This window comes from Mus musculus, chromosome 2 (genome assembly GCF_000001635.26).
Source record: "Mus musculus strain C57BL/6J chromosome 2, GRCm38.p6 C57BL/6J".
Classification (NCBI taxonomy): Eukaryota; Metazoa; Chordata; class Mammalia; order Rodentia; family Muridae; genus Mus; species Mus musculus.
The window spans coordinates 45,194,644-45,338,822 of record NC_000068.7 but is presented as its reverse complement, the minus strand read 5'-3'; the positions used below and the strand labels follow the sequence as shown (position 1 = coordinate 45,338,822).

The following is a 144,179-nucleotide window of genomic DNA, read 5'->3' as shown; positions in this document are numbered from 1 at the left end:
TCCAAATGTATTTTATGGGAGTATATATATTGCACATAAAAAATAATTTTATATCCAAAAGATTGGAAACAGCTAGAGAAATGGCCCAGTAGATAAAGCACTTGCCAACAGGCATAAGATTAAACTACATCTCCAGAACCCATGGAAAAGGCAGGCAGAACTGGCTATTACTGAAATATCAGCAGTCCTAGGGTTAAAAAATGGATTCTACCCCAAAGGCAGTTAGCTAAGTGGACCACCTGGAATCATTCTAGGTTCTGAGAGACGACCCTGCCTCAGTAAATGAAGTGGAGAGTGATTGAGGAACAGACCTAACACCAACTTCATTTGCTTGTACACACACACACACACACACACACACACACACACACACACACACACACACACACACGAGAGAGAGAGAGAGAGACACAGAGAGAGAGAGAGAGAGAGAGAGAGACAGAGAGAGAGACAGAGAGAGAGACACAGAGAGAGAGAGAGAGAGAGAGAGAGAGAGAGAGAGAGACAGAGAGAGAGAGAGTTTTGAAGCTGAACAGAGTAGCATACACTTTTAATTCAAATACTTCAGAGAATCTGAGACAGGATGATACAAAGTGTGTGTGTGTGTGTGTGTGTGGTGTGTGTGTGTGTGTGTGTGTGTGTGTGTGTGTGTGTGTGTGTTTTCTCACTCACAGAAGTTACACTAAGATTTAACCAATTATCCTTCATATAGGGTATAAGCAAAATATTAAAGAGGAGAAATAGTTGTTTTTTCTAAGTACTCTTTTGGTAGATTCCCCATTTTCTACATAACATAAATACTCACTATTTTCTACATAACATAAATATTCAGAAAGAGAGAGAGGGGGTAAGGGAGGAAGAGCTAGAGAGAGAGAAAGAGAAAGCGCGCGAGAGAGAGATTGTTGATGAAGATGTCACTCATTCTATGAGGTTACATCTCTCAACACCACAGAATGGTTTGTTAAATTACCAGCATGTATTTACCAGAATTTCTTCAAGCCAGAGAAATCACCAGCATGACTGCCTAAACATGAGCTAGCTGTACAAGGACAGCTAACATGTACTGGGAAAGGACCAAAAAGAGCCCTCAGCCTGTACACAAAAGACTACAGACAACCAGGAAATCCTGAAAGCAGAAGAGACCATCTTCTCCAAGGACCAGCACACTAATTCACCAGTTGCTTATCCAATCCAAAATAATCAGTCCTGAAAATGTGTGTGTGTGTGTGTGTGTGTAAAACATTGTATAGATTGAGCAGTATGCAATTACATATTTAGAAACAATTAATACACACACACACACACACAGCCATGAGTTTGATAAAGAACAAGGAGAGGGTCTATGGGCAGGTTTAGAGGGAGGAAAGGAAGGGGGAAATGATGTAATTATATTATCTTAGAACATGAAAAATCATTTTTAAAAGTCAATTAGTTAGCTTTACACCTGCCTTAATTTGCCTCAACAGTGGTTCGGGTGCTGCTATCTGAGCCTTGTACGCACAGATTTGAAGTTCTGAGGTTTGTTATTCCAAATAATTCAAACCAGATCCTTTTCTCAGCTTTAAGGTTCTGGATAAAATATTAATGTTTTTCATTTTTTTTATATAGCCAGCTAACATCCCTTTTATAATTTTAGCAACTTGTTAGAAAAAAACATTGCCGTTTCTATTCTAAGGCTTTTTTTTTTTTTTTTGCAGACTTACAACTTGCTTTTTTGTTTTTTTATTTAATATGAAATAAGACTTTTTTTTATAGATTTACTTCTCAATGAGTATTAACAACAAACACATTGATGTAAAGAACATTGATGTACAAACATTATTGATACAAAATTTGCCTGTTTACATTGTCTTGTCATCAGCAACTCCTTTAGCTCCTAACCTTCCACAGCTACAGTTCTGTTCTTGCTTTTTGAAAATGTCAGATGCTGGAGCCATACAGTAGGTGCCTTTCTGAAGGTGAGTTATTTCACATGACTTCACACATTTGAAATCCTCTAAACAGCCCTGACAGTAATAATCCATATGCCTTCATGCTGCTGAGCTGTGTTCCCTTGTCCATTCATACATTTAACACTTGTGAATTTTAATTCAGAGGCAAGTTGAGTACAGTAGTTGGAAACATTCATTCGTATATTTTCATGGGGAATATTGATCTTCATTTTTTATTATTGTCCTTCTGGTTTTATCCATCATGGAATGCTCACATGACAAAAATGTTTAAGCAATGCCTCCCAATTTTCAAGCAATATTTGTATTCCTAATATATATAGGCATAATTTAGAAATAAAATCATTCGACCTCAGAGTTTTCTTTTTCAAGTTGTTAATAGTGGTTTTTGTTTTTTGACAATCACAGAATTATTAAAGTTACCTATTTCATCCTGGTAGTGTTTTTATGACATTTTGGTTTTAGAGTAATCAACTTCAATTAACCTGTAGGATCATGTACATAGAAATCTCTGCAATGTTCCTGTGTTACAGGGAATATGATGGGCCTCACCTTTTATTTCTGACATCGGTTTTTGTGTCTGCCTTTGCCTTGCTTCCTTCCTCCTTCTTCTGTGGGTGTATCAGGTTCAAAGACCTCTACTTTGGAGTAGGTCATTTTCTCTCCGTTTTCAGTGAGAAAATGTTTTCAGCCCTTATATCTATTAATTTTTACTTCTACTTAATTTTAAAATCTTAAGTTTAAATTCTACTTAAGTTACACTCCGCATCTATTCTTTTGAACTATTTCTAGCTTCTTAAAATGAAGCCCTGTGGCATCTTTTGGTTTCCACTAGAAGTTGAGAATATGATAAATATTCCTCTGAACACCACATTGACTCTATCAAAGACTATTTGATGTACTATATTTCATACTTCTTGAACAAAAAACAATTACAGATTTCTCTTGAGACTTTCTGTTTGATACACTAATCATACAGGCATTTTATTGTTATTTGTATTACTAATCTAATTTTATTCAGAGAACATTTGTTGCAGTATTTCAATTATCTTAAACATGTTTCTTAACATTTGTTTATGAGCAATGATATGACATATGTCTGTGGGGTTCTAACTAACCCCACTCCTGGTACCAACTTCTGTCTGAGTTAGAGTTTCCATTGCTGTGAAGACACACAATGATCACAGCAACTCTTATAAAGGACAACATTTAGTTGAAACCAGCTTACGGATTCAGAGGTTCTGTTCATTATCATCATGGCAGGAAGCATGGCAGCATCAGGCAGACACAGTTCTGGGGGAGCTGAGAGTTCTACAAAGTTTGTCTTTGTTCCAAAGGCAAAACAGGAGAAGACTAACTTCCAGGCAGCTAGGAGGAGGGTCGCAAAGCACACCCCCACAGTGACACACACTCCTTTTTTTTTTTTTTTCCCCTTCTTTTTGAGACAGGGTTTCTTTGTATAGCCCTGGCTATCCTGGAACTCACTTTGTAGACCAGGCTGCCCTCGACCTCAGAAGTCCACCTGCCTCTGCCTTCTGAGTGCTGGGATTAAAGGCGTGTGCCATCACTGCCTGGCTTCTTAACAAGGTCTTACCTCCTAATAGTGCCACTTCCTGGGCCAAGAATTCAAACCACCACACCTGGCTACAACTGCTAAATGTATACTTTAAAACATCATGAACTATCATTTTGTGGTGTGTACTCTGCATATGTTACCAAGATCCACTTGGCACATAGTGAAATCCCTTGCTGGTTTCCTATGCAATCTTCAGATCTAAGAAAAAGTATAAAACAAAACCAAAACAAATGCAGGCTTCTTTTTCTCCTTTTGACCAGTTCAATGTATTTTCTGAAACACTGTTATTTGAAATGTGCTTTTAGCATGGCCATGCTTCCTTAGGTAATTTTCTTTTACCATTCTTCTTTATCCAAGGTTGTTCCTTGTTTGTTTCTACTTGGCTCTAAAGCAAAGGTAATATTTTAATGACACCAATAATTTTTACTATTAGTGTTTTATGGCATATCATTTCCTATGTCATTGCTTTTTCTGTTTATTGTATTTGACATGAATCTTTTATAATCGATTTATTGTGTTTTAATAAAATTTTAATTTTATTGATATAACTAAAAATAGTGATGTGTTTACATTTATACTCCATTATTATAGCATATGTATCATCTTTTGCTATGTTTTTCCTGTCCTATTTTCCTGTCCCTGACTCTTTTTGCTCTTGAAATTACTTTTAATATTCTGCTGAATTGAGTTCTGAATCATATTTCTCTGTACATTTTGCTTATTTTGTGCTAATTCTAAGAATTGAAAAGTCTAACTTTCCATTGCTCACTTAGAACTAACATTCAGCACTTAAAGTAGAGTTAGTAGTAGTGCATTCCTTCATGTTTGGCCTTCCTGATTTGAATGATCTAGATTTTGGTTACTGAAATCTTTCATAAGAAAACTATACTTTTTGTCTGTTTTTCAGAATTTTCTCTTCCTCCCTGGTGGCAGGTGCAGAGTAGTTTACTGAGCACCTTCAGTCTGTGGATTTACATCTTTCTCAGTTATCGTTTCATTTCAAATATTTTTGTATTGCAAGTTCCTCATCTCTTGAGACTCTTGTTACATGGATATAAAAGCTCTTAATTTAATGTAATGGATAATTGAAATCTTTTTCCTCCATCCTTTAGACTGCGTAATTTCTATTGTTCTACTTTCTAGTTCACTGATTTTTTGCTCAGCTACATATTTGGGACTCTTTGTCTCCTTGTTTGGTAAAATATCTTTATATCTTAATATATAATTCATATTTTTAGTACAAAGCTTCCATTGTATATTCCTTTGTAACTTCCAGATATTATGTAGACATTCTTTCGCTTATAAGTACTCAACTATACTGGGAAATTTTTATAACAGATGCTCTGAAGTCTTTATCAGGCAATTCTTTTTTTTTTTTTTCCGTCCCTGCTAGTCAGATTTATTTTTTTTAATTAGGTATTTTCCTCGTTTACATTTCCAATTCTACCCCAAAAGTTCCCCATAGCCACACCCCAACCCCCTACCCACCCACTCCCCCTTTTTGGCCCTGGCGTTTCCCTTTACTGGGACATATAAAGTTTGCAAGTCCAAAGGGCCTCTCTTTCCAGTGATGGCTGATTAGGCCATCTTTTGATACATATGCAGCTAGAGTCAAGAGCTCCGGGGTACTGGTTAGTTCATAATGTTGTTCCACCTATAGGGTTGCAGATCCCTTTAGCTCCTTGGCTACTTTCTCTAGCTCCTCCATTGGGAGCCCTGTGATCCATCCATTAGCTGACTGTGAGCATCCACTTCTGTGTTTGCTAAGCCCTGGCATAGTCTCACAAGAGACAGCTATATCTGGGTCCTTTCAGCAAAATCTTGCTAGTGTATGCAATGGTGTCAGCGTTTGGAAGCTGATTATGGGATGGATCCCTGGATATGGCAATCACTAGATGGTCCATCCTTTTGTCACAGCTCCAAATTTTGTCTCTGTAACTCCTTCCATGGGTGTTTTGTTCCCATTTCTAAGAAGGGACAAAGTGTCCACACTTTGGTCTTCGTTCTTCTTGAATTTCATGTGTTTAGCAAATTGTATCTTATATCTTGTGTATCCTAAGTTTCTGGGCTAATATCCACTTATCAGTGAGTACATATTGTGCGAGTTCCTTTGTGATTGGGTTACCTCACTCAGGATGATGCTCATCTATTTGCCTAGGAATTTCATAAATTCATTCCTTTTAATAGCTGAGTAGTACTCCATTGTGTAAATGTACCACATTTTCTGTATCCATTCCTCTGTTGAGGGGCATCTGGGTTCTTTCCAGCTTCTGGCTATTATAAATAAGGCTGCTATGAACATAGTGGAGCATGTGTCCTTCTTACAGGTTGGGACATCTTCTGGATATATGCCCAGGAGAGGTATTGCGGGATCCTCTGGTAGTACTATGTCCAATTTTCTGAGGAACCACCAGACTGATTTCCAGAGTGGTTGTACAAGCTTGCAATCCCACCAACAATGAAGGAGTGTTCCTCTTTCTCTACATCCTCGCCAGCATCTGCTGTCACCTGAATTTTTGATCTTAGCCATTCTGACTGGTGTGAGGTGGAATCTCAGGGTTGTTTTGATTTGCATTTCCCTGATGATTGTTGAACATTTTTTCAGGTGCTTCTCTGCCAATTCTAAAGGCACTAACATTTTAGCATTCTTTTTTATACACCCCTCCCCCAAAGCTGAGACTTGGCTGTTCTTATTTAGCAGTTAATTATGGTCACATTATGGTCATCATATTTAAATATCATCTTTTAAGAATCCAGCTCATGTTTCAATGGTATGGACAATAGTACTTGTTTATTTGTTTGGTTTTGGTAAACAAACATTTCAGTTGGGTTCAAGTGTCACAGTCTTTGTTCATGACTTCAATGTACATGCCTGCTCAGCAAGCTACACTTGGCCTGTGTGTTTGTCACACAATGACTGATCTAGAGCTGACTAGTAGTTCATATCTTAGTTCATTCTCAAGTGGCATGTGCCTTTTAAGATTAGATTGGTGTGCATTCAAATCAAGGGTAACACTAAGGTTTTATAAACACTTCCAAGCGACTGGTATACTGTCTTAGTTACAGTTTCTATTGCTGTGAAGAGATACCATGACCACAGTAATTCTTATGAAGGAAAGCATTTATCTAGGACAGTTCAGAGGTTTAGTCCATTATCATCATGTTGAAGAAGAAACATGGAGTCACAGAGACAGACATGGTACTGGAGAGGTACATCTGGACCAGCAGGAGGCACGAAAAGAGAAACACACTGGACCTCTCTTGAGCATCTGGACCCAGAAAACCCAACCCTAGTGACACACTTCCTCCACAAGGCCACTCATCTCCTAATAGTGCCACTCCTGTGGGCATATCAGGGATATTTTCTTTGAAAGCACCACACTATACCAAATTCCCATGGCCCAAAATTTCCTTGCTACTTTCTCATTCCCTATACTTCAACTTTACATGGCTTTACACTTTCCTTTGACACATATTTTTCTATAACTGGGTAGCACTCAGGGCTAAATAGAAGAACAAAAGCTGAAATTTTCAGTCTTTAATGTTTGAACCATTTGTGGACCACTGTCTGCACCACTGCTAATAACAGAAAGTCTCTTTCCTGTATCTACAATTAGAAAGATTTTTCCCTGAGATGTCTAAGCTATATTAATTCAGGATAGGGTGGATACAAGAAAGAACAATGATAAATTCATTGTCAGTTTAGAGTCCTCAAATAACTGTCCATTATTCTGTTCAGGTTCTAAGCCCTGCTCCAGGAAAGAATAGCAGTTGGAGCGCTTCCTCCAATTTACCTAGAGCTACAAACCTGGAAAACTGAAGGCTGTTTGGGTTGTTTGTTTGATTGTTTGTTTGTTTTCCCCTTTCCACTATAAGATAAGCTTTTACTGCATATAATTACTTTTAAACCATTTTATACAACAATATTTTCTGAAGAAATCCTTAAAAGAAGAGAGAATGCACGGTGGGGATGAATGAGTGAGAGTAAATGAAGGAAGAAGGAAAGAAAAGAGGGAGGAATGAGTAGAGAGGAATGGACAGACCAGAGGGAAAGGATAGGGAGAGAAAGAGAAAGGGGGATAAAATAAAAGAAATCACCTGATGTGGAAGCAAGGTCAATAAAATATGGCAACTCTTTACTCTATGTGGAAAGAGACTATTGTGAGGAAGCTTCAATGTGAGATGTTTTGGTTGTTGGTGGTGGTTGTGGGTGAAAATGGTGGTGATTGTGATGGTGGTGGTGGTGGTGGTGGTGGTGGTGGTGGTGGTGGTGGTGGTTACAAACTCTAACAGAAATATCACTCTTCAAAATAGCAGAAGTTAAAATAAAACAGAATATGTATCCTGAAAATGGTGAGGCTGTGGGAAGAGAAGCTACTGCTTATTGGTGTACCCAAATAGAAGAATGATACATAACACAGTCTGGGAGAACAGGACAGGACAGTGTGTGAGCACAACTTTAACGTCTCTACCCACATTTTTCTGACAACCCTAACAGGCTAAGAGCAGCAGCATCTTAGATTGAAAACAATTTCAAACTGATTAAAAATGACAACTGATCAATTATTTCTGAATTTTTCTTCATTTAACTTTTGCTCTGTAACTTCATATGAAGTGAGTACAGATCAGATGTCTATATCCAGTATCAGTATATTAATCCTAAGACATATTTAATGGTAAACTAATCAGACTTGGGATGAAGCTCATTAGGAGACCACTTGCCTAGTACCACAGTTAGTTTCAATTTTCACCTGGACACAGCCTAGAATCATATGAAGAAATTGTGACTGAGGATTCACCTAGGTACTATTACCTATGGATATGTCTGTGAAGCATTTTCTTGATGGCTGAATGATGATGGGAGGGCTGAGTCTTTACGGGCAGTACCACCCCTAAGCACATAGTCCTGATATATAAAAGCTAAACATGAGCTAGAGAGAGCTGGGAACCAGCATTTCTCTCTGGCCTTTGCTTTTGTTTCTGCTTCACTTCTTACCCTGACTTCCCTCAGTAGTGGATTGCAGCATGGAAATATATAACAAATGTTCCTTTCCAAGTCGCTTTTGGTCCAAGTATCGTACCACAGAAACATAATGAAACTAAAACACTAAGCATGCATGAAACTCTGAGGTCAATCACCAGAGCACACACACACACACACACACACATACACACACACACACACACACACACACACACACACAAGAAAGATGTGGTCAAAGAGGCAATAAGATCAAGAGAGAAAAATTATCTTTAGCTATAATGGAGTTTTACCAGCCTAAGTTTCAAGAAACCTTGTCAAGAACCAACTAAACAATAACTAAAATAAGCATTATTTATGATATGGCAATATGATAAAAATAATTTAATATCCAAATTTAAAACATATCTTTCTTGCTCATTGTTCTATTTTGTGTTGCTGTTCTTATAGGGAAATGGACAAGGTTGACCAATGTCAGCAGTACCCAGTACCAGACAAGAAACAGGGATGAAGTAAATTTTTCACTCAGTGTATCATCTTCAGTTGTGAAAAAAGTAAGATTATATGAACGGATATTAACACACATACACAGAGATTTGGGTGTCATTCCTTGCCTAATGCTTTCAGCTCCAAACAGTCTCATGGAAATACATGTAAATGGCAAAACACCCTTACTATCAACTTGGACAATGATCCAATTCTTGAACAGAAATGGAATTATAGTCCATTTAGCTGGGCTGAACCAATAGATAACTCCCCTTTTCTAGTTAGAAACAGAATAGAAGCATAAATCAATGTGTATTCACTGACCTATACTTTTTCCTACCTATACTAAATTTCAAAACTTACTTATTGGTGGTACTCACTGAGTGGTCCAATTTGAACCTCTTTTCCTCAAATCTTTGCTTCTGTTTGAGAATGAGCTCTCTCACCAATAAATTAGGATAGAGATGGTCAATATTGCCCACAACATAATTACACTCGGGACATCTATTATTGTCCTCCAAACTCTGATGAATACATTTGTAGCAAAATCTGTAGCCACCTTTTGTCATGTATGCCTCCTCAGTCATGTCAAAACAGATATGCCTGTGTGATGGAGAGGTGTAAAATTTGCCAGGGACCACCTAATATTGTCATCTAACCTCACACTTGGTATGTGGTGAAATCTCCACATGAGGCTTCCAATATTACTCCACATGTTAACAGGGATCCCATTAGATTCCAATATGACCCCATTATGAGCAATTGGGATTTGTGTGGCCCCTCTAATTATCATGATTTATGCCCCCCTTACTCTCCTAAAGGGTGGCTGTCTCTTTAATGGGACAAAATTAAGAGACTGCTTGACCCTTGTGGATAGCCACTAATGCTATGATAGGAAGAATTGGCATACCAATAATTAACTTTTTAAAATATCTCACACAGCATATCTCCAGGAAGTGTTCCATAAATAAGGCAGCCCTCCAGATGCTGATGTCTCTCAAAAACCATGATTTCTGAGATTGCCTGATCTCCCACACCACCAGGCTGAGATCTCCATCACTGTCCTGGATAGTTCACTCCTAAGGGAGTGATCAAAAAATAGATGGCAGAGATCCATGAGATAACCATGTAGGCTGTTATTCATCTCCCCTTTTGTGACATGCCTCCAGAGTGATATCTCTTTGCGGGCTGGTAATCAATGACAGGTAAGATCCTGAAAGACAGGACAACCTAAGACAGGCACAGTCCAATAAACTGGGAATCCTCCAAGGTGGAATCAACAATGTCAAGGCAATGGCACCTCAGCTCCTACTAAGCTGTCAAAATCTAAAAACAAAAGGGTGGATATGTAGCAAGAATAGCAGGGCTGCCTCTATGTAAATGCTGGGGGCCATGCAGCTACAGAAGCATCTCCTGCAGGAGGATCTATTTGAGGACTGCCTGAGAGAGCAAGGATTGCTGGTGCAAATAATTTCAGCCAATCAGGAACTGCTGTTTAATAGATACTTTCTTGGAACCAATGGGGTCATGGGTGGAGGGTATTAAAGGTGCTTGAAGTGTGATCAGATGAGCTTGCTGCAGCATTTCTCACATACTCCCAGAATCTGTGTTGTTGACTCTGTACCAACTCACCACCAACCCCCAAAAGTAGGTAGGGTTGGGCTAAGAGCTGTCCAGGGCATAGGCAATAGGTAACCTGCCTGTGAGATGCACTTGTGAAATTGTGTCACAAAGTTGTAGGGGTAATAGATAGCTGATTAGATTAAGATCCATTCAAGGAGATGGAACCTAACCTCAGCAGTGCTTGCATGGCCAAGAATCTGAGAGAAGAAAGGATAACCACCTAGGAAGAAAATAAACACTATTGTTCTGCTACATGAATGTAACAATAAAATGACACCTGATGGCATTCTGCTATACTCATCGATCAGTACCTGTCTCAGCTATAATCAGAGTTTCTTTCTTCTGCAGCAGAAGGAAATAAATTCAAAGCCAGAAAATACCAGAAATTGAGATTTTTTAAACATTCGATCCTGATTGAAATGTCTCCAACAAATCCCTTCTTTCAGGGCTCAGGCAACCCTGCAGAAGAGATTGTACAAACAAGGTAAGAGCCTTAGGAGATGGGATGGAGGACATCAAAGAAACAATATCTTCTGAACACTGCATCACACATGCACACACACACACACACACACACACACACACACACACACACACATATGCACACATATGCACACATAAGCAAACTCAAAGACTGTGGTAGCATGAACAGGAACTGCATGGGTCTACAACAAATGGGCTGAAAGGAGAAATGGGGATATCCCTAACCTAGAAGCTATTTTGAAATTATAACCACTTACAAATGAAAAATTAGTTTTCTCCAAAAGACTATTACTAGGGAAACATATCCTTCTTAAGACTAGGTCTGATTCCCAGCAGTAGATGGCCAACACAAAATGAGTTCCTCAGCATCATTGCATCTTTGACGATTTTTTGTATCATAATGTTCAGTTAGGATTTTTTCCTTTGTTTAACCTTAAAAGTACTTTCCATATATAATATGGCTTCTGGTTTTGGGTTTTCATGGGATTCCACTGTATGTGAACTTGTATCTCTGCATATATATGGGGGGGGGTTGTGCTTTTTCATTGGTTGTTTTTCCTTTGTTGCTTATTTTGTTCTATTCTAATTTGTTCATTTTTACTTTGATTTATTTTATTTTCATTCCTTAGATGTCTGTTTTTTTCTAGTGAGAGACAGAAAGGGTATGTTCCAGACTAAAGGAAGGGAAGGAGACTGGAAGTGGATGAAGAAAACCATAACCATAATATAATTGTATGGGGGGTATTTTCAATTTAAAGGAAAAAAAGAGTGAGAAGTGAAATGAGCATATTGACCAAGGTTGGCCCTTGGTTTGACTAGAGAATTTCTACTGGGAATTAAATTCCAATTAATAAAACTCAAATCTTTTCAGAGAAGCACAAATTGACATGAAAGCAACAGAGAGAATTTCTTATCCTGGCTAGCCACAGTATTCTCCATGACCTGGCTCACTATTCTCTTACCTTTTAAAAGGACAGATAGATAACATATCTTGCAGAGACCTGTCTCAATGATAATTCTAAGATTCTCATTCTTAGTTGTAACTGAATATTCAAACTCAATCTTTGAAAGTATATTCCAATTTGTTGATCTATCTAGATGTTCCAAGACACTCTCCCTTTCTCAAGGTCCTTAATCACAGTTGCTTTGTTTTTTAATTTGATGTATTCACAGTTTACAGTAACTAAGGTGTGGAGCATATTTGACCATTATTCAGGGTGCCACAGCCACTTGAAAGAATGCTGTGTTGTATGTCCTTTATCAGATAACTTCTCGAAAGATGAAATAGCGCTGATTTGATTTATGAGGTCACTTGTACTACAAGGAATAAGTACAGAAAGATTATTGGGGATTCTTTGTAAATATATAGGATCAATAGAAACTCATCAAAGACATGGAAATACTATTGAAATCCTAACCGTGCAAAGACTTGAAACTGAAGTAGATTTTTATAATCCAAACTAGCCATCAATTTGAAAGGTTTTCTCTCTACATGACTTAATAGAAATAAATACATCCATTGCCAATCACCAGTCAAACAAGAAGGCAACCACAGAAATAAAGATGTCCTTGACCCCTCTCCCTTTGGCCTTATATTGACTGAACTCAAACAGAAGGCAAAGGGCAAGAGTGCCTGATTAATGCAACCTATTGAGTTTCGCCTGCCAGGGCACCAAAAAGGGTGAAGAAGGGTAACAGACAAATGCAGGAGGAGAAACAGAAAAGCTTGTAAAGTCCTATTGTTTGCCCTTCCTCATCTGTGCTTGCCCTTTGTCCAGAACAAAAACACATGTCACTAACATGGGCACCACAGAGCTCCATCTGTTGCTACCTTAGCACAGATTCATATTAATTCAGCCATATGCACAACAAAAACCTGAAATCTATACAATATATCAAAAGAGTGAGATAAAGTGGGACAAAGAAAGAATTAACAAAATAGAGTTGTTGCAACAGCCTTGTAACAAAGTTGGTACCCTAGGTTCTATCATGCCAAGATTTTTCTTTATCTTCTGCCAGCTCCTGAGCTGCTGCAGAGTTTTCCTGGTGAAGAACTTTAGTCTTTATTCCCACAAGATTATGTTTTGGGCTTTTTTTTTTAGATATTTTCTTTATTTACATCTCAAATGTTATCCCCTTTCCTAGTTTCACCTCTGAAAACCCCCTATGCCCTTTCCCCTCCCCCTGCTTCCCAACCTACCCACTCCCATTCCCGGTCCTGGCATTGAACCTTCACAGGATCTAGGGCCTTTCCTCCCATTGATGACCGACTAGGCCTTCCTCATCTACATATACAGCTAGAGCCACATGTCCCATCATGTGTTTTCTTTGATTGGTGGTTTGGTTCCACGGAGATCTGGGAGTACTGGTTAGTTCATATTGATGTTCCTCCTAGGGGGCTGCAAACCCCTTCATCTTCTTGGGTACTTTCTCTAGCTCCTCCATTTGGGGACCTTGTGCTTTCTCCAAAGGATAATAGTGAGCATCCACTTCTGTATTTGCCAGACAATGACAGAGGCCCTCGGGAGATAGCTATATCAGGCTCCTGTCAGCAGACTCTTGTTGGCATCTACCATAGTGTCTGTGTTTGGTGGTTGTTTATGGGATGGATCCCCAAGTAGGGCAGTCTCCGGATGGTCGTTCCTTCAGTCTCTGTCCTGAAATTTGTCTCTGTAATTCCTTCCATGGGTATTTTGTTACACAGTCTGGAAGGATTCTTAGCTTCTGGGCTATTGTCCACTTATCAGTGAGTGCATGTCATGTGTGCTCTTTTGTGATTGGGTTACCTCACTCAAGATGATATCCTCCAAATCCATCCATGTGTCTAAGAATTTCATAAACCCATCGGTTTTAATAGCTGAGTAGTACTCCATTGTGTAAATGTACCACAATTTCTGTATCCATTCCTCTGTTGAGGAACATCTGGGTTCTTTCCAGCTTCTGGCTATTACAAATAAAGATGCTATGAACATAGTGGAGCATGTTTTCTTATTACATGTTGGAGCATCTTCTGGGTATATGCCCAGGAGTGGTATTGCTGGATCTTGTGGTAGAACTATGTCTAATTTTCTGAGGAACTGCCAGAATGATTTCCAGAGTGGTTGTAACAGCTTGCAATCCCACCAGCAATGGAGGAGTGTTCCTCTTTCTCAACATTCTTGCCAGCATCTGCTGTCTCCTGAGTTTTTGATCTTAGCTATTCTGACTGGTATGAGGTGGAACCTCAGGGTTGTTTTGGTTTGCATTTCCCCGATTATTAAGGATGTTGAACATTTTTAGGTGCATCTCAGCCATTAGGTATTCCTCAGTTGAGAATTCTTTGCTTAGCTCTGTTCCCCAATTTTAACAGGGTTACTTGGTTATCTGGAGTCCAACTTCTTGAGTTCTTTATATATATTGGATATTAGCCCCCTATCAGATTTAGGATTGGTAAAGATCATTTCCCAATCTGTTGGTTGCCTTTTGGTCTTATTGACAATGTCCTTTGCCTTAAAGAAGCTTTGCAATTTTATGAAGTCCCATTTGTCGATTCTTGATCTTACAGCACAGGTCATTGCTGTTCTGTTCAGGGATCTTTCTCCTGTGCCCATATGTTCAAGGCTCTTCCCCATTTTCTCCTTTTTAAGTTTCACTGTGTCTGGTTTTATATGGAGTTCCTTGATCCACCTAGACTTGAGCTTTGTACAGGAGATAAGAATGGATCAATTTGTATTCTTCTACATGATAACCGCCAGTTGACCCTGCACCATTTGTTGAAGATGCTGTCTTCTTTCCACTGGATGGTTTTAGCTATTTTGTCAAAGATCAAGTGAACCCATAGTTGTGTGGGTTCATTTCTGGGTCTTCAATTCTATTCCATTGATCTACCTGTCTGTCACTGTACCAGTACCATGTAGTTTTTATCACAATTGCTCTGTAGTACAGCTTGAGGTCAGGCATGGTGATTCCACCAGTAGTTCTTAAGATTATATTCTTAAGACTACTGACTTTATTGGAGATTCATAATTTTCCCTCAACAATTATAGTTAGATACAGGGGTTCATGAAGCATCCCAATTAGTAGTCTAACTGAGAGACAAGAGGTTCCATCCCCTTTATAAAACAGGTATCCAATCTTTCCTGGGTAACCAGGTCCTGTCTTCTCTAATAGCCCAGTAGTCACAAACACTTTCTGTACAGTGGGGGTGGGGCACTTAAGGAACATAACTAGGTCCCTGGGGAAAGCATTTCTTTTATTAAGATTAAAACATCCAACACTGTCAGGCCCAAATTCATTCATCATACATAGAAATGTGTTCAATGAATTCAGAAGATACACTAGAGAGAGTGAAGTCACCCTCATGTTCAGTCCCAGTCCTTCACTCATGCAAACATGCCTTTCAGCCATGGGATGAACACCATGAGATACAACACTTCATCATATATATGACACCCTTCAAGATAGTACTTCTCCCACCTCAGAAAGAAGCACACACAAAAAGTGAAGTAATAACAAGCTGTGCCAGCACTACAGTTTACTTACTCTGAGAAGTATTCTCATCCTGCTGTCTATGAGCTGGATTAGGTCAATCAACTAGGCTCAAGCCAAATGTCTGACTACCAGACCTAGAAATTTTTTACATGTAAGAAACACCTCAGAGAGTACACATCTACCACGAATCCTAAAGAATCTTCCATCAATGACTGCTGTCTATATACCTGTAAGTCAAACACTTTTCACTACTTCATCCTTGAAAAGGACCATGTTAACACATTCATTTTGTGCCTGCTGATTAAGGAGAGGCACAATATGACACTCCATGATTCTCAATTCCAGCAAAATCCCATGGGTCAGGATCAACACAGTATCTCCTACTGTCATCAGTCACTTCCAGAAACAGGTCCTAGAGATGATGCTGGGTCATCTCATAAAAGCTTTTCTGACTGCTCAACTGAAGGACTCTTGTAATGAGCAGTGGGCAGCTGGGTATATTATATGAATACCTGAATATTTTTCCCATTGCAGTACTCCATAACATCTATGACATTTATTCCTATTTGACTCTAGGTCATCATTAAATCTACTCCTCAATTCACCAATATATTGTACCCAGGTGGCTAACAACACATTAAATCCTCAAACTAAAATAAAGTCAACAACATAGATATATCTGGTCTAATCTTGTTTGCTTAATCTTTAGATATTGCTCATATACAAAACAGTATCCTGCTATTAGAACTTGGCAAGGCCCTCCTTGGGTGTGGTCTATGTCTTACTTAACAGACATTATATTTCTCTGTCCAGTTTCTCTTATTTACCCTTTTTCATTGCCATGATTCTGTAATCTTAGGCAAGTGACTTCACGTATATGAGTCTCTTATTTCAAAGAGAGTTAGGGAAGAGGGAGATGGCTCAGTTGCTGAAGTGCTTCCCATTCAAGTGTGAGAACCTACAATCAACTACCCAAAGCTTATTACAAAGAGTGGATCAAGGTAGTGTGTATTTGTAATCCCAGTGATAGTGATGTGAAGACAGGCAGAACCTTGAGGCCTACTAGCCAGCCAGCATAGCCTGCTCTTTGAGATGCAGACCAATGAAAGACCCTGGATCTTAAATAATAACATTGTTAGGTTTATCTCTAGCATCACAAATGGGCAAACAAATGTGTACCTACATAATCAGGAACAAAAATGGGAAGGTAACCAAATCTATTTTATAGGGATGGTGCAATGAAAAGAATGGCAGTTTAAGTGAAAACTCTACTAAGAATTTCCTTGGATACAAGAAGCAAACAACATTGTAACATTCCTCTCTTGTAGAGTTAGACCTGAATCATGTCTTTATATAAAATAATAATAATCCCTTCCAGTCTATGTCTTCCATCAGCGTGTCTGCCCCTCTGAAGACCCCACAATCTGAAGGCCTCCAAGAACATCTGCTGCAACCAGGGCAACAGTTAAGGGACCTTCCCAAATAACCACAAAAGCTAGGATGCCCAAGGAGCCCAGTGGATGTGGGACCTCTCCCCTACATCTGATCTCTACCTCCCTTTTGGCCTGTACCTTCTACCAGGGGAGATCATGCCCCTCTAAAGACACCACAGCCAGAAGGCTTCCCAGGAGGTCTGCTGTAGTCAGGTTCAAAGGTCTCCCAGGCGATCTCCTACAACCCAGGGACATAGGAGGTAGGCTCCAGACAGAGACACTCAAGCCAGTTAAAACCAGAGATAAATACATTACAAGACACAAGCACAATACCATAAGCAACAGAAGCTAATATACTTTGGCACCACCAGAACTTAGTTCTCCCACCACAGCAAGCTCTGAATGCCACAACACACCTGAAAACCATGATGCTGACCTAAAATCCTATCTCATGAAGATAATAGAGTCCTTAAATGAGGATACAAATTAACTCATTGAATGAAATACAGGAAAACACAGGTAAACAGGTAGCAGCCCTTACAAAGAAAACAAATAAATACCTTAAAGAAATACAGGAAAACTTAATTAAACAGGTGAAAGAATTGAACAATGACATCCAAGACCTAAAAAAGGGAAGTAGAACCAATAAGAAAATCACAAACAAAGTCAACCTTGGAAATGGAAAATCTAGGAAATAGGACAGGAGCATTAACAACAAAATACAAGTGATAGAAGAGAGAATCTCAGGTGAAAAAGATACTTAGAAGATATTGACACAACAGTCAAAAAAATACAAAGCATAAAAATCTCCTAACCCAAAGCATCCAGGAAACCCACAACACAATGAAAAGACCAAACCTAAGAATAATGGGAATAGAAGAAAGCAAACGTTTCTACATTTTCAAAAAAAAAAAAATCACAGAAGAAAATTTCCCCAACCTAAAGAAAGATGTACATAAGTATACGTGAAGTCTACAGAACAGCAAATAAATTGGACCAGAAAGGAAAATCCTCCTGTCATATATTAATCAAAGCACTAAATGCACAGAGCACAGAACAAAGAAAGAATATTAAAATCTGAAAGGGGGAAAGACCAAGTAACATATAAAGTCAGAATTACACCAGACTTCTGAACAAAGACCCTAAAAGCCAGAAGAGCCTGAACTAGAGTCTTGCAGACTCTAAAAGACCCTAAAAGACCCTAAAAGCCAGAAGAGCCTGAACTAGAGTCTTGCAGACTCTAAAAGACCCTAAAAGACCCTAAAAGCCAGAAGAGCCTGAACTAGAGTCTTGCAGACTCTAAAAGACCCTAAAAGACCCTAAAAGCCAGAAGAGCCTGAACTAGAGTCTTGCAGACTCTAAAAGACCCTAAAAGACCCTAAAAGCCAGAAGAGCCTGAACTAGAGTCTTGCAGACTCTAAAAGACCCTAAAAGCCAGAAGAGCCTGAACTAGAGTCTTGCAGACTCTAAAAGACCCTAAAAGACCCTAAAAGCCAGAAGAGCCTGAACTAGAGTCTTGCAGACTCTAGGAGAACACAAACACCAGCCTAGGCTACTGTACCCAGCAAAACTCTCATTCACCATAGATGGAGAAACCAAGATATTCTATGACAAAACCAAATTTAAACAATTTCTATCTCTCAATTCATCCCTACAGAGGATTCTAAAAGGAAAATCCCAACACAAGCAGTGAATTTACACCAAAGAGCAAACAAGGAACTAATCATCTCACAACAAAACCAAAAAGAGAGAAACACATACACATAATGCCACCTACAAAAAAAAAACAAAACAAAACATGAGCTAACAATCATCTGTCTTTTATATTTCTCAATATCAATGGACTCAATTCCCCAATAAAAAGACATACACTAATAGAGTGGATATGCAAGCAGGATCCAGAATTTTGCTACATACAAGAAATACACTTCAATGACAAAGACAGACACTACCTCAGAGTAGAAGGTTGGAAAAAAGCTTCCAAGCAAATGGTCCCAAGAAACAAGTGCTGGTTGCCATTCTAATAGCTGATAAAACATTGAACTATTGAATAATAGTGGGAGAATTCAACACCTCACTCTCACCAATAGGCAGGTCATTGAAACAGAAACTAAGTAGAGATACAGTAAAACTAATAATAATAGAAATTATGAACCAAATAGATTTAACAGATATATACAGAACATTTTACCCTAAAATAAAAGAATATAACTTTTTCTCAGCACCGAATGGTACCTTCTCCAAAATTGACCTTATAATTAGATACAAAGCAAGCATCAACCAATACAAGAAGATTGAAATAATCCCATACATCCTATCAGATCACCACAGACTAAAGCTAGACTCTCATTAGATGTTGAAAAAGCATTTGACAAAATACAACATATCTTCATGTTAAAAGTATTGGGAAGATCAGGGATTCAAGGCCCAAATCTAAACATAATAAAAGCAATATACAGCAAACAACAGCCAATATCAAATTAAATGGAGAGATACTTGAAGCAACCCCACTAAAATTAGGGACAAGACAAAGATGCCCACTCTCCCTGTATCCAATGTAGTACTTGAAGTTCTAGCTAGAGCAATAAGACTACCAAAGGAGATCAAGGGGATACAAATTGGCAAAGAAGTCAAGGTGTAGTATCCATATGCGACCACAAAAATTCTACCAGAGAACTTCTACATCTGATAAACAGCTTTAGCAAATGGGGCTAGATATAAAATTAACTGAAACAAATCAGTAGCCTTCCTTTATACAAATGATAGATGGGCTGAGAAAGAAAATAGGGAAACAACGCCCTTCAAAATAGTCATGAATAATATAAAATATCTGGTTGTAACCCAAACTAAACAAGTGAAAGGTCTGTATGACAAGTACTTCGAGTCTCTCAAGAAAAAAATCGGAGAAGATATCAGAAGACGTAAAGATCTTCCACGCACATGGATTAGTAGGATTAACATAGTAAAAATGGTCATCCTACCAAAAGAAATCCACAGATTCAACACAATCCCCATCAAAAATCTAACACACTTCTTGAAAGACATGGAAAGAGCAATTCTCAACTTTATCTGGAAAAACAAAAAAATGCAGGATAGCGAAAACAATTCTTAACAATAAAAGAACTTCTGGAGGAATCACCATCCCTGACTTCAGTGGTAGAAGACTCACCTAACCCTAAGAAGACTTGAGGTTCCAGGGATTGGGGAGGCCTGGCAGGGGTTGGGAAATCATCCTCTTAGAGATAGGAGAGGAGGGATGGGATGAAGAACTGTGGGAGGGAGGACTTGTGGAGGGGGCTGGACTGCAAAAATATAAAAGTAATATTTTTTTAAAGTTAAAGGAAATAATATTGACCAAAACTGTTCAAAATATAAATGGTTAAGGAGATGTTAATATTACAGACCTAATTAGATTAAGTCAAATGATTCTACAGTATTAAAGTCTAAAAGTTTTAAGCTATGTAACTGTCCTTGGAGTTTATTCTCCTTCAAGCATCTACATCTGAAGACAATAGTCTATAGGATTTCCAGATATACCAGTAAAAGACAAATGCATCATAAATTGATATTTTAATTGCTCATGAGTGGGACTGATGCTGAGCCTTGAGTATACTTAGCAGGTTTTGTTTTCCATGAAAGCCTTTATTTCAGTTGACATTGGCAATCAGATTCTGCATCTTAGCTCCAGTACAGTAATTATGTCAAGCTCAGCCTGGGAGGGTAAAAGTGTTCTGCAGAGAGTAGTTGCCCTTGCTCAAAATGAAACTGAGCAAGGATGAAGAATACTCCCTGAATTCATCCTACTTCAAGAATCGAAGAGTTCTTATAGAAACCTGATAAGAAAATGAATGCTAGAGAGCTGCATTCCACCTTATATGACATATAAGGGGAAATAGTAAAGCACGCTGCAGAAAATTCACAATCATGCTTGCTTCCCTCTTGCCTGGGAAGAGAGTATAAGCAAATGGCTTCTCCACATGTTTTAATTAAATTTGGGGGAACGCCCTTTGTAAAAGCTGATGCTTTCATTTGGGATGCTCTTTCAAATTGCTTTAAGAACCTACATTTCGGGGGATGACCATATGTATGTTTTATGCAGGCTTTGGGGAAGCAACTTTCTTAATAACAAAAAGGTGTAATATATAAACTCATATTTTACAGTCATCCATTAGAAATTCATCCGTCCCAAATACTTCTCCAATGTGTAAAACTGAGATACAAAACAGCCATTCCATAATGTGCTTCAAGATGTACCAGATGTATTTCTCCATTCTTGTGGGAACCTGTGGATTAGCCTTCCCACATGAGCAATCCCTGGGCAGGAAGATCATTTCCTCCTACTTTCCCCACCAACTCTGTTGCAATTTGCAGGACATTATGGGATATTTGCCACAATATGTGGGACATTTTGGTCTCTCACTGGAATTTTGCAAGCATGCAGTAACATGGTTTGAAGCAGAAACCAAGATATTTGTTTCATATGGCGAGAGCTAGCATAACATAATACTTCAGGATGGGACCAGGAGCTTGCCTCCCTTTTCCAAAGCCATTAGCACTGACAGTGCATCCCATTTATTTAGTCAAACTGCAAAATGGAAAGGCATAACCATTAGCTACAGATATCCCTGCTGATTTAACAGCATTCGAGATTGCAACATCATATCTCGATGCTGGCAGGAAGCAAAGGAGGCTGGCAAATCCATCCAAAAGTGGGTTCTCCTTTTACGAGAAGCTGAATCTCTGCCACTCTGTTTGCTATGAACAGCACAAAGTTTGAATAACAGTAAATTGTTAGTCTTATTCTTTATTAATTTGATAGGCCTGACAAAACTAGAAACTAGAAACTGTCTACTTCTAAGCAAGATCTCAAATTCTTTATATAATATAGCTTTTTATTTCATTGATTGATTTTTAAATAAACCTTTTCTTGAAAAATAATAACTCAATTTAATAAGGGGTAAAATACTTTCTGATCATGAAAACACAAAAACCTCAATTTTGTGAAACCTTACATTTTGAAAGAAATATTTTGAAATTTTAAAGAAATAACAATCCACTTAAAGTATTTTTTGAATTGTTTGTATTTATTTTTATTTGTAAGTTTTTTTTTGCAGCACATTCTGTTTAAAGTACACCAAAAGACACACACACACACACACACACACACACACACACACACACACACACCTCTGTAGCATACATTTTAAAAAGACATATTCATTGAAAATTGGTAGTTTGACTAACTCTAAGTCTTTGTTTTTGCCTAGACTTCTGTGATAAAATTGAGTTCCAGGACATATAGGATACATCTCTATTACATGGCTAAATGGACTTGCAAATGCATAGGTAATTTCATCACACTATGACTGGTCAGGTCATGAGCTAAGTTGCATATTAGTGCAGAGACAATTCTGTGTGTACACCATGAGTTCAGGGGCAACCCTAGAGACATTTCTATTATCAGAGTTATGAAAAATGAAAACAACAGCCTGTCCTGAGTATAACTGTGGTCTTTGTGAAGAGAATCTTTTTAAAAACACGCACAGACAAAACAAAGGCAGCAAAGAGTAACAAAGGTCTTAGTGTTTTAAAGAAACAAAGTAAAGAAACAAAGTCATATATACCTAAACTCCAGTGTTCTCTAGAGTTGCACAAAATCCTCTTCTTTCCTCTCCCCATCACTCATCAACCCAAGCCAGTTTGCCTTCCGTGTCTATTCTCTACAGACACACCCAAACACACTAGCTGTAAGCAGCTTCCATAAACTTACCATGACAAAAAGACACCAAACTTAGCAGACACATTTGAAGGCCTCATTTGACTTGTCCTCTAACACCATAGACCACTTTTTATTGTTGTCTTGTTAAAGCACTGATTCCTTTGGCTTTATAACCTGTGATTTTCCTGGTCCCCTGGTTGGGTACTCTGGCTATTCTTTGAGCAAGCTTGCTTTCTTCTCCCCATAGACTTCAGTAAAGACGTAGGTCTCCTGGTTTTTGTTTGTTTGCTTGCTTGCTTGTTTTTCCATTATATTAGTTTTTCTTTCTTTCTTTCTTTCTTTCTTTCTTTCTTTCTTTCTTTCTTTCTTTCTTTCTTTCTTTCTTTCCTTCCTTCCTTCTTTCCTTCCTTCCTTCCTTCTTTCTTTCTTTCTTTCTTTCTTTCTTTCTTTCTTTCTTTCTTATTTTTTGACTATTTTTTTTGGAAAATATTTTGTCTCTCTTTTATTAAATATTTTCTTTATTTACATTTCAAATGTTATCCCCTTTATTGGTTCCCCTCTGAAAACCCCCAGCCTCCTCCCCTCTCCCTCCACCTGTTTATCAACCCACTCACTCCTGCTTCCTGGCCCTGGTATTCCACTACTTTGGGGCATAGAGCCTTCACAGGACCAAGGGCCTCTCTTCCCGTTGATGACTGACTAGGCCGTCCTCTGCTACATATGCAACTGAAGCCATGAGTCCCACCATGTGTATGTACTCTTTGGTTGGTGATTTAGTCCCTGGGAGCTGTGAAGATACTGGTTAGTTCATATTGTTGTTCCTCCTATGGGGCTGCAAACCCCTTCAGCTCCTTGGGTACTTTCTCTAGCTCCTTCATTGGGGACCCTGTGCTCAGTCCAATGGATGGCTGGGAGCATCCACTACTTATTTGTCAGGCACTGGCAGAGCCTCTCAGGAGACAGCTTTATCAGGCTTCTGTCAGCAAGATTTTGTTGGCATCTGCAATAGTGTCTGGGTTTGGTGGTTTTTTATGGGGTGGATCCCCAGGTAGTGCAGTTTCTGTATGGTCATTCCTCCAATCTCTGCTCTGAACTTTGTCTCTGTAACTCCTTTCATGGGTATTTTGTTTCCCCTTCTAAGAAGGATCAAAGTATCCACACTTTGGTCTTCCTTTTTGAGTTTCATGTGTTTTGCAAATTGTATCATGGATATTCTGACATTCTGGACTAATATTCACTTATCAGTGAGTGCATTTCATGTATGTTCTTTTGTAATTGGGTTACCTCACTTAAGGTGATATCCTCCAGATCTATCCATTTGTCTAAGAATTTCAAATTCTTCTGTCCTTGTAGAAAGCTCAAATCTAAGTGGATCAAGGAACTCCACATAAAACCAGAGACATTGAAACTCATAGAGGAGAAAGTAGGGAAGAGTCTTGGAGATATGGGCACAGGGGAAAAATTCCTGAACAGAACACCAATGGCTTGTGCTGTAATATCAAAAATTGACAAATAGGACCTCATAAAATTACAAAGCATCTGTAAGGCAAAGGATGCTGTCAATAAGACAAAAGGGTAGCCAACAGATTGGGAAAAGATCTTTACCAGTCGTAAATGTGATAGAGGGATAATATCCAATATATACAAAGAACTCAAGAAGCTAGACCCCAGAAAACCAAATAACTCTATTAAAAATGGGGTACAGAGCTAAACAAAGAATTCTCAACTGAGGAATACTGAATGACTGAGAAGCACCTAAAAAATGTTCAACATCCCTAGTCATCCAGGAAATGCAAATCAAAACAACCAGGCAGAATGGCTAAGATAAAAAAACTCAGGTGACAGCAGATGCTGGAGAGGATGTAGAGAAAGAAGAACACTCTTTCACTGCTGGTGGGATTGCAAGCTGGTACAATCACTCAGGAAATCAGTTTGGCGGTTCCTCAGGAAATTGGACATAGTACTACGAGAAGATCCAGCAATACCTCTCCTGGGCATATACACAGAAAATGCTCCAACTTGTAACAAGGACACATGCTCCACTATGTTCATAGCAGCCTTATTTATAATAGCCAGAAGCTGGAAAGAACCTAAATGTCCCTCAACAGAGGAATGGATATAGAGAATTAGTATATTTACACAATGGAGTACTATACAGCTATTAAAAACATACAATATATTCTAATCTCAGTTTTCTTTCCTTCATCTCTTTGCATCTCTTCCCCTACATCCTTATTAGCCAATGCCAAGCCTTCTTTTTCTCCCTTTTACAAGCAAACAAAAAACAAGAAAAATCATGAAACACACACACACACACAAATCAGAACCCATAATAAACAAGTGAAAGTCCAGTAATATAAAAAATGTCCAAAAAAAGCAATATGAGAAAAAAAAAATCTCCAAAAGTATCATTGAGTAGTGTTGCCATCTGCTGCAGTGAATGGGTCCCCTTTAGTGTGGTTCGTGTACACAGGCTGACTTCACTGGAGAAAACTGATTTTTCCTTTGCAAATGGTTGTCGATTGAGGATACCTTCTTTATTAGGAATGGGTGCTGTCCACTTCCTTCTCTCCGTGCTGGGGCCCCACCTGGTTTAGTGTGCAGATCCTGTGCCTGTTACCACAGTCCCTGTAAACACACACATGCCACAGTCCCTGTGAACACACACATGCATCAGTCAATCCTGTTATGTTGGGAAGACGCTGGATCTCTTTTGGGTTATTTGTTGTTTTGTTTCAGTTTGGGTTTTTTTTTTTGGAGGGGGGGTGGCGTTGGTTTTTTGGCCTTTTTTTTTTTTTTTTTTTTTTTTTTTTTTTTTTTTTTATATCATCCATCTCCTCTGACTCATACAATCTTTCTGCCTTCTATTGAACAGGGCTACTTCAGTCCTGAATGGAACCTAAATAGTTTGCTGGAGAAACCCCATTAAAGATTGAGTATTCCAAGGTCCCTCACTCCCAGATCGTTGTCCAGTTGCGGGTTTCTGAATTAGTTTCTACCTATTGCTGGAGGAAGCTTCTCTGGTGGTGAAAGACACTAATTCTTTTACAGGCTTTGAGTCCATGGACACAGAGCACAGGCATTGTGGCAGGAGCACCTGAGAACAGCTGTATCCTAGACTTACCCAGATGGTGGGGGGGGGGGGGTGTCTACCTCTGCCCTATTATCATAAGCTCTCAGGAGTCTCAAATCCATGTTTAACTTTTACAGTTACTGCTCCACCTTTGAAGCTTATTTCTACTTTCATTAGAATTCCAAGACGCTTTCATTGAGTTTGTTTTGTGCTATTCATCTATTGTTGATCATAGGTAGGGCCTGTTCGGAAATCTCCTTAAAGATCCCTCTGATCTGAATACACCCTTGCATTTCCTTGGCAGGAAACTTAATCCACAAAGACCTTTGTTACTAATATTTGAGATGAGTAACTTGAAGGTAATTCAGCTGTAGATGCCATCAGACTATCTCTGTGCAAAAGCAAGCTCTCTTTAGCAAGCTCCCTGTGATACCCTCTACCACATGATGATGTGGCAAGAAGGCATTGAATAGATGCCAATAAATACTCTTGCACTTTCCAGTATGCAGAACTTTGAGGCAAATGTTTCTAATCTTTATAAATAAACCAGTACTTGGGTATACTATTGTAGTAACAGCAAATATATGAAGATGTTTGCAACTTTTTTTAGTAAGATAGATCACAAACTTTTGAGTCCAGACTTCTAATATCAGGTTACCAACTATGGTAACATGTTCAGATGAGTGTCTAGGTAATTGTATATTAAATATATTTATAACTGTTCTGATCATAGTTTTCTATTCTAAACTTGGTTTTCTTCCAATAGTCCCTGATAGCATAGCAAAACATTGATCCTGCTGTGGAATCCAGAAACCTAGCAGCAGCAATCAGGAGTTCCTGTGACAGTTTCTCCTTCATACACTTTGCTAACAGTTTTTGCATCCTCCCTCCCATGGATGTACTTCCCACTTGTCTTCTCAAGCACATTTCTCTGCTCTATATTTCCTTCCTGTCTCACACAATGACTGCTCTGTCCAACATTCTCCCTCTTGTATCAGTCACTTTTTCCACAACTTTCACATCAGCTGTCTCTTCTCCAGAGATTTTGGTAAATTCTCTAACTAGGACACAGTCTCCATAACATGATCTGATGAAAATTAAAAAAAATAAAATAAAATAAAAACCTGTACCCTGATTTGCAGAACATTTTACAATATGAAAATTAGCAGTGCCATAGTCAGAATTATGTACATTAAGTGACATACTCCCTGATGTCAGTGAGGGTCTATTTCATCTGCCATGTTAATCTTCATTTCAACATTTTGTAGGTGCTAAATCGATATTAAAATAATAAGTGGTTATCCCAATGATAATAATAGGCATACTCTAGAACTCTAACAAGTAAAGACCTATACTACCTAAAAAACACTGATCACACAAAAGGCAGCTACCTCAGTTACCAGAGGACCTATCATTATAGTAAGACTAATGATGTTGATGATTTAAATAAAGACATTGACAGTAGTGATGATAATTGACTACTGGCTGACAGCAAGCTTTGGAAAAAAATCTAAGACAAAGTGCCTGTAAAGTGTTCATCGCAACCTAAGGGTAATATTCCTGTCCCCTTTTATGAGGACAGAGAAACCTACAGCAATGAAGGTGATTTGTGCAACTACTGTCATTAAAATTTGAAAACCCTCCCAAGTCTATTTTTATTATTTTTATCTATGAGGTGGAAGAATAATTCTTATTCTTTTGTTAATCCACTAATGACAAACTCCATACATTTAGTGTGCTTGAGGGATGTTGCTGACCTTTCATAATGAGCTGACTAACAAATATTTCCAATAATTTAGGTGCATTGTTGTTTATCATGAGCTAAGTGCAAACTTCATTCTTTCTTACTATAAAAAGATGAATTTGAAATGTCACATGCCCAATCCAGGCATGTATAGACATGTCATCACATCACTTAGTAATCTGAGGTTGGAGAAGTACCAGTCTGGGGCCATTCTAGGCTACACAATGAGTATGTAGCCAGCCTGGGCTACCCTGTGTCAATAGGGAAGAAGTGAAGGAAGAGGGAAGAAAAGAGAGGAGAGAAAGGCAGAAGAGAAAAAGGGAAGCAGAGATTGAGAAGGGAAAAAGTTGTTTGAATTTCTTTAGTATAACACTCTCTTTAAAATCCTAAGGTTTTGCCCAAGTTAGATAAAATATATATTTTTGAAACTTTTTTACATCAAGACATTTCTTTTCCTGTTATAGAAAGTAATGCCATCCAAGCTTAAATAATAAATCTTCTAAGAAGAAAACAATTACGTGTATGTAGTATGACTGTTTTACACATGCCTTCAAATAAGTTTTCAAATATTAGTTATGTAGAAGTGAGATAGAAACATAACTTGAAGCATCATGATATCCAGAAATAACTATAAATGATAAATATTCTTTTCTTCAACATTCACCTTAACATACCTCCTATCTTTTTCTATGTCATACATTCAATTCAGGAAGGCAAAAATAAATGCTAACAAGTTGAAGCCACATTTCCCTGATATTAAATAGACTTAAATGGTTGTCAAATTTAAGTTTCAGAAAAGATTTCTTCAATTCTGACCAGCAGTCCACTATAACACTATGTTCCAAGACATTAAGCTGAATCTCTCCTGATCCACACAGCATTTGTGATATATAAATTATTTTATATGAACCTTCTGTCACCTAAATCTTTAGAATATATAATGAATAATATAAACTATTTGGATAAACCTGTGAAAATGACAGCTGATCCTGTTCTAGGAAATGTGTCACTCTGTCTCACAAGAAGTCATGCAACACCGAGACCTAATGATGGTTTTACAACTGTTTTCCAGCATATTTTTACATTGCATGTATTTTCACTTCCAGCCATGAATCCACTACTTAACAAGACAGAAAATTAATAATTCAGCTGAACATGTTTCACCAGGTAATGCAGTCAACTCCCGCGATGAATGAAGTTTATTTTTTAGAGATATTAAGTCATCTGCTACTATGACCAGTTCAGCTGGAATTATGCTATACCCAAAGACTACAATAGGTATGCACCTTATGAGTGAGTCCTCCCGTCTGTGTTTGCAGAAAACCAGGAGGGTCGAAATTGGGGAGGGGGAGGGGAAGCTGACACTCCATGTGTAAGTTGTTCCATTGTATCTTGCTATTACAGCACATATGGCTCTTACCGTACTGATCTGAGATCCCTCCCACACATAGGAATAAGCAGAAAACGTGCGGAATTAAGTGTTAGCCTTCACTTTGAGTTTCCTGACTTTGGAGGTTTTCTCCAAGAGTATTATTTAAAAGTTGTTAATTTCCTTTTATAACAGTTTTTTTTTTTTAATGGAAGAAATTCCTCATGGAAGTGTAAAGGAGACAGCACACTAGATGGTGAAGGTTCTAAAGACGTGCAAATGCTTATTTGTGGGCTTTTTAAATGCAGATTATTCAAATGCTCATCAGGGACTTTGAAACACTTTATAAATCTGACTATAACTGTATTACTTTAGACAGTGAGGAACTGCTTTTAAAATGAAAATTGGGTACTAATATTTGCCTAGCAGATTGTAATTATTTTGCCAAAGCTATTTATTAGATTGTAGATGAATATTTCGAAATCATTTTGAAGCGTGCATTCCAAGACACACACACACAAAAAATATGTACCATTAGATACTCTCTCGTTTCTTTTATCATCAAGTTGCCAGGCAGCTCCATGGCAAGCCAGTGTATTAACACCTAGAATATACCAAAACACTACACAACAAAAGTCAACTCAAAAAGATTAATAAGAAATCAGACAGTGAATGGATAGGCCAAAGAAATGAACATATAGTGATCAAAAATTAAATACAAATGACAAATAAATACATGGAGAAAAAAGATCAAAAGAAATGCAGTGAAAATATTGATGATGGTGTCTTCTCCACCCTAAAACATCAGGAGCTATTGGTCTTTGGTAGCCACAAACTTTCTCTAACGCCGTGTCTCCTGATATATCAGCCCCACTCCAGGGAAGTTCCCACTCACAGGAGTAGTTAGGAAACACAATCTTGACTTGGTGGGAGGAGAAAAGAAGAAACTTCAAAGTTGGGTGGGTTGGAAACTGTAGTTGAAGAAAGAAAAAAATAAGAAGTTCAAGAATGAATAAAATCAAAATACATTGTATAAAATTTATTATGTAAAACAAATTGCATCAAAGAATTAATACAATGTTATTTTTTTAAAAATGCTTCACTGAAATTTCATCTCACTCCAGTCAGAATGGCAGAGAAGAAAATGGTGAAGAAAATAAAACAATAATGCTAGTGGAGATGTGAACAAACGGGAATATAAGAATGTAAAGTAGTTTAGCTACTGTGTAAAATCATTGGGGAGAGTCTTTAAAAATTAGAAATAGATCAACTGCTACACGACCCAGCTCCTGGGTATTCACCCAAAGAAGACTCACAGTGTTATTTCACTGCTGCTCACCATCAAGATGGGACCCATCCCGGTGCCCAACCACAGAAGGATGGCTAAAGAAAATGTAGTGTTCATCCGCAATGAAAACGTAGCCACATTTGGTTATTTGCAGAAAAGTACATTTAACTCAAGACAATAATAATGCATGTATCAAGCCTATCTCAGAAAGATAGATATCATGTTATATCTCATGCATAGTTACATTTTATTGATACACAAAACTATGAATACATGCATATATCTATATGGCATGAAAGCAGAAGCAAAACTGCCTAGAGAATCAAGAGGGAGTGCTGGAAAGAGAAAAAGGACAATGGTTAGTGGGAAGTATGGGAGAGAACGTACTTCACAGAAAATGTATACTTCCGTGAAAGGGTCACTCGTAATATCATGTAAAATGAACACATACAACAAACTCTTAAAGCCCATGACTGAGAAGGACTTAAGCCTGAAAGGGCAGTCTTTATGCGGTTGTTTGGAATTCTGGAGTGGAGCCATGCTACCCCAGCTTTAATCATTCTTTACTATGAGTGACAGTGAAGACAGAGACCCCTGTTCAAGGTGCTGAGAAGGAGAGAAAGCTGAGTATCTCCTCTCATTATACTACTGTCCTGAGACTCTGAGAACATTTTAGAGAAATGGGAGCAGAAGGAATGTAAAAGCGGGAAGATAGGAAAGAGAGCTGTGGAATTCTCTCATCCGGGCATGGCAAAGCCAAAGCTGTCAGAGTCTCAGGGCATCTGTGGCTGTCTGCAATAGGCCTGTGTAAAAGTGAGCCTATCGGTGTTAATCACAAATCGTGGATTGGGAATGAATTTACAGGCCTTATCTTTCTGTGCCAGGCTATTGGTTACTGGTGGTTCTGGGGAAGGACTCATCGCTGACTTCAGTTGTGTAACCACTGAGGAGCTACTAGTACTAAACCCATGGTCATACAGATGATCCTGGCTGAACTCGGGGGTCTCCAAAGCAGGTCATGCTTACAGGAAGAGGATTTGTATGGAGGGAAGGAATTAGGGGTAAGAGGAGATTAAGTGGTATAATAGTCACAGGGAATATTATATATAAATGAAATAGTTAAAGATCAAAGTCAGTAATTAATTTTTTTTAAAAAAAAGATAATTTTCAATAATGTGGGTACTTTTTCTTCCCAGGAAATAGGTGTGATGTGCTGTCAGCTCCCCCAGGAGTGTGGCTTTAGTCAGACTCAGTTGTCTTATAGGACAGTTTCCAGGAGAGAAATACATTTTAACCAAGTTTGACAAGTTCAACAACAAAGAAATACCAAAAGACCACTATTACATTACATTGGCACACAGGGGGAAAAAAAAATTCTGAATTATGTAGAAGAACACAGCAAAGATGGTTTTACTCCTCTCTGATAGTATAACTAAGAACCATTGTTTTAATATATTTAAATAAACAGTTTTTGAATTTGGGGGGGAAAGTATATCGCACTAAAAACCCCTCTATTTCCTATCTCACACAGTAAGTACAAGGCACATACTGTATGGAAATTGAAGCATAGATATTTTAGAATTCCATTTCTAAACTACCAATGTTAAATGATTTGGGTATTATTCACTCATATTTTTCATGTGTTTTATACCATATATTTGTTGATATGGGCATAGGAATTTTCAGATTTATTTTGGACTTAGGTGAGTAGGTGCTTAGTATAAGCCCCATGTTTAGTTTCATCATAGAAGTCTGTGGCTGTTAAGAAGGGAAAATAGATCTTGTCTCCCGGGTCCCTCTGATACCAGTCTGCACAGATCAGCTCGCAGACTGCAGAGGGTGAGCAAGTGGACTGCAGAAGTGACACAGCTTCTGGGGCAGGCAGAAGTGACACAGCTTCTGGCACAGACACCCGTTTCATGCTCCAGACATCTGGGCACATTCCCCACCAGAGGAGAGGTGACCACCTGGGAGGGTTCTGACCTCCAGAGCAGGTGAAGGAACATCTTGTGTCTTGTGTCCCTCTGAGACAAATATGTGTAGGTGAGCCTGCAGACCAAAGAGGCAACACATCTTCTGGGACAGGCCCTGTTTCAGGTCTTCATCTTCAGTCACGAGGCAGGTCTGAACACCAGATCTCTGTGCACCTTCCCTGCAAGAGGAGAGCTTGCCTGAAGAGAGTATTCTGACTCAGAAGAGAGTACTGAGACTCAGAAGAGACCTGGACTCCCAGGACAGCTGACAGAGGCTAACAGAATCACAGGAGGAACAGGCTCTAGCCAGAGACAACTATAACCAAAGAGATTACCAGATGGCAAAAGGCAAATGTAAGAATCTTACCAACAGAAACCAAGACTGCTCACCATCATCAGAACCCAGCACTCCCACCTCTGCCAGTCCTGGATACCCCAACACAACCGAAAAGCAAGATTCAGATTCAAAACCATATCTCATGATGCTGGTAGACGACCTTAAGAAGGTCATTAATAACTCACTTAAAGAAATACAGGATAACACTGCTAAACAGGTAGAAGTCCTTAAAGAGGAAACACAAAAATCCCTTAAAAAATTACAGGAAAAAAAAAACAGGTGATGGAATTGAATAAAACCATCCGAGACCTAAAAGGGGAAGTAGAAACAATAAAGAAAACCCGAGGTGAGAGAGCTCTGGAGATAGAAACCCTAGGAAAGAAATCAGAAACCATAGATGCAAGCATCATCAACAGAATACAAGAGATGGAAGGGAGAATCTCAGGTGCAGAAGATTCCATAGAGAACATGAGCACAACAATCAAAGAAAATACAAAACGCAAAAAGATCCTAACTCAGAACATCCAGGAAATCCAGGACACAATGAGAAGACCAAACCTATGGATAATAGGGGTAGATGAGAATAAAGATTTTCAACTTAAAGGGCCAACAAATATCTTCAACAAAATTATAGAAGAAAGCTTCCCAAACCTAAAAAAAGAGATGCCCATGAACATACAAGAAGCCTACAGAACTCCAAATAAACTGGACCAGAAAAGAAATAACTCCCAACACATAATAATCAGAACAAAATATGCACTAAATAAAGATAGAATATTAAAAGCAGAAAGGAAAAAAGGTCATGTAACATACAAAGGCAGACCTATCAGAATTACACCAGACTTTTCACCAGAGACTATAAAAGCCAGAAGATCCTGGACTGATGTTATGCAGACCCTAAGAGAACTCAGGCTGCTATACCTAGCAAAACTCTCAATTACCATAGATGGAGAAACCAAAGTATTCCATGACAAAACCAAATTCACACAATATCTTTCCACAAATCCAGCCCTTCAAAGGATAATAAAGGGAAAACACCAACACAAGGATGGAAACTACACTCTAGAAAAAGCAAGAAAGTAATCCTTCAACAAACCTAAAAGAAGACAACCGCAAGAACAGAATCTCAACGATAACAACAAAAATAACAGGAAGCAACCATTACTTTTCTTTAATCTCTCTTAACATCAATGGACTCAATTCCGCAATAAAAAGACAGACTAATAGACTGGCTACACAAACAGGACCCAAGATTTTGCTGCTTACAGGAAACCCATCTCAGGGATAAAGACAGACACAACCTCAGAGTGAAAGGTTGGAAAAAAAATCCAAGCAAATGGTCCTTTCAACCCAAAGTTATCAAAAAAGACAAGGAGGGGCACTTCATACTCATCAAAGGTAAAATCTACCAAGATGAGCCCTCAATTCTGAATATATATGTTCCAATTGCAAGAGCAGCCACATTCATTAAAGAAACTTTAGTAAAGCTCAAAGCACACATTGCATCTTATACAATAATAGGGGGAGACTTCAACACCCCACTCTCACCAATGGACAGATCCTGGAAACAGAAACTAAACAGAGACACATGGACACTATCAGAAGTTATGAAACAAATGGATTTAACAGATATCTACAGAACATTTTATCCTAGAACAAAAGTATATACCTTCTTCTCAGCACCACATGGTACCTCCTCCAAAACTGACCATATAATCGGTCACAAAACAGGCCTCAACAGTGGAAACTGAACAACACTCTACTCAATGATACCTTGGTCAAGGAAGAAATAAAGAAAGAAATTAAAGACTTTTTAGAGTTTAATGAAAATGAAGCCACAACATACCCAAACTTATGGGACAAAATGAAGGCATTCCTGAGAGGAAAACTTATAGTCCTGAGTGCCTCCAAAAAGAAACTAGAGAGAGCATACACTAGCAGCCTAACAGCAAACCTAGAAGTTCTAGAACTAAAGGAAGCAAATTCACCCAAGAGGAGTAGACGGCAGGAAGTAATCAAACTCAGGGCTGAAATCAACCAAGTGGGGAAAAAAAAAAGAACTATTCAAAGAATCAACCAAATGAGGAGCTGGTCCGTTGATAAAATCAACAAGATAGATAAACCCTTAGCCAGACTAACTAGAGTGCACAGGGACAGTATTCTAATTAACAAAATCAGAAATGAAAAAGGAGAAATAACAACAGAACCTGAGGAAATCCAAAAGATCATCATATCCTACTACAAAAAGGCTATATTCAACAACACTGGAAAACCTGAATGAAATGAACAACTTCCTAAACAGATACAAGGTTAATCTGACCCTGATTTAACCAAAGTTAAATCAGGATCAGATTAATGATCTAAATTGTCCCACTTCCCCTAAAGAAATAGAAGCAGTCATCAATACTCTCCCAACCAAAAAAAGCCCAGGACCAAATGGGTTTAGTGCAGAGTTCTATCAGACCTTCAAAGAAGACCTAATTCCAACTCTCCTCACACTATTCCACCAAATAGAAATGGAAGGTTCTCTACCCAATTCATTCTATGAAGCCACAATTACTCTGATACCTAAACCACACAAAGATCCAACAAAGAAAGAGAACTTCAGACTAATTTCTCTTATGAGTATTGATGCAAAAATGCTCAATGAAATCCTCGCAAACTGAATCCACGAACACATCAAAATGATCATCCATCATGACCAAGTAGGCTTCACCCCAGGGATACAAGGATGGTTTAATATATGGAAATCTATCAACGAAATCCACTATATAAGCAAACTCAAAGACAAAAACCACATGATCACCTCATTAGATGCTGAGAAAGCATTTGACAAAATCCAACACCCATTCATGATAAAAGTCTTCAAAAGTTCAGGAATTCAAGGCCCATACCTAAACATAATAAAAGCAATCTACAGCAAACCAGTAGCCAACATCAAAGTAAATGGAGAGAAACTTGAAGTAATCCCAGTAAAATCAGGGACTAGACAAGGCTGCCTACTTTCTCCCTAACTATTCAATATAGTACTTGTAGTCCTAGCCAGAGCAATTCAACAACAAAAGGAGATCAAGGGGATACAAATTGGAAAGGAAGAAGTCAAAATATCACTATTTGCAAATGATATGATAGTATATATAAGTGACCCTAAAATTTCCATCAGAGAACTCCTAAATGTGATAAACAGCCTCAATGCAGTAGCTGGATATAAAATTAACTCAAAAGAATGAATGGATTTTCTCTGCACAAAGGGTAAATGGACTGAGAAAGAAATTAGGGAAACAACACCCTCACAATACTCACAAATAATATAAAATACCTTGGTGTGACTCTAAGGAAGTGAAAGATCTGTATGATAAGAACTTCAAGTCTCTGAAGAAAGAAATTGAAGATCTCAGAAGATGGAAAGATCTCCCATGCCCATGGATTGGCAGGATTAATATAGTAAAAATGGCTTGCCTGCCGAAAGCAATCTACAGATTCAATGCAATCCGCGTCAAAATTCCAACTCAATTCTTCACTGAGTTAGAAAGGACAATTTGTAAATTCATCTGGAATAATAAAAAAAAAAAACCTAGGATAGCAAAAACTATTCTGTCTCTAAAAAACAAACAAACAAACAAAAAACTATTCTCAACAATAAAGACCCTCTGGTGGAATCACCATCCCTGACCTCAAGCTGTACTACAGAGCAATTGTGATAATAAATGCATGGTAATGGTACAACAGACAGGTAGATCAATGGAATAGAAATGAAGACCCAGAAATGAACCCACACACCTATGGTCACTTGATCTTTGACAAGGGAGCTAAAACCATCCAGTGGAAAAGAGACAGCACTTTCAACAAATGGTGCTGGCATAACTGGTGGTTATCATGTAGAAGAATGTGAATTGATCCATTCTTACCTCCTTGTACAAAGCTCAAGTCTAAGTCGATCAAAGAATGCCACATAAAACCAGAGACACTGAAATTTATAGAGGAGAAAGTGGGGAAAAGCCTCAAAGATATGGGCACTGGGGAAAAATTCCTAAACAGAACAGCAATGGCATGTGCTGTAAGATCAAAAATTGACAAATGGGACCTCATAAAATTGCAAAGCTTCTGTAAGGCAAAAGACACTGTCAATAAGACAAAAAGGTCACCAACAGATTGGGAAGGGATTTTTATCAATCCTAAATCTGATAGGGGACTAATATCCAATATATACAAAGAGCTAAAGAAGCTGGACCTCAGAAATTCAAATAACCCCATTAAAAATGGGGTACAGAGCTAAACAAAAATTGTCAGCTGAGGAATACTGAAGGGCTGAGAAGCACCTGAAAAAATGTTTAACATTCTTAATCATCAGGGAAATGCAAATCAAAACAACCTCGAGATTCCACCTCACTCCAGTAAGAATGGCTAAGATCAAAAATTCAGGAGACAGCAGATGCTGGCTAGGATACGGAGAAAAAGGAACACTCCTCCATTGCTGGTGGGATTGCAAGCTTATACAACCACTCTGGAAATCAGTCTGGCAATTCCTCAGGAAATTGGTCATATTACTACCAGAAGATCCAGCAAATATCTCTCCTGGGCATATACCCAGAAGATGTTCCACCTGGTAGTAACGACACATGCTCCACTATATTCAAAGCAGCCTTATTTATAACAGCTAGAAGTTGGAAAGAACCCAGATGCCCCTCAACAGAGGAATGGATACAGAAATTGTGGTACTTTTTTTTTTTTTTTTTTTACTATTTTTTTTTTAAGATTTATTTATTTATTATATGTAAGTACACTGTAGTTGTCTTCAGACACGCCAGAAGAGGGAGTCAGATCTTGTTACAGATGGTTGTGAGCCACCATGTGGTTGCTGGGATTTGAACTCCGGACCTTCGGAAGAGCAGTCGGGTGCTCTTACCCACTGAGCCATCTCACCAGCCACAGAAATTGTGGTACATTTACACAATGGAGTACTACTCAGCTATTAAAAACAATGAATTTATGAAATTCTTGGGCAAATGGATGTATCTGGAGGAGATCATCTTTAGTGAGTTAACCCAATCACAAAAGAAGTCACTTTATATGGACTCACTAATAAGTGGATATTAGCCCAGAAACTTAGAATGCCCAAGATAAAATTTGCAAAACACAAGGAAATCAAGAAGAACGAAGACCAAAGTTTGCATACTTCATTCCTCCTTAGAATAGGGAACAAAACACACATGGAAGGAGTTACAGAGACAAAGTTTTGAGCTAAGACGAAAGGATGGACCATCCAGAAACTATCCCACCCTGGGATCCATCCCATAATCAGCCACCAAACCCAGACACTATTGCATATGGCCAGCAAGATTTTGCTGAAAAGACCCTGATATATCTATCTCAAGTGAGGCTATGCCAGTGCCTGGCAAATACAGAAGTGGATGCTCACAGTCATCTATAGGATGGAACACAGGGCCCCCAATGGAAGAGCTAGAGATAGTACCCAAGGAGCTGAAGGGGTCTGCAACCCCATAGGTGGAACAAAAATATGAACTAACCAGTACCCCCCGGAGCTTGTGTCTCTAGCTGCATATGTAGCAGAGGATGGCCTAGTCGGCCATCAGTGGAAAGAGAGGCCCATTGGTCGTGCAAACTTTATATGTACAGGGGAACGCCAGGGCCAAGAAGTGGGAATGAGTGGGTAGAGGAGCAGGGCAGAGTGCGGAGGGTATAGGGAACTTTCGGGATAGCATTTGAAATGTAAATAAAGAAAATATGTAATTAAAAAAAAGAAGGGAAAAATAGTCAGGAGAACGTCACTTATGGCCATTTCTTACCTTTAAAAGGTGGGTATTCCTTATATCTCCAGATGAAAGTTGTGCAAGGGAGTGAAGAAATTCAGATCTAATTCCAAAGTACTAGTTTAACTGTATCATAAACATTAGTTACAGGAAAACTGCCCTGAACAAAAGTTCATTCCTATTTAACAGTGGAAAATAAAATTGTAAAACATAGGTTTGACCCTCTTTCTGAAAGGTGTCAATAATACCTCAATCTTTGCAAATAATAATTTACCCCAGTGGATATACTGGAGTCAAATACATGTGGATGGGATTTTCTGCGACATTTTAAAATGATTCAGGGAAAAAGGCACTTGAGATAGAATGAATTTAGAATTTTGGGGAAAACAGCCACTGGTAGCTCACTGGACATTCCTTGATAAATTTTAAGTGCAGGGATGTTGCCCATCTTTCTTTTCCATTAATGGCCTTTTATTACTATAGCCTAGTGGGTATACATTCCTCAGTTGTAGTGTCTGTGTCACCCTCCATCAGGAAAGATCCATGTCTGCAGCATCCTTTCTGTAAAGGATTCTGAATAACAAGAGGATAGCCAATTTTTTTCTGAGATGACTTGTTTAGAAACAGATAAGTCATATATCTAGAAATATGGACTTATACTTACAGTTCTTTTTGCCACATTTTAAATGATTTCAATTGTGTATATTATGCAAGATAATTCCTAACTATTGGGAAATAGTTTGGGGAATTTAAAAAAACAGTGATAGAGAAACAAAAGGCTTCTCTGGAAGCCATAATCTGCAGTGAGAGACTTACAGTGGGCACAGTGTCTCAAGTGTATTAACAATGAATTACCAAAAGAAAAAGAAAAAAGAAAAAAGAAAAAGAAAAAATGCTTTTGTTTAATAAAAGAGAAAGAAATGAGGTCAAATAACTTCTCAGTACTAAGACTTAGAAATAATACAGTTTTTTATTTTGAAATATACTTAAATATAAAATTTTCATCACACAAAAACATTCAGCATTTCAAAATAAGTATCTGCAACAGTAGTTAGGACAATTAGAACCTGTTCAGCATTTTAACCAGTGTAATACCATAGGAACATTTTAAAAGAAATAAGGGCCCATCCAAACACAAGGTCTCATGCACTTAGTTCGTATTTTTGTAATTGACAGGAACAGGGACAAGCGCTTTGAAATATTCTTTCAGAGATGGGCTAGAAGAGGAATAAGTAAAAGCACCAAAGGCAAAATGTAGCCCAGAAATTTAAGAAAAAAAGAAAGAAAAAAAGATGTCCAAGCAGAGTGTAGTTTGCTGGTAAAATGAAGATTAGCCTGACCAGAGAGAAACTGGAACACAATAATGAGTAACTCATAAAGCAAGTGTGTCAAATCTTTACTTTTCTTTTTTAATTGGTTATTTTATTTGTTTACATTTCAAATGTTGTCCCCCTTCCCGGTTTCCCCTCTGCAACCCCTCTATCCCATTCCCTTTCCCCCTGCCTCTGTCTTTAACACTGAGCTCAGAGGTGGCAGACAGGAGTAACAGGAGAAAGGTTATAGCTGTGGAGTTGATAGATGTCAGGGAGGGGGGGATATTGATGTCAGAATTAGAGGTGCAGGCTTCAAAGTAGACGAGACACTCAAAAAAAAAAAAAATCAACTGAGATGCTAGTGCAGAATTTCCAAGATGAATTCATCAAGACTGAGGGGGTTGCAATCACCAAACCAAAGAAGCATAAAACATCACCAAAGAATCAGATCAAATAACAAGGAAAGGTCAAAGCATGGTATTGTGGGAGAGTTGTGGACTGAGGACTCAAACAAATCTCTATTTGGTTGTTTAATTTTGTGATATAATCCCTTCACAGCCTTCTTCTCTTCACCTGGAAGAGATGTCTACCAAACAAAGTTGTTCAGAGAAACAAATGAATAAATGCAAACAAAACACCTGAAAAGAAATAGTCAATGAATTTTATCATTAGATGGCAATTGACTAAGTGTGATGTTTCAGAATATCCCAAGAGGGTCAAACGTGTCCTTATTTCTGCTGTTCACTGACCTTTCCAGGCAAACTCCAGGAAAAGAACCTGTGGGACACATTAGAAGAATGACTTCAATAAAAATTTGCAAAAGCACCCGATATTTTCGGTTACAGTTCTTACTGCTATTCCTTTTCAAAGAAATCATGGAGAAAAAAGTCATAATCAGTCAGAACAATGCAAAGAGACATAATTTAATGAACAGCTGGATACTGAAACGACGAAAACACCATTTCTAATATTAGTTTTTGCTCAAGTTTTCTTACCTGGTACTTATACATTTCTTATGAAGATAACTGATGCCCTTAAATTAGTTTTTCTAGTGTGGATTTTTATATCTGTATAACATGGAATCTTCACATATAGAATGTAGCCTGATAGGAGAGCCAAAATCAAGTATATCTTCTCTGTTGTAAAACACCTATATCCATTTTAACAGTAGATCAATCCTTCAACACCTCAAAGTACAGACACTTGCTTTTAAGTAAAAGCAAGTGTGTGTGTGTGTGTGTGTGTGTGTGTGTGTGTGTGTGTGTGTGTGTGTGTGTATGCATGTATTGAGGCTTATTTATGTTTCAGAAACCAATTCAATAATCTTCTCAAATTTTTAAGTGGAAAATATTCAACTTGCCCTCACGAAAAAGGAGTTTTCTGTGAGATTGTGTCCCCCATTTATGTTAGAAGCTACTTTTATACAAAATCACCAACACAGCCATCTAAACTTGAGCAGAACAAGGACAACAATAGTCCCACAAGGGTGGAGAGAGAATGCACAGGCAGCTTTAACCCTATACAAAGAATTACACGAGACTAAAGAAGCTGCGAGTACAAAGAAGTGTCTTCCCCGGGGACACTAATTGGTTATCCAACACCCAACAGTCAACCTTAAAAAGATACATACAAGTAACATTATACAAAGATATCATCATTTTGCAGGCAAATGGACGGATCTTAAGAATATCATCCTGAGTGAATTAGCTCAGTCTCAAAATGACATTCACGGTATGTGTTCACTTATAAATGGATATTAGCTATAAAATCCAAGATGCTCATGCTACACTCCACAGATCCAAGGAGCCTGAACAGAAAGGAGGGCACAAGAAAGGATGCTTGAGTCTCATTTGAAAGTGGGAATGGAATGGTTGTGGAAGGCAGATAAAGGAAGAGAACTGAATGGGAGAGGGCATTGGGAGGGGCTTGATGGGGGCTGGGGGAGAAGACTGGTGGAGGGGGTGGCAGGATGGCCATGAGAGTGAATGCAAATCTGCAACTGACAACTGACCAACTGACGGAGTAAGGAAAAGTAGGGACCATCTCCAGGAAGAGACAGAGACCACAGACAAGGGAGGTGCCCAAGAGTCAATGGGGGTGACTTTAGCTGTGACTCACAGCATAGGTGACATGGATCCTAGGGAGGCTGCCTCCTGTGGCCAGACAGAAACACCAGTGGAGCATAGAGACACCAAACCACCCATAAAACTTTCGACCCAAAACTTAGCCTGTTTACAAAAAATGCAGGGATTGGGAATGAAGCAGTGACTGAGGGAATGGCTAACCCAACTTGAGACCCATCTCATGAACAAGCACCAATCCCTGCCATTATTAATGATACTTTGTTATGCATGCAGACAGGAGTCTAGTATGGCTATCCTCTAAGAGGCTTTACCCACCAACTGGCTCAGACAGATGGAGACAACCACAGCCAAACAGTGCATGGAACTTGGAGAACAGGAATATGGAAGAATGGAAAGAAGGATTGCAGCTTCTAAGGGCATAGGAACTCCACAGGAAAACCAATAGTCAACTAACCTGGACCCTTGGAGCTCTCTGGGTCTGTACCACTAACCAGAGAACATACAAGGGTCAGACCTAGGCCTCCACACATAGATAGCAGATGTGCAGCACGGTCTTCATGTGGGTCCTGAACAACTAGAGCATGTAGTATCCCAAAATCTGTTCCTGTATCTTGGCTCTGATGAGCTACACTGATGCTTTGCCTGTTTTATATTTGGTTGATTTTAGAATTTTTATTGAGTTACAATAGTTGTTGTACACAGAGTTCTGAATACAACCCCTTTACCAAATGTGTTCTGAAGATAAATTTTTTCAGCTTTCATTTTCTTCACATTATTATCAAACAGCAGAGCTTTTAATTTTTAATAAGTTCTAAATTATAATTTTTTCTTTTGTGGTATCTGCTTTTTTGCCTTATCTAAGAAATATTTCCCTTGCCAAGATCACAAAGTGCTTTTACCATTGTTTACTCTATAATATTCTAGTTTGGAGTTCTGCTTTTAAATCTAAAATACATTTCTGCTTTGTTTTTTTTTTAATGAGGTTAAGTATAGAGTCAACGTCAGTTCCCAGTACTTTATGGAGTTCGCTCGTACAATATATTGAAAAAACCATGGTTCTCTGTCACCTGCCAGTGACCAATGGTATATGAATCTGTCTCTGAAATTCCCAACATGCACCCTTGGTCTGTGTCTGAACTGTTAACAAAACCATCGTTGCTCATTTCTGCAGAGCTATGACTCAGTTTACAATGGGAAGTGTGGATTGCTCACTTTGCCTGTTGAAACTGCTTATTCCAGAGCCTTCTCTGCAGCTGTTGATTTTTCCATGTTAGTTCTGGAATCACATTATTGAAACCTACACAAAATCCTAATAAAGGTTGTATATTTTTCTTGTCAGTATACAAACCCAGAGAGAAAAGGTATCTTAGAACATCGCCTTCAGTCTGTAAACATGGAATATTGTGGGAAGCCACATGTGCCATTGCAGGGTGGCGCTGGCTACCGCTGGCCACCACGCATACATAGGCAGTAAAGTTTTTTTTTTGCCAAGATGAGGTTTTGAGAATTAACCAATCAGATGAGAAACATATTAACCAATCAGATGAGAAACAAGTTAACCAATCAAATGAGAGACAAGTTAACCAATCAGATGTGAAACATGCAAATGAGGTGGTAAGCATAACCCATGCATAACCAATCCGGGTGTGAGACATGCCTCTCCTAGGCCTATATAAGCAGCACCAGTTCTGGGCTTGGGGTCTCTTCGCCTCTGCAATCAAGCTCTCCCAATAAACGTGTGTAGAAGGATCCTGTTGCAGCGTCATTCTTGCTGGCAAGTTGGGCGTAAGCAAGAGAATATCTCTTCATTTATTTCTGGAACCCATGAATTTTTAAAAACTAGGTATTAGTTTTCAGCATTAAAGTAATGCAGTTTTTGTTTTATTTGTAAACTTTTGTCAACATTGTTGTGAAATGAATTTTTTTTAATTCTGTTTTCAATTTTTTCTTTTTTTATTAGATATTTTCTTCATTTACATTTCAAATGCTACCCCTAATGCTCCCTATACCCCCCCCCCCCGCCCTTCTCCCCTACTCACCCACTCCTGCTTCCTGGCCCTGGCATTCCCCTGTACTGGGGCATATGATCTTCGCAATACCAAGGGCCTCTCCTCCCATTGATGGCAGACTAGGCCATCTTCTGCTACATATGCAGCTAGAGACATGAGCTCTGGGGGGTACTGCTTAGTTCATATTGTTGTTCCTCCTATAGGGCTGCAGACCCCTTTAGCTCCTTGGGTACTTTCTCTAGCTCCTTCATTAGGGGCCCTGTGTTCCATCCAATAGCTGACTGTGAGCATCCTTTTTTTTTTCATTAGAATATAAACACAATTAATTTTGGTAGATTCATACCTTGCTTCAAATCCAATACTAGCTTTTATATGACTGTTGTGTTTTGTATCTTATTTGGGTTTTCTGATGTAGACAGGCCTTTATACAATTTACATCCCAATAACTCCTCCAAGTCCTCCCCCACCATGGTCCCTCACAATATTTCCCTCTTTGATTCTCTTCTGAGAGGGCAGAGCTACCCCCTGAGTATCCCCCCACATCAAGTCCTTACAGGACTAGGCACATGCTTTCCCACTGAGGCGAGACAGGACAGCCCAGTTAGGGGAACAGGATCCACAGGCAGGCAGACACTCCAGCCTTGCTCTAGTTGTGGAAGGATATGCACAAAGACGGAGCTGCACATCTGCTACATATGTACAAGGAGCCCCTGAGAGCCTCTAAGGGTCCATCCAGGTTAGCTGACTCTGTTGAGTTTCCTATGGAGTTCCCATACCCTCTAGATCCCTCAGTCCTTCTCCCAGATATGCCATAAGAATTCCTAATCTCTGTCCAATGTTTGGCTGGGAATTTCCCCATCTGTTTCAGGCAATTGCTAGGTAGAGCCTCTCAGATGACAATTATGCTAGGCTCATTTCTGCAAGTATAACAGAATGTCATTAATAGTGTCATGGACTAGTGTTTGCCCATGGGATCAGCCTCAAATTGGGCTGGTATTGGTTGGCCATTCCTCCAGTCTCTACTCCATCTTTGTCCCTATGTTACTTTTAGACATGACAAATTTTGAGTTGAAAGTTGTGTTGGTAGATTGGTGGCCTATTCCTCCAATGAGGTCGTCCTTAGGTACAGAAAGTGGCTATTTTAGGTTCAATACCTTCACTGCTAGGTGTTTCAGCTAAAACCATCCCCATAGACTCCTGGGGATGGGTCTCCTAAGTCCCAGGTCTCTGAAACTTCCCAGTGACGTCCCCCATGCCTCACCCTGGCTAGCAGCCTATTTTCATTCATTCTCCTGGCCCTCTGACCCTCTCTCCTATCTTTCCTCACCTGATCCTGAACCCCACCATTCCCTTCCCTGTTCCATCTCTTACCCAGTTGTCTTCCTCCATCTGCCTTATGTGACTACTGATTTCCCTTTCTAACTGAGATTCAAACATCCTCACTTGGGCATTCCTTCTCATTTAGCTTCCTTGGGTCTGTGAAGTACAACATGAGTATCCTTTACTTCTAGCTAACATCTACTTATACAACATACATGTCCTTTTTGGTCTAGGTTTCCTCACTCAGAATGGTGTGTGTGTATGTGTGTGTGTGTGTGTGTGTGTGTGTGTGTACACATATACATATATGCATATATTTGATACTAGCTTTCTGTCATATGTAGAGATGGTAAAAATCTTTTCCGATTCTGTAGGCTGCCAGTTTTGTCTTATTAATGGTGCCCTTCGCCTTACAGAAGCTTTTCTGTTTCATGAGGTCCCATTTACTAATTGTCAATGTTGATGCCTTCATTATTGGTGTTTTGTTTAAAACCCCAGTGGGGAAAATAGCTCCACCAAAGCTCCCAGGGATAAACCACCAACCAAAGAGTACACATGGGGGCACCCATGGCTCCAGCTGGGTAGGTAGCAGAAGATTCCCTTATCAGGCATCACTTGGAAGGGAGCCCATTAGTCCTATGGAGGCTCCATGACCCAGGGTAGGGGAGTGCTAGGGCACTGAGGCATGAGTGGGTGGGCAGGTGGGGGAGCACCCTCATAGAAGCAGAGGGAAAGAGGATAGGGGGCTTCTGGAGGGAAGACTGGGAAGAGGAATAACATTTGAAATGTAAACAGAATAACCAGTAAAAAATGGAAAAAAAAGGGGGGGGGTTGTCTCTTGTGCCAATGTGCTCAAGGTTATTTCCTACCGTCTCTTTTATCAAGTTCAGTGTATCTGGTTTTATGCTGAAGTCTTCGATGAACTTGGACTTGACTTTTGTGCAGGGTGATGAATGTGGGCCTATTTTGCATTCTTGTAAATGCAGACATACAGTTAGACCAGCACCATTTGTTGAACATGCTTTCTTTTTTCCATTGCATGTTTGTGGCTTCTTTACCAAAAGTAGGGCATTAGTAGGTATATGGATTTATGTCTGGACCTTCTATTGCTTTTGGTAGGATGACATTTTTAATATATTGATCTTACCAATCCATGAGCATGGGAGATGCTTTTTGTCTTCTGATGTCTTCTTCACTTTCATCTTCAAAGACTTGAGTTTATTATCATACAAGCCTTTCACTTGCTTATTAGAGTTACCCCAAGATATTTTATGTTGTTTGTGGCTAATGTAAAAGGTGTTCATTACCTGATTTCTTTCTCAACCATTTGTCATTTCTATAGAGAAGGGCTACAGATATTTTGAGTTCGTCTTGTATCCAGGTACTTTTGCTGGAAGTTTTAGCAGCCTTCTTTTTCCCAGTCCTGTGCATCTGTTTCATCTGTCGTAGCTTCAACAACTGAGATTCCCTCTCCCATCTCTTGTATTCTATTGGTGGATCTTGTATCTTCAGTTCAGATTTGCTTACATAGATTTTCCACTTCCAGAATGCACTCAGTGTGTGTGTGTGTGTGTGTGTGTGTGTGTGTGTGTGTGTGTGTGTGTTACTTTTGTTTCCATTTTGAGGTCTTGACCAGTTTTATTTGTTTCCTTCAACATTTTTTCTTGACTTTTTGGCTTTCTTTAAGGTATTTATTCATTTCCTTTTTAAGGAACTTTATCACCTTCATAAAGTTGGTTTTAAGATCTTTTTCTTGTGTTTCAGCTGTGTCAGAATATTCAGGGCTTGTACGTGGTAGGATAGCTGGGCTCTGATCATGACATATGGCTTTGGCTGATGTTGTGATCTTATGCTAGTGTCTAGGCTCCTAGGTTTCAGGTGATTATAGATCTCGTGAGGATTCCTGGGATTATCTTTGTGGGATGGGTGTTGTGTCTCTGTTTCTTCTCGCGTCTTCTTGTTGGTGTGACCTGTGGTTAAGGAGAGGGTCTCCACCCACATTTGGGACTGAGACAGAGCTAAAATGAGGGTTGGGCAGATTGGTAATAGGGTTTGATGGCACCAAGAGAGTATGGAAGGTCTACAGGCAGGCGGCCTACCTGGCGTTCAGGTAGTCTGAACTCAGACTTTCACCCAGGTTGAGCGGGGTGTCTCTGTCCCAGTCTCTCTCATTTGTTTCCATTCTAGCTTCTTTTCTTTTGTTTTTGCAAGGCTGGGAATTTAATCCAGAGTCCCATTCATGCTAAGTGAACATTCTATCACTAAAGTTTACTCCAGTTCTTGTTCTTATTTTTCATTTAAGACAGTGTCCAACTACAGCTGCCCAGCCAAGATCTGACCTCCTTCCATTGCAATGTGGGCAGTTTTTCCTTTTGCTTTTCCTGTGTGTGAGATGTGTGCATACATGTCTGCACATGTGTAGGGTGTGAAAACCCATGGGTGCCTGAGAATAAGGTGGTCTGGGAATCATTGCCTCACTGGTCTACCTTGTATTCACTGTGGTAGGGTCTCCCAGTCAAAGCCAAAGCTTAAGGATGACAGCTTCAGTCCTACTAGCCATCTGGCTCTGGGATCCTCACCCCCCTCCTTCCAAGGCTGAAATTAAGGAGAGTCACTGTGCCAACTCAAATTTGCTGTGAGTTCAAAGATCCAAGCTTCTATCCTTAGGCTTGCCCGGCAAGCACTTAATGAGTACTGCATTTCTTCACCCCAATTTTGGCACTTTTATATACAGAAAAATAAGTATCTTTTCCATTTTTATGAAGTTAAATCTGTTCATCATTCCCTTTAAAGTTTTTTTTTAAAGGAAGTCATTTATATCCACAGAGCAAACCACATATTTTATATCTTTCTTCCAGTGTTTATGTATTAATTATTTCTTACTTATCCTTTTTCTCTCTGGGATTTATTTCCTATATGATAAAATGAGATTTGCTAAATTAATCTCTCTCTAAAACTGAAATCAGTTGAAAATAACAGTGAGTGTTAGTCTTAGAATTCTCCTTACTTATCTCCCAAAGCCAAGAGATGTGCATGGTACAATATGATGGGTAGGGTATGGTAGCTGATGTCCATAGTCATAACATATGGCATGGCTATTAATGTACTTGTCATTTTAAATGTAGTTGTCCACAGTGTTACTACTAAAACAGGGAGCATTCTTTAAGTGATGTATTTTAAACATATCTAAAGTGTGTTTAAATTGGTTTCATTAGCCAGAACTGCTGACAAACTAAGAATTTTAGATTTAAACAGTTTCTTGGTCTTTGCAAATAACTTTTTTACTTCCCAAGGGCTTCCAAACAGACCTAGCTGTTTGGATGAGGTTATTGCTAGCCATTCTCATGGGTTTCACATAGACTATTCTCATTCTATCTGTGACCTAAGTACAATAGATTCTATTATTTAATAGCACAACACTGGTATATCCTTAACTTAGCAAAATTAGCAAAACAATTAAACAAATTCTTTTGGCTTTACTGCTTCTGTCAAAATTCTACACAGGAGAAAGAAAATACATGAACATAAAACATTTTTGTTCAAAGTTTCAAACTAATAATGAATTTTAGTGCAAAGGTTGACTTCTGTACCAAATGTGGGAGTTTTCATAGCTCGGGGCTCTAAATCCCTAGGGCTACAGAAACTCCAAATACAACATGCTTTCTATAATTATCATTTTCTATTTCTAATCCTGTTAAATTTCTGTTCTAATAAAAATATAGATTCAGGAAAAAAAAATAGTTCCTAAAATCAGATGGTTTCCATGGGCCAGAATTTTTCAAACTCCAAATCCAGGTTAGGAATTTTAAAAATATCAAATCCAAATCGACTTATACTATTTGTTATCAAAATGAAAACATTTGCTGAGGAAAGGAACTGATGAGAGATAGACTGGAATTTCACCTCTGTCTCTGTCATCTAAATCAGACAAAACAACATTCATGTGCTTCTCAGAGGCACAAATAAAACATTCAAAATTTTAGCAGACTTCTTAATGACTAGATTTTTTGTTGTTATATAATCTTTGCTATTAACCCATAAATCCAACTTCCAGATCGGAGCCCTGGCATCAAGACAGTCAGTAGAATTTCAGTGTTCCTGTTCAGAGAATGTCTTTTGGTAAAAAGACTCCAAGGAATATTAAAGGGCCATCAAGTGACAGAGTAATCATCTGAGAATTTCAGCTGGTGTGCATCCAAACTATCTACCTTTGCGTGTGGTTCAGGGCCCTCCAGATCAAAGAGGATATTAGAAATTAAGATGTATTTCAAGTAAAGATAGTATAACATGACTTTCTCATGTGAAATCATATTTAATAAAAGTACTTTATTTAAGACATTGAAATTAAACATTAAACTGGGTGTGAGATGCAATCATTCAAAGATCTCAGTATTCAGAGTAAACCCTTCATCCTCTCCAAGAGTAACCTGCTCCCGACTCTGGGACGCCAGCAGAGTGCATCAGGTGTTTTACGGAAGACTTATCTCTCCATGCGCGCTCTAGACCAAGCCAAACGCTCATACGGCTTTACAACTGTGGTTATAATCAGGTCATCAGTGAGAACTCTAACCGTAAAAGTAAAATTGGAATTGGGTCATGGAGCTCTTTAAGTGGTGAGTTTAAATGTTTTTGGGTGGGCTACTAATATCATTTGAACAACAACAACAACAAAAGTGTCATTTTTACAGTGCTTTTCTCAAAAAGTAAACAAGTGTCCATAATTCTGATCACCTGCACAACATCTGAGTGTAATGACAATGTTAAATCACTTGTCAACGCCCCAGTTCAGGTTCCCCTGTCAGACTCAAGCTGAAACACTTGGCATAAATTGAGGAGACTCTAATAACCTTAAATCATTGTGTCCTGCACATGCTCAGAACCAATGACTTCCAAATTTGAGCACATATAAAAATTTGAAGAGCTTCAATTATTTTAAATAGCCATGTGCAGTGTAGAGAGAGATTTAAAATTGTTGTAGTGCCTGGCATTTTTTAAGTACTTCAGCCTGGACATGAGTCAAGCAACATCCTGTCAGGAGACACTGGTTCAGCTTGACTTCCCAGACGTAGAAATACATATCTAAAGAAAGGAGAGCGGGATTTGTTGAATTACACGATTTGAAAACTGGGCATCTTACAAAATAAAATAAACACACTGTTCCAATCCAGTTCCAAAGAAGAAAGTGAAGACTACGGCTATCACTGGGCCAGGCCAGAGCAGAAAGATGAAAATAGTATTTTGAAAGCAGGAAGAAAAAAAAAGTTTTTCAAAGCAGCATGAGATAGAAGCAACTCAATTCAAGAAGGCTTTAAAGGCACAGATGTCAGATCCCTGCGCTCCTGAGGAGCAGTGCTGGCAGCAGGAACATAAGGACATTTCCCTTGCTGCCTTTCCTTCTTCCTGCTGGCAGGGCAAAGCTGACTTTCTTGTCCCTTCACGGAGGGGCCACACTTGCTTTGTATATTCCCTTTGTTGGAATTATTCTTCTGTGGGAGAGGGTGAGCACTTTGACATTTTACATGGCTCAGAGTTCACGGTCAACATACAAACCCTTAAAGAGCCCCCCTCCCCAAATTACATCAGCACAATCAGGCTTTTTAAGCCTGTCTTTTCCTCAGGACTTCTGGAATATCTTTGCAACCAAGCAAAAAGTTCAGGTCTCCTTTTTTGCCTTTGGGTATCCACGGTCTTGAGGCTTGGCACTGCCCAGGGAGCTGGACACTCTTCATACTTTGGTGTCAGGGAAAGCATAATGCCCTATAGTTAGTAAGGGAAAAAAGGTAAAGGGAAAAAAATAAAAGCAAAAAGCCCCAAGGCACTAGAATAATTAAGCCAGTGCGGTGACAGCTGTGGCAGGTCCCGGGCAGAACTGGCTCCACGGAACTGAATTAATGACATCAACAGCCCAGTATCTCCATTAACACTTGATCATTAATTATTACCCTCTGACAGTAAGAGCCCAAACCTTGTTAGGAGTGGCCCCGTTATTAATCTACCTTACCTGCCCTCCGCATGACACCTCAGCACAGTGCAGTGAGTGGAACTCTTTGTGTTCCAGCCCTTGCTTGTTGTTTTTGTTCTTGTTTCTCAAACCTCATCTATTGCTCAAGTTACCTGAGTAAATAGTGACGGCCATCAGATCATAAAGTCTGCTTTGAGTCACTAGGTTTCACGCTCTTTCATCTACAGCTGGGGCTGATTGGGGAGTGAAGGGGTGAGTGCTACCTGCTGCACTGAGTTTTTTTTCATCCAGTTTGGAAAGGTCAAGAGATGTGGTTTACCTGACAAAGTACAAAAGGCAGCAGAGATGTAAATTATTCACCACTGTCCTTTTATCGGCCCCTCTGGGGAGAAGAATTCCTTAGCTTCCCCTAGGCTCATCCTTGGAACTCAGGTCACCTGGCATGTATCTTTTCAACTCTAAAATTTGCTCACTTAAATTGCCAAAGTGTGGACACTTTGCCCCTCCTTAGAATTGGGAACAAAACAGCCATGGAAGGAGTTACAGAGACAAAGTTTGGAGCTGAGACAAAAGGATGGACCATCTAGAGACTGCCATATCCAGGGATCCATCCCATAATCAGCCTCCAAACGCTGACACCATTGCATACACTAGCAAGATTTTGCTGAAAGGACCCTGATATAGCTCTCTCTTGTGAGACTATGCCGGGGCCTTGCAAACACAGAAGTGAATGCTCACAGTTAGCTATTGGATGGATCACAAGGCCCCCAATGGAGGAGCTAGAGAAAGCACCCAAGGAGCTAAAGGGAACTGCAACCCTATAGGTGGAACAACAATATGAACTAACCAGTACCCCAAAGTTCTTGTCTCTAGCTGCATATGTATCAGTTGGCCATCACTGGAAAGAGAGGCCCATTGGACTTGCAAACTTTATATGCCCCAGTACAGGGGAACATCAGGGCCAAAAAGTGGGAGTGGGTGGGTAGGGGAGTTGGGGGGAGGGTATGGGGGACTTTTGGGATAGCATTAGAAATGTAAATGAGGAAAATACCTAATAAAAATATTAAAAAAGAAAAAATTGCTTTCAGGAGCCAGTGAGATTGCGCAGTTGTTAACAAAGCTCCTGTGATAGCTGTAGGACCTGAATTCAGTCCCATCCCTCCCTGAACCCACTGCATAGTAAATGAAGATGACAGACTCCCGAAAGATATCCTCTCACCTCCATGCTTACTCTGGCATTCAATGCACACACACACACACACACACACACACGCACGCACATCATCATCATCATCATCGTCATCATCATCATAACAATTAAGTTTTAAATTCTCCCAAAATATAGGGATATTCAACTTTATGTACACTGTACCAAATATTTCCTTGGTCAAAATCTGATCGTCCTGAGAAAAAGACACATTCCTTTAACTTTACAAGAAACATTAGATTAGTTGGATTTTGTCTTAAAAGAATTAAGGATTTGCCATATATTTGCACCAGAATTTTGAGGCAAAATTTCATCATTTAAAGATTAAGTCACACTTTAACATTCAGTCCCCGCGCACGCGCGTGGGTACACACACACACACACACACACACACACACACAGAGAGAGAGAGAGAGAGAGAGAGAGAGAGAGAGAGAGAGCAGTAGACACCCCACAGTAGCTATGGAATTCCAGGAGAACTAGGAAGTGAATAAATTGACTAGTCTGTTCGTAATACACACTACCAAGATCTATACTGACAACATAGCATGAGTTTCATGAAAAAATAAACTCAGGGAATGCAAGCCCAAGCCACGAGTTAAGAACTCACTTCACAGCAGCAGACTGTATAGCACTGGAGTGATAATTAACCTTTACCAAAGACTTCATAGAAGTCTAGTACATTAATTTGCTGATTGTTCTTTTCCTGCTAAAGACATACTCCAGAGTTCACTTCTTCATCATAAACATAGACACGGTATAACTTAATAGAGTGCCTGCTCCAGCTAATGGCCCTGGAATGCACTGAGAAGACCCCAGCGCTTCAAGGAGCAGATAACACACTTCCCAGATGGCATCAAGACTATAAAGAAACAATGGCAAGAGCAGACCATGTTTCTGTCCATTCTATCTTCCATAAGGCAGAACAGATTAACAAATTCTAAAGAGCAGTTTTGTAAGGCTTTTTCATAAAATGATGGTCAGGAAAAAAAAGTCAAAATTAATATACATGACACTCACTAACAACATTGTACTTAATTATACCATGAGGACTAAATGTTTGCTCTTCCAGGCACAATCCTATCGCTAAACACAGCTCTGCTCAATGTCTGTGTTTACAATACCGTGTGGGTCAGTCCTCTGCAAGATCCTCCTGGGTCCTTTGGTTCATGAATGTGGTTAAGCAAGCCCCTCATTGGAAGCCATCACTCAGAAATCCCCACCACTTGGAAATGATAACATGTAAAATAAAGCCATTGATTCATGCCAGTATTTCCTATCTAAAATCATAAAATGGGGGAGGGGTTTAATTCTATGAGCCCTAATTCTCTTATTTAGGGGGAACTAAAAAAAATAGTAAACAGCACAACTTCTTGAAAATGTAAAGTTGAGAAATGTGTTAAGTGATGGAAATTTGCTAATCAAGAGAGGTGAATGGAGAGGCAAGAAAGAGCTGGTAAGCAAGGAACAAGATTAAGCAGCATTTTGTAAACATTTAGCAAAGCACTAAGAGTCTTAGACATTGCAGGAAGTTTGGTGGAGAAGGAGGAGGAGGACGACAACAACAAGACTGCAAAGGTGGTGGTAGAGGTGGAGGTGGTGGTGGTGGTAATAGTGGTGGTGGTAATAGTGGAGGTGGTAATAGTGGTGGTGGGGTGGTGGTGGTGGGGTGGTGGTGGGGGTAGTGGGGGGGTGGGGGAGGTGATGATGCTTTGCTGTTAATGCACCATTTTGTTTGTTCCTCAGAGGAATTCCATTTGCCCAGCAGTCTTTCTCATCAAGGACTTGAGTAGCTCTGCTGTCTGCAGCCTTCTCCATTCTGTACAGTGTTGGTTCCCAGGACTTGTCCCCTAGTTCACTTCTTTTTAGTAATGGGCTGATGCCCCCGAGGGCCCAAATGCCCTGCTCCTCCTCACACAGATATGTTTTTGTCTCACAGACTCAGAAAAACTCACTTGTTTTGACGATTTTTCTTATAACTTCATCAAGTGTCCTTTGGAGTATCATTCTAAATGCTGCCAATGTATAAACAGACCATTTCTCATTTTTTTATCCAAACTTGTTTGTTTATGTAATAGTAATACTGTATTGGTTTAAACTATTCTATCAAATTTATATTAGTTAGCCCTCAAGCACCCAGAGTCACCCAATTTCACATCAGAATCTTTAGTAATAAGTTTTCAAGAATATTCCAACAATATAAAAGCAACTCATGTTTGAAAATACTTGGCAAAAAGGAAATGAAAGAGCACGGATCATTACTGAGAACTTGCATGATACTCGCAACAAAAGTAACCACAATCTACATGTATGTACATGTATGTAGAAAAGGTCACTATATTAGACACCATCGTTTTATATTTTTATTAAATATTTTCCCAAATTTTCCTCGTCTTAGGACAGACACACTCACAATGATTCTTTAAAGAATTAAAATCGTGCATTTTGATTACCTCTTTTTAACATTTACCAGAGATTACAGAGAAGAGATTGTTTGACATTGAATTTCTGTTAACCATGTCCTCCACTGGAACATAGTTGTACACATTGTTTCAGAGCTAACATAATGGGGAATATTTTCAAAGAAGGCTGTGTTTCAAGCCAGATGGTTTATCTGCTGAAACAATTCTCCCAGTAGAGAAATTGTGGCTGCACAGTTGCAGTAGTGTTCATAAGCCTAGTGCAGTAGATTCATTTGGCACCCACATTTTGGAGTCAAACAAAAGTACAGTTTGTGTGAATCTCAGACTCAGATATTCATGAGTGAAAAGGAGTTCTCTGAGTTGTGCATTGTGCATTATTGTAAAGACTGTGATGTGTTTACATCATAAACACAATGTGGAAATAGGATAAAATGTTCAAGTATATATTAATAGTTCCCCATATACAATCCAAAAGGCCTATGTGGTTAGGATAACTGCCTTAGAGATTATCACAGTCTGGCTCAAGACCTACATTGCCATTACTTGTGTGGAAAGCAAATGGATTACCAACCTTCAAGCCTTCTGTATCTACTAAAACTTGAAGTTAAAAGATTAAATATGTATGCTTTCTTGGGCAAAGATGAACGGTGGTCTCAGAATGGTAGAGATACCAAGCACTTAGCAAGGTTGCCACACAATTCTTCCCCCACCCCAGGCTCACACAGATCTCGAGGTTTTAATCTTTACTATCAAAGGTTCCTTAAGGGACGCCTTGGCGGCTCACTGAGTTGGTTTCTGTAGCCCACGATGTAGCTTCGGATATGTTGTGATGCAGCGTTGGGAATCTCACCCTTTGTCACAGAAATAGTCACTGGCCACATTTTAAAAATAAAACAGCAAAGTTTCAGGAGTCCAACAGGGGTTGCCATGCCCAGGAATGTATCAAGCATGTAGAGGGATGGGAAAATCCCTGAGATTCCAGAGATTAAAAAATAACACATGGGACGTTCTAAATAAAGAAATTCTTGGTTATGTTGTGGAAGTTGGCACCAGCGCTGCAGGTCTCTGCCTCAGAGACTATTTTTGTTTGAGTTAGCCAGTAGGACATGCATGAATGTGACCTTCTGTGCCTAAAGAACCTAATGAATATTGGTGACATTTTCCCTGAAAAATGAGATACTTTTAACCTTACGATTCTCCATTAAGTTATTTATATAGATATCTACATATGCATATATGATATTATCTTATATCTCATTCTTTAATAAACTGTGCTATCTACTTCAAAACTTTAAGAAGGAAAAAAGGACATGGACTTTTAATATTTTGAATCCACAAATTTAATTAATTTAAAATTACACTCTAATTAACACACACAAATAATTTGTGCTCTGTAACAACCATAGCATAGGAGAAATTAATTAATGAATTAATTAAATACATAAAGCTTAACATTCTAAACCCGAGAGCCCTGTAAACACATACACATGGAGATGTATGTATGCCCTTAAAATAGATAGAAGACACCCAGATCAGAAAACTGCAATCCAAATTCATGTGTATATTGAATCAAAAAAAAAAAAAATGCTGCAAACAGGTACCAGGATGGAAGTCTGTTTGCCACTGTTACCTGTGGGCAGTCAGATAGAAATGCAAATGCCCAATAAGTGACTGTATCTCTCAGAGCTCCCGGGATCCTAAATATAGGGATCTGTGTCATTACCTACACACCCCAACTTGATCTTTCGGGGCACAGATTTGCTGAGTTGACACTCAAAGCAGCCATTGGATATGTTCAAACTACCAGAACTGTGGTGTTTTTAAGTGGCTTCACTGAGGCTGGCTCTCATTTTCTGCTTTTCTTCGTATCCTTTTATGAATGTCTTCAACCAACTAAGTCATGGCTTAGTCATGGGACATTGTAGCAACAGACTCCCTATTACATTCATAAGAAAACTTTTGAGAACGTTTTGTAAACAGTCTAATACTACATTTATCGAAACAAAGAAAAGTCCTTGAGGTCATAAATCTAATTTCGACAGTTTTTCTGAGTATTTAATACCAGGTATCTTTAGGTACAAATGTCCTGAATACCAGGAGTGTCTTCAGTACAGCATTAAAATGGTGCCTTCCTTTGCATTTGACCATTACATCACTTCAAATGATTTTACCAAGAAGATACCAGTCTATATTTTTCCTACTTTTAGCTATATACTATTATGAAAACTATACATATAAAATCAAGGAAAAGAGGTGAAATGCTCTTTGAAAGCCAAGTCGGGGTCATTTAAATATTTGTAGCTTAATGAGTAAATTATATATTTCTAATAAATGAACAAATGAAGCTATTCACAAAGCTATATCTAAGTGATCCTAAGAGTTTGCACAGTAACAAGGTGGAGACTAATTAAGGTTTGTAAATATTACATGCAAATGAAGACAAGAAGACTGGTGTCTTAGTAAGTCGGTGTACTTGAAATATGATTTTCCTAGGGGGCAGGGGGAGTAGCTCATATGTTCACAATGAAAAAACTAAAAAAGCTACACAGTGATACTATTCAGCCTTACACAATATTCAGAAAATCTCACAATTGCTGAGAGTGGAAAAGGAGCCCTAACTTCTGCCACTGCAGTAGCTGTAAGAGTCTAAACTTCTCCTTGCGTATGCATGCATGTGCACATAAGTGTGTATGCATTCTCGCACATGTGTATGCATGTGTGTGAGCACTATGATTGAAGCTAAATTTCATGCTTGCTAGGCAGTAACTCTACACCGAAGAACATTTCCAGTGCCTACCGTGAAATATTTTTTCACTCAAAACTGCGAGACATTGATCACAATTTATCCTTTAAAAAAGGGGCAATCCAAGACAAAAATAAAGGCAGAAAACCAGAGGAAGAGAAGAAGAAAAGACATGAGGTGGAGGATGGCAAAGGCAGGAACAAACCAGCTCAATACTTAACTTTATTGTTGGAGTGACCTCTCTCTCTCTCTCTCTCTCTCTCTCTCTCTCTCTCTCTCTCTCTCTCTCGGATGGAATGCATTGCTTGTGTGTTCCTAATGTATTCTGTGAGAATCTCATGATAAAACAGAAAAACAAATTTTATCTCATCTATTATGCTGATGATAGCCTTCCTATATCACACTTTCGGATCCAGCATGGTTTCCAGCAGGGCTGCCTCGGGCTGCACAGGTCTGCCAGAGTCTTCCTGGTCAACAGTGCTTACTCTCATTTACCTCTCCCTGCTCCTGCCAAGCATGCAATGGCCACAGACCAGGGCCACACTTTTACATATGTGCTAAAGTTTCCAGGTGGCCTGTTTGTGTTATGATTGTGCCTGGCCTCAAAATAAAAACAAATTGACAATCCCTCACCTCTCCAAAGCCAGTGCCAGATTTTAAATAAAATGTCTAGTAGTGATTTATTGCCAATGCAAACTGCCAGACTGGCATCCTGTCCACTCACTAAACAGACAGATCAGTAAAAGCTATGTCAGCCTTGCCAGTTGCCCTAAGTATGCTCTAGGAACATTCCAAATGTCATGTTTATTCTGTTACCAAATTCCATATTCATGTGCAATAGGAAACAGGATCTCTAGATGACCTTAATTCTGTAATAGAGTGGTCATTCTTCCCTTGGGGACATCCAAGGATCATCTGCGTTCTTCTTCCCTAGACAGGGCACTGACTTGTACACCAAGCAGAGAAACAAAACCAAAAGAAGCTCTTTCCTCCCAGTAACCTCGGGTCAGGGATGAGTTTCCTGTCACTTCCCCAGAGAGCAAACACCTGCCTAGTGATTCACAAGAGATGCTTCTTGTCCTTGCTCTTCATCAAAAAGAACAGCACCCTTAGTCCACCCTGTGCATCTGGAAACGTTGATTTCGCCCATACTTAACTCCATCCATCTGTATTTCTCCCCAGCCATCTGATCTCAGCCTGCTCTAATACAGTGTGTTTGCGGCTTATAGAATTCTGGATCTTCTCTCTCTCCAAGACTGGCAGGTCCCAGAAGATGGCTACATATCTAAACAGAAAAGACAAAAACCTGAAGTTCTCAGTTGGCATTTCTGTAAGATTACCGCCAAGCGAGGCAACCACATAACCTTCTTCCCATCTTACCCAAGCTACCTGAAGTGTACGCTCACCAAGTCAGTGAGAAGAACTCTCCCATGGCTCACCCCAAGCTTCTGTGTCACTTGTACATAAACCTCAGAACTGTCTATATTTCATGAGCCATTGTCTTCATGTATTATTTAATAACCTGTTTAACAGCATGCCTAATTACAAACATTTATTATAGAATTCAACTCTAGAAGTAGATGAGAATGTGCTAAATTGTTTGCTACCTAAAGTTTTAATGAGAGTATAATACCTTCAGCCCATATGCTTCAAGAACGTTATCCTTAATTATGTAACATGGGTATTTTACTGATATCTGTTAACTGCTCAAGCAGCTGTGGTTTTCTGCTATTTTGCACAGCTCAGGAGGAGCAGTGAGTTCAGTTTCCCCTTTTTGGGGGGTTGCAAAATCCATGCCCCAAACAGGTGTGTGCAATCAGGAACCGCAGTGATGAGCCCAAACTGCTGCCTTTCTAAAAATTCCACCAGCCGGTGACACACACTGCTCAAGGTTGCACAAGCTTGTTTTCCACCGGTTATTTTGATGATTCATTCCCCCATGGGGAGGTGAACTTCAGCCATTATTTCTCCTCTCCTGTTTCTGATAATTAGAGGAATCACTTCCTCATTTGATGATCTCTCACTCTGCCTTCCTCCCTCTGTCTTTCTTTAAAATGAGTTCTTACCTTTTGGAAGGTATTGCCCTCTTCTCATAGACCTCAAAGAGTAGGAGAGGTAAAATATCTCTCTCTCTCTCTCTCTCTCTCTCTCTCTCTCTCTCTCTCTCTCTCTCTCTCTCTCTCTCTCTCTCTCTGACACACACACACACACTCAGAACTCATCAGAACTCTTTGTCAACCTGCTGCAGTAATCTGTCTACACAACAAAGATATCATTCATTAAAACTATGACTACTCAAACCTAAGAAGCCTGCGCAGTCCACTTCCAAGCAGTGTCTTTGCAAAGCTGTCCTCTGTGCTCAGGAAACATGGTGGGAATGCCACTCAAGCCTCCTCCATAGTCTTTCAAATGCCAAATGCAGAAATCACTCTCTTTAACAAGACAGTTAGATTTTCATAGACACCAACTGTTTACTGAAAGTCAAGTCTGCTGACAAGTGACAGGAGTCTTCCTAAAAATAAAAACAAGGTTGATTATTAAATGACAAAATTTATGTCTGTAAAAACAAGTACATCAATGCAAAGAAAATCTCAAAGCAGGAGATGTGAAACATTTTCTAGGGTCAGCCTAGACAAGTCAACGTTCCTCCATAAATTTTTGGAAAATCTAGACAACGTAAATTTACCTTCCTATCTTGATTTTTCAAGAAAATGGGGAACTCCAATTAATTTATTCTCTTCCTAATTGAACTATAATTTGCAATTTAATAATGATACATTGTAGGAACTGTTTTCTTAATGCTGCCTAAATAGACACACATGTACATCAACCCATTTCACATTTCTCTAAATATTTTCATAGTGGAAAACGGTGTTCACAATAACAGTGCAAACTGTGGAGTCTGATAATCCAAATACAAGGTGTTGTTTTAACCACACACTGTCACCTTGAGTGGGCGACAGAAACTCTAAGAACTCCAGTTTTCCCATTTGATAAGCATTGGGAAAAAATAGAAACCTCATACAGTGTGCAGATGAAATAGGCTTTAAAATACCTCAACCTGAATACCTGATGATTAATGGAGGAGTGGAGCATCCCTGACATGGTATCATTTTCTGACATGCCCATTTTCACCTGGAAGGGATGTCCCTACCATGCTACCCAGCACCCAGCACAGTACATAGCCCATGATAAACCTAAACGGTTGTTTATTGAACTGAGATAAATGCATTCTTCTGAACACAATAAAAAATTTTAAGTTGGAAATTGAAAGTTAAAGATTTTCAATTAATGTATTGTGAAATTCGTTCAGGGACAATTGTGGTTTGATTTAATTCATAATATACCCACACCTCCCTATTAACAAATATTATTTAAAAATAATAACATCACCATATATTTCAAAGTGAATGATTTCTTCGTTTTTTTAACTCTTTGTGTTCACTTCTGTATTTTAAGAGATTTTTTTTTTTTTGGTCATCAATGTAAAATTATTTCCCTAGACATATTCATGAACACTAGATGATTAGTTGACTGTAGGTGGACTTGGTGAATAAGATAGCAGAAGTCATAGGTTAGGTCCAGATGGGGAGGTGGTGGGAGGAGAGCCCTAGATGGGAAGAACACTAAGCCACCACTTCTAGAATTCTTGGTAGCTGCAGGGGTGTGGGCTCTATAAGGGTGGCGGAACACTGAAGCAAAGTCACACTTCCCCAAATACAGAATCAGTGGAGTAAAGTTTCTCCTCTTAACCTGCCCCAGATACAAACCTGAACACTCACACCTCACTGCCCAACCATGTGATCTGATGCTCATCAGTACCGGGCCTGCAATACATAGCTATGAAACAAACACACCAATACACACCACTTCATTGTGTTATCTTCCTCATGCTGCCCTACTTTTCTTTATTTTTCACTGTTTCAGATATCAGAAGACTCTTTAAAGAAGATAAATCAAAGAAATTCAAAGACAATCTTAGGCTTAGTAGTCAAGTATACAAGGAGTCCTATTTGGATGCAAAGCTATCTTTACCTGTGCATCACTTTATAGGTAGCAGGATGAATGGATTCTTTTAAGCAACACCTTACTACAAATCCTGAGATGGTTGTAACTGCTCCACAACAAACAACAGTCAAGTGTAGTGGACCTTGATGGGTCTCTAGTCAACATCAAGACAAGAAAATGGATGCCTATGGGAACAAGTACACACCCCAAGAAGGAACAATAATGTTCTTAGAAGCCTTTGAAAATAGAGAGAAAATTTAAAACAAAACCTGCATAGGTATCCTCAACTCTACCTGATGCTGCTCACTGCTTAATGATGCTCATCCCCCTCTTCTGGAGCACCTGGTTATAGAGATAACTGAAGGCCACCTTCAACTTAGGTAGGTACCCTCTGGAAAGGCTGTGCTCCTGTCATGGTGCTTAGAGAAGAAGAAGAATTACAAACAAGGAACAGAAACTGCAGACTTTTTTTTTAAATCTTAGGTTGGAATCCCATGACCCAAGATTTTGCAAGTCCTGAAGGAAATTCAACTCAGGCAATGAAGAGTCTTATGATACAATAGCCTGCAATCTGTTAATGCTTAAACTCCTGATTCATAAAGGGGAGAGGAGAGGGAAGACGGTTCCAACAAAACAGACACAGCCCCACTCACCTGACAATTCATCATCCTGCTTCTCCCTACTCATAGCTTAGAACCACTCTCTTGAGAAACCCTCCTTTTCTTGGTTATGTCTATTGGCCCTGAAGGTCATGAGTTACATTAGGGCAAGGACTGAATCTTATACTTCCCTGTCATCGCTGCTTCTGGTATAGAAATGGACTAAGGTGAGATACTTGATATTTGTTAAATGACAGATATATAGTGGTTTTTGAAAAGAATTTGTCTGTGACTAATAACACAATTTTTTTCAACTCAACAAGTACCATGTAGTATTATACTATATTTTATATTATATTATATAAAAGAAAGTTAAATATCTTATACAGAATCTGGGGCCAGCTTCTTTCCTCTCTTACCCATTTTCATATCTTGTTCAGAACCTGGTTCATCAAGGGTTGTCTTGGCCGAATCTTAAAGCTTAGATAGAAAGAGAAGGAATTGGTGTGATAATCCCTGGAAGTTTCATTCTCTTGGCCTTAATATTCAACTTCTCTGTTGGTACCATTGAGATCCTATTAATCATCCCTATCTCAGTAAAAAGACCTTCCATCTTTTGTCACTAATGCCGAAATTCATGGGGCGTTGTTAACATCTCTTTCTCCCTCCTACTTCATATTCAAAGTCAATTGAGAAATCCTATTGAACCTACATTCCAAATATCTCCAAATTCAACCCTTTTTCATTATCTCCTCAGCCAGCAACTTGACTCAGGCCAACACTATGCTCATGTAAGTTTTAGAAATGAGTTGAAACTGCTTCTTGCCTACCCATAGCACTTTCATAGTAGGGGAGTCAGGGTGACTCACTTCAGTTATCAGCAACATCATTCCTTCAATGTACGTTTTTGAAAGCACTCAGAGGAGAAGATGAGATTCTTTCTCTGACCCACAAAGGTAACATATTATCTGTACCCTACAAACTGCTGAATCCATGACCTGTCTTGGATCTCTGATTACTCCCTCATCTCTTTGCTCCGGGCACACATACTAGGCACCATTCCCAAAAGTAAATAAGCCATGCTTAAGAGTGCTGACTGCTCTTAAAGAGAACCTGAGTTTGGTTTCCAGTACCCATGTTGGGTGCCTCAACACCACGTGTAACTCTAGCTCCAAAGCATGTGACACCTATGGCTTTACACTTAGGTACACACATATAGAGACACATTTAAATTGGGAAAAATAAACCTTTAACAAAATGTTTAAAGAGAACGTAAGAAGCCAGCATACTAATTTTAAAACCCAATTTATCTTCATGGAAACAATAACCTATTTAAGAGACTATAATGACACAGGGGAAATTCTATTAATAATATCAACAAAGTATGAAATATTGTGGGAGAATTTTGAAAACACAAAAATAAAATGTTCAAACTCTATTAGCAAAGGCAAAATCACTTTAAACTCATATATATATATATATATATATATATATACACATATATATACATATACATACATATCATTGATAAATTATTCAAAATTAGTTTCAGTGCTCAGAAAAATTCAGGAGACCACTAGGCAGCAAAGGCCCAGCCATGCACAGCATGAGACTCCTATGTTTTGGTATCTCAAAGCACCAAGTGTTCAAGTCATTCCCAAAGTAACTCAAGGATCTTTTCCACCTATGCAGTCCTAGCCCACTGGCCCCAGAACTGAGAATGGCACTAGAATGTATCTACAGCACAGTTTTTTTTTCATTTTAACAGTGTTATTTCTTTCTTCTTCTTCCTCTTCCTCTTCCTCTTCTACTTCTACTTCTTACCATAATTTACTTTTTTTATTCATATTACATCAAAATCGCAGCTCCCTGCCCCCTGCTCTCCTCTCAGTCCAATCCTTACAAGTCTCTCCCATTCACCACACAAATCAAAGCCACCAAGAAACACAATTGACTTTCTCTCCTAAACATTTCTGATATCTGCCTCTTGTACTACCGAGATACCAGAACCTGAGCCATCATCTCTATGCAATGTCTGCTTCAGAGGCAGCTGACTCTTCGAAGGAGTAGATAGACATCTTTTAGGAAAGGCTTTGCAATGATTCTTCATCATCCAGATGTTATCAAAAAACATCAGTTCTGAGAGTGGGCAGGGGACATGCATAAGGAATGACAAGGCTTTTACTATACAACTCTAACTTGCTCCTAACTGAGTCAACCTTTGATGGTATGAAAATTTGAGTATCTTCTTTCCCTGCTGACAACTAATAAACACTATTGGCATATGAATTAGTGTACAGTGTGCGCTCAATAGAAAAATTTTAAGTTCAATACTGCCTTTAAACTAGGTTCCAATGGGACCTTACCATTGCATGATCAACTAGATTCTTACTATTTCAAGTTCATGAATATGCACACATGTTGGCATAAGTATGTGCGCACACACACACATTCACACACACTAACACTAAAGAATATGTGAATATTTTGCCATGTAGCCATATAGTACAACAAAAATGCACAACACCGTAAACCTATTTTTACAATTAATGCCTTTCAGAATTCAGAATAATGTTCCTTCTCAAGGCCTGCTCTAAATCTCAAAGCAAGAAGCAGCCTACTGGTTGAGGATTATTAGAAAGGAAGTGTGATTCAAACGAGGGGAAAATATACAACTAAGTAGAAAAGACAAATTAATCATCGTGATGAACCCTTGCTTTCAGACAGTATGATATAAGAAGCAATTGCAAAATAAATACAATTTCCCAAAAATATCTAATATTATCTTGCTTCTATTCACATATCAAGTTGTAAACCTACACATGAGAATTTTCACATGTCAGGACAACAAAGTTTATACCAACTCAGGGTTGAGAAGGTTTAAGCAAGAAGCACTCCTCGTGTAATGTGATACTAAAATGTTTTAGATGAGTTTTTAAGTGTAAATCAAAATTTAGCATCTCATAACCTGTAGCCAACATACACCCTCCCTAATTGGCTCTGCCCTTCCTTACTCTGAGATCTCAATCATGTTTCTGAAACAAACAATAACCCAGTTTCTTCCTCGGTTAAGTGGGAGTAGTCTAGGACCTGTTTCATACATTCTCAACTTGTGAAGATTAAAAAAAAAAGACACTGACTATAAAGTATCTATTAGCACAGACCATGGTCCATAGTCAATGCTTGACTAATATCAGGCATCAGCATCTTTCTGTCACTAACTTTGTGATTATCACTATTAGAATAGACACACTCGATGTACAATTCCATCTTTTAAAATGAAAGTATTAGAAGTGGAAGGAATTTTTTAAAAAGGAAATGTGTGCTAACAGAGAAAGCCCCTCACTACAGACCTGTTCAAATGAAGACATTTCCCAGGAAAAGCTATGGCATAAACATGTTTCAATATCATTTATAGCATGATTATATTTGTGTACATACTATTTATTTACATGCAAGTAAAACAGGAAATCCCACAATGATGTAACCAATCTTAAAAATTGGCCACATACATAATATCTGAGTTAGGTAAGTGATTTTATTAATCATTTGATATTCTCTTACACTGTTCAAAGTCATAATATAAGCATTTCTCACTTTTATTATTTAAGTTTTTAATTTGTTCTTTTGTGACATTTTGCATCTTTGTGACTCCTAACAGCCACTTATTCCCAGATATGCATGCTCTTCTCTGGCACTTCATGAGATCTGTTCTCTTTTGCAGTCTGGTAGGAGCTCTGTGATGACTTCCTGACATTCAGCTGCAGGAAAAGGTATGTCACTTATGGAAAAGACACAGTTAGGGGCTGTCTGATGTCCCCATGCTCTGTGATTTTTGTCCTCAGAAACTTAGAAACATATGATGTCTTTGATGCAGGCCTCTGGCAAGACACAAACTTTGCACAGCTTGAGAAATGCCACTTATTAATGGCACTGCTGTTATCTTCTGTAACTTAAAGGGAAAGGATTCAATAAATCTTCATTAATGATGTTGGTCATTGGTTTCCTTCTCAATTCCCAGACTTAAACTATTATCATTTAACTTACAAATATTTGCATCTTCCAAAAAAATTGAAGTGTATTTTACCTTCTCATCTTTGAACACAAGTAAATAAATAAATAAATAAAAACTTTTCTAGAAATACGATGTGTTTGGATTGAATTACATTCTTTTAAATTGCAAACATCCATATGCAGTTTCGTCCAAATAAGAAAGCTTCAAATATCCGCTTGTAGCAGAAGCATAAAAAACTGGAACAATTAGCCCTAAGAGAAGAAGAGTGCCACGGTCACAACCCAACTGGAGCACCTAGGGTGAGTATTCATAACAAACACTATGCAATGTGGTGGACAGCTAACAGCAGTGACTCTCTAGTCTTTGCCATATAAGGCAATTCAAAAGAAATTTTGGAGATGACTCTGTTGCTGAAGTGTTTGCCACACACACATAAGGATCTGAGTTCAGATCCCCACTGCCCATGGAGAAAATGAGGTGCAGTGGCATGCTTCTGTAAGCACAAAGCTAAGGAGATGTAGCAATGAGATTCACAGATCCCTGAACATTCCTTCCCAGCCCATTAATTCACCTGAATTGACAAGTGTCAGGCTCAGTGAAAGACCCTGTCTCAAAAATAAGGTGAAGAGCAATCAAAGAAGACAGCTGATGTTGAAATATGGCCTCCTTAAGCACATATGAAAATGTGCATGTGCATCTATACAAACACACACACACACACATACATATACTACACACATGAGGAGGGGGTTGATATATTTAACAAGTACAAGGGAGTATTTGGATACTATAGTATACAAATTTTGTTCTGAAATTTGAAAAGTTCCTAAAGATGTTTAAACGAAAGAAAATATAATCTGTCTGTCTCTGTCTCTCTCTCTGTCTCTCTCTCTCTGTCTCTCTCTCTCTCTCTCTGTCTCTCTCTCTGTCTCTCTCTCTGTCTCTCTCTCTCTGTCTCTCTCTCTCTGTCTCTCTCTCTCTCTCTCTCTCTCTCTCTCTCTCTCTCTCTCTCTCTCTCTCTCTCTCTCCCCTTGTTGAATGAAGTGATTGTTTTGAGCTATGTTTACCTGTATCATCTCGCAGAGCTGCAATTCTGTTTAATTCAGCTGTCTGGGGCTGGATATCAGCGTTCGTTCTGCTGTTAGAATTATTTCATTACTTCTCATTGGGGATTGGTAAATAGTGCTTAAGTATTTTAAACATGTGAAATTCAGTCCAAAATCAGATTGATGTCAGTAGAGTAATTTAATTGAAAACCATGGCTACAGCCCACAGAGATGGGGGGTTGATCAGATTGCATCTGAGCAGAGAAAGGTAAAGGATGCTTACACAGCATCCTTGACTCTCATCCCATCTCACCACTTACTGGCTAGGTACAAAAACTGCAGGTTAAAATTGCACAACAAAAGAAGACATAAATTACACGAAACCTGACATTTCACATGCATTTCCTCAATTATTCCCGTAACAGAATTTCCCTTATCACCTGAACTCAGAGCTAACTGTCCCCCACAGGACTATAAAACTTGAGTTTGCACTTTCTGCAAAGCGCACAAAACCTCAGCAGGTGGAAACCAAAATTCCCATGCATGTAAGTTTAATGTAATGTGATCATTACTGCAGAGTTAATACTTGCCCACATTGCTGGATGACTGTCTATTGTAGGAGGCCTGCATCCTGTAAATACAATAGTTGCAGCCTTATTGCCAGAACCACTGGCTCAGAACACCAATAGTGCCTGTGAAGGAACTATTGGTGGCTCTGGTGTAAAGATCACTCTTTATTCTTTGGGGTCCCCCAGGAGTTCTAACAGAAGAAATCTACTCTTTCTTGTTTTATTTTTTTTCTTTTTCTCCACACCAAGGGGTGGGTGGTCCAGCCATTTAATCTAGATTGGGAGTTTTGTTTTGTTTTGTTTTAGTCTCAAAACCAGTCTCCTACTTTAATTCCCCTTCTCACAAAAATATTTAACTCATGCTTCAGGTCTGAAAAATATTTATACTTTTAACAGAGAAATGGAATGTTAGTTCTACTTCTGGGAAAGCACTGTAAGGAAGCAAACTCAGGTGATGTGACCCTGCTCACCCTGACATCCAAAGGGAAATACTGCAGACAGCCCCAATCCCCAGCAAGATGAAGTAACAAAACAGGAAATTCACAGCCACTGCATGCCATGCTCCTGAAAGATGGCTCACCAAGGTCATCAAGAAATGTTTATTAACGAATTACACCAGATTTTAAAACTATATAATCAGTATGCTCCCAAACTTATAATTACGTGAAAATCTAAGCAATAAAAAGTTAATCTTTGCAATTTTATTTTCTCTGATTTTCAAGTTTCCTAGAACCCCCTTCCTGAACATATTTAGAAAGATAGCGTGTATATACAAATGGGAGCTTTATATTTTTTTCTGGAACTTACAAGCTCTAACTGGTGTCATCATTTCTTAGGTAGAATAAAGAAACCCATCCCATAAGACTCAAGCACAATTCAATGTAGGAAGGCAAATTATCCGAAATACTCAGACTCTGCCAGATCAGAGAAATGAGAATTACTCAAAGCCCTGATGCTGACACTGAAATGTATCTACCCCACAGCCAGCCAGCCAAATGCTGACGCTTCAGTTGCAAAGGCCCTGTCAGTTCCTGTTAGCTCACATCCTCCTTGGTCTTGCTGGTCTGGTCTAATTCAGGTCAGTTTTTAAGCTATACACAAACCTTAGCTCTTTCAATACCTCTTGATTAGGCTGGTGGTATAGAGACTCATGAATAGTCACCCTCACATGGCAAGTCTAGCTATAGAACTAATGTTGATCAATTCAATAGTTCCCAGACTTTTACATTTTATGACTTGGCCTATTTAGATAGATAGATAGATAGATACATAGATAGATAGATAGATAGATACATAGATAGATAGATAGATAGATAGATAGATAGATAGATGATAGATAGATAGATAGATAGATAGATAGATAGATAGATAGATAGAAAAGGAATCTCTGTTCTCACATTTATTTTAATTTTTGAAGGACTCAAACATGCAGCTTTTTAATTAAAAAAAAAAGTTATGTGAGCTACAGACAAAATTATTTGCACCACAATTCAGTGAAAACAGGAGTCTGAGAAGCCCTTTCTTACAAGCAAAATGGTTTAATTGTCACCTAAAGATTTTATTAGGAAATGAGTTAAATCACAGACTTCGTTTTGTTTCCCTAGCGTAACAAGTCCCCAGGAAGGACCGAGCAATCACTTACATGGTAATTTACTTTTAAACCTTTCAATTTTTCAGTACTAGAAAGATGACTTAGTAGTTAATAGCAACTGGCTACTCTTCCAGGGGCCTGGTGAAATTCCCAGCACCCAAATGATGACTTGCAACTATCTGAGACTTCAGGCCCAAGAGAATTGATCTACTCTTTTGGCTTCCACAAGAACTAGACATATATACGAACAAAATACTTATATACAAAACATAAATAAAAATTTAAATGAATTTTCTTGATATTTCAGGGGCTAAAATAACAGGGTTGGATCTATAACTCAGTGATAGGACACTTGCTAGCATGTACAAAAACCTTTGATATCCGGCACTGGGAGGAAAAAAAAGGTTAGAGGCCTAGCTTTGTTAATACTTACTGTCTACCAACAAAGACATTACAGTCTTCAGAAAACTTTGCTTAGAGTAAGTTTAGATAGAATGCTGGAACCATAGTATCCTTTAGTCTTGGAACTCACTAGATAATCTCAAATGTGCATTAAACCTATTATATTACAGATGAATGGGAACACATGCAAAGCCAAAGGAATTTTTCCTTTAATTGCTGACATGAAAGACCAAAACCTCAGTTCTAAATTTCACTTCCATGGCAGTCAGATCTGCTCACCAGGAACTGAATCTTCCTTCTCTATCACTCTTGATATTTCCAGAGCCACAAGGATGACCCATGCTGATTTTCTGGCCAAGTCCTGGCTAACTTATCATCGTGTACAGGAGATGTAGCATAGATTAATCATGGGCTTTTGCCGGTTTCAAACTCATCCCATAGTCCTTTAAAGGTAATACAACTTTTAACAAGCACCAAGGAGCAAAAGAAAATACAGGCAAATGAAAGCAGATTCCCCGCAGACCGCTTGGTTTCAGCTAATGGGCTTTAGGTAACTCTTGGACAAGGGTCAACATTCATAATCATGTTTTCTCCAGCTTCCTAATCCAAATCCAAAGGTAGTGGTTTCTTTTATGAATATTTTATCAGACAAGAATAAATGTAACATTTTATTTGGATTACACCACTCAGAAAAAGGGGCAAATAGAGAGAGGCCAATAAATCTTAAAGAGTTAATTATTTATACAGAGAAAATTTACTTTCTATGTTGTGACTTGTTTTATTGGTACACTGCAGCTCAATTTAGATTAAGAAGCAAAAGGATTATTGTTTCCCAACAGAGATGTATCATAAATAAACACAACATATTTTTATTTGCCCCCAACCATCTGAAAAAAAATCTTCAGAATAAAAGAGAAACACATCTTAAAATTCTTTGTTTTAAACTCTTCATCTAACAATTAACTATACTTAGTATCAAAAAATGCATTAGTAACGACTGTATAAATAAGACCAGAACAATGAGAATAAAAATGGACACATTAACTTAGAAGGGGGTAAAATTTTCACAGGGTCCCTTCCCTAGGTAAAGACCTATATGCAAATGTTTATGGAAGGGGCATTAGCAAATGCAGAGTGATCTACCCTGAAACCATATACACACAAACAAACACTCTCAGAAGGTTGTACTTAGATATCTGTATACACATATATGTATAATAACAAGGTTGTATTTATATGTCTGTACATACACACATACATGTATGTTGTAACAAAAACAACAACAACAACAAAAGACTATCAACTTGAGGAAAAGAATGGGGCAAAGGGATGTAATTCCGTTCCAGTTAAAAACATTTTGGTTTTGTATTGGTTTTGGTTTTGCTATTGTTTTCTTGTTGCTATTGTTCTGTTGTTTTGTTTTGCTTTGCTTTGTTTTGTTTTTTAAGAAAAAAAATGTAGGTCGGGCAGTGGTGGCACATGCCTTTAATCCCAGCATTTGGGAGGCAGAGGCAGGTGGATTTCTGAGTTTGAGGCCAGCCTGGTCTACAAAGTGAGTTCCAGGACAGCCAGAGCTATACAGAGAAACCCTCTCTTAAAAAAAACAAAAACAAAAACAAAAACAAAACAAAACAAAACAAAACAAAACAAAAAAAGTGGTCAAGCTAATCAGGAGAGAACCTTTGCCTAAGAGATGAGATCAATGGGAGGTCTGTTGTCATAATCAATAGCCCCACCTTTGCTAGAACACTTGCTGATGTTGCCATTCAGTTACAAGGAGGAATGAGACAACATGTGTTGTAAGACTTTCACCCTGTAATGATCTGAACTGTGGGTCTTTGGAGTTATCACTGCTTGACGTAGTAAAAACTGTTATCCTGTTAGAAAAGAAAGAAAATTAGAAGGCAAGTTTCCCCTGGTACAAAGTGTATGTGTAATAAATTTTACTAAACTGGATGGGAGGGTGTATTGATGGATAAAATAATGGATGGGTAGATGGATAGATGAATGGGTAGATAGATAAATAGATAGATGACTGGATAAACAATTATTAAAGTAGAGGTTATTCAAAGCTGCTAAAGAAGCCCCAAGAGATGCATCTCTCCTCCAATCTGTACCTTCAAATTAATAATGATTCTCTGTCAGATGGTTACAAACTTGAATCACAAAGTGCTTACAACTTTTGCAAGTTTTGTGGGAATATACTGAATGTGAAATCAAATTGGCCCTTCCAACCACTGCAGCTTATCTTTCCCTTAACTTATTTCTTGTACCACATCTTGTTTAACCTTTAACATTCATATTATCTGGAAGTCTAAAATGATTTCTCTGTGTACATGTTATTGCGTGGTGTGTGTGTTTATGTACGCTCATGCGTGTGAGCACATGCGTATCTATGTGCATGTGGAGACCAAAGCTCAATATCTAATATATTCTTCCATCACTGTCTACACTCCTGGTTTTAGGAAACAGCCTCTCACTGACCCAGGAGATTCCCAACAATAGCTGCCAAGCATGCCCTAGAAAACCTACTATCTCTGCTTCCCCTCACCAGGGTTACAGACAGTCAGCCAGGCTTTAGGGAATTCTGCTTCACACAGGGTGGTAGCGATCTGAACACAGATCCTCTGGTTTGTGGAGCAAGCATTTTACTAACTAATCCTTCTCTCCAGCCCCTCAGCTTACCTGTCAATCTCTTTACAAAATTATAAAAATAATTGATAACATTTATTAAGCCCTATATACAGACCAATCTTCGTGTGATGGATTTCAAATCTGTAGTTTTGTGTGGTGCTCACAAAAGCCATCTACGTACACTGATTTATTCAAAGATCTAATAGTTTCCGTACTAAGGATGTTCTGAGACCTTAGAAGTTAACAGACAAAAAGCTCTGTCCCCATAGACCTCACATTGTTCTCAGAGTGGAGAAGGGAGACAACAATAAAAAATGACTGTATGTAGTATTGGTGATATCCTCACTGTAAGAATAAGAACTTGTTTAAATAACAAAACAATTTCCCAAGGAATATATTGGCCACAAGCAGCATATGGGAGGAGGATTTAAAAACCAGGATTTTAACCTTCAAAGCCTGGTTTATTTTTGACAATGATTCCGTGATTGAAAGGAGGAATTAGACTGGCATAGGTGACTGATCAGAACTAGTTACATGGTGACTGTGTCAGTCTCCAGACCTCTGTACCACTGCCAAACAACGTGTGGTTTCCCACTGCCCCTCCTCCTGTGATTATAACCTTTGCCTAGCAGCAAGAAATCATGGCTGAGCTCATTTCTACCATTCCAGGCCACACAGGCTAGGGAAGATTGCAAGCTTGTTTCTGCATTTAGGAGGACATGCACCTACTTCTGCCCAAGGTGCTGCAACCATGAGTGAGCATGTCCTTTGTGGAAGCAAATGCATTCTCCCTTTTATGTGAAGCCTGGACACAGTTAGGAGGCGAGGTGTTCTTCAGTATGATGGGCCGAATGCTGACAAGGGGCCACCCCCTGCTGAGCTGGACAGACAGGAGACACAGGGAAACAAACCTTGTTCTTTGCCAGAGACACATAGAAAGCTTTCCCTTCAAAAATGACTTTTCTGTGTTAGGTCTTAGAATTTTTCTATTCTTTCCTGAATTGCAATCATGGGGTGGTAAAGATAAATTAAATACAAATATGAAAAGCAAAACTTAGGAGGTAACAACTTTACAACTGGTATAGAACCATACTAGAAAGCAAAGAAAATTATAGAATTTTGAGAAAAAGAAAAATCGTAGGAAACATATAGTATGAAGTATTAGTAAGCAAGGAAAGGTAAATCAAACACAACCAAAAAAAACTCAAGATGATTATTTATATTCTGAGCCCAGAATTGTGTGTATTCTTAAAATAATACCTGGTTGAAGTAGTATGTACTCAGAGGGTCCTAACTGCACAGGGACTAGGGTTAAGAGGATCATTTTATAACCAGGAGTTAGATAAAATCCTGAGACCCCATCTCAAAATAATTAATAATAGTATTTCAATAGTAATTCTGATAATGTGTATGTTTCTTCATAGTTTTTTATCAGTAGAGACCCTTCGTAAGCAGAAGATAGGTTCCGGGGAGACAAATTATTTATTTGCCATATTCCAGAATTCCTAAATTGTTGGCAACTCCTTAGGAAGTTGGCATTCTGATCTGAGAGCACATCTTCACTATATAGAACCAGAAAAAGAAAAGACCTAAGGAGCGCAAGATGCCACCTGCATCTGTAACTTCCAAATGGAAAGTGAAAAAGGAACAAATGTGGTCTCATTGCTTTCCATCAGGGGAAACTCCTACCACAGCAACGCCCGTCACACAGGTTACCGATCAGCATTGCCCATAGCATATGTTACCCAGAAGCAACACCCATCACACAGGTTACAGAGGAGCAACCTCCATCCCATAGACTACCAACCAGCAATGTCCATCAAAGAGGTAACCAACCAGCAACACCTGTCACACCAGTTACAGAGAAGCAATGCCCATCACATCACACAGGTTACAGAGCAACAACACCTGTCGCACAGGTTAACAAACACAGCATCTCTTTAGAACTTTTGGAAATAACCGAATGTATATATACAGAAGAAAATCAAAAAGTCCACCATATGGTTATGTCTCGCTTTCCATATATGTTATAAAAAGACTTGAAGAACTCCAACTAACGGAACAAAGAGATGTTGGTGCCTTAGTATCCTGAACTGAAATTGTTGTTGCTAATTTATATTTTCTTGTCTTATAATTCCTAGTTCTCATTTTTAAAATTGACATTGGCACTTTTGCTAAATTTTAGCTCTTGATATACAAAGTCATTCTGGCAGCATAACATTAATTACTTACTTCATGATCCTAATTTCCATGATTTCCTGGATTCTACATAGAAGGTGAGATGATTATATAATAGTCTCTGTTTTATAAAAACTCAGAACCATACACATAAATGAGAATGACGAGAAGTTCTCAGGACTTCTTGGGTTCTCAAGATGTAGGAAACTACATATCTACAAGCTGTAGATATTATCCAAAATCACTAAGCTAGTACCCACTTAGTGTGTGAACAGTACACGCTTACAATTACTATCCCCAAAGAGTTGACATCAACAAGGAAATACAGAGTGATTATAATTTGATAAGAGAAAGAGTCAAGGTTAATCTGTAGAATTATTGAATGGGGGATTGCAACCCCATAGGAAGAACAATAACATCAACCAACCAGTCCCCAGAGCTCCCAGGGACTAAACCACCAACCAAAGAATACACATGGAGGGGCCTATGGCTCCAGCCGCATATGTAGCAGAGGATGGCCTTATCTGATATCAATGGGAGGGGAGGCCCTTGGTCCTGTGGAGGCTGAATGCCCCAGGGTAGGGGGATGTTAGAGAGTGGATGTGTGGGTGGAGGAGCACCCTCATAGAGCCAGGGGGAGGGGTATGGGATGGGGGGGTTGCAGAGGGGAAACTGAGAAGGGGATATAATTTGAAATGTAAATAAATAAAATAAACAATAAAAAATTAGTCCTGGGAAAGAGCCATCAATTTGCATTATATAAAATTAAGACTATGAAATATAATATTGGCTAAAAAATACAATAACTGTAGACAGCAAAGTACACTTTAGTAATAAAAAAGAATTATAGAGTTGTTCTAAATATCTCCAATTATTTCAATGGAGTTTCGGTTTTCAATCCAAATTTCTTGGATAAAATTCAGAAGCACTCACAGTGGCCCACACCTTTAATTCATAGGCAGAAGCAATGGGATTCTAAGAGTTCAAGGCCAACCTGGTCTATAATGGCAAGTTGAAGGTAAACCAGGGATATACAGTAAGACCATCCTTAAATAAATAAATAAAGTTTCACAACTCACCAAAAACAAAAATTATACATCAACCAAAGAAGCAAAGGAGGCTCAAAGGCTTCTAAGTACTCACAAAACTCAATTTAAAACAATAATACTAGTACTCAGGAGGCAGAGGCAGGCAGATCTCTATGATTTTGAGCCCAGCCTGGTCTATATAGAGAGACTTCCAGGACAGCCAGGCTACAGAGAAACTTTGTCTCAAAAAACAAACAAATAAGGGGGGGGCAGAGAGGGAGGGAGGGATGGAAGGATGGAGGAAGGGATAGAGAGAGAGAGAGAGAGAGAGAGAGAGAGAGAGAGAGAGAGAGAGAGAGAGAAGAGAAAACAATTTGTTACAGACCTGTAATCATAAAGTTTTACCTTCTGGATATGGTATACAACAACTTCTGCCATGTTCTGAAGATAGATCTTGGCTAAACACTTGTATCATACAATGCACAAGGTTCTAGGCTAAAACAAAGTTTAATAAAATACTGTCGCCACCACCAGCATTATCACTTAGTTTAGCTCAATTGCACAGCATATTAGCTTAATGAAGGTGTGTACTCGTTGTGGAGTTCCAGCATTTACACTCATTTGAACTGCTACAAAACACACCCCAATTGTTAGACACCTCTGCCCTGTTTCCAAAATGGTCCCAGCAGACATCATAATCATCTCGGTACACACACATGATATGGAATTTTTATACTATGTCACATATATTACTTTATATATACTCCATGTGGGTATTTTTACATATATTTCTTAAACTAGTGGGTTATGCCACAGAGAAAGGAAATAGGAGAAAAAAATTATAAAAGTTATCTTACTCTATGCCTACTATGTAGGGAGCCCTTTGAACATCTTATATTATCTCTCTGGAAACAGCACTGTGGGTATTGTGTCTCTTATATAAATGAAAACACTAAAGATTGAGTAGCCTATGCAGGGTTGCCCAGTTGTTACATAATAGGTGATAGCTGAACCCAGGTGGATCTGGCCCAAAAACCTATGTGCCCACCCCCCCCCCCAATATACCACAAAGCTGAGTCGCACTTATTTCTGCCTCCCAACACTTATTTTCCTTTCCAAAAACCCCTGGTTACTGTCTGGCCTGCAGTGAGTCTCATTGCAACAGTTCTGATGTACAGGATACACACTTTCACATCAGGTTTTTTTTTTCCCTTAATTGGATGTCCTTCTTCCTCTCTAACTATGCAAACATTATTCACCCTCCAAGGGTCATTTTCTCCACGAAGTCTCACTTCCTTCTCTCAGTGAGCGTTGCTCAATTTGGTTTCTGTGAGCATGGTGTGGTGGGGAGGAGGGAAGAGGGTGATCTTCCTTGTGTGTTGTATAATTAGATCTTAAATTTGATGTCATTACACATTCCTGTGTTTTGGCTCTCCTTAATTCTGCAGTCCTCCCCCTCAGTGGCCACAACCTTAGGTTTAAGTTGCACAGATGCCTCATTGCTTTTCCAAATGTTATTATTTGACCACGTTTAATCAATTAGGAAGTCATCTCATGTGCTGAAAATGGTGTCGAACTGACAATCAAGAGGCCAATTAGTAGTCTATGTCAAGGAACATAAGCAAAGTGAACCCCTGCCTTCTGCAGCTATGAGGGGCGGGTTCCAACTAGCTGTCCTGTAAACAGAATGCTTGCCTTTATTTGCTTTAAACTGTGGTTCTGAAAAGAGAAAGTATATCATTTGAAGCCAGGTCTACTTAGCTCTTTCTCCCTCTCTGGCTTTCTCTTCATCGATCAAGTCTAGGGGACACACTATGAAAGCTATAGACACTAATAGAAAATCCTTTTTACACAGTGCCCATCTTCTGAAGCAAAATCTGTATCCACTCCAGATATACTTAACATAGGTATTCTGTAAAATGTGATGTATTAGCAAGAATCAGGATGTTCTCTACTCTGAAGCTCAGAGTAGACGGCTCCCTGTGAGTGATGCTCTGGGAGTAATAGAAAGTTGACCAGTTGTCCATATGCAAATGTCCATCCATTGCTTCAATTGCTCTTTCCTTCCATTACAAACCCACTTTACTCTGATTAAGTTGTTCACATAAATCAGGAATGGGAGATAGGTTCAAAGCTGATACAAATGGTAGGTAGATACAAATCTGGGCTTTGTAAAGTTAGTTATTAACCTAAGAAATATGTATATATTAATGTAATATATCAAGAAATCCTCAAAATAAAAAATAGCACACACAAATACTGTGAGGATAGTAACAATGTCAATGGGACAAGGCATTCTTTAGTTTTTCTCTTACTTCTTATCTTACATACTTCTTTCCTTCAATTCAAGGTTTTATTTACTCATGCACTCATATGAATATGAAGTTATAGAATCTACTTTGAATCAACAATCAACTAACTGCTTGGTTTCAATGTGTGTTGAAAGTGCTTTAATGCTTTTTTTTTTCTAGAACAAAGTAAAGATGCAAAAGTAAAATGCTTAAAGAAAACTGAAAGATTGGGGGAAAGCAGGAACCTCTTACGTGTAACTCTTTTGGAGTCTGTAAAAGTCAGATGTAAAAAATGAAAAACTATGGAAAGTGAAGAAAATGTCTCATAGATGTGAGAGAAAATAATGGTTGAGAAAATTGTTAAGCACATGGTTCCAGGAAAGGCTGGGAGATACGCCACCTCATTGCTACTCTTTGAAATGCTGTTTGAAATACATAGCTATAATTGTAAAGTTGGCTATGTCTTTAAGAATTCAGAGAAAAAAATTCTAATGGAGTAGAACTGTTTTCTCAAACATGGTTTACTTAGATCAAATAAAGCCAAGTTGTTTATGGTTTTCCTGTGCCATCTCCTTTGGTCCACCTAATAATACTTACACATTCTATTGCAAAGGCTCTTTCCAACAAACCATTCAATTTCTAAATAAATGTCCTGCTAAAACATCATTGCCTTCTTTGGAAGGCTCCTTTAGCCTGGCATTCTGTATTTAATATTGGAGTCAATCATGCTGGAGATCTTAGGTGTTGCCATTATACAATGAATGTTTACGGCTTGGGTAAACAGGTTTTGTTTGCATTTGTTACCTTGACTGTGGCAATTGGTCTTCTACAAGCATTCTCAATGAATAAATGCCTAGAGTTGATAACAGTACACAAGGTCCTAAAACTTTTACAGAAGTAAAGAAGCAAGAGAGAACTTGGGGTTTTGTATTGACATTGTGTGTGTGTGTGTGTGTGTGTGAGTGTGTGCATGTGTGTAGGAGCTGTTACTTTGACTTTTTTTGTTAAACAAAGTTAACGATAACTGACCAGTGTGAGTGATTCCTATACATCAAGCATATTACATACAGGGTGCTTTACAAAATTTGGCCAGTTTTCTTGTATTCTATCGTTTTATAGAAAAGGACAAGACTCAGAGAAGTTTAATAAGATAGTGAGTCACTGAGCTAGTACATGAGACGCCAGATATGTCCTCAGTGTGTCCAACTTCCACTGCTGTGCTGGCTGCCAGGGCTCCAAGGCTCTTTTTCCCCAGCCGTCCACCTGGCTCACCACCTCACTTAATGAGAGTAAGATGTGTAAAAAGCTAGGGCTATGTGTTCAACTCCCACTAGGCCAGTTCACTTATCAGAAAAGAAGAAAGTGACCTCAAATTGGCTTGGTAATGTGTTCCTTTGGCCGCTCAAGGAAGCAATGCCCTAATAGAATTTGATCCCTGAAAGCTGAACAGTTCAAGGCGACCTCAGGACCACTGGTCACAGAAGAGGGATAAGGATGTTGGCAGAATGCAATGTGCATCCCATTGAGAGTTGTTTTCGGGACATAGTGACTTTTAATATTTTTTAAGTTGAAAGTACTGATAAGCACATGGTTGGGCCATCTCCCTGGAACGCTGCTTATATTAAATAAAATTATTCTTGTGACTTCACACCAAGGAGGTTTTTTTTTTCTTTAAGGAAGCAGAATCATGTCAAATTATGTAAATAATTCAAAAGGTGCTTGTGGACATCCCTGCCTGCTCTTTGTCAGTCACCCAACAATTTGCAAAAATAACCAAAGGAAGTGTTTTTGGTGGGCTTTTGAAGATATTTTTAGCTAAGCAAGTAGAGGTTTTAAAATATAAGTATGTGAGTGCCTGCCATTTGGAGAAATCACCTGCTCACAGAGTTCCGTGGAGAAGTGGAATGTTGTCATGTGTGTCACTCAGACAACATGTGGACTGCATTAAGTCAGGTTATTGCAGGACATGCCACGTGACACAGCTGAGCCACATTTAATCATCAGCAACACAACTTGCTCAATGCAACATAAATTTAAACAGGAGTGGGATTTTTCCCCTCAAAAAGGCAACAGCTGCTGTAGATAACAAATGCCCACACTACCCCACACTGAGAGGGGTTTGTGTTTGACATGATCTGAATTATATGTAGGTAGAGGAGTACATCTATATTTAGGGCCATCTCTAAATATGAACAATAGTACATAGAACACATTCTCTAAGTGGCACGAACCTTGTGGTGTTTTCTAAGTCAGTCTTGTCATTTCTTCCTAGTAAATAAAAACCATCTTAAAATATATCCTTTAAAAAAATTAGACAGTCCTGACAATTTCTGGCTTAGATAAATTGGCTTCTAAGGCAGTAGACAAATATTTGGTGTTTTAATTTAAATATAAATACTGCCGCAAGGAGCCCTAAAGGGCCCAGCAAGAAGAGGCTAAGCTGAGCTATGGAGAAGCAAGAAAAGGGAGAAAGGCGTGAGATCCTCTGCAAAAACCAACAGTCTGGACAGTTGGTGCCCAAAGCCTCAAAAGCCAGAACTGCAGTCCCGAGAACAGCATGGGCTTTTCTGCCTTTTCTGCTTATTTACCTCTTTCTCTTCAGAATAGGATGCTAGCTAATGCCTTAACTTCAACTACGTTGATTTTAGTACCACTTATGACAGCCTCCTAAGAACCTAGAAGAAGCCAGAAAGTTCTTACTACAATTTGCCCCTAGCTCTGCCCACTCCCACTATAATACAACCAGCCCAAGCACAGAAAAGTCACCCAGGTGCTGGCTTGTAAATCTCTCTGAAACACAAATGTCTGATCATGAGAGGGATGGGAGGTTTTGTGAAGTTTCCTTTTAATTTGTCAAAAACAGAAATCCATTTTCTTTAACACGATTTTGGACACTGAAAGCAAGTATATTGTTGAAGATACAACATGTAAGCTTTGGAAACATCTCAGAGTAAAAAAATAAAATAGAGCTCACCCAGGGTAGAGTCCATGAGTGTGTCTTAGAAAATTATAGGACAGTTTGTATGTGCTGGGCACATTTGTTGTCTGGCTTAATGTAATCCATAAGAAAATACAAAGACAAGAGATGCTTGTACAGGTTAAGGCATTTAGCCAAACTCAGGTAGCTAGCATGTGCTTAAGATCCTGAACCTGTGATCCATCCAATAGCTGACTGTGAGCATCCACTTCTGTGTTTGCCAGGCCCTGGCATAGCCTCACAAGACACCGCTATATCAGAGTCCTTTCAGCAAAATCTTGCTGGTGTATGCAATGGTGTCAGAGTTTGGAGGCTGATTATGGGACGGATGTCTCTAGATGGTCCATCCTTTCATCTCAGCTCCAAACTTTGTCTCTGTAACTCCTTTCATGGGTGTTTCGTTCCCAATTCTAAGAAGGGGCAAAGTGTCCACACTTTGGTCTTCGTTCTTCTTGAGTTTCATGTGTTTTGCAAATTGTATCTTGTATCTTGGGTATTCTAAGTTTCTGGGCTAATATCCACTTATCAGTGAGTACATATTGTGTGAGTTCTTTTGTGATTGGGTTACCTCACTCAGGATGATGCCCTCCAGGTCCATCCAGGATGGAACACAGGGCCCCCAATGGAGGAGCTAGAGAAAGTACCCAAGGAGCTAAAGGGATCTGCAATCCTATAGGTGGAACAACAATGTGAACTAACCAGTACCCCCGGAGCTGGTGTCTCTAGCTACATATATATCAGAAGATGGCTTAGTTGGCCATCATTGGGAAGAGAGGCCCCTTGGTCTTGCAAACTTTATATGCCTCAGTAAGGGGGAACGCCAGGGCCAAGAAGTGGGAGTGGGTGGGTAGGGGAGTCAGGGGGAGGGTCTGGGGAACTTTTGGGATAGCATTTGAAATGTAAATGAAGAAAATACCTAATTAAAAAAATAAATTAAACAAAAAGATAAAAAAGATAGCAACACACACACTCATACGCACACACACTCCTGCATGAGTACTTCTTTAAAATGCAAAAAAAAAAAAAAAATTCTGAACCTGGATCTTACTGGAGAGAGCCACATCTTCCAAGTAAATCCCTACCTTTTCAAACGGCTTAGTGACCTCTGGCTATGTTCAGGCAAACTCTGCTTCCCCTGGAACTTGCATTTTCCCCTTAGAACATAGCATCTTAACCACACGCCTACTTGCACATCTCACACAAAGTAAGCACGGGTTTGCTCTCATGCACTCCCCATCAGTTAGCCTGCCTTCCTCCTGCCACAGTTGAGGTTCTTAGAAACAAGACCATGCTTATAAAAGATCTGGGTTCCAGGGACATGTCTCCTGCTTTTATAACACTACGAAGTTTATCACTTAATCCATTTTAGTTTTGGTTCCCTCATCTGTAGATCCAAATATATATATATATATATATATATATATATATATATATATATATATATCCGTTTCATGGAAACAGAAGTGTTACATTCTCATTTTCTAATACGCTCTATAGAAAGAAAGATGCTGTACTGCCACCCCCCACCCCAGGGATCTGCTAATTCTCCCGGATGATGGGATGACGTCACCATTCATTCACACACAGAGTGTCCCTTTGTGCAGGATATGCCAGAGGATGGGTATGCAATTGTGAGCAGTGTAATCAGATTCTGCTCTCATGGTCTCCGATCCAAGGGAAAGACTTGGAAAACCTATTTCAATCCTTTCATTATTGAACTATATCCACAATTTTATTTCTTATTGAAGGAACTTTCAGGAACCAATTTAACATCCATCATATCAGTAAGGTTAATAATGGAAAGTTCTTAAAAAGTAATGAGTAAAGATTGTTCATGACACCAGAAGTGCAGTTTCCCAGGCCTGAGAAATTTCTGGCAGTCAGGAGACTACTGGAAAATGGCAGGAACTGTCCTAAAGACATGCAAACTCAGTTAGTGTTCTTTTCAAAGGCTTCAGGAAAGATGCTGCCCTTTATTCTGACTCTGCTTCAGTAAGGTGAACAATATGGCCAATGTGTACAGCCTGGCTTTGGACAGCCCCATTGGTCAGATAAAAGCAAAGAGAATCATTTTAACACATACTGATAGTTGATGTAACATTAAAAATTATGGTGAATTGAATCTCAATATTGAAAAAAACTATCATTATTTATAGGACTCATCATTGATAAATTTACATTTATAATTGACGAATGTCATTACATTGGTAAATAGACCTCTTAAACCTGGCACCATCTTAAAAGTGTGCTTCTACTAAATTACATTTTGCATTCTGTAGTATTGCAATTTATTTTTATTTTACATAAAGAATTGTGGGATGTAAAATGTTAATAGTCTTATACCAGCCCATCGGTGGGAAATGTAAGGAAAGATTTTTTTATAAGAAAGGAAGGAATTATTTACAGAGAATGTCAACCGACTCCTGAGCTGGCTAAACACAGGCAGAGAAGGAAGACCTTTCCATAGCAGACTTCAGGGCCTCATCATTTATGGCCACAATCTGTGCCTCTTGTCTTCTTTTCAAATCCCAGGAATGTATGAGTGAAGCACATTCTTCCTCGGCCAGTGCCTGCTCAGGCAGCTTACTAATTTGTAGCTTAGTAAACCTTCCACTGCACTGAGCACCTTGAGGTTAGCACATCCCTAATCATTACTTGATAACAGAAATCTGCCAGCATCACATCCCTAGTAACAAGAACATTGTATCTTAGCAACCAGCCTTGATATTCAAACAATTTCATTAAAGCATCCACCTCTTAGCAGGTGGGTGAGTGCGGGTGTTGATAAACATTTATAACATGATCACCCATTGTGTTTGCCAACACTATAATCAGCATGACAAATTCACCAATGTGTTTACAAGCTCCTAGATAGCCCATCAAGGCAGGTAAACTACATCTCAGACCAGTTAAGGGATCCAAAGATCAGACTCTTATTTGAAACGTAGAGTTTTCTTAGAAGCCTATCAATTTAAGAGATTGTCGGGCTCCTTTCAGTACGAAGCTATCATTAATATTTCCACTGTGGCTTAATCTACAAATAGTTGAATTTAAATGTCTCAGCAGAAAACTCTGTGGAGAAACAATGACAACATTGAGAGTCCTGAGCGCTATGTTGAAAAGGACTGGTTTTCCATCTCTGCGTGGAGAGCTACCTAACAAAGGATCCGTGGTGTTGATCTTTACCATTAACATCAAGGACTTACAGGACACCAAGATAGTAAAGCCTACTTCTTAGGAGAGAAATGGATGCCACAGCAACTTGGTTCCATATTTTATAGACTTCATTACAAATGTATTTACATTCACTTAAGGTGATACTGAGCTGCCAGCCTCAGGAACTGCTCTGCCTATGAACAAATTCTTACCTCGGTTTTTTTTTTAATTTATTTAATTTATTCTATGCACATTGTTTATGTTTTTGCCTGCAAGTATGTCTGTGTGAGGTTGTCAAATCTTGGAGTTACAGACAGTTGTGAGCTGTCATATGGTTGCTGGGAATTGAACCAGGGTCCTCTGGAAGAGCAGCCAGTACTCCTAACCACTGAGCCATCTCTCCAGGCTCAACTCTTACCTCCTGCTCAGTACAATCCACACTAACATTTAGCGTTTGAATTTGTTTGAAATTATGTTTTTAAAAGATTTGCATTCGTTATAGTGACCAATCAGAAATGCATACATACATGTTTTGGATTGTTTTGTTTTGTTTTGTTTTTCCTTTTACATCCAAACCAACCATATAGTCACCAAAACTAAAAAGCCTTTTAATCGTTAAATTTCCAAGACAGCACTTTTCTGTCTTCAGTTACATAACACAGCTCCTAAAATGACTATAAGTCCCAAACCTGTGATTGCTCAAGTGTTTCCAGATCCAAAGTTCACTCCAGCATGCCCAGGCGAATAGGTACAAGAAAAAACAGGAGCATTTTGCTTTCTGAAGTTTGAACCTTGAACTCAGAGCACATTCAGGGCCTCTGGGTTCCTCATCTTTGAACAAGCTATTAATCTACCTGAAATAGGTGAACTTCAGTGAAGCATTATCAAATAGGTAACAAGTTCCCTTTCAAATTAAAACCAGTCAGGATGAAAAACAAGTTTGTTGACCTTGCTTGTTCACCGTGAACCATGACACGTCAGTTAATAGCAGCCACCTGCACCACTCCAGACTTCTTCAACAGCTAGCACCACAAATTTAGAAACATTCGGAGACCAAAATAATGAGCCTGAAAGACCAACAGCTTCACAGTCTTATATCATCAGAGAAGGAAAAAAAAAAAAAAAGGAAGATGGAAGAAAGAGAGGGAGGGTGTAAGGAAAGGAGAGAGAAAGAGAGAGAGAGAGAGAGAGAGAGAGAGAGAGAGAGAGAGAGAGAGGGAGAGGGAGAGGGAGAGGGAGAGGGAGAGGGAGAGGGAGAGGGAAAGGGAAAGGGAGGGAGAGGGGGAGAGAAGGAGGGAGGGAGGAAGGAAGGGAGGGAAGGAAGGAGAGAAGCAGGGGAGACAGGTAAGGAAAAACTCTTCAGGAAGAAAAGAACACTAAAATCTTCAGAAGTTTTAGTCATGGCATAAAATTGGGGCTAAATTAAAAGAAGAAACATAGAGCATTTATGCAAGGAGTATTAGCAGGGCAGGGGCCAAAGATCAGAGGTGGGATGGAGAGAACAGGGGGCCGGGGGGGGGGGTTGCATCATTTATTAAAGCCACTGCTATACCACAGTAGTCATTTCTGCTGATTTCTCCAAGGCTTCTGCTAACAATTGCCTTTTAATGCTTTATATATATTTTGTGCATATTTACTGAAGAAAACAGTACTTGAATCTTGAGGTTATGTGGGCAAAGGTTATTTGGAGCTAGGTATCTGATATGGCTTTAAGGCTCTCTGTCGGTACACTATTAAGTTTATTTATCAGCCTCTAATTTTCCTAATCGGTCTCTTCCAAAATTATGCCTTTCTCATGATTTCTAAGTGAAGTCTGAGGCAAGAACCAGTGTATTCTTGAACGTGTAAAGGTGTGCATAGGTGAAACAGACACAGAAAATGTTAGTTTAAATTTTACTTAAGACATCAGTAACTTCATCTTACTTTTATAAGAGACCTGTAAAACTCACTGGCTTCATATTTGCTGGGGTGTTTCTTATAATCTGTGGTCCGTAAAAATACTAGCTTTCTAAAATCAATACGATCCAAGCTGAAATATATGTAATATAATTCTTGAAGAAGCAGGAGTTCTACAATTTTGCCTTCTGAACAGCATTGTACATTGTGGGTTAGCTTGCAGCAAATAGAAAGTATCACCTTGTTGCACAGAGCACTAGCTGGTGAGGTTCCTTCGAGTTATCTTTCTTTTTTAACAGTTAAGGCACAATGTGTCACCCACCTTAGAAACCCATCTCACAGAGAGGTGCCCACTAGCACCAGGCACCAGCGTAAACTTTTAGGTAACTAACAGCAGTTGATGCATGCGCAAATAGAGGAATTCAACTAATACACAGCTAACATGTTTTCAACTCGGCTGCTAAAATATTAAAACCTGGGTCCCAGAGGCCACAGGTAAGAGCTGATGTCTGGAATGGCTTGTCATAGTATAAAGTAGTGCTCTGTAGTCCCTGGCAAGGAGCCACCTTCCCAGCAAGCCCCAGGGCAGCCCCTGTTAACAAATTGTGAAGATTAGAAATTCTGCCCGGTTTCCAGTGCTTGCTTTCTGTATGGTACTTTCCACCTGCGGGTATCAAGGGGCAGAATAAATATTAACTCCCAGATCCTGTCAGCTTTACAAACCTATGAAGATGGGAAACTACAGTTTGCAGTTAGAATTCCTTACTAACTCCATTTTTCTCTGTTTCCAGAGAGTGAAATAAGATTTGTATTTCAACAAGGCCTGAGTTTAAATTAAAAAATAAAAAAATAAAAATCAAGATACCCATGGAACTAAAAATCTCAAAGTCTCCCTTTCTAACCATAATCAATTCTTTTTTGCACAGTTGCTTGCTTTGCTGCTTTCTTCCTTCCTTTCTTTCCTTTTCATGACATGCCATATACTCACTATATGCCTCTGAAGTGCCTGGAACTCACTGTGTAGACTAGACTGGCCAATCCTTGTTCTAGATTGAAAAACTTCAGAATTATAATCATAATCATTTCATTCAGCAAAGTCAAAGAAAAGGTATACTTCAAAACAACAACAACAACAGATCTTTAACATAATGTCCGTGGAAATATTATAAAACTGTATTGCAAATATCTTATCTTTTAAAGGTGAGCAAGCTGGCCAATTTACCAGGGAAGTGTGCTAAATATATATAGCCCTGATAGCTTGAAACTATTTAGCACCTCCAGGGGACAAAGATTAGAACACTGTGTTTTTACTTTTTATTTCTTTATTTATTTTTGCTGTGATTTGCTTTGGTGATGAGACAGGGTCACTCTTTAGCCCAGAATGAGCTGGCACGAGTGACTCCTTGCCTCTGAATCCTGCATGGGGTCACTTCAGGTACATGTCACCACCCTTGGTTTAAGATTACAACTTCTTCTCTATTCGTGTCTGATATTATAGACTTTTCTATTTTAAATCTTCTCCTTTCCTATAAACTGTGACTATCTAAGTAGTTTATATTTCCTTCTAGGTTGCTGTATCTTATATAGTATTAGTCAAGGAAACCCAGATGCTAGAACTAAAAGACTAAAGTCTTAATGAATGAGGGTCTGTGGGGGTTGGTTTTGCTTTGTTTTGTGGGGTGGTATAGTTTAAGACAGAATTTTACAATATAGCCCAGACTATGCTATAACTCACTATATAGCACAGACTGGACTCAAGCTCACATCTATCTTTTTACCAGAGCCTCCTGAGCCAGCGTTTATAGCATTATATCATAAATAGCCTAACATCTATAGCTTTTGCCAGTGGATGATAGGCAGAGTTTATTACACACATATATGTATCCTTGCTGCTTCTTTCATCATGATAACTTAAATATATCTACTTTACATGCATAGTACAAAACACAAAGTAAAGAACCCGGTCATGGAATAATATATTTAAGATACATTTAAAGTCAAGCTCAGGCTAGAGGGGTTGCTCAGTGGTTACCTCATAGGGACATCACCATTACAGTGCCTGAGTGAAACCCTTCTTAGCTAGCACAGGGATGTGCCCTGCAAGTTTCGTCATAAAGAATCTTTATTTCAAACAGACATAATTTTTTACTTTGCAAAGTAAATGTTACTGACCTAGGAAATATATCTCTCATCATCCCTGCCTTACTTTTTTGATGCTGAGATTAAAATACCCTGATAAAAGCAACTTAAGGGAGAAGGGCTTTACTCTGGTTCATCATTCAGAATGATACACTTTCTTGAGACATCGCAACTGCATCCACAGTCAAAAAGCAGAAAGTGACAAAGGCCTGGGTTCAGCTCCTTTATATACAAAGGAGAAGTCCTTTGTATACAGTCTAGGGCCTTAGCCCAGGGAAGGGTACCATTCACAATGAGTTCTTCCTACCTCAATTAGTCTAATTAAGGCAGTTTTCCACAGGCACACCCCACTGGCTAACCCAACCTAGAAAATCCTTCACAGCTGTGCCAGGAGACTTGCCCTACCCCCAGATGATACTGTGGCAACACTAGCCATACAGTTTCCAATAGAAAAAAGAAGTGACTGGAAGATGACTGGTTATTAAGGCTCAGACTTAAGATTTCCCGTTACATTTTCCAATCATTTCTATGCCACATCATAGAGCCTTCAGAATGCAAAGGAGTGTATGGATAAGAAATATATAAAGTAATATCATGCAAGTCTTCTCACATAGTGGCACTCCATGAGTGAGGGCCCTGTCGGGATTATAACATTGAGAAATTGCTTTTAACAAAAGAATCAAGTAAGCTGCTATCTAAATCCTTGATACACACAAGTCTTTGAATTAGCAAGATGCCCCCAAGGTAACTTGTTATTTACATTTTAACAAGATGCCCAGATGACTCTTATGGTCAGTAAAGTTTTGAAAAACACTAAACTAAGAAAAAGACAAGAAAGGGAAGAAGGGAGAAGGAGGAAGAAGAGGAGGAGGAAGAGAAAGAGAAAAAGAGGGGTGTTCTACACTTCTTGCAATGTTTTTAGGAGGCTATATGCTTTCTAAAAATTTGCCACACAATAAGTTCACAGGGGCATGTGTTAAGACAAGCCTACATTGTCTAATACATTGGGATGCTTACAGTGACATTTGTGACTAGACATAGCTGGCCTTTCTGACACTACCCAGTAGACATGTCATGGCTCTTCAGAAGCCGTGATGACCTTGGCCTATGACACACTCTCTTTATAACCTTCTATTTTTTGATAAAGAAGCAACTGAAGGAAAAACCAGGCAGGATGTTCCTTCTGGAATGAGTGGGAAGAGCTCCTTTGTGAAATTTAGCACTCTACAGAGCCCAGACAAATTTCCCACTTTATCTTCTCTGTCCTCACCATGTTGTTTTACCTCAAATTTGCTTAGATTACAAAGAAAAGCTAATTTGTATATTTTCTTTGCTTTATTAGACATGTCATAAAAACAGACAGGAGCATTCTTCTCTGTTATTCTTGGTAATGGTCCAAGGTTTAATAATCTCACAATAAAATAAAAATGAACTTTGGATCGAATGAGGGGAAAAGAGACCATATTTCAAGTCATATCTGTTTTAAAACCTGACTTCTGAAATTTTAATAAGCTATCCCCTTTCAGGAATCAATGAAGTGAGCTGCCTATGTGTGTGTCTGTGTTCATTTTGAGCAAGGTGTGTTGTATTCCTGTGATAGGAAAGAATTCTAACTAAATTACAAAGCTAAGTCTCTTGAACACGAACCTGTCCCAAAGTGTCTCTTATTTGACTCAGTCATATATTAAGTCATTAAAAACAATTAACAGATTAATAACCCTATTCTTTGAGGATTTTAACAATTTATTAAATACTACTAATAATAATTACTAATAGAAAATTGTACCTCATTACTTAGAATATAAATATTAAAAGTTTCTCCCTTATAAGAATTGATACTTTTAGTTCTGATTAAAATCTTTTTTTTAACCATTTGCTTCTGCAGTTCATTTTCGGACACCTGAGATGATTGTTAAATGACAAATGGTAGACTCGATGATTTCTTCAGTTCTACATAAAATAATGCTCAAAAACATTTGCTTGCTGTTTTTCTTTCTTTGAAACTGGCCTCCCATACTCTGTCCCACTGTTTCTGTCTTTGGAGCGCTTTGATTACAGATGTATATTAAACCATGTATGTCTGGCTGATTTATAAACATTTGATCTGTTCTATAAAGTAACCATGAGCTATATGTAGCTTGAATATCAATTCTTTCCTGTTTTGCAGTTATCTCCAAGTTAAGAGAATATTCTTCATGTCACAGTCATTTCTGGATGATGCAGAAAACTTCCACTGTGATTTCTATTCTTTTTACACCCTACATTTCACATTAAACTCTGAACATCAACAACAATTGCTGCTGACATCTTTGTGTCAATGAGCTTCTGAAATTGTATGCCAAGCTCTGAAAACTTCACCCAAGGTACCATCAAATTAAGCAAACCTAGTTTTCCTATGTTTACTAACTGAAGCACATACTCTCAGAACTTCAAAGTGAATGCCTGGCTGGGTAGTCATAGCCAGTTTTCACTATTTATCATTTTAATGGCTTTCTTTTAATCCCAATGAAATGTCTGCCTCTTAACTTTCTGTGAGTATCCTTTACCTGGAACAGTGGAGGAAAAATGGTAACACTTGTTAAAAATTCATTTCTTACTTTTTCTGTAGTGCAGTATATCTAAAGAAGTAAAGCTTATTGAATCAAGTTCAACGACATAATAAATTTTTCCTTTCTGAAAATGCCATGGCTTAATTTACTAGTGCACTTTAAGCTTTTGCCTTTAGCATTGGATGGGTCATTAGCCTATATGTAATCCAGCAACTCAAACTCCTCAGAGTCTAAACTCAATCAGCAAAGACCAAATCTGTAGTTTCTGAAATATGACTGGTAGGTCAAGTGTCCTCAAAAAGAGTGCCTGGGGCATCCCAGATGCAGAACAGGGCATGGCAAGGAACAAATGAGGCCAGAATTTGATGCCAGCACTCATTAAAGACTTCATTCATTGTAACTCACTAAACAACTATTCTTCAAGTGATCCGAATGCTACTTGTTTGATGTCTGCTGACTGTAAGTCCTGCATTGAAATCAGTAGATAGGTGCCAACTAGTTTTGTAGGCATGGAAAGTTGAGCATTCTAATCACGTCTTTGCCCCCAAGATGCAAATATAGATAGACAGACAAAGAGTCAAACAGACAGATAAATTCAAGCTTTGGAATCACTCTCAATTGTCGATAACTACTATTTATCAACCCTACATGTAAAATAAGCTCTTTTTCCCTAGTAGATAAAAGTAGTCTGCTTTCTTTGAGTGTTTCTTCTATGGCTGAAAATAGAAATAATACTACTACTAACTAGTTTTTCTAAAAGTCATATCAGCTTTAAGAAAAAAAATATTTCTCCACATCTTTAGTGACTGAACTAGCCTATCAGTCCAGTTTGCTTACATCTTCTTTAGTCTACATGCATCCATTCAAGTGAGGCTATACACTGGAGACAGATGAAGTTTGTCTCAAGGACTGAACACTGTCAAGCTAGTGAGTAACAATATACCCTCACCTACATCACCAACAAAATCATTATAACTACCATCGCAGGACACACCAATGTTACCATCAACTACCAGCTATAGTATTATCATCACCACCCTGGGATATGTCTTTGTTCTATATCATTTTTATTAATTAACAGAATTCACAAGAAAAGACAGTAGTTAAACCTCCTATCTGACATTATGCTTGGAAAAGTAGCAAGTGCAAATCCTCCACCTTCTACTGACCCTCTAAATTGGGATTCCTCAGTGTTCTATTAATTTTTTTTTCCTCTCACATCATTATGGTGTCATCCTCCTAAAGGAACTTGAAGAAGAAGAAAAAAAAAACACCACCAAACCCAATAGTTGAATTGGATCACTTTCTTTAGAAACTTAAAAGGCAGAATCTAAAATTGCTGGTTGGCCATGGTCCCTAGGAGCAGATGGGAGAACAGCAAGGGCCATGGTAGTACGAACAGATATACACAATTCACATTCTTTAAAGACAGTGACCAGGAGAGCATGAGAAAGGAGGAGAGGGCAAATCAGGGAGCCTGAAAGAGAAGTGAGTAGAGCTTGAAGCACGAGGGCAGAGGAAGCAAGCAAGGACAGGCAAAAGGAGAAGAGAAATTGGAGAGTGGGTGGCAGGGAGAACAAGCGAGAAAGAAGAGCACTAAACTGCAGCACATATGCCTAAACCCATGAAATTAACATATTGAAAATATCCAGTGCTTCCTTAAAGAGAAAACAGTGGTTGGATCAAGTCGCTGGTCCTCATAGATGAGGAAGCCAAGTGACACATTGTGGTAGGCAGCCTCTAAAAAGGCTCCTGCCACACTGTCCATGTATAATCCACTCGTTGAACGTGGGCATGGGCCAGGTCTAGTGACTCATTTCTAACTGAGAAAATACAGCAAAAAAAAAAAAAATTGATGGGGTGTCATTTCCAAGATTCAGTTACGAAAATGCTCTGCCTTCTCTGAGGCCCATCCTTTCTTGCTTTCTGTCACTTGCTCACTCTAAGGAATGCCAGCTGCCATCTTGTGAACTACACCATGAAAAGTGCTACATGACAAGGAACTGAGGGATGTCACTGGCCACTAGCCAGGGAGGAAATGGAGCCCGCCAGGCTGCCCTGCAAGAACACCCAAGAAGCTGAGCCCTGAACCACCTTGGCGGAGGTAAAAGCCAGTCCTCACTCTGCTGAGCTTGCAAAGGAGACTGACTGCAGCTGTGGATAACACTTTTGCTTCGACCTTGTGCAAGTCCCTAAAATAGAAGCACCTCCACCACCACTCAGTCCTTAGCCACACAAACTCTGGGACAATAACGATTTGTCAGTTCTAACTGCTAGATTCCAGAATAATTTCCTTACACAATAGGGCATGATTAATGTGTATATTTAATATAAAAACAACTTTGACTGAAGTTAACTCCAGATTAGTAGATGAATTTCCAATGTAATGCTAAACAGGATTGAATCTGAAGAGCAACCTATGAAAAAGGTGTAGATGTATCTCCAATTAGTTGTAAAGTTGACCTTTTATTTTGCATAGAGACCTAGGTTTGAACAACACTTTGGGACCAGGTCTCTGCTCACAGAAAACAAGTGGTTTAATACATCTAAAACAGTCTTTGGTGGTGGAAAATAACAGTCTTTATATGTAGAAGATGGAGCTTATAATTATCCTTGTTTGTCTGAACTGTCCTGAGATTAGCTTTGATCATGTGACAGAAACTACTTTGGTCAATGTAAAAAAAAAATCCCAAGATAAGTACTACAGACAAGCAGATCTCATTCACTGGAATTTCTCCAGGCCAGTAGCATTTTATACATTTGCAACTCCTTAAAAACTACTTCCTCTTTTTACGAGACACCAAGAGCACACACACAAATTAATTTTTGCCATTGTTATTTTTTAGGGTTTTCCCCCCCTAACTCAAGTGCATTCTTCTATTGATGCCCACCTCAAAACTGACCATTTAGTGTATATTGAAGATGTGGTCAAATAATTCTAAGATTATCCTGTTCATTATTTTAAAGGTATATATCTTGGCGAGCTTCCCAGAAACTGACCCAGAGATAAGAATTCTTGTTGGGATGATCTATGAAGAGACTGTTCTCAAAAGACGAGGGGGCCAGGAAGGGAAGAAAACTGAACGAGAGCAGGCTAGAGTCCACCCTTAAGCCCTAGACCACAAAATCATGCCCCATATTAAGTGTACTTCAGGCAAAGTCACTGGCCTTCTGTACCTGTCAGCCATTGGCTGACTTCTAAATGTGTCCTACCAAACCAAGCCAGCCACTGGAGTTAAATCTGAATACCAGTCCCTAAGGGGCCTAGGCGACACCTACTAAAGGGTGTGTACTTTGCGCTCCCCCCCCCTTTCCTCTCTTTGGTATATTATAATTATTTTTGCAAATGCATCTTGATATGCTAAGCATTCTTAGTACTCGGTGGCTTATACACCAGCTGTGTTAAATGAGACAGTAGAAAGAGCGGCTGTGTGGAAAAAAAGTAAACTGTCTCCAGTCAGGGTTTCGAAACTGAATTTAAATCGGATCAAAGAGAACAGGAACGGTGAAGGAGTTGTTCTTAAATACAATCGTTAATAAACGTGTGAAACCGGTCCCTGAGCAAGGCTGAGATGTAGAAGCCACTCAGAAACCACGGTTCCTTAAAAAGACCCCGAGAAGACAGAGGGGCGAGCCAGGGAGGAGCTCGGGGAACTGGGAAGATTCTTGAGAGAAGCAAAGCCAAAGAAGCTAAATCATGGCCAAGTGCACGGGAGGAAGGAAGGCAGAGATACTCATCGCCTGAGAGGAACAATGAAGGCAGGAATATGTGTAAACAGTTTATGCTAGGCGGGGTCCTCGAACCCAGTGCCCTGACAAAGCCTCGCCGTTTTCCCATCCTTCCAGCGTCTCAGTATCTCAGATCTGCCCCCCCCACCCCCAGCTCTTTTCCTTATAAATTATTTACATTTGAAAAGTTCCATCATGAAACAGAGATGGTAAAACATCTACCTGTTTGCCCTGTGGCTGTTACTAACACTTCAGCTTTTGCTCCCTGGAAGGGAAGACTGAGGTGGTCTTCGTCACAAGTGTGTTTTCACTTCCTTGGCCCCGGAGAAATTCTGAAGTTTCGTGGGAGAGCTCTGATGAGAACCTCAAGTCTGGGCTTGCTCGGGCAACACGGATCGCTCCCCCCTCCCCAACCCCACTCCCCACCCCCAGCACGACCCTGTGCTCATTGGCAGCCTTTGTCTGTGTCTCTGACATTAATTAATTTTGGCTTTTTTAGTATATCTGAAAAAAAAAAAAAAGACTGGAAGTTGTCATGTAAAACTTTACAGTGGCAATACTATTTTAAGCAGAATTCAGTCCCTTCCCGTCCCTCTCAAGTATAAGTTACCCACTTTCTAAAACTATTTCAAACTAGCCCATGTTTATGTGTGATAAAAGTGAAAAATGTAAACGTGGGTTTAAGGCAATTGCCCAGCTTGCTTTCTATAACAAAATATCTGTTGGTTTTTAAATGTATATTGAAACAGTATGTTGAATTCAGCTCTGACAGCATATAAAGATATGGGCTTTCCGAGATCCATAAGTATGAACTCATAAAGGCTAGACTAACTTAAGGACTAGTTAAGTAGTGGGTAATTCACAGAACAATATCTTCCGTCACTCAGTGAACACGGAGGGCAAACACAATTTATTCTTCTAAGACATCTTCCTCTCCATTTTTCATATTCTTTGGAGGTGAAAAGTATTTAGAAAAGACCTAAATACATTTTTTTGTTATTATTGAACTATCAAAGATGTACTCTCCTCGGGACAGCCTTCAGCCCCTTATGCCGTATATGTTCTCCCACTTCAGAGACTGTGGTGAAATGAACCCAAAATGCCAACTTAGTATTTGCATTATAAATGGAGACACAAAAGGATATTTTAAAACTTTTGGTTGATCTGGCATATCAAAGATTTCTTTCTGAGCCACTTCAGTGACTGCATTGAAGTACACTGAAAGCAATCGCTTGAAAGTGGCTTTTTAAAAGTCGTCAGAGAAACAGCTTATTTCCATGGAAATCTTCAGTTTACTCTCTGACCTCCCTATACACACACACACACACACACACACACACACACAATCCTCTCTGAGTTTCTTTCTTACCCTCTTCTCTATTCCTATGAGTCAAAGAGAAGGAAACCTGGAAATTTCCAGTCGGAGTGTTGAGCTCGTTCTTCCTGACAGAGGATCTATTTTCTTTACCTTGTTCTGCCCCTAGCCCAACTTCCTGTCGACTTGCTTACGAACGAGAGCTTTGGCTCCTGCCTCATGCTTTGCAATGTCTTCGTCTGTTCATGAGGTATTCAAGGTAGACTCAAGAGTAAGGCTGAGTATATACTGAAGCAAGAAGGTGCCCGGACTTCACGATAGTAACAGCTTTCTGACCGTTCCCTTCCAACTTCAGAGTGAAGTCTTTACTTTGTTTTCAGAATGGAAACCTTGGCTTTTTAAAACTAATCAAGTACCTACTGCGCATGATGGAACCTTCCATTGTCTCTCCAAGACTCAGGCTGCTGTGTTCCTGGTAGTATCTGTGAAAGAACACAAGTTTTTCCTCTTCAGCATGATCTTAGGGGAGTTAAGGACTCGAGCTAAGAGAACGATTAAGAATTATGGACTGCTCACAGAGTGAGATCTTAGTGCATGATGAAGAGGGGGGAAGTTCCTTAGACGAACTCTAAAAAGTAAAGTGCACACCTTTGCTGGGTGTCAGAACAATAATATATTGCTAATGTGAGCTATGCCTATATTGGACCATTTGTCCTTTCAAAGTGTTGCTGAAACTATGTTCTCTTTGGATAAGACATCCCCTGAGCCTCTCCCTTTACAGTGTTATTTGAGCCATCTTAGTATAGCAGTCAACAAAACCTATCCATAATAACAAGTACCTACAGAAGTAACACAAAACTTCTTTTTCCCTAATTAACCATACTCACAATTCCATTACCACTTTATAATCAAGTTCTGACTCAACTTATATTAATAGAAAATAATTTATGTAGGAACAAATACCTGTGAGTGTTTTCCTTTTCTGTCAAGTACCACTTGGTGAATATGAAATCAGTGCACACTATTCTGACTGTAATTTCACAAATTATTTCACTGTTACAACTAGTAACTTCCTAGATGTGCACACACACACACACACACACACACACACATACACACACACACACAAACACATACACACACACACATATACACACACACACACATACACACATACACACACATACATACACATACACACACATACACACATACACACACACATACACACATATACACACATACATACACATACACACACATACACACATACACACACACATACACACATATACACACATACACACATATACACACATACACACACACACACACATACACACATACACACATACACTTCAACTACTGGGAGAAAGGAGAAGGGAGTAACTACTTCCTCAGATTCCATAAAGTAATATTAACAATAAATTTTGGATAAGGCTGATGAAGGGGGTTGCAAAGAGTGACATTTAACAATATGGAGCTTTTGAGACTGAAGGTGCATCTGTCTCTAATTAAGTTAGGGAATATAGTATGAAGTCATTTCAGCTTCAAGTCAAAATTTAGTTTTGGGGGTGATTTGATTTTGGATTTGGGTTTGTAATACTATTTATTATCTGTTCTTAAACTATAATGGAAAATTTTGCTTCCTATTTCAACATGAAATACTTGTTTATCTGTTCAAATGTTTTGGCATTGTTTTTAAACAAATAAGACCCTTGTACAAGCATCCACACATTTGTAACTATGGTACTACATCTAGCTAACTCAAAGCCACAGTGGGAGCTTTGTATATTCTGTGTTCATTTATGTCTTGTCTATTAGTCTGTCAACCTTTCCAAAGTGCAAGTTCATAAAAATCACAGAAATCGCTCTTTTCTTGGGGCTATATAAAGCCTCAAATTACCCATGGCAGTGGCATTCTGGATGAGGACTTTGGTAATGCTGTAAAGTTCCCACACATCCCCGTGCTCCTGTCAGAAACACCTCAGTATCTTTTCCTTTCTGCCACCACCTCGTACCTGCTTCCTCCAGTTATAAGACTCAAGGCCATGTTATGACCTTAGACTCGTTTCCAACGCTACCACCAGACTCTTCTGAAAACACTCCTCCCTCACATCTCCCAGCTAAAGTTCTCAGGAGAAAGCTGAACATCAGAAAAACAAAGGAAGCAACAAACAACACTCAAAATAATGCAAAGCAGGGCAAAGCATCACATTCGAGCAGCGCACCACAGTCTTAGCCCCAGCTGGCCCCTCTGAAACTGTTCACCCCTCTGACCACTCCCTGAGGCTTCTTGCCGAATTAGGTTGAATGCTTCTTACTGGTTCTTAAGAAGAAATTACTGCAAAGTATAGCTTTAAAAGACTTTACTGGCTTTATTAATGCTCATCTGATTAAATTGTTTAATAGATTTTGAAAATGAAAGGAAATGGGAAAAGTAAAGAGTGAGACATTATAAAGCAAGTGGTAAGAAACAGTGGATGCCCTTTTGCAGAATTTCTGTCTGCATCCATGTACAGGAAGAGAAAATTTGAAATATCAAAAACGTTCAAATTTTTATTTTAGCAAATCTCCCTGCTGCAAGACGGAGGTATTGCCAAACACAGCATATAGAAAACAATGAAGACATTTTTCCTCCTGAGAAAAATTATCAGATGTCCTAACAGTGTAATGGAAAGTTTCTTGAGATTCCATATACATCAGATGTCGAAATGACACTGAAGAATCCTTGTATTTTTTGACTTAATGAGTAGATACAGAGAAACTAGAAAATGATGGTCTGTATAACTGTGCACATTAAAGCATGACAGAAGAAAAAGACTAAAAGAAATTCTTTCCTCCCCATGTTTCCACCAAGGTAAGAAATTGAATAGGTATTCACAGACACCTACTGAGCCCCAAGAAATATGACAGGCAAATCAGGTCCCAGGGTAGAGATGTTATTTTTCATTTCTACCACTGTCTGAAATGATACTAGGTTTTATTTTCTTTAAATAAACACACACTGTTAAAGGTTCCAGCTATGAATCCAATCTAGAACATTCTTTGCTGTGAGAACACAGAGAACACAGCGCTTCTTGCTGTCCACGTGCCGGGAAGAAACTGCACCCACCCCACCCCCCACCCCCCAGCTCAGGTGCAGACACCATAGTGGGTTTTCCTGTTTTTCTGCGGCATGCTTTTCTTCCCATCTTAACAAGTGAAGCTGACTTTGCTATCTGCCTGCACAAGTTCCTTCCTGAACACAAGTGTGTCTTATCTGTTGAGAAAGTCGAACACCAGGTAGACAGTTGTTTATGTCAGAACAATCGCTCTCGCAGATAACTGCTGGAAAGACCTTGACACGTGAGCAAGTTCTCTGTGCCACTGTCCAGTACATTGCTCCTGTATGATGTTTACGACGAGCAATCTAATCATAAGTGCATGTTTTTAAAGCTCTCCAGTTACCACCTCCCCCCACTCCGGACTTAGCCCCTAAGTGACTCCCTTCTGCTCAGTTCCCATGATGTAGTCAAGAGAAATAAAAGGCTCCTACTTTTCCGCACAGAGGCTAAGAACACAACAGTACAAACTTATAAAGGCCCTTCCCCTGGATTCTCTCCTACAACTCAGCCAGGGCTGTCTGACAGGCTTGTCTTTACCCACCGGGTTGGCTTACTGACCAGATCACTTCTGCACTGCTGTGCTCCTGCTTCGAGCAAGAGTCAGACAGACTAACTTGAGTATTATCACAGCCACATCACTGGCCACATCTAGCTTACTAAATGATGTGTCTAAATTTAAACTTATAAATGGCCGGGGAAGATTTTAATCGCCCATTTATGCTCTCTTAATCAGTATGTACTAGACACTATGCTGAGATTCCAGAGATGAGTAAAAGAATCCTTACCATGGTGGTGATCAGAATTCACCGAAGGGAGCCTGTAAGAGCCAGTAGAGTCAGCCCTGTTAAAGTTGTACAGACAGTAACAGGAGAATAGAGCCGAAGCCCTAACCTCCATAGAATGGTTGGCGGAAAGGCTGAGAAAGACATGCTAAAGCCATGACTCTTGACATGGTATAAAACAAGTGGGAATGATAGGGGGAAGACAAGAAGGGCAGGTTAGATCCTGAGCCAAGGCATCGCAGTGGACCCTGTGTGGTGTACAGACACTGAAGCCAGGCTCTGCTGATAGTGTTAGGACCCAGTGCCAAGGAGAGAGATATTTTTAGTTCCGTGTGTATTGTGAGGACTTTTAGTCACCATCCCCAAACAACAGCTTCCTTTTCTGGGGCGAGAGTGACCCCAACTTCAGGATTCCCCGAGAACTCTCAGATCTCTCCCATGGGTAGCCTTCCTCCTCTTGAGGGTCAGCCCATCCCTGGCTTTTAGGTGGTCCTCTCACCCCACTGAAATTTTCACAGAATCCTTTGCACCTATTTTTGTCATTCTGGATTATTTCCTTGTTTCCCCTCCAAAAAACTGTGACTGAAGAGACTTCCTCTTCTACCTTCCAGAACATTCTAGACCTCTGTAAAAGCTGCTAATTTAGCATCAGAGTTACCATCGTCATAAAGAGAAGCAGAAAATTTCTCTCTCTCTCTCTCTCTCTCTCTCTCTCTCTCTCTCTCTCTCTCTCTCTTTCTCCCTCTCTCTCTCTGGAAACGTTTTCAAGATGGAAGGTATTAGCAAAGCAACTAATGTACAGGAGGCTAAGGTTAAGTCTGGGTAGCTTTATGCATCATCTGTGCATCCTATGATTCAAAGCGGAGATAGCAGAAGAGTCAGATGTCTATGAAGAGTCAAGTGTTCTAGCCACTATCATCTCATTTAATCCTCATGTGTGATATAGCCTCGGTGTGACAGATTCTGGTTTATAGATAAGAAAACTGAAAACGGAATAAGTGGAGATTAATCTGCCCTCGTCAGAAAGAGTCAGAGCACATGCCCACAGAAGAGGTTCCCCAAGAGCCAAAAGTGGCAGAGATTTAGTCTTGGGAGAGAAGGAAGACGTGCTCTGTGTAACAGGACAGAGTCTAGACACAAACGTATAAATCACTCTGACTGGAGCATCCAAGTCCCACATGTCTTTTGTTATTAAAAATTAGATTTTTTTTCATGCAATATATTCTGATTATGGCATCTCCCCCCACCTGGCTCCACGCCCTTTCTGTCTCTCATTAGAAAGTGAACAGGCATCTAAGGAATAGTAATAAAACGAAATAAGATTTTTTTTAAAACATCAGAATAGGATAAAACAAACAAGAAAAAGACCAAAGAAAAAGCACAAGAAATGCATATAGAGCCAGAAACACACACATTCACGCGCACAGGAATCCTATAAAAAACACAAAACCAGAAGCCATAACATATACACAAAGGACCTGTAAGGTAAAACCAAACAAACAAAAATCCCTGACTTAACATTATGAGAGAAAGAACCTCCAAACATGTCATTGAGTTTGTGTTGTGTTTGCCATCTACGGCTGGGCACGGGGCCTACCTTCCTTTAAAAGCAGGTTCCCTAGGGAGACTCCCTAGGATAAAAACCTGATGCCATTTGCAAATGGCTTCTGTTAGAGAGATTTTCTGGGTTAGGGATGAGGACTTATGTCTACTTCTCTTTTCAGCTCAGGGAGCCTATCTGGTACAGACCTGTGCAGGTCCTGTGCAGGATACCAAAGTCTCTGTGAGTTCATATGATATTCCACATATTTCTAAACCCAGAAGTTCAAAATGGTATCATTTTCAAATGCACACACAATTTACTGGCTGCATGCTCGCAAATAAATAGTTAAATCCAGTAATTTTCTGGAGTTTTTTATACAAATAGCAATGAACATAAACTCCCTCTGGGTAATCAAACACTAGAAGTTTCCTGTAATAGAAATATTTCAGCTACAAGGTTAAAAAGGGATTATATTAATAGAATTAATATATTACAAACTCTAATGAATTAAGAGATCTGGACAATGATTAAAAACAGCTACAAATATCACAAAAAGAGAGACAATTGAGCATTATTTGCCTCCTGATAGAGATACATTTTTGTATTTATAAGGCATAAAAATTATATATTGTTAATATAATGATTATTATATATCATAAAGAAAATCTTTTAACTTGAATCAAACCATGCCTTAGGTATCAATTTTCAAGAAATGGAAGCAACTGAAATATGGCACAGAAACCTAATCATTAGAATCAGAAAATTCACAGGAAAAAAAATGACCCACTTTCTTCGCCAAATAGCTGTTAAGGAAAGAAATATAAATGGGAATGTATAGATTAAAAGACTTGAGACCCACAGTCACCAAGTTATCCATGGGCCTTATTAGGATCGAGATTGAAACAAATTGTGGGAGATACGTGTGTTAAGTCAAGAAAGCCAAGCCTTGACCTTCTACTGTACAGCACGAAGGGATTGGGGGAGGGGTTAGGCCTGTCACTACTTTGCTTACACTTTACATCTTTCTTATTTTCAGAGATGCACTTTGGAAGTGTTAACAGACAGAGTTGTGTGAGGGTATTTTTTTTAAACCCCAACAGGAATCATACTCACACCCAATTGATTGACTGTAAGTTTGAGGCAGAAGTTGTCCACATATTCATAGTTTCCTTTTGCTAGTGAGCCCTTAGAGATTCACTATATACTTCACTACATATACATTTCAATAATAAATTTAATAAAAATCTATTACTATTATTAATATAACTACAAGTCTTAAAGTCACTGGTCTTTCTCTTCCTCCTCCTCTGTAGACTCTTGGCACTTTGGTCAGGGATTCTTTCTTTCTTGAGCCCACACAAGGAGAAGAATCATCCAAGGTGGTTCTCTATCAGGACAACGCGATAACTCGGGCCATGCAAGCTGTGCGTGCTTCATGTATCAAACCAAATGTTGCTGAGGCGATGCGGAAATAAGTTCGCAGAGGACATGTTTTCCAACTCTGAACTTCAGCAACCTAAAAAGTGCACACCCTTCAAAACAGCTTAGATTACGCCCTGGCACACCCCTTCCTCATTTTTCAACTTCGCTTTTTACCGTCCTGCATTTTGACATCGTGGGCATTTACAGTGATGAGCAAGGACACTCTTCTGCTTCGCAACCGTGGGTTTATTTATTGTTTACTTAGAAAAGCCAAGCCCAGGTCAGGCAAACTTAAATGAGGCCCCAGAGACCATTGGGTTTGGGCCCCTTATTTATCAGGTAGGTTAGGCTCCCAAAATGAGGGGAACTTGTCAGACATACTGAGTCCAAGTGATAGACCTGTGACCCCCAAGATTACACCCCAACTTACATTTCCCTCTCCAAGAACAGGCGTGCCCTCAGGGTTATGGTTTTATCCTTCATTCTCTTCAGTGTGTCTTCAACACCATACATTTCTAAGCAACACAGTCCTATTCCTTAAAGCTACCTCCTCTGGCCCTACCAAGCAGGACAGCATTTAAATGAAAAACCTCCAGGCCCAGGCAGGAGCAAAACTCAAGAAACTTGAAAGGTCTGGGGGGGACAATAGGAGTGGATAGTTCAGTATAAGAGCGGGAAACACCGTATCCCCGTGATTTCTCCCATCCTGAAAATGATGGGTGTGCTTTCTCCCTCAGTCTTTGATACCCTCTTCCTTCAGACCTTTTTTTTTTTAGATCCAGCCTAATAGTTTTTGAGATTTTACTCATAGTTTTTAAAAGTCTTGTTTGGGAAAACGTTCTAGCCTACATTGTAGGCCCTCTTTCCCTCCTACTTGACACTAAATAGATATAAGAATTACTAAAATTATCATTCTTAATGGGCACCCTTGCATCTGCCATCTTTAAGCTGGAGCAATTGGCTAAGTGACTGTTGAAGATAGTGTTAAGGTTTCTGTGTTAGCCTGCCATAAGTGCTCCCATCTCGTGCTCTAAGTTTTATAGCTTTCCACGAAGTAACGAGTCCAAGAATAACAAGAGAGTTGCCCACATCTTAGAGTTGGTAAATGCATTACTCAGAGCTAGAATAGGGCTTAGCTGACTCCAAAACCCACCCCTTTCCTGAAGGACGGGAAAGAGAAAGGAAAGATCCATCCAGCGTCCGTCAGAAACCAGGACTTCTGTAACCATCTTCCCAGGAAGACAGAAGCTGGGTGTTAGGACCATCTGTTCTTTAATTCTCCTTCATGATCTCCCAGCGAGAAGGCCAAAATCAGCACTGTGCTTTTGACAGTGAGAGCTGCAAGGGCTACGGAGGTAAAACCCCAGGATGAACCTGGTCCTGGGTGTGTGCAGATGGGTCATGGCTGTGCTGCTGAGTCTAAATGAGTCATGCAGAACACAGCGAGACTCCAACACAAACCATGTCCTCAGGCCTCGCCCTCAACCCGTGCCACAGGCATATCCATGTTTGATGTCTAGCTTGGCACCCAAATTCCCCAAATCATTCGTGAAGCAGAACTCATTCCCTCAGCACACAGACTTGCTCCCCAGACAACTGGCCCAATTGAACCAAAGGAAAGAATGTGGACGTGAAGAGGCTATACCCATACCGTCACCTACGCAGTAAAGGATACACAGTACAACCAGTGAGTGAAGAGAGAAATCAAAGACCCCAGTTCCAAAAGACTGAGTTTTAAGTTCAGTTCTGCTCCTAATGGTGATGGGGCCCTTGCTACTCTTGTCTTAGCCTTGCAGCAGATTCCGTAAACAGCTTACGGTTGCTAGAATAACAGTACCAAAGCCAACAACACTTTTATTTTGCCTTCAGAATAACTTTGGGTAAAATTATCTGCCTGATTGATGTACAAACAGTGAAGTTTATTCCTTCACGATACACTGCAATAATGTGTCTGAACTGTATGAGGGTAGCTCTGTCTATAGTAAGGCTGCTCTATATTTGGTACCTAGAAAGAAAACAAAATAGGTTGAAAGTAGTAACCGTCATCAACCACAAGGTCTTATTTACAGAGATTATTGTCCTTAACAAGAGATCTTTGCCTGTAGTTCTAGCATAGAACAATGTCTAGGTATTTCCTTGTAACTTCTGAGTTCATGAGCTTACTTATCTACTATCTGTAAAGTTCAAAGTCTAATATCTAACACAGGTTAGTCATGGTAATAAACTCTGCAAGCTCTGAAATGACAAGTTGAAAGATACAATTTTTTAGAGTTATGAATTAATAGCTATATATGTCAAATACTTTGAAAGTGCCAACTTTCTCATATTTATAGATATATTATTGAAATGATAAAAAATGAACTGAGGAAAGAGGGAAGAAGAGGGAGCCACATGTAATGAATCAAGCATACTTAACAAGACATGTACAGACACTTTGGTGAGCATCTCCTTTATTGCATTACATTAATCAAATACTACTAAAGACATCCATCTGAGCAAAGTGGCACAATGATATTCTATAAAAACACTCTCTTGAAAATAGGCCGCCCTGACAGCTATATCAACGATATTGTCTTAAGTGATTGCCAGGCCCACACTTCTCAGAAATGAAGACAATTTATGTCTGCTCCCCTTCTTCCCCCACTAATCCCGCCAAGCTAGCCTTTGACAAAAATAATAATTTAATTGGAGAAAATGCACGAATCCTTACAAGGGCCCATAAACCTGGGAATAAATGATGTTTTAAGGATTTTTAAATCATGATATAATTTCAGTTTCTTGTTACAAATTCCAATAGAAAATTCTGGTTCCTTAACAGACTAACGTGACCTCACCAGGGCCTTCTCTTAACATCGCACAGACCCGGCTGCTAATCACTGCAGCGTGGCCCTGCTGAATGCACTGCATAAGAGCTGCAATTTTACATGCAGTTGTTACTGATGGGAGTTTCCTTTGGAATCCTCTCTGAGCCCTACCTTATGGAAAACTCAGATCTGCCACATAAGATTCTATTCAGGGTTGGTCTTAGCTCATATAAGAGCAAACAGGTGAGAAAAAAATGGATCAGATTTCAGCATCTTTGCCCTCCGGACTATAAGAAAACACAACTGTCATTAATGGCAGGGATAGTTGTGGATGTCAGAAAGCTGGCACAGCTGTAGAATACACACCTTGCCTTCACAAGTCCTTCAACCATTGACTCAGGACAGTTCTCAATCTCTGTGCCTACAGTTTGATTTGGCCACATGCAAGTTAAAACTGAATCTCTCAAGAGTTTAAATACTGAGTACAACTTACCACAAGAAAAAAAATTTCAAGACTTTGTATAGAACTTGATCTTAATTACCATGCATTTGAGGGAGGAAGGGGAAAAAAACACTAAGAACTAGAAGCTAGTAACTAACTGTGAGATTGAATTTATTGTCTTTCTTTGAAAAGGGCACTTACACAAAATTGATGACAACTAGAAAGGGGACAGAGTTGCATGCAAAAGACTTAGTCACCAACCCATAACAAAATACATTTGGGAACTATGAAAAAATTTGGTCAGATACAACTTTACCTTGTTTTAGTTTGACGGTTTTGTTTTCTTTGTTTTTGTTGTTTATTTTGTTTTGCTTTGTTTTGTTTCCTTTTGAGACAGCCTTGAAATTTATTCTGTAGACCAGGCTGGTCTCGAACTCAGATCCTCCTGCTTCTGTCTCCTGACTGCTGTATCAAAGAACATCACACCCAGCTGCAGGCTTGCCTTTATACAGACCCCATTTTCTCAGCTGTCAATAAAGCTCTAATACTGAAGTTATCTACTTGCTCTGGAGGGAAAAACAAAATCAGCAACTGATACATAAGCAGATAATTTTGTGATTGATATACATAGAAATCTGCTAAGATTGCAGTAGGTGCATAGAAAAAATGAAATTATCAGCACAATGATTTTCGGAGTGCTGAGGCCCCCTCTGGAATCTGTTCCTCTCTGGCTCATACTTCTCTGCGGTCCGTGGCACAGGCAGAACAACTATATCTTCTCCCTGCTGTCGTGCCCGTGCGAACCAATACACGCTATGTAAGGATGACCAATAGCCGCTAATCTTCATTGCCGGACAATTTCTTATACATAGATGGAAGAAAAATAACTTGACCTAAGAGAAATCACTTTCATAATTTTGTTCAAGGCTAAGCCCTAAAACATAGCAAATTTTACCTTGATGTTTTACATTAAAAAGCTACAGTAACATTTTTGTGATTGACCCTAATTGGAAAAAAGGGAAAAAAAAACCTCATCATTTAATTGTGCTAGTATACTGGATATCAAAACAGGAATGTATTTGGTGGTATTCAGAATGAAAATGAAAAGACAACTTCCAATTTCTCTTTAAATATTCAGAAAAGGCATTAGAGGGTTTAAACTCGTGTCTACTAGATAGAAAATGTATCTGAATATTTATTCCAGGGAGTAAAACATTCCTTCCAGTGTCATCTGAATGTTTAAAGGCTTCATCAAGTGCTTCTATAGGATGGAGTGTCTCTGTGAAGGATGCAGCAGTACCAGACAGCTCCTAACCTGGACTTGGGGGAGCCTGTGCATTTCTGGCCTGAAAGAAGCCTGAGCTAGCAGGTTTGCTTCACAATGTCTTTTTACAGCTCAGGCTTAAAGACTTCTGTTGAGAAAGATCTCTGAAAGAACCTTCAGTGTTGCCGAAATGAATCCTCAGCATGTAGAGAAAACGCATAACCAAGCAGACCTGATTGGGGGGAAACTCCCTAAAAGACCCATTTCTAAGCATTGGGACATAGTAGTCATGAGGAACTTTTTAAAAACAGGCAACATCCACTCTACGTGTAAGTTTGCTTCTGGTTTTCCCCTTTATTATTCTATTGGGATTAGAAAAAAATAAAGGTAACAGATAAGAGGGGATAACGTACTTGGAGACAGAAAATGGTCAATTAGCTTTCACACTACAATCAGGCCACTGGTTTGTTTCACTCGGACAAAGTTTTCACTCTTTAAGCATTTTGTTCCAAGATATGGGAATACTTACTATATAAAATGTCAGATTCAGAGTCTCCTATTAAAAATGCAGGCAAGCTGGCTGTTCTGTATCTATGTGTGATATGGCAATGGGTTGGAGAAGGATACATGTCCCTCAGTTTTAGAGGCCACACGTTGTCCAGCTTGCCCTTCTTCCATGTCTTCCTCTTTAAGTACTCAACCAAGTTACTAACTTGATTTATAAAGTGTGTGTGTGTGTGTGTGTGTATGTATGTGCATGTGTATGTGTGTGTGTGTGTGTGTGTGTGTGTGTGAGAGAGAGAGAGAGAGAGAGAGAGAGAGAGAGAGAGAGAGAGAGTTTATATTGGCTTAAGATATTTACAGAATTCTTAGACAACTGGTCCAGCCTCTATTTTGTACAAGATCCTTGCCCAATTTTTCTTGCTTCAACATCAACAGCTCTCCATGAAGTTGGGGAAAACTCACTAAAAGAAAAAGAAGTAGGTCGTAACAGGGAAGTGAAATCTGGCTTTAAGTAATCCGTGGTTCTTTTTCAAACAAACTGAACCACCATAGTCTCTCAATCCCAATTTTCGAGCATACAGGCTGAATCTGAAAGGATTGGTTTGCTTCCAAAACAGCTTAGAATTTCTCAACAGGCACCGTCTCTCCCAGTAGGAACAGCAGGCAGGTAAAGGAACCTGCCAATTCCCTGTGCCTCTTTGGAGTGCCTCAAAGAGAGCCTGGGGGTAAAATAGGAAACAAACAGGGAGATGGTCTACGCAGAAAGAGACCCCTGGGTGGTATCCTTCCTCTCTCCCCCTTTTACATCCTGATACCCCTCATGACTTTCCACTCATCCGGAGTTTTGAAAGAGAGACAACCTCAGAAACAATTGGCAGGTGCTTTCCAGTCATTACCTGCCTGCCATGCTAATTACAAGCCATTACCTGCCAGCAGCGTGCAGTTTTGTACAGTTTGTGAGGCATAGGGAGAGTGTACTTAACTGGAAAGATCATTTTTCTCAGACTAAAGAATGCCAGCGCTTGGCAGCCCCGTGTGAACCGATAGATGTAATGTGTACCGGGCACACACTCTAAGAGTCATCCATGAAGATGCACATACATGCATCTCACATAGAAATAGCTAGGGGGAAGTCTGTGGTTTTCTATCATTCATTACCATGTGCCCCAAATTTCATATTGCCTGATGGGAGGAGAGCAAAAAATCACATTTCACAGAATACACATGGCATCATGGTGCATTTTATAATAAGCACGGTTTGGACTGCTGTATACTTTTAAAGTTTTATAAGATATTATAATCTTAATTTCCACATGCAAAATGGGTATTACTAATACATGTAAATTATGCATGTCTCTGTTACACAGACGTCTATCAAAATTGTCATTTGTGCTTCATATAATATATAAACTGTGACTCAGTGGTTAATTAAAATTTTTAATGCTTTCTAACTTACTTTTTAAATTACTAAGGCCTCAGATCTGCTTTCACTTTTAAGATTAATTTTTTTTATCATTACTCCATCTCACTACAAAAAAAAAAACATACAATTTAACATCTTGTAATTGACTTAGCTAAATTCCCATTGTTTTACAGGCAAAGAATAAAAGTCCTAACAGGTATGATACGATACGCAATCAATTTTGCCTGAACTCTGAGGATAGTTCACAGGATTTTCCAATATGACACTTCCTTTCTGCTCAGCAGCTTGAACATAAAGACAGAACACTCTTCTGCCTGCCACACAGCAATTATACCAAGTTAGGCTTTGACACTGTTGCTACAGGCAAGTGGCCAAAGAGCATCCGCAGTCAAAATATCTAAGCGACTTAACAAGCTCCCTTTACTCTCGGAAAAGCAGCAGAAGAGAGGCATCCAACCCTTGAGAAATGTTAAAGTGAAGGAAAGAAAAGAGATTGTTTCTGTTTGTTAATGAAAACGGTGTCTGTCAGAGACTTAGGCTGATCAAGGTGTGGAATCTGAGGCCTGACAGTCAGGCCTGTATTTGACAGAAAGCCTTTCTCCAGTTTAGACCGGTTGATGATACCAGCTAATGAATGACTCAGCGGCGAGCCTTTTCCTTTGGAACCATACCTTGCTTTATAGCTTGGTCATACTGGGTCACCTTTCTGGTCACCTCTCCCACCACTCTCAAGACTAAATGTAACGTCTCTTGTTTCCACCCCACTTTTAAAAATATCTCCACAGTTACCTTGCAAAAGGCACCAAAACTAATTAAGTATACCCAAAAAAAAAAAAAAAAACCTATTACAAATCATTTGCTTCAGCCAGAGATATCAGATTTAATTAGGTGATCAGGGTTGTTGGGGAACAGAAACAAAAGCCATTGCTCCGTGAAAGGGCTCAGGCCCCATAAAGGCTCAGTCACCTCACTGTGTTACAGGTAATAATTGGGCATTTTTAGAAAAGAGAGAGAGAGAGAGAGAGAGAGAGAGAGAGAGAGAGAGAGAGAGATTTCTCTGTTAGAATCAAACCTTCCAGTTAAGGTCCATTTTTGTTTTCTACCAGGTGATTTAAAATACATATACATATACACAGAAATTTCTATACCCTGTTGCTATTTGACACCACCATAGCACAGAATATAACTGGCCTTACAGGCATAATCTTTGCTGGTGATTAATCAAAATCTATTTGGAATCATCTTCAGTGTTAACAACAAACTTGATTAGTATCACATCTTATCAAGTCTTATATTTCCCTGGAATACATTAGCAAATAGATTTTCCTTTAGCACACAAAACAAAAGGTTCAAATTAAAATTTAAATGCAATGAGACTCTTACAAGGAAAAAAATTTTAAGCTGTCAATTCTCAACAGCCTCACAGCTAGCACTTCAGTGTGGTCTACAGTCAACCCTGTTCGGATCATTCATTGAATGTTGCTTTTTATATAGTGGCGATACGTGACAGAGAGTGGAGGAATTATTTTTTACAAATCTTTGAGACGGAGTAGTTGTCAGTCCCTGATGGATATGTTAAACATAAAAGAAGGTGGTATTCTTAAAGAAAATTTTTATTTTATATATGTGTGTACATATACATATATGTGTTATACATAAATATACACATATATGTAATATATACACATATATGTGATAAAAATTGAAAACTCGGTGTCATTTTCTTATTTTCATATCATTGATATCCCATGGTCAAGCTCTGGCAACAAAGTCATCATCTTAACCCCTATATTGTGTTTGCATAAACATATAAATTCACAGATTATTAAAGTAAACAGCATCAATTATTTGATACACATTCCACGGTGTATCTTTCTTATACTGCCTGGTATCATAGATCAAGACAACTCTGAATAATGGCTCTTTATATGCTATTGTTAAGCAATTTTCCTGGAACTTTTATCCAACAAATGCATATAATTTTACATGAGAAATTGCCTTAAAGCAAGTCTGAAAAAAGGCATACAAGTTACCAAAAAGGCCAATGTAGTATTTTCCGAGTTTAAGTACACCTCAAAATTCCTTTCTTCTGGCTCATAAAGTGTTGAAAGGAAAATAATTCTCAATGCTGGCATTTAAATGGTATCATTCCGTGTGGAAAGAGTTACTGAGACATTTGTTGGAAGTCAACAAAAAATAATTTGGACATATTTTGAACTTATTCTATCTGACTCCTCGACATTTAATTTGGTGTGAAAAACAGCAACGGTAGAAAACAGATGTTAAGGGGCCAAGTATACAACAGAGGTCAAAACAAGCATAAAACACGGCTTCCATTTCTGGGAGGAAAAGCCCAGGATTCCTCCAGCAACAGGTTCTATGGTAAAGCTGCTTTTTTTATGGTTCTGCTTGTGATATCTGTAGACTACACAATGCAATACTGTCTGCGTGGAGCAATACCTCAGCACCAGTAATTTAAGACTTTCTTCTCTGTAATACACTGAACCATCATAACCTGTCTCTTCCCATTTAGTTTAACCTACAACCACCACATACTGATTTGGCTGTGTGTGGCTTTTTCTATTGCCATTTATTACTGTGCTCGACTCCTGAAATTCTGTTTGCAATTTAAGGCCACAAATTAGAAGCGTAAGTCATCTGTTTCCTATAATCCCCCTGTCAGGACTCGAATCGCATTTGGAGCTCAGCACTGAGCCTGGGCCTGGGCCCGCGCAGGCGTTCTGATTGGCTGGCGTCTCTAAAAGCAGCAGAATAAATAAAATGCCCCGGAAAAAAATAGACCTTAAAAAAAAAGATGAAAGGAAAGAAACTGGGTTTCAAATAATTTCTTCTCCCTTTCATAATTATTAAATCAATTGTTGAAATAGTTGAGTTTTCTTTTTTTTTTTCTTTCCTTTTCTTATCTTTCTTTTTTTCATTTCAATAACCACAGAGCTGACTATCCCTTCTTTAAGGACAGAACAGTGAGTGTTGACAACGCCATGGAGAAGCAGAACCGTCCTGCTCCAAGCAGCTCAGTGCGTTCTCTGCAAGTGAAATATCTTTAACTCCTGCCATGTTTTCTACAAAACCCACTTTGCTGTGTTACGTGTGCTAATTAGGTGGGTATTTTTTAAATAGTGTTACATATCTTTTACTATGAAATCCTAATCTACTCGTTGAACCAGAGTTTCCCTTTTGAATATATTTTGGCATGGTCCAGTCACTGCCCTGAATTTGTTTGAGAGATTTTTCAAAGTTAAGTACTAAATCGGTGTATATTTTTTTTAAAAATTATTTTTAATAATATAAGAATTTTCAAATGTTGGGAATAGGACCCTTTTTTTTTCCTCAGATTTCCTTGGCTCACTTTAACAGGGTCTCCTTGGGGCCCTGTTGAGGCTCAGAGTCTTCCTGCATTTAATAATTTTAAATATCTTGCCCATTCTGTTACTTTTTAAATATTCAACATGTCCCATTGCACATTAAAAACAACAAGTATAGGTTGAGGCAAATGAGGAGTAGCCACATCTAGAAACATATTCTGAATCCTAAGTGTGAAATGCCGGCAGCCTTTCGAAAAATCATTATTTAATCCAACAGACTAATTAATATTAATAAAAATATTTATGTTAGTCACACCTGGGCCAGAATGTTAGAATAAGAGAGGATCACCATTCATTGAATTTCTATTCCCAAAGCAGAGTTTGTGTGCTGAAAGAAAGGGATGCTCAACGGCAAAGGTTACATATGCGTTATTAGCTACATTTTAGCCAAGAAACAAAAACTGGATCTAATCATTTCTGGAGAAAAGGCATTTTAAGTTCAACAAAAGGATCTGATGTGAAATCGTTCTAGAGGCAGGTAATAATTTGCAATCCCACTTCTGGAAATGTTTTACACTTCTGTAATTTAAATTCCTTTTCTATTTTTTACCTCAGTTTTTGCAGCCTGTGAGTCCACAGTTTGGCCCCCTGATCTCTTGTGATTTTAAAAGAAACAAAGGAGGTAAACTCGCCAAGAGGTTAAGGTTTCAAACTCTCTCTCTCTCTCTCTCTCTCTCTCTCTCTCTCTCTCTCTCACACACACACACACACACACACACACACACACACACACACAGACAGAGAGAGAGAGAGAGCCTGTACATGCACACTCTCGCACTCTCATTATTTCTTAGATTTCTTTCAACTATACTTCCCGTGTTACAGATTTATTTAATAAACAAATGGATCTTCTGGGCCCATAATACACAAATGCATGCTACTGTTAATTCATTTACAGAATGTGCCATGATGGCCCCTGAGCAAAAGAGCAATCTTGTTATAATGAATGTGTACTATTCTTAATAAACACACTGTAGCACCGACCTGCAGTGCACACAAAAGCACACCCAAACCATTTGGTTTGTTCCCAGAGCTCGGACACCAGCACCACTATTAAATAGCTGTGCGCTGGGAGAGCAATCCAGTATTGGCATGCAAATGAGCCCGAAGAGGCCAGATGCTGCTCTTTAGAAAGGAGGAGTGCTTCTGCTCAAATTTGGGGGGTGGGGGTGGGGGGAGAGCCTGTGAATGTTTCAAGCACAGGGCAGCCTTGTGAATGTGAGCTCCTACGTGAGGCGGCAGAGATGAGCCTAGACTGGGGGGCATGTGTGCTATAAGTGCTCCCTGGCCCACTGGATGACTTTGCACGGTTTTGTCTTTGTTTAATTTCTTATTGGTTTTCTTCTTGTTCTTCATTGTTCATAGGAAGTAAATATCTTTCAAATACATTATGGAACAATAGAAAATATTGTGGATATTTTTTTCCAAAGTAGCAAATAACACATTATTTCCATCTCTTTGGAAACCTTCTGGCGTCCCATAGTTTGTGTTGGGCACAAGAGCCACTAATGCTGCTTTTATCTCCTAGCAGTTGATGGCCTTGAGGATGAGGGAGGGAGGGAGGAAAGCTAGGACTCAGAATACTGAAACCAATGTTGCAGCTTTAGTAGCTGGAATCCCTATTAAACTTAGAACACAATTTTTCTTCTTGGCTCATTTTTCATTCTCTTCTCCAAATTTGGGGAACTCTTGGTTTACCTGATTTCTTCAAGATGGTTGAAGAAGATAAAGCTTGATATCACAAGTATGTGTTCTAAGAAACAGACTACTGAAAGGCAAGGCAAGCAAGAATACCCCCACATGGTAGAATTCACACGCAGATATAGTAAGAGTTCTATAACACAACTAATTAAATGCTAAATGTCCCTTTATGGTTCTTTGGGGACAAGAACTTTCTTTTTGTTTGTTTTTTGTTTCTCATTTTGTTGTTGTTGTTGTTGTTGTTTTGAGACAGTGTCTCTTTATATAGCTCCGGCTGTCCTGGAACAGGGCACTATGTAGACCAGAATGGCCTCGAACTCACAGATATCTGCCTACCTCTGCCTCCTAAGTGCTACGATTAAAGATGTGCACCACTAAGCTTGGATTGGGATGGACAGGAACATTCTAGAAAAAGTTGTAAATAAATTGTGTAGTAATGGTCTTTTCCAACCGTCTTATTTTTATGTTTACTCAATACTTGTTTATAGATGGATACCAGCCTAACACAAAAAGTTGTACATTATTGCAAATAAAAAAATAAGGTGAAGTATAGGTGTGTGTGTATGTGTGTGTGTGTGTGTGTATATACATACACACACATACACACACACCTATATATTAGCTAATATATAAATTATGATAATGATATGGATATCTCATTAATGTATTTTATATAGTAAACTTTACCAAGCTTAATCTCTTATTTTTCTTCATTTTATTTCCCTTTGATATTTCCATATTTTTTATTTTGTCTGTGTATTATTGAAACTGGTATTGAAGGACCAATTCAAGAGTAAAGCAAACTATAAATGGGTTTCAAAATTAATTAGAATAAACCCAAATTAAATTGATATTATCCTAAAACTAAAATAATTTAAAAGAAGAAATGTGCTATGAGAAAGGATACATTTCTGACACAAATATTTATTTTCAAATAATAGGGATTATCAGAGATTAATGAGGTAGAAACTTTGGACCTGTATAAAGTTCAGTTAAACTCATGTACCTCTAAAGCTTCAGGAAAAGTTTCGAAGCTATGATATTTCTGAAGACTTCCTTATGTCTTAGAATGTATGACAACAAGAAAACCAAAGGATTAACATGAGCATCTGCTTAAGGTATCTGGATGCTGTCAAACAGCAAAGCAAAATAGATGCTGTTTATTCAACGTCCAGATTTAAGAGCAACTGGAAGACAGAGAACACTGCAAGACAGGATGGAAAGAAGTAACAATGCAAGATGCTGCTGAGGAAGATGCCCCATTTTCAAGTACCTCTAGTTAGAAGTGGCCAGGCTACCGAGCATCTTCCAAGAGAATGTAAGAATCCCAGCACGAGGCAGAGAGCTATTCTGAGACTGTGTTTGTTGTTCGATCCTTCGTTTTTCCAGACAAGGTTTCTTTATGTATCTCTAGCTGTGTGGGACTTGCTCTGTAGATCAGGCTAGCCCCCACCTCATAGCTCTGCCTGTCTCTGCCTTCTGAGTGTGCGATACTACTACCCAGACCCAGAACTGCTTTCTCTGTTTTGAGTGAGGGTTTCTCTATGTAGCCCTGGCTGTCCTGGAACTAATTGTATAGACCAGTCTGGCCTCAGACTCATAGATCCTTCTGCCTCTGCTTCCTGAGTGCTGCAACTAAAGGCGTGGACCACCACAGCTGGTAGACCTTCTTATTCTTAAATACACTCCAAATACCTAAGATGAATGGTGCCACACACTGTTTACTTTCTATTCAAAATAATACTAGCACTTTTAAAATCAGAACCGGATCTGTATAAACGGGTCCAAAATGTGCGGTTCCACGAGTAGAGCCAATTAGGGATGATTTCGACGTAAACCGGGTCTATGCGGCACCAATTCTTCAGCAAGACACAACTCCTCCAATCTTGCAAAGCCATAAAACACAGAGCTTTGATAAGCAGAGCATATCTGGCATGCTGATTCTGAAACTGAGCCGCTGAAACTCGGCAAGATAAAGGTATTTATCCAGGACTATCTCCCAAGTCTACAACACAAGCTGTGCTGTAACGGACCAGACTTGGAATCACATCACAATCAAGGATGTGGATGCAGATTCTTTCACCATCAGAGGGTCATCACCCCGACATTCTTCCCATGACACATTTGGTTTGTTTTTTTTTCAGTCTCCAGGTAACAGCTTCTGAAGCCAGTCACTGAAAGTCATAGGACAAACTGGGTGACAAATAGAAAACTGGTCCCAGAGTTCCACACTCAAGGCTATGTCCGTGTGCCTTACCTTAACCCTATGGTCAAAGCTTTTCTCCTACTCGCACACTACCGAGCCAAACTTCCACATGGCTGAGAGCAAGGATTCACACCATCAATTGCCCCAAAATCCTGACCCTCATGCTGAGCTGCGCTTCGATTCCCAGGCTTTTCCATGGTTCACATGAATTCATTATGCCTTATTGCCTTTTGTGAAAGATGACAAACTATGACCACAAAGCTACGTAGCCCCACGATGTTATTTCTGGCTGTGCAGTGACATGCGCTGTAGTTCGAGCCAAGTCGCTCACCCTTTCTACAGCCGAGGTCCTTCAGGGGTAAACTGGGGGTTGTCCGTTTCACCAGATCATATTCGGGGAAACACTGAAGTATGCGCCTGCAAGTTTCTGTAGACGTGGGAAAGAATTATCATTACTATTGTTGTTGTTTATGACTAATACAGCTGCAGAACTTGAGGATTTAAGGTCTCCCTGTGGATTTGACTGCGGCCTCCAGAACCTGAGATTTAATTTTAAAAGAATTAAATTTCCAGTCTGCTTTCCAGGGGTGACTGTGAGAACGTATGCTGACAGACTGTTGTCTTCAGAGGCAATATCCAGACACACTAAGACAATGCCACAGCCTGAACAGGGGTGACCCTTCCCCATTCATCTTAATGGAGTGTTAAACTTGAAGCCTAATTAGGTCCACTTAAACGCCAGCATTATTATACTTTTCTCTACTTATCTTCATACCAGAAACAATCAACTAATGGACTCATTTAATCTGGGTGCGTGCAAGGGTCCCCCTCCAGACACCCTGTCATTTTGATAGCCTGCATTGCAGCCATAAAAGTACAAGTTTTAGACTTGTACTTTGGTTGTTTTTAATTATCCCCACAATTACACTACTTTCGGCTACCTCGAAAATGTAGGGGCAAGACTGTACACAGACATATAAGGAAAGAGTGATATCAGTGTTGCTGCAAGAATAATGCACGGAGATATGTTAAATGAAAGATCTACTCCTGTCTTTTGACAATTTATAGTTTCCCCTTTGCAACACATGCGCAGCTTCCCCCATAACCTTTCTGATTTATCATTGTTGCCTGAACTCTGATTTCTTTTTTTTTTAATTTCTACACTAAGCCTTGAACAAAACAAAATTAGAAACATATAAATTTACACTTGACTATTTTATACCTAGTATGATCCAAATCTGGGCCTGCAATGCATAGTCCTCGACTACCTTATAAAACATCTCATAAAATAGTATTTATTTACTCTGGGCTATAAGGGGATTAGTCTGTTTTCCTTGAGTGGTCTCTGTGCCAACATGGTATATGAGAAAATTCTTGGAAGTTTATCATGCAAGTTTATGGGTAAAAATATTAGCAGTCATCTTTAAAATATATTATCCCACTGCTTAAACACCTATCTTTAGCCACACCTCTGTGTCCCAGGCAAGGGCTTGGAGGAATATTTTGCTATGGTTCCTGTAATAAATACTTTTAATGCTACCCTGATTTTCTGGCTTTCTTAGATGACCCATATTTTCTGAAGTAGAGTGGGACTGAAAAATTTGCCCAAAGGTTTGGGACAAACAGACCTTCTGAGAAAGAAGTATTTAAAAGCCAATTCATAATCTTCTCTCCCTTCCTATTGGTGGACAAACTCTAAATCCCCAATATTGAGAAGAAGTATAATAAGAGAGAGAAAACAGGGAATCCCCACAGAGAGAGGCCCTGACCAGCACGTTTATAGAACGCTAACTATAATGTAGGTTACCCATTGAGACATTGGGTATGATTTATTGCTAGAATATTACTTTACCTATAAGTCTAAAACAATGTCTTAATTTTCTTGCAACCAAATTTATTAGTTGAGAGTGGTATGTTAATTGTCACCACCACCTTCTTTGAGTTTCACGGACAGGAGAGTGGGTGGATAAAGATGTGGCCGTCTAAGCCATCAATGGCTCTCTTGAGTCTTCCCATTGCTCCCTGAGAGTAACTGGGGAACACCACAGGTTGCTCATTTCTACCAATAGAAATATCTGGGTGATAATGTCCTGCAAAGCTCAGGACACTTTCCAGAGAAGAATGAACATTTAAAGCTAGTCCAGAGGCAAACTTCAGTTTTGAATCGTTCAAGCAAGCAGACGCCATTACCCAGTTCAAGGCGAGTATAACCCCAGTCATTAGAATCAGGATGGGGGTCGGGGAACAATTGCAAAAAAAAATATTGAACAGGGGATTATACAAATAAAATATCAGTTATATATGATATGAACTAAACCGTCATTTTGAGCCTTTTTTTTAAATCGATATTTGCAAATACTCTTTTTATCCCCTCCCCCCCCCCCATTCCTAGGGATCAAACCCTGAATCATAGCGTCAGCCTTCAAGCTTTGAAACTTTAACAGTTGCTCTGACAACTCTAAAAGCCAAAGAACTAATTTTTACTTTAACAAAGATGTGTTTATCGTGTTTACACTAAAACAGTCACATGGTCCTAAATGCTTTCTACAAGTAAGAGTTTGTTTGTTCCTTACAGACTTAATTATGCAAATTCTCTCGATGATCCCTAGATGCAGGAGCTCAGGAAAAAAGTGGGCGGTAAGGGAGCCTTGAAGGAAAGAGGCAAAATGTGAGATGGGCATGAGAGAGGAAGTGAGGCTGGGGTGGAAGGACAGACCACAGGGTTAGGGAAGCTGGTGAGCTCACCAGCACGAAGGAAAGCACTCTTTGGCCAGTGCAGAGATTGCAAGCCACGTGCATCACGACAGGCTTGCTCATGCAAGTCACCTGGGATCAGGGAAGCAATTCTCCAATTTAGTAGTTCTGTGCCCTGCATTCTGCAACATGGTCTTTCTGTGAACAGCAAGGGAGGTGGAGGAAATACCTCTTTCTGACCGTTAGTCTGAGAGCTAAAAGCTAAACAGCGTCCCTATCATATTAAGTATGCAGGGTAAATTTTAACTGATGTTAACTGAAACTAGATTTACGTCAAACCATCTATACACAGCAAACAGTAATCATGCCAGTCTTCCAGATGTGCCCCTCAGTGACTATATTTCCCTGGATGAGAGCAGAAACATAAATCTGACATTGCTTCGGTGGGCCTCTGTTCGTAAGTGGCTCTCCTGGCATGGGCTTGCCCTAGGGATGTACATGAGCGACACAGCAGTATCTAAGGTGATTTTCACCTACTGAAATTTACCTCTGGGCCATAACTTTAGAGTCTAAACTCAGGACAAGAAGTAGCTGGACGGTATTAACACAGTAAGAAATTTGTGTGTTACAACTGGTAATCACTCAGTTTTGTGAGCACCATTTTCATTTTTCCTTCTTTCTCCATGAAAAGCAACATCGTTTTGCAGAGAGATAGCATTGTGGTTGGCGAATCAGATCCTAGCTTGACCATTTACTAACTCTGATATTAAAACAAGGCCTGAACCTCTTAACTTACATTTCTCATCAGAAAAATCAAATTGATACAGGCTCACAGGAGTGCATAGAGAATAATTTCTTAAAACATATGAAACAAACTTACTAGAATGTAAAGAAAAAAAAGAGAAAAAAAACTTCAATTTTCTTTCCAATCTTAACTCTTTCTGATTTAATTTGAGTTACCATAATATTAAAATGCTTGTGTATATCTCTCACCAGGTCCTCTGCTTCTTGTAAGCAACAGCTAGAACCCTTTGTGTGTGATTGTCATTGACCATTTTCGAAAGTTTTCTTATACTACTAATTCATTCATTGTTGTATGGTGTAAAAGAGGAGACTGGGCAGTTCATTCACAATTATTGTCCTATACAGTTGGATTGGGTTACTTATAAAATGCATTATGTGGAGATAAGCTGGTTCCAGAAGGTCAGAAAATATAGTGCACCTATCAAACATCTACTGTCTATATCACCTTGAGTGTATTGTTTGTTGGCCTTATCCTGAACAGAAACTCTGGAGAAGACCAAGGAACCTGTGCTTCAAAACTCCATAGGTGAATCTGATGCACTGTAATCCTAAGAACTCCTGACTATTCACATCTACCATGATAATGACGCCTAGAAAAGTTGAGGGCCTTAGGGATACTTAGGCTAATGTCCAAAACATCACTGGAGCTGCCTAAGCTGGGCTAGTCAGCATCCCATGTGTACTCAAGTACTTTGGCTAGGAAACAGGACCTGGTTTAAAACATCATTCAGCTTCCTTTTATGTCTGTATTAGTCCCATGTTGACCCTCAGATCTAGCTAAGATCACCAGTACCACTCCCTGGGTCTTGGTATCTTGAAAACGAACTGGCACCTGAGTTATACTAGCCCTGATATATGGCACTTTTACACAGCACCAGTTAATTGCTCAGAGAAATTCCAAGTGTACAGTCATATCCAGACAAACTATGATGTGTCTTTGACCCAACTGTTCAGTGAACCACATTTTAGCAACCTCCACTTGTCTTCAACTCAGATAGATATGATATTCGCAGCTATACAACTATGGTGTCCATATGACTTCAGCTGTGGTCCTAGAAATATTTTTGCAGCACCTATAGTTAGTTTCAAACTGAGCACTTATATTAGTTGATGGTGAGAAAATTTACAAAGAACAAGACAGTAACAACGTATGTCACTTCATTGCTGCATGTTCAAATACAAAGAGTTTCTGTAGATTCACTTTTTATCTTCAAATGTAGCATTAAAAATATTGAAAGTTGCTTAGAGAGTGAGCTGCATATGGAGAATCGGGGCCTTTTTCTATGTAGAATATTTGCTGGTTTTTATTAAGCTTTAAAAAGAAAGAAAGAAAGCAATACTGTGATTAGAATCAAAACCTGAGGGAATCATAAGTTCAGATGAAGAGCATGCAAAGAACATTCCAGGAAATTTGAGCAACCCACTTCATCATCTCCCTTGCTTATATCTGTACAGCTAAGAGAGGCACTGTAGGAAGAACAAGAATATTCCTGCACAGTTGCTACTTAGTGTCTACTAAAATATTCTAGGATATTGTTCTTTCTTCTATAAATTTTGATTATTATGGTTCAGATAATATGTCCCCTGTGCTTCAAAAGCGAAAATTGTGAAGACAGTAAATTTGTCCCTCAGTGTCGATACTAACAGAAGGACCAATGATGGTTAAGTTCTACCACAATAATAATTCAATTTTACTGACTTGGTTACCAAAGAACCTGCATATAAATATGATACATTTTAATGTTAATAATCACCATAAAATTACGTGCAAGACAAAATGTATTCTTCTTACTTAAGATACTAATGTCAAGGAGTTGAAGACATTAGGTGACTTAAGGCCACATTTATAACTTACATAAAGTTGAAAGCAGAATGTGGCTCTAACATCTACTCCATTAACTACAGTTTTGAAATCCTAGCAGGTGGTAGAATAGCCTTTTTTCACTAACGCTTTGTTTAGAGGAATCGTTTACTCTATTTACTCAGTCCTGATTGCAAATCCCTTTTTAGCCAGAATAACAAATGACTGGTTTAAGATTGTACACCCAGAGTGTTATGAGAAACCACTCTCTAAAGACCCAAGATTATCCCACACTTTTTAAAAGGTTGTTGTGTTTTGTTTTGTTTATCATGCTGACATAAAATGTTGCAGGGTAGCAACAGCCAAGGGCTAAGAGAGGACATTCATTAAATGAAGAAGCAACACGTATCGATTTCCCTTTACACTGCAGACACAGGTAATACCATTTCACTGCCTAGCCAATATGAAAACAGGACTTAATGGATTTACAGTTTATGATTTGGCATCATAGCCAAACACCTTTCAGGAATTCCTTCTGCCCATCAGACTCTGCCCCAGCACACCGGCTACCCAGATAGGCAAGAAGTTCCCATCTAAGACCAAACATCCTCATTCCTGCAGAGAATGAGACAGAGTGAAGGGAAAAACGAATGAGGAAATACTCTTTATAACTCTTCAGCTACAGTGATTAGAGCTAAGGGACATTGGAAATTCTTACATACAGGACACAGGTACAATAAAGCAGGACACCCATCCAGATGACATTCTTAGTAGTCAGAAGCTTGTGGCAAGTAGAGAATGCCAGGTGCTAAGAGCTGAGCTTCCTGGACTCCGGGTTGAGTAGCCATTATGACTTTTCTGTCTGACCTAAATGACTCTATCCTTTTGTCCTGGTTGTTATGAGCAGAATGTGAGTCTTCTCCACTGTGATATACCTTATGCTAATTAAATGTTGCTGACTAGCACAGCAATAAGTTTCGAGACTTCTAAAAGACCAGATTAAAACAAAGGCCAACCAGCAACATTCTCTCCCTCCTCCTTAGTGACTCATGTGACCTGTGACAAGTTGTTGTTTCTTGTAAAAGTTCTCAGACCTCGAGCAGCATTGTTAGTTTGTTCTATTTTGTTTGTTCTTGAAATAGAAGTCACTGTCTTGTTTCTGTTTGGCAAAAATCTACGACTGAGCTATATCTTCACTCCTATCTTTCTTGGAGTTTTTACATCTAAGTCACAGTCGTTTTACAATACACCAGTCAGCCAGATATGTCTGAACTCCCAGAAGTAGACACCCTAGAAAACATTTGCCCTGCACACCCACAATTTTTTCCTTCAAATTTATGTTTCTGAAAACACATGTACAAGTGTGACCCACCACTCACATTCTGACTCTACCTCATTTCTCACTATATTTCCTGTATCATTGATTACCTCTAAACATGATGAAATGTGTTAATCTTCTGCTTTGCTGTCTTCCTCCACCAATATGTAACTTCTTTTCCTCACTGATGTGCCCAGGAGGAGGCCCAATAGCCATTAGGGACTTGAATAAAAATATTTGAAGAACCAATGACTGAATCCTGAAGTCAGATACTATGCTCCAAGGACCAAATGTTCATTACATCCAGTGAACATACACTGGCTAAAAAGGTATATATGAACACTGAACAAAGAACATATAATTCATATGAAGGATTCAGTTGGTGTGCAAATAGTATGATCCATTTCTTCTTCCAGGTGGCCTCTCACATTTAGAATGAGGGCAGAAAACTGAATGGCTCTTCTGTTCTAACAATTATTCATTTTTAAATTTCTATACTTTTAAAAGTCAACTGTATTATTCTTTTCTTAGTCTCCTTCTTGTTCTGCTAACACTTAGAATTCATTCAGAAGTAAAATATTTATTTGGTTCAAGGTGTGCCATAGAATTTGTCCATTTGTATTTTGTTATTAGCAGGTCAAAACTCTGTGTGTGTGTGTGTGTGTGTGTGTGTGTGTGTGTGTGTGTGTGTGTGTGTGATAGAAGAAAATGCTTTATTTAATGGGCTACTGAGTAACTTTTGTTATTACTGGTGAAATTCTAGCCAGGGAAACAACATATGCACAGATGTAAAAGAGCCTCTGTGCTGAGCTTCTCATCAGTCTGGGGTTCAAGAACTCCTTAGTCTTTGCTGGCTTTACTCAGCTGGGAAGTGGGCAAGAAAAGCAGGACCTCCACAGCCATCCCCTTCAGAATATGTCAAAACTTTTAAAAGTCACGATTTGAAGATGACAAATCTATTAGAAAATACTGAAGTGCAGATAAATTGTTACAAGTTTTCAGAAAAGCACTTAGGTTAAATTCCTTTTAAAATATTCATATATTGAATACAATATTAATTGTACTTTTAAATACACTTGCAGAAAAATGTTTGTGGGAATGATGTTCTTCATAATGAAAAAATTGCAAAGAAGCTAAATATCCAACAATAAAAAAATAAGTCAGTTATATTCTTTCTCTTCCAAATAATGGAAAATTATTTTGTCATCTGAATTCTTTGGTTTTGGAGACTGCGAGCTGGATACACATTGTAAGTCAGACATTTACCAAAAAAATGCATAGCATTCTTATTAAAACTATGAGCGAAATTTGCAAATGTGTTCTGATAATTGTTTCTGAATGGAATTTATACATTATTCTATGAGTGATTCCTAATATTTTAAAACAGCCAACAGGATCTGCCATGTTCTTAACTGATATCAAAAATGCAGTCTAAGGATTTTTGTAAGAAGTAATTTTTAAGTGGGTAAATACTTTATTTGTTAACAAATAAAACAAATTCAATGTTCTCACAAGAAAGATACCATGTAAAAGACTCTCAGGGTCTCCAGGCTGTATACTAAACACTGTAATCTCTTTATGAAGTAGTCACCACTATAATATGTTACAGATAAGGAAACTGCTGACATAACTTCTTCATATATCATGATCAGGAAGGAGTACTGGAAGGCTTGATCCAGCACCTTCTATCTTCCATGCTTCTCCTTTTAAACACACTGTTCCACTAAAAACAGTTGAGCAGGATGCACTATGAACAAGCCATGATCTACTTCTTGTCTAAGGATCATTTGAGGTAGTATAGCCAAGAGTCCACGGGGATAGCATTTTCACATGAAATTCAGAGGTACCTCAGTATATGTGAAAGGTACACAAACTGAGCACTCACTTGCAATCAATCATAAAGAATTTTATTTTAAAATGTAATAAAAATTAAATATGGAAGTTTTTGCATATTCATGAGATAGATGTGCTTATTTAATTAACACAAAGAACTAAATCTTGGCTAAATATTTGATAATGCAAGACATACAACTTTTTCAGTATTTTTGAAGATTGATAATTTGATTTTACACATACCAATGCTGAGGATGGCACTTCTCAGAAATAGATAAAAATGACAGAGGTCTTTTTAGGGCCATTTCAGAAATTGTGGAATTTCTGTCCTGAGCCCCAACAAAAATTCATTTTAATAATTTTTTTTACTTGTCAGCCACCCAAACAGTAATCTTTTAAATCAGACAGTCTCACAATACAATCTGAAGATGCACAGAAATAGTAAAGATAATTAGATCATTTGCTTCTACGAAAGCAGAAAGCTTTGTGTATAGAGAAAAGGTGTTGCAACGGATAATACACAACAGTTGTGAACACGAGCTTAGGTGTTTCAGGCCTCAGTCCTTGGTACGCTGGGGTGCTATATACACACAGTAGGAAGTATCTAAGAACCAAGCCTGAAATGCAGTCACACGATTCACAGAATGGGGTAATATTTCTGGTAACACCATAGATTGATTATGCACACAATTTTAAATTATTATTAAGTTGGTACCTTCAGAAACCTTACACTGTTTCCAAAATTTCCAGAACCCCACATTCAGTTACCTACCTGATATAGGATGGCGACACACAGTTTAAGAAGCTGTGGGTAGCACTTTTAATGGTCAGTTATGTGCAGACAGCTATGTACACGTATGATGTTAGGAATCAAGCCTAAGGCCTTGCACATGCTAGGCTACATCCCACCCCTGGATACTATCTTCTAATCATTGATAGTGTGTTTATTGCCTGTCCCCTAAGTATTTCAATTTTTTTATAGCTGGCAAAATATCTGATTTCCATGATGTAAAAACTGACCAGAAATGAAGGCATGTGCCCTCTTAATCGATTAGCTTAGCTATTGTATAAACATTGTATATGTATACAATACACAAAATCTGACTTTTAAAAAAACCTTTACAAGGCTCTTTAAACTAAATTTAATAAAAATATAAACCAGAAGATTAGAATTAGTCTCCTAAAGAATGAAGTAGGAGGCTTAGAATCACACAGGGTAAGTCTGTGAGAAAAAACCTGGCACCTTTGTACACTCCACCTCTGAATGGAAACTTGGGGCCAGCCTTGGCAGCTCTTCCTGCAATCCAGGTGGAACACTGAGTTTACTGATTGACTGACCCAATCTGATTTTATACAAACTCACCTCAGAGGCAATCAAGTGTGAAGATTATAGAACCACCAAGCCGAGGAAGCTAAGCAAACTAGGCTGAACGTGCATGGGTGTGTCACCTAAGATAGAATCTTCTAGATCAAAAGGATTTCCTTGGGAAAACTCTAGATTGTGAAATTCAAAAAGAAAGTTTCAGAAACTGTATTGGATGTGGAACAAAAACCAAAATATACGATTTTAACTCAATTTTATGAAGGAATCATGGCGAGAAAAACATTCACATCAAAATGAATTATCTGCTGACTCAGAAGAATAAAACCACCACTTTTAGATAGTAAAGAGTCTAATATCATCAGGTCCAAGTGTTATAGAGAACCAGCCCAGGAGTCGTTGAAGTAGTTCACTAGTCTGTTTTAAGTGACCAGTATGTTTAGAAGTTGTGTGTTGAACATTTTTAAAATACATACATGCATACATACATGCATGCACACACAAGTGTGTGTGTGTCTGTGTGTGTGCATCTGTGTGTGCTGCTCTTAATTTACCATTTTGTTAAAAGATAACAAAATGTTATCCCCTGAGACATGTTTCCCCCCTGAGACACCCTTGTAAAGTATCATCCACCAAGGCACACAAGTGTCTAGGATGACCTATGTCATTTGCCCACTGAGATACTTATGACTATTGAAGTAGCTCAAAACATGATCACATCAATGATCGAAAGATGGAGTTGTCCTCACTTCTGAAATTCTTTCTGAACTGAGTTGGTTCACTGAGTGGGAGTTCCCTAGAAACTGGCTTTAAGATGGGTTTTAAAAACAGAGGAAAAATGTAAGCCTTTCAAGCAGGAATGCAGTAGATAACCATACAAGCAAATTCTGTAGGCTAAACAGTAAACAGAATCCACCGTCAGGTGTATAAAGTCTCTGCAATTTTTGACATTCATTAGTTTTATACTTTCTATTGTGAGCTCAACAAACACTTAACCTGTCTAGACAAGATTAGAACTCTGTTCTTTTCCTTTCAGACTTAGCAATTCCAAATTCAAGAAAAATAAAACTTTACATGTGAATATTATTATACATAGTTTTTTAATTTCCCAAAAGTTCCCCCCAAAGGATTCTTAGAAATTTAGATAACTTGAAGATGCAGAAATTACTCCTAACATAAAAAGTTGTCCTGACTTTAATGCTTACAGAAGTTTAAACTCAGACAGAAGACACCATTCATAGAAGGGCTACTTGGCCTATGTAGATCACATACCAACTCTCTTCTGATTCCCTTAGCTCAACAACTTGACAGTACTCAATTATTTGGTATGGCTGATTGCAATCAGGTTTCTTGTTTTTATGATGTCATACATTTAGGGGAAAAAAAAACCTCCAACTAAGTTAAGCTAAGAAGCTAGTTACAGTTATTTACATATTTATTATTTCCCACAGTGAGTGTTCATATTTATTTAGCACAGATTTGTCCACAATGCTTGTTTTAAAATCAAGAGCTATCTCTATGCCTAAGTAGATATGTTCGCTATATTTTAAAGCTGTGACCAGGATGACACCCCAGTAAGCCAAACAAGGAAGCTAATTGTTAATGAGATAGCATACTATCTTCAGTCTAATTCTTTGCCAATCTTGTTTTCTTGCTCAGATATGAAGGAGTAGGCTGTTCGGGAGGGTAAGGTGAGAGGCTAGTAAGAAAAGGAAGAGACACAGAGGAGTTGATTTCCAGTCCACCTTCTGGTAAAGCTCCTAGGGAGCCACAGTTCCATCTGTCACATAATGTATGTAATAATAAGTAAATCTCTGGTTACCCTTTGGAAAGTTCATGGCCACGTGACAAAGAGAATCAATGAGTCAATGAATCTGTCTAACCAAACTGAATAGAAACCATTATTACCATTATTACCATTGTGGTATTTCTTGCTGATTTGAGTGAGGTATGAAAATCTAAATATAACATGATAACCAAAGTAGCAAGAAGTATCCACTAAGACCGCATGCCAACGACCAGCCTGATTCTCAGCTCCTTTCCAGGGGGGAAGCTGCAGACATGAAGCTCTTTCAGGACACACATTTGCATCTGTTCTGGCCTCTTTTGGCAACTAGGCTCTTTTTCCCCCTGTGTTTTGCTTTCCTCTTGTTGGCATTTGTAGGTGGGGGTGGAGGGGGCTGTTTGTTGGTTTGTTTTAATTTTGGATAAGCAACTTATTCCTTCCATATGCATCTTGGGTGATCTTAGCACTCTGTCTATTAAAATATTCCAATCACTCCCTATTCATCCTTCTTCATTGAACGTAGGTAGAGACCAATCTCTCCGGACAGCCCAGTCAGATCCTCTGGCTCTGAAATATGAAGCTTTTCTTGAGATGACAAGATGCAGAAGCTAGGTGCTTTGTCTACCCTGGGACTACAAGTAGCCTCCTTTGGCTCCGTTGCATGGATCCCCTGAGTTCTGCTGCTCTGGAACTTTTTGAATCTACCTATTTGTCTCCTCTTTATTGTCACCTTACATCTTTCCAATAACCTGTTTGCTTACACATGTGTTTTTGTTCATTTACATTTAATTTGGCCAGTGTTCACTTCTAAACCCCAGAACACTGAGAGATACAAGGACCCTAATTACACAGATGGAAGGAAACTAACGTCTAATAAATCTTATTTCCTTGCCATACCAAAAGGGATGTCAAAATCTCAGCATGGCTCACTAAGATTTATTTTAATTTTATTAATGGTTTTGGAAATGGTGATTTTAGCATCCTGCAACCATTCCATATGCAAAGGAATAATCGGTGTAACGAGATTATTACAGTAGTTACAGTTTGGAGAGTGACACATAACCTAAAATCTACATTTCCTTACATAAGATGAAATTAATGGACAAGGTTCTACAAAGAGCTTCCTTGTTGTGACAGAGCCTGTGTTTTAAGTTTACATACACAGAATATATCCACTATTTCTTTCCCCCTGTTGTTAAGGAACCTGCTATCTTGTGTCTACACAGTAAGTTAGTACTAGACCAACCCAAGATCAGTCTAGGCAGTAGTGTGACATTCTCCCACAGCTCTTTTTGTGATGGAAATAAGGACCCCTTTCTGTGCTCAAATTTTCCTTCTTCCATTTTCCTTCCTCAAGTTAGAAAAAAGTTAGTTATAATTAGAATCAAGAAAATACTGCAAGGATAAATACTATGTATCCTGTTGTTATAAAAGGTCATTCTTTCAAGCTATCACAGCCATTTAAACAAATACCTAATTGATGGTCACAGCCTTCTCTGTAGGAGAGAAGCACACTGCCCAGTTCGCAGATGAAGAAATCACAAAGTCAAGAGAATTTCAGCTGGCCATTTTAGATCCCTGGGCAAGAGTCTCCGGAGCACAGCCACTTTAGAATAGTGTGTGTCACGGTGCCAAATCAGCTCAGTTAGTTGGACATTATTTTAATCTTGACCCAGAGATGTGTGTAATACATTTATAATGAAAACAAAAGGAAAGACATATTCAAATAGCAAAGAGTCAATCCTAAAACAAATAGCTATTACAGTGGATTTCAGAATAAGTTCTTTGGTGACTTGCTGATGACTCTGTGAAAACCCCATCTAAGTGCGACAAGTCTAATTTACTGCACAATTACAGAACACTGGAATAGAGTCTCCCCTTAAGACCAAGGTATACATACTAATAGACCCACACCGATAGTGAGGATTGTAACAGCATGTCACTCATTTAAACCAGAACCCTGTTTCCCTGCAGCCCCGTGAACAGTGGTCCAGAATGAGAAAGGATGCTTAAGTGGCTTTTGTTCGGGACACAATGTCAGATTAAGATTTAGTCACTGACTTTCTTTATTGAAAAATAAAATAAAATAGCAGTTTTTGAGTACTTGCCAGGCACTGTGCAATTCACTCCAACAAACTAATCGTCCCTGACCTCCAGAATTCACTCTGTCACCTTGAAGAACCTAAGGAGCCCCAGGAAACTGAGCAGTGAAGAAACCGGAAGCCCTTCCTGACTTCTTCAGCAATATACCCTTTATTTAATTTTCTGTTGAATTTTCTCCAGAACGAGTGAATTTCTTCAAGGAGATTGTCATATGTCAGTGACAATGGAAAGTTCCTATGTCATACAGCAAAGTAAAGACAGCACCTGGGAAGACTCCAGTGGAACATTTCTAAATGTCATTGAACTTCTGAGCTACAACCAAAGAGACACGATAATCAGGGGCCATCGAAACAGGAGAGAAACAGAAGCAGTAGAGGCCACACCTTGAAGGCCTGCTGCGGAGATAGAAAAGGAATTAACATCTTCTCAGCACCCACCCATCAGGTCAGATGGTCCTAACCTTTAGCTGCTCCACGTCGTGAGATTCATCCTTATCCACCTCAAAAATCACCGAGTCACCAACCTGATATGCCACATATTTTATTTATATGTTCAGTGTCTGTCTCCCTCCTCTGGAGTGTAAACTACTCAAAGGCAAGGAAGCAGGATCTTGAGGGATGGATTGGTAGTCTGGTAATTCAACTCCTTTCTCTTCCTAGATGACCCAATGGAAAAAGGGGAAACGTGGTCAAAAGAAGCCACCTAAGGATGCGCCTTTCTCCCTGTTAATGTACTTCGAAAGAAATACTGTTTCTTTCCTACTCTTGCTTTCTTAAGTCAGCTCATTGCCTTAGCACAGGCCGAAAAGTCTAGGAAAGGATGGACCTTGCCAAGGGAAGAGAAACCATGCAGAACAAACCTATGTCCAGAGGAAAACGCTGAGAAAGGGAAGCAGAGCACACAAGTGCCTCACTACACAATGTGTCGTACATGTGCCAGCAGCATAGCCCCCCACCAGAAACTACTTAGAGATCTGAACTTTTGCTCTACTACAGCGCTGAACCAAAGTCAGCATTGTCCTAATGTCCTTTACGGACCCACCGTCATTTTCAAGTTTTCATCTTTAAACAAGCCATGCTCGAGAGAAGGTTCATCAGTTAAGAGCACTGGCTGCCCTTCCCAAAGACCTCAGTTCAATTCCCAGAACCCACATGGTGCCTCTGTAATTCTAAGTCCCAGCAGATCCAAGTCCCTCATGAAGATGTGCATGCAGGCAAAACACCAATGCACATAAAACAAAAAACAATAAATAAATCATTTTTTATATTTAAAAGACAGGAGGAAAAAAAGAAGGAAGGAAGGAAGGAAGGAAGGAAGGGAGGGAGGGAGGGAGGGAGGGAGGGAGGGAGGGAGGGAGGGAGGGAGGGAGGAAGGAAAGAAAGAAAGAAAGAAAGAAAGAAAGAAAGAAAGAAAGAAAGAAAGAAAGAAAGAAAGAAAGACAAAAGCCAGAAACTGGGGAAGCAGGGGTAGGCAGATCTCTGTGAGTTTGAGCCCAGCCAGGGCTACATAGTAGAAGAGGAAGAGTTTGAGAAGTTGTTGTTTGAACATATGTAAATTATACCTTGTTATATCAACTCTACCACAATATATGCTCCAGTGGGTATCAGATACCTCATCTTAGCCAAACCCCTGTGCCTTCTCATCACTAGGTACCAATGATAGGAAGATGTCCTAAACCCTAGTAATTCCTATCTCCTAACAAAGGATGAAGGTAAAGACTTAAAATTACAAGTCTGTTTGCTTATTTGCTTTTTGATTGCTAAAAGCAGGATGACCTTGGGGGGGAGGGAGGGAGGGAGAGAGAGAAGGAGAGAGAGAAAGAAGTAGAAGAAGAAGGAGGAGGAGGAGGAGGGTGAGGGGGAAGAGAAGGAGGAGGGGAGGGGAGGGGAGGGGAGGGGAGGGGAGGGGAGGGGAGGGGAGGGGAGGGGAGGGGAGGGGAGGGGAGGGGAGGGGAGGGGAGGGGAGGAAGGCATCATTATTTACATCCTGAATTTGTCATTTTTCAACTGCTCTAGGAAGAAAACAATGGCATCAGTTGTAGGTGCTACTGTTAAACTCCTAGACTATTGTGGGGTGTTTGTTTGTTTGTTTGTTTGTTTGTTTTTCAGTTAATTCTGATTGCATAGACAACAACTGTTAAGTCAGTAGCCTCCTCGAGCTCCAGGATATTAGCACACTGACTGCTACTGCTGGATCGCAGAAAATTTTCCAAATATTTTCATATTATTGTGCTGATCAAAAATATGTAACAGTGATGTTTGTCCACCAAATACACAAAAATATTTTAATATGTTAATACTTAACAGACAAGTGTCTTTGAGATAAAATGCAGAGCTGAGAAGGAAAATTTTAGTGACTGACTACTGTATTTTGAAAAACAAACCCAGATGTATTTATATTCGGGGCCCAAGCGCAAGTGTGTGTGTGTGTGTGTGTGTGTGTGTGTGTGTGTGTGTGTGTGTGTTACATCCTTTCTTAATTTGAAAATTCAAAACTAACATCTATCTCAGTCTACCCATAACTAGCAACTTAGGGAAAACAGAAATAAAATTTGCCTTCAATAAAACAAGCAGTTACCTTTTTTTTAAATGGCAGATAGTAGATAACGAGTTATTTTGTCTAGTTATACAGAATAATAAATCTGCAACAGTCGTTTGTTTAAACAGATTAAACAGCATGCACATATTTCAAAGAGTGTGGGGCTTTTCCCTGGGACTCTCTTTTCATCTTTAAAAGAAAACAATGTGAACGCTTTCCTCTTTCCCATACCCTATGCTATTTACCACCCTCCTTGATGTGGACTCTGCAGATACAGAGAAAGCCTGCCAAGGTTTCAGGGTCCTTCCTTTAAGCCTGCTCTGGTGTGCCTGTAAAAACGCATAAAGAGTACTTCTTGGAAAATTGATAATGTCCCCGGTTCAGTATTTGTGTATTAAGGACTGTCAGATCTATTTAGTGTACCCATTCATTGGAATCACTGTTAATCTGCATGCAACTGATTTCTGAACAGCAGAGTGCTCAGAAATCAAAGTTAACATAACAATTCCTTTTCTACAAAAAACAGCAAAAGATGTTCCGGGCCCAAATTTCAAAGCAAGTTACTGCATTTGCAAGTTTTAAGTCACACTTGGCAGTTTTTCCAAACACAGTGGTCAGGAAGTGGAAAAAAATAAACATGTGTTTCCAGGATTTTCTTTTCACATGCCACACGAAACGTAACGTTACCAAGATGATGTCACTCCTAAGAAGCGCTTCTTAAAGAAGAAAGCTGTTCGTTTGTGCTGAGGTACATGTTACAAAATAATGTTAAGAAGCCAAATAAATATTACTTGTACCATATAAATGCAAGTTTAGACTTCCCCAAAGGGATTTCTTGAAAAGTCTGATTTACCTATTAATGTAGAGATAGTATGTATTTTAAATCTTACCCTTAAATTCACAGCGCTTCACACTCTGTCTCCCAGGTGCCTTAAACAAAATAGAAAACAAAGGCTTCGATCTACATTCGGATCTTAGACAGCTGAGGCTGGGACATTCCCATTTTGCTAAAAGAATAACTGAGGTAAATTTATGGCTTTAGTGAGGCTTTCCCAAGTTTTCCTCCTTCTAGGTGACTGGAAACCCACAGGTGTGGCTTTTATTCAAGAGAGAGGAAGCAGTCAATCACAGACTGGGATTTCGGCAGTTCATAAAGCCGCCAGACCCCAAATCACTAATCAGCCAGGTGGCTTTAAAGCTCCGCTCCAAACTGCCCAGCCCAGTGAAAAGCACTGCTCCCATTAAAATGTAAATATCATACCTTGGAGGAATAGCAATGGCAGCCACCAGCTCAGGAGGACAGATTTATTTCTCAGTTTCCTAACAATGATCTGGACCCACAGAGACTAGGGCCCAGGGCTGAAAGTGACTGTGGAGAATAAGGAGTAAAAGGCTCTATGAGTCTTAGGAGACTTAGACACCCACTAGTTCAGACCTGGGATGGCTAGGGATGGTTGTGGGGCCCTAGGACACGCATGGGATGAGAGGGTAAAGACCAGTAAGAAATGGGCCTATCCACTGGGATGTTTTCAGAGGAAACGATGCTTGTACTGAAGACTTCAGAAGCATAAGGGGGAAAGTCTGTCCTATGACATGACTCTTTGGTGTTTACCCAGAGTCAGAAAAGCATGTGTGCATGAAAACTCACACAGAGATGTTTGTAGCAGATACAGTCTTCATGGCAAAGCTTGAAAATAAGATAAGTGAATAAATCTAGACCGAGGAATAGTAGTTATCATTAAAAATGCATGAGCTATAAAGCCGTGAAAAGCCACGAAAGACATTTAAATGCAGCTTGCTAACTGAAAGAAGCCTTATGGAAAAAGCTAGCAACTGTGTAATTCCAAGCATCAGGGATTCTGGAAAGGCAATGGTCAATCCTGAAGATACTGAAGAGACTGGGAGTTAAGGGGTGGGAGTTGTTAGGGGACAAGCCTAGGCAACACTCTACAGTGAGAGATACTGGTCATGATGTATTTGCCACTGGCCATTGAATGTGCTCCCTCAGCCAGAAGAAACCCTAAAATAAAGTGTGGAAATAGGGGCTCAGTAAGGTGCCAGTGTAGATACATACATTGTGGCAAACGATTCACTCTGTCTTGGGGGAGTGGATAAGGAAATCTGTGAGTGTACCGAAGGAATGATGTTCATGGGAACTCTCAACACTTGAACTAATTTTGCTACAAACATAAAACTGTGCTAAAACATATTGTCATGTTTTAAAGCAACTATTTAAGATGACTGGGATAGTCTTCATGGCCCGACGGTTAACATTTTGTTCTTAACCGATCTAGCTCTTTGAGATTTTAGTGGTGTTCAGTAATTTACCAACTAATGATCTTTTGGTATGCAACAGACCTCGTATCAGTGGCTCCAAAATATTATATGGAAGCTGAGAATTATCTATCACTCAGCGGCCATAGCCATCAGGACACCATAGCATAATGCATGTCGGATCTGTTTCTGGCTGATGCTACTGTAAACAAACATAGCATTATTGTCATGTATAAGGTATAATGTATAGTCCAAATAAAGTTTATGCAACTGAAATCTGAGTTCACTCCTTTTTCTCTATTTGAGGGTATAGTCCTTTCACTTAGAAATCATGAAAGTGCGCTGCAACACTGCATCTTCTGTTACATCAGGAGCAACCTGACCCATTTCGTTTACAATGTCTCTCAGTAACGTCAACATGCCATCAACTGCTTAGCTGCCATGAACTTGGCAGCTTCACTCTGCCATGCCCTTCTGACACAGGTATGTTGCCACAACCCAAAACAATGGATCCAGCTAGTTATGGCCTGAAACCTCTGAAAAAGTGAGCCAAGTTTGATATTTCTAACTTTTAAGTCATTTCTCTCACTTTTTTTTTATAAGTGGGTATCCTCCACAACTCTCAGAAGTCTATCTAACATATAAAGTTAGTACCACCTTGCACAAGGATCTTTGGAATTAAGATGGTTTCCTACATTAATCAATTTTGCAGGAAAATAAATATATGTGAAAACATCGAGAAACAAGGGGAGGGAATGGGTGCATGACTCAGTAGTGAAGAGCACAGACCACTCTTGAGTTCATTCCCCAGCAGCTGCATTGAGTGGCTCACACCTGCCTATAACTCCAACTCCAGGGTTCCAAAGTCTCTAATAACAATGGACACTGACACACAATTTTTTTTAAAAAAAATGTTAATTAATAAAAGAAACCAAAAAGATGAGGCCAAAAATAGGAGAACATTTAGATTAAAAGGGCAGGCTATGCTGAATGGGCAACCTCTAGTTCTATGAGTGAGTTTTCTCTGTGATTTTCAAAAATGAAGCTGCCTCCATCCCCATTGCTAAGCTGCACATGCTTACAGGTCTCTCCCAGAGAGAGAATAACATGTCCTTCTTCCCCTATGTTCCTAGAACTCTCACAAGATAATGTGTTCAACTAAGTGTTCACAAAGTCCCTGAAATCCATCCAAAAATCTAAAAGCAGCTAATTTCATTGCATGCTACGTCATAGATTTTATTGAACACTGCTTCATGTTAGATCACATTTCTCCACAGCAAATGATAAGGCAGGTATTATTGTCATCCCTAGCTATGTAGAAATAAGTGTTTTTGTAGGAATTTTAATCCATAGCTGCTACCTTTTAGAAAAGGGTCCCTAACCTGAGCTGATGGCAAGGAGAACATATGGTTTTAACCACTGTATGCAGTTGTGTACTCATCCAAGAATAGGACTATCACCCTGCACACTAGCTCTTATTTCTGATGTCAGTGAAATGGTTAGAGTCAGAATGTAGAGATTATACAAACTATACTACACTAGAATATAAAGAAAACACCTAGGTCTCGTAACTTCTATCCCCATATGGTCTTCCCTTCCAGGCCAGAGAAGGCAGTCAAAGTGAAAGGTCTTCTGCAGTTATCTCAGAGTAGAAGACATGGGCCATGGTGAATCATTGCCACATAAATGGAAAGACAAGCTTAGTTCAGTATAAATATGATATTGATAGTAGATAAAGGCAATCCTGTAATCAGCAGAGATTCAAAATGACCGACACACATACACATATGTCAGTAGCTATTTGGAAATGCTGAGTAAATTGGTCAGATATGAATAAATAAAACAAACAACAGAAACAGTGTACAAATCCTTTACTATGTCACACACAGGAAATAAAGAAAACTGAAAAAAAAAGAGGAAAAAGAGAGAAAGAAAACCTCAATTTCCCTTCAGCTCCAGCTTTCTAGCTCCAGGACACATGTTTCTTTTAGACTGATTCAACGAAGCTTTTCTTCTTGTCATCTCAGAAAATCATCAAGTCTAATCTGGGTAGGTCAGAATGCCCTTCCTAAATTGGGTGTGCTTCTTCACTTAATTTCCAAATTTCAATGAATGAAATACTTTCACCAAAAAAAAAAAAAAAAAAAAAGACAAATATAAAATACAAACCATGTGAATACACTCAAAAACCAGTAATACCAATGTCACTCTTCGAGTCAACGCTCCACTCTGTATTTAAATTTTACTATGTCCTGGTGTTCAAGCTTGGCATTATCTTTTTAATCACTTTCTGACCTGCTGAGAGTGTGGCAGGAGCATCTTGGCTAACCTGTTACCTTTATGTTTTCTTTCTTTCCTCTTTCTTTCTTTCTTTCTTTCTTTCTTTCTTTCTTTCTTTCTTTCTTTCTTTCTTTCCTTCTTCCTTCCTTCCTTCCTTCCTTCCTTCCTTCCTTCCTTCCTTCCTTTCTTTCTTTCAGTTTTTGTTTTGTTTTGTCTATTGTTGAATTTGTTTTGTTTTGCTCTTTGGCCTGGGGTTTGTTTGTTTGTTTGTTTGTTTGTTAGGAGTGTTGTTGTTGTTTTCCAGAAAGAGTTTCTCTGTATAGCCCTAGCTGTCCTTGAATTCTCTCTGTAGACCAGGCTGACCTTGAACTCTCAGAGACTTGACTGACTCTGCCTCCAGAATACGGGGATTAAAGGCATGCCCCACCACTTTCTAGCTTCTATTATTACCTTTATTTTCAATGCTATTTCCAAGCCTCTTCCCAAGAATGCCCAACTGCTGTTCTAAAATATGCATTTACTGATCTTTTAGTCAAAACCCTCAATATTAGCTCATTTCTTTCAGATAGTGTACAAACTCTTCAAGGTATCACAGTAGGGCCTAATTTCACAAAACCTTATTCTAAGCACCACACCACCATACCATGGGCTAATTTGCATGGAGAACTTTGACTGCCCATAACACACATCACTCACAAAGTCATATTTTCTTTTCTAGACCTTGTTATGGCACTCCTCCAACTCTAGCATGAACTACACAAATTGATTTTTATGAATTAATTAAGCATCACCTATTCCTACAAATTTCCTCTGAAAGCCCAAACTCAATCAGTAGTTCTCTCCTGCTAGAAGATCAAACAGACCCACCATGTGTTCATTAAAGGGGTCTCCAAAAGCAAAGGAGAGAATTGAACTCACTCTCTTTTAATTGAAAGCAAAAATTAAAGGAAAAATATATATATGCTAGGTAAACCAAAACTTTGTTGCTCTCCATTGTTAATTCTATAGCTTACTATTATTTTTATGTTTAATTGAAGAGGAACACAACATAATCATAATAGCCCATCAGGGTTTTCTGATATTGCCAGAAGAATATCATGAAGTCTGGAAAGACCCATATACTGACTTTGGAGAGCAAAGATAGCCTTATCCTCAGACATCCCAGCAGATGATACTAATTATAGAATGTTCGACTCATACCAGGCCAAAGCAAGAGCCTGCCTCTTCTCTAAAACTTCACTTGTGCAGTGACCAAATGCTAAGAGGAGCCTATTTAGTGACACATACGATATTGTTATCCAATAGGTCATGGGACCTTTGAATCCATTTTTTTAAAGTCTAAACTAAAACATATGCTAAATGTGAGCCAAAGTATTTTTGAAAGTTATAATGAATTCTTATGATAGAAATTATATTATGTAAAATATAAACATGTGTATTTAAGGAAGATAATAGTTTAGCTCCAAGAAATAATAGCTAAGCAGTGATGACTTAAACAAATGCTCTACAATTAATGGAAATGAAAATTACATGTTAGCACAGCAAATGGGTGCTAAGAGAAGGAGCTGGGAGGTCACTCATACCAAGGTACTCTTAACACACCAACTCGGATCTAAGCTTAAATAAATCAGTCTCCCCCAAAGACGAAAACTACAAAAAAGATCAAACTTCTTCAAGTTCAAAGATGTTAAATTCTACTATTTAAGCCCCATTACATACATAGTTGCTAGGAGAGCCATATCGTACCTTCAGGAGATTCAATTCCCCTCTCTAAAAGCACTGTTGGCCTGGTGTCTTGGACTACAGATCACAGAGTTCCAAAGCCCTTAAGATGTTGTATCACCAAGTCTTACTGAGACATAATTAACTTCACTGGGAATTACATGAGAGCAACTTAGAACAGAATTTTGCAGAACATTATTGGTATTCTTCTACTTGGTAATTACTACTTCAGCGAAAACCTTGAGGAAGAAACAGAGGGCCAAATTTGGCCCTCAACAAGAAGCACATCAAGTTAGTGGCCCAAGTTATAATGCCAATAAAAAGCACATTAGAATTTCCCATGAAACTTCCCCCATTCCGACATCAATTTTCATGGTGAATGTAAATTCAACCAAAATGACTGCCCATATTCTTTAACCAGACTGCATGAAGAGCCATGTATGGGGATTTGGGGGGAATGTCCCTAGGTAGGTGCTCTGTATGCCAGATAACTACCTTCTTACACTTCCCTTCTGTAAAAACAAGCAAAGAGTTGGAAGCTGCTGGCATTTTAATCACATAATTAATTTTCGCCACCACAGCATTAAATATGTGAAGGATAAGATATAAGTCACTGAAATTTAGGTTCATGCTTCAAAATAAGAAGCCAATGTTCGATTCAGAGTAATAATTGTAAGGAAGCTATACATTATAAAACCTCCAATTGCTCACTATGCAACTTTTACCACCACGAATTGTGTAGAATAAGACTCTTGAAATTCTATCACAGCTTTCCATCAAAAGTATTTAGTCTGCAGATGACCTAATTTTTATCGTAAAAATGGAGGCATTTCCCCTCTTTGGCTTGCTGACTTTAAAGTACACTGTTCAGCTGGAAACTAATTTCAGATTACTATCAACTTCGCATTTGAGTTTAAAGTATCCTAAAACATGACAAATGCATTAAAACTATAGCAAAACAATATTTAAAAACTATGTTCTCATCTTTGCTGTCTGTGTTCCCCCAGTAATTCACCTGAAGCCTGAGGAAATGATGAGACCGTTTCCTGGGAATGAGTCTGATGACTTCATGGTAGAAACTTAGCCATCCTTTCAGTGGAAAGCTCTTAGTACTTCTTCCCCAATCAGTCTCCAATGAGTCTTCCTAGTCCAAAAGTTTTGCTTTTATCACCACCAGCACATCTGCATTTGTTTTCCATGTTTTTTTTTTTTTTTTTAATCATGGTGACCAGAATCCTAAAGAGAACAAGCTATGAGAGGAAAGATTTATTTTGGTGCATGGTTTTAGATATTCCATCCGTTTATCATGGCAAAGGAACATGGATGGAACCCCTTACAACAGACTCCTCACATGATAGAACATAGAGAATGGATGCAGGGAAGAACCTGGGAGGAAATACTTTCCAAAAGCCAATCCTTAATGATACACTCCTGCAAATCAGGCTTCAGGTCTCAGAGGTGCTTCAACCTTCTGAAACAGCACTAGTAGCTAGGGGCCAGGTGTTCAAGTCCATGAGCAGGCGGAGGACATCGCAGAATCCAACTGTAGCATCCCCACTTCTCAGTAACCACAACAGTGAGAAACAAAAGGAAAGGCAACCCAGAATGTCCTACCAAGCAAGGCAGACTGCTTTCCCATGGGCCAACCCACCCATCAGTGCATCATGTTTGTTAACATTCGGAGAGACATTTGTGCAGAGCACAAATTGACGAAGCTCCTGTTTATAATCAGAGATTTCGGAAACGACAGGAGATTTATTCGTGGAATCTTAACACCCATTCAGACTGTCGTAAAACACAAAGGACCAGATTCAATAAAAACTCTGTCCAACTTCCACAACACTTCAGTCTGTGTGAACCTTCAAAACAAAATCAATTTTTCCAGTTTTGCATAGGGCCGCTCAGACTTTAGAAGTTGGAAGCCAGCTGGAGCATTTCCTGACTCTTCTTCTAAATGACTTTCAAAAGTAGTTTCGACCACCACAGTCCATCAGAAGTCAGTCTCCCCTCCCCCTCCCTGCCTTCCTCCCCTCCCCCTTTCTCCTTTCTTTCTTGGTAAAACATATTTCAGGGAACATCACGTGGAGAACAAACGACAGACCCACAGCATATGTCTCATGCAGAACTGGCCCATAAACAGAATTCTTTGGTACACAGTGAAAAAAATACTTTTGATTCCATGCTCCACACTACAGTAAAGCTGGGTATAATCACTTTTAAAAATTGCTGTGTCCGTGGACAGCTGTTCTTCATACATAATGGGAATGTTTCCTTTACATTCCTGAGGACATAAGTGCTTGACACTAAGCCAGTACCTTTAGAACTGGTGAAAGATAAACACGCCCCGTGCTGATGCCCCACTCTCCCAACAAACTTTCTCCCACAACTCAAATGTTAAAAGTTTTACCCCACAGCCCACGTTCTGACACTAGTCCAATAACTAATGTTCTGTCCAAGTAAAATACATTTTGTCATAGCTTGAAAATGTTACCTTTCACAGAAGTATAGTATTTCTGACCAGCGGGGAACATAAGTCAACATTATCTATTATTACCCGGTGTCAGGACTGAAAAGGGAAGGTGGGTGGTGGATGTTAATAACGACTTAAGCGATTTCTAAAAGAGGCATTTGAGAAGTACTGGGCCTAAAGTTTCAAACGTTTTGTCTTATTTTCGCTGTGTCAGCAATCTCCCTTCCCCCATCAAGAGCAACACTGCCTCTGACCGACGCCTAGTTCTCCTTTTAATTTTAGCTGGGTGCTTTGCTAAGCTGGAAAGTTTGAAAAATACCCTAGAAAACTCCTCTGCCAAGAGATGAAAGGCAGCAACCTAGGACCAGGACGGCAGCGACGCCCACGCACTCAGAGAAAGCTTTGCCATCATAGAAGCACAAGAGTTTTGAATCTGAAACTTATTTTTAGTCCTCAACTACTTGCCCACTGTTTATATCTAAGGTTTAGGCCTCTTGTAGGACATTGGAGGAGTCGGAGAAATACTGGGTAGTGGTGTATCTGAAGTGAAGCAGGAGTGAACACTCTCTGCCGTGAACGGCGGCGTTCTTGGCAGGGATAGGATGTGGTGCTCAAGGATGGTGCTTGCCTTTTCTTCCACGGACTTGGGGAGACTGCGGTCCCCAAAGCCACTGTCCTGGCCAGCCAGCAATGACCATGAACTGAATGTTTTCTTTGGGTCCCCATGCTATGAATAGCTAAGTTCTCCTTAGTTTTCGGCCCATGTGGTTTTAGCAAGTGCTTCTCAAGGAAGGATATGGCTGTTCCTCACCACACAAACATCTTAGAAGAAGAGATTACTTGGCGTCAGAGATGGAGACTTGGGTCCTGCTTCAGGCCTGGAACAGAAAACACTCAGTTCCTTGAGATCTGAGTCTTTTTCTTCTGGTGCATAAGATCTTGGAGGAGTCCCAGGCCCTTAGGAAAGTAACTTGTCAATCACTCTTCTCCATCGCATTAGAATTAGTTAAAAGAAATCATTCAGAGGTCATAGACCCATTAAAACCTATCTCTTGAAGTGAAGAGACTCTGAGAACTACAGAACACTCAGCTGTGACAAACATGTGTCACAAGACAGGAGGGGATGGCCATGCTTACTGTTCCGAATTTAGGAGGAAGTTATCCTACCTTCTTCTTCTTCCTCATCGAGTTCACTTCTGAGAAAGAAGTCACAAAACAATGGTTTCCTTCTTGATGCTGTATAACTAAGGCAAAAGCAGACTTTAGTTACCCATGTCACCTCCATTGCTGGTCTTGTGAGACATTCACTGCTAACGGCAGAAGTCTAGATACTCTGCACCCTAGGTGTCAACTCCAAGACAGTCACCTGATACATCAGCAAGGCATCTGAGGAGCTTAGAGAAGATCTCTGCAGCCTTGCGAGGGAGGTGGGGTGCCCCCTTTCGCGGAGGTCGTCAGTCCTCTCTCCAAGAGCCCCATCCTGAGGCCCTGAAACTATGAAACTGGCAATATCCATGGTCAAAATTCAAGCAGATTGGCTCCCCCCTCTTTTTGGGAAAAAGCCTTCTTCAGGTTCACCTGAGCTGACAAAGCATAGATGATGTTTGTACGAAGAGCACTGACTGTCACACAGAGTGCTCTAGAGACCATTCATTAGACAGGGAAATGAAAAACAACTTTTTTCGTTGGATTTTTTTTCCTCTTGGGGAAAAAGTTTCATTCTGTAGTCCAGGAACCCAGTGTTGCCTCCAACTCATTGTGTAGACCAGCTGGCTCATAGCAATCCGCCTGCCTCAGCCTTCTGAATATCAGAGTAGCAGACATGAGCCATAAGCCATCATGCCTGGTCACCAGCCTATTGTTTATTTATTTATTAATTTATTTTACTAAGACAGATTCTCGGGTGGTCCAGGGTGGTCTTGAACTCCCCATTCAGATAAGAACAACCTTGAAACTCTAATCTTCATGTCTCCTCCAAAACGCCAGGATGATGTGTGTGTTACTGCCACTAGTCCTGATTTTTATGTAATGTTGAGCTCAACATAGGGCTTTGGCGTGCTAGGAAAGTATTCTCCCTGACCAAGCCACAGCCCTGGTCAACCCTCTCACTGTTAAATAACAGAACTAAATCCAAGTTTGCTCTACTTTGAGACCATAACATAGTGAACTAATTGATCATATTGGAAGGCAGGATTCTGCTTTCTCTCTTAGTAGAGAGAGTTAGGTAAGGCCTGGAAATGGCCTGAAAAGAGAGAATGGTTGCAAAGGAAAGCCCATGCCAGACGGAGCTACACAGCAAGATTTTGGCAGAAGAAAAAGAATGACAGAAAGACAAGAAAAAAGAAAAGGGAAAAGAAAAACAAAGTGCAAAAATGCCAAGGAAAACAAGAAAGCCAAGGTTAAGGGAGAAGGGAAGGGATGCATGCTTAGGGGCTTTCCACCATTCTGACCCCTTCATCAGTTAGGGTGCTCTGCACATGGCCCTGGGTTCTCTTCACAGGTAACTTGCCTCTCAGCTAAGAAAGGAAAGCTGAGGATACAATTCAGTGGGTAGACAGGTAAGCGCCACAGGCTCAGACTTCAAAACAGAAAAAGAAAAAGAGTCAACACAATAAAAATATATGTGCAGCCGTAATTATTAATTATATCAAGAACTCTAGATGTTAAGATTAAGGAACGTCAAGTACTTTCTACAGTGGAGCTGACTGTAGCTAGATTCTCCTTCCAACCAAAACACGGAGAGATAGATTCACAACAAGAAGAAAAACAGTAACACAGGCCTCCAAAATAGTAATAATAGCATTACAATAATTTTATTTGAAGTTGCTCAGACCAGTTAACCAGTCTATTATTGCATTTCCTTTGATCTCTAGAGCAACCTGCTCTCTAAGGAGAAATTTTATTTGTCTCATCATTTTATAACCAAAGATCAGAAAGGTTGAGAAAGTGGCCCCACAGGCAGTAGCCAGTCCTGCAGGAAGACGAAGCAGCCAGGCATAGGGAGCTAAGCCCACCAAAGTTACTCTGCCATGCCATGCTGCTTGCAATTGTGACAGCTCGCTTTTGAGAAAACGGAGGATGAGTTTAGTCATTCACAAAAAATGCTTATTAAAGGTCAGGCATTTCAGGGATAACCGTGGAAAATGGAAATCTAACTTTAAGAAATTTGTTTTCTCACTAAGAAGTGAACCAG

The 144,179-nt window shown here is 39.2% G+C and overlaps 1 non-coding gene across 1 annotated transcript, besides 1 other annotated feature; it reads right to left on the bottom strand.

Moving 5' to 3' along the window:
- Positions 1-55,909: 55,909 nt before the first annotated feature.
- Positions 55,910-99,843, bottom strand: Vis1. The gene is made up of 3 exons (XR_374337.4): positions 99,351-99,843; positions 59,638-59,848; positions 55,910-58,621 (listed from the first exon to the last, which is right to left on the bottom strand). It is a non-coding gene; the product is annotated as a viral integration site 1 (transcript).
- Positions 112,099-113,695: an enhancer, noted in NCBI's record as "VISTA enhancer mm1737". NCBI's record gives its function as "enhancer in: forebrain[4/7]" and the evidence as "EXISTENCE:transgenic organism evidence [ECO:0001131][PMID:17130149]".